Below are 144,179 nucleotides of genomic sequence, written 5' to 3'. Positions count from 1 at the left end.
AATGATCTCTGCATGTGTGGTTCCCACCTTGATGCATGGAGGTGGTGTGTGGGGGTGCTTTGCTGGTGACACAGTCAGTGATTTATTTAGAATTCAAGGCACACTTAACCAGCATGGCTACCACAACATTCTGCAGCAATACACCATCACATCAGGTTGGTTTTTAGTGAGACTATCATTTGTTTTTCAACAGGATAATGACCCAACACACCTCCAGGCTGTGTAAGGGCTATTTGACCAAGAAGGAGAGTGATGGACTGCTGCATCAGAGGACCTAGCCACCATAATCACCCAACCTCAACCCAATTGAGATGGTTTGGGATGAGTTGCAGAGTGATGGAAAAGCAGCCAATAAGTGCTCAGCATATGTGGAAACTCCTTCGAGACTGTTGGAAAAGCATTCCAGGTGAAGCTGGTTGAGAGAAAGTGTGCAAAGCTGTCATCAAGGCAAAGGGTGTCTACTTTGAAGAAGACTGGTACTGTATATGTTTGTTTGGATTCAATGTCAACGTCATCAGGAGTATGCCTATGTGCATGAATAGAGATCAGTTCTAAGGGCCACTACATGTCTAAGTATTTTTCCAAACCAAAATATTCCACTGGGGATACAGAATGTAAAGAATGGAAGAATAGAACACAAGGAAAACAGTTTTTCAGGGGAAGAGGGGGGGAGTGAGTGAGTTGGTGTAATTGATATAGGATGAGATGGGTATCAGTGGCAGGGTTGAGATGAATAAACAGAGGGAGGGCATTGTGGACAGCTGAGTGTGAAGGAGAGGGGCACACTCTGTGTGTGCGCACGCATGTGTGTATGTCAGTGGAGGCTGCTGAGGGGAGGACAGCTCATAATAATAGTTGGAACGGCGTGAATGGCATCAAACACATGTAAACCATGTGTTTGATGTTTTTGATACAATTGCACTTATTCTGCTCCAGCTTTACCATGAGCCCGTCCTCCCCAATTTAAGGTGCCACCAACCTCCTGTAGTGTATGTGCGTGCGCATATGTGTGTACGTGAAGGGGGAGTTCCTGGTGGAAGAGGTGGAGGGGTATTTGAGGCTGGTGGACTCCCAGGGGAACACTGGCCTGTGCTTGTATTGTATGAGAAAGACCTCTGTTTAGAGTTTCCTGTGGGACTAGCATGTACACAAAACACCATCACACATCATGTCTTTGTCTCACACACACGTCTAGTCTCTATGCTGTCTCGCAGACTCAGACTCTGTCATGCAGTTCCTCAGACACAAACTATCAGTGACACCTTTTTTTCCCCAGTATTGTGATATCCGCACAATTGGCCCATCGTTGTCTGGGTAAGTATTTGGCCGGGGAAGGCCATCATTGTAAATAAGAATTTGTTCTTTATTTAACTAGGCAAGTCATTTAAGGTTAAATAAAATATCCAATTGGTAGTAACGATCTGGTCTCATCTCTGGAACTACCCTATGGACTTGGGAGAGGCGAAGGTCGAGAGCCATGTGTCCTCTGAAATATGACCCTGGCAAACAGCACTGCTTCTTGACACACTGCTCGCTTAACCCGGAAATCAGCCACATCAATGTCAAATCAAATCCAATATTATTGGTCACATACACATTGTTAGCAGATGTTAATGCTAGTGTGGCGATATGCTTGTGCTTCTAGTTCCGACAGTACAGTAATATCTAACAATTTCCCAACAACTACCTAATACATAAAAATCTAAAGCGGTGAATGAGAATATGTACATATAAATATATGGATAAGCGATGGCCGAGTGGCATAGACAAAGTGCAATTGATGGTATAAAATACAGTATATACATATATGAGTAATGTAAGATATAACATTATTAAAGTGGCATTATTTAGAGTGCATTGTTTAAAGTGACTCGTGATCCATTTTTTTAAGTGGCCAGTGACTGGATTTCAATGTAGGCAGCAGCCTCTCTGAGTTAGTGATTGCTGTTTAGAAGTCTGATGGCCTTGAGATAGAAGCTGTTTTTCAGTCTCTCTGCCCCAGCTTTGATGCACCTGTACTGACCTCGCCTTCTGGATGGAATCGGTGTGAACAGGCAGTGGCTCGGGTGGTTGTTGTGCTTGATGATCTTTTTAGCCTTCCTGTGACATCAGCTGCTGTAGGTGTCATAGAGAGCAGGTAGTTTGCCCCCGGTGATGCGTTGTGCAGACCGCACCACCCTCTGGTGAGCCTTGCGGTTGAGTGTGATGCAGTTGCCATACCAGGCTGTGATACAGCCCGACAGGATGCTCTCGATTTGTGCATCTGTAAAAGTTTGTCAGGGTTTTAGGTGACAAGACAAATTTCTTCAGCCTCCTGAGGTTGAAGAGGCGCTGTTGCGCCGTCTTCACCACACTGTCTGTTGGGTGGACCTTCTCCACTGTTGTCCCTTTGATGTGGATAGGGGGACGCTCCCTCTGCTGTTTCCTGAAGTACAATGATTATCTCCTTTGTTTTGTTGACGTTGAGTGAGAGGTTGTTTTCCTGACACCACACTCCAAGTGCCCTCACCTCCTCCCTGTTCAGCTGTATACAAACTGAAGTGGGTCTAAGGTGGAGGTGATATGATCCTTGACTAGTCTCTCAAAGCACTTCATGATGACAGAAGTGAGTGCTACGGGGCGGTAGTCATTTAGTTCAGTTAACTTTGCCTTCTTGGGCACAGGAACAATGGTGGCCATCTTGAAGCATGTGGGGACAGCAGACTGGGACAGGGAGCGATTGAATATGTCTGTTAATACGCCAGCCAGCTTGCAGGGCATGCTCTGAGGACGCGGCTCGGGATGCCGTCTGGGCCAGCAGCCTTGCGAGGGTTAACATGTTTAAATGTTTTACTCATGTCGGTCACGGAGAAGTGGAAGGGGTGGGTAGAGTCCTTGTCAGCGGGCCGCGATGGTGGCACTGTATTATCTTTAAAGAGGGCAAAGAAGGTGTTTACTTTGTCTGGAAGCGTAATGTCAGTGTCCGTAAGGTGGCTGTTTTTTTTTGTAGTGATTTAGTCCGTGATTTCCTGATTAATTGTATCATTAAATTGTACCCGCAAAACACCCGTCTCAACGTCAACAGTGAAGCGGCGATACCAGGATGCTGGCCTTCTAGGCAGAGTTCCTCTGCCAGTGTCTGTGTTCTTTTGCCCATCTTAATCTTTTCTTCTTATTGGCCAGTCTGAGATATGGCTTTTTTTCCTTTGCAACTCTGCCTAGAAGTCGCCTCTTCACTGTTGACGTTGTGACTGGTGTTTTGCGGGTACTATTTAATGAAGCTGCCAGTTGAGGACTTGTGAAGCGTCTGTTTCTCAAAATTGACACTAATGTACTTGTCCTCTTGCTCAGTTGAGCACTGGGGCCTCCCTCTTCTACATTAGTGTGGATGCTACCATGATTACGAATAATCCTGAATGAATCATGAGTAATGATGAATGACAAAGTTACAAACGCTCAAATACCATACCCCCAAGACATGGTAACCTCTCACCATTACAATAACATGGGGAGGTTAGCATTTTTGGGGGGAGTATGATATTTGTGCGTCTGTAACTTTCTCAGTTATCATTATTCACGATTCATTCAGGATTATCCATAATTATGGCAGCATCCACATTCATGTAGAGGTGTTTAGAAACGTATTTAGCTTCTCAAACTAGACACTCTAGTGTACTTGTCCTCTTGCTCAGTTGTGCACCGGGGTCTCCCACTCCTCTTTCTATTCTGGTTAGAGACAGTTTGTCCTGTTCTGTGAAGGGAGTAGTACAGAGCGTTGTACGAGATCTTCAGCTTCTTGGCAATATCTCGTATGGAATAGCCTTCATTTCTCAGAACAAGAATAGACTGATGAGTTTCAGAAGAAAGTTATTTGTTTCTTGCCATTTTGAGCCTCTAATCAAACCCACAAATGCTGATGCTCCAGATACTCAACTCGTCAAAAGGACAGTTTTATTGGTTCTTAAATCAGAACAACAGTTTTCAGCTGTACTAACATAATTGCACAAGTGTTTTCTAATGATCAATTAGCCTTTTAAATTGATAAACTTGGATTAGCTAACACAAAGTGCCATTGTAACACAGGAGTGATGGTTGCTTATAATGGGCCTCTGTACACCTATGTAGATATTCCATTAAAAATCAACCGTTTCCAGCTACAACAGTCATTTACAACATTAAAAATGTCCACACCATATTTCTGATAATTTTGATGTTATTTTAATGGACAAAAAAATGTGCTTTTCTTTCATTAACAAGGACATTTCTAAGTGACCCCAAACTTTTGAACGGTTGTGTATATTCTACTTCGTGATAATGGAGAACATAAGTCTACCCCGTGATTTCGGGGCTGGTTGGGTGGGACCAACTGCCAGAGCATGACTGTGCAGATCTAGGACCCCTCCTCCCATATCGATGTGATTAGTGTCCAAAGCCCTGGAGGTGATTGTAACATGATTAACGGTCAAAGTCTCTAGTCTCCTTATATGACTGCTAAGTAGAGCGGGCAGTTCCACAATGAGGCAGATAGTTAAATATTTTAGGGAGGAAAGAAGTAAGAACATTCAGGATGTATGGGCAGTATAAAGTTTACAGTATGTTGTGAGGGGTTTCCTAAATGTGGTTAAGTGGTTTAATGTAGCATCATGCATAATATGTATCTCAAGAATATATTCTCTATCTTTCCTCCCAATACAGACACATGCACGTACATACGCCTATGCAGACACACACACACACACACACACACACACACACACACACACACACACACACACACACACACACACACACACACACACACACACACACACACACACACACACACACACACACACACACACACACACACACACACACACACACACACACACACACACACACACACACACACACACACGTCTGCCTAACTGCCTTGCACATGGGCATGTCCTGGCGAGCCTCCATTGGAAGCCTCCCTTGTGAAATGGGGAGTGAATGAGGCCCTTTGAGGCCTGGATGGTGAGAGACAGGTCCATTGTTAATAACAGCTGGGCTTCTTGTTTCTGCTCCCCTCTCTGGGGGCAGTGGGCAGAGATTGGGTTTCTACCACCCACCCAACCCCACATCTGCAGCAGCAGTATTGACTGTGACTTAAAGGCGCTTGCATGATACACTTCAGCTGGCGAACTTCGCTATGCGAACCTAACGCATTTGTGCTTGGGTACTCCCTCAAAAGACCGTAGCTTGAAAAATGAGAAAAAAGTGGCAATAGCACTGTTTGTCCATTTTGAGACGCTATCGCCAGTTTACACTTCCACAAAATAGTCCAAATTAATAAATAGATAACTCAAGAAATCTGTCAAGTTTTTTTATTTTATTGCTGACAAGCAAAACATTTTTGGGACTATGTCAACAATGGACTAATGAAACAAATAACAAAAGGGTGTAATTTTCCTTGAGTTATCTTAGATTAATTCTGACTATTTTAAGGAAGTGGCTACGACGTCTCAAAATGACGTCTCAAAAAGTACTATTGCCGTTTTTTTCTCGTTGTGCTTGATGTATTTGATAACATTCTACTGATTCCGCTCCAGCCATTACCATGAGCCCGTCCTCCCCAAACAAGTTGCCACCAACCTCCTGTGATATATGAGCACACTTGTTTGGTTCAAACTGCCGAACTGAAGCATGCTGAGTGAGGCCTTGAGACAACTTCTCTCTGAACCCTGCAGCTATACCATCTTGTTTTTCTCCTAATTGTTTGCTGTGTGGGAGTGTAACTACTTGTGACAAGGAATCAAGACAGAGATCCTTAAAATGCCCACTTAGAAATGTTTCATGTTTGACAATTCCTTAGAACACAATGTAATTGTACCACAAACAATTCATTTGATGTGTTGTAGCCTATGATGAAATTCATGTGAAATAACAATAATGTGGCTGATCTGGCTGATCTGATCTGACTTTCCGTAATGATTGGCTAATGTTGTCTACTGGGGACTGCATGTCTGTATTGGTATACTCGATGTTGCACCTTCATATGTAATTGATCTGACTAGAGCCAACCACTTATTTCTGTATCATTCCTCACAGGCCTATCACAACACAAAACTACAAGCCTCTTCCTGTCTCCACATCCTCTCCCTTCTTCTCCCCCATCCCCCTCTCTTTTCCCACACACACTGCCTGTGCTGTTATTGGTCAATCAGAAGCAGTTCTCCAGAGCATGCTCAGTTTGTCTCCTTGTGGCAGGAAAGTGGAATGAAACAAAGCTTCCCAAATTGGGGTATTTCGGGCTATTTTTAGCCGTGCACATCCGTTTCTCCGGGCTCAGGCTCCAAATATAGATCACTGCATCAATGACTCCAAACAAGTCCCCTTCTCCCCGGCTCAAATCCACTTATGCAATGGCCCCCTTGTAGCAGGAAGAGCTGCTCGCACCACTGAGGCAGATCCAATACATGTTCAACTTCTCATCGTTTGTCTTATTCTATGTGTGTCTTAGGAACTAGGCTATGTTCATAATTTAGAAATGTAATTTCTCTCTGTGTGTGTGTGTGTGTTCCTGTATATCTAGTCTAGTAGGCCAGGTGTATGTGGCGTGCTGGAAATTGTGAGTGGAGGAAGCAGTCCATTTCCATTTGGACGTCAAACACAAATCCAGGAAAACATGTTGAGTGGGACCTAAAGGTCGCAACTGGTATCCTGTCATTCAGCACACAATATAGTTAGGGAAGTGACAAATCACGTAGCCAGTTTATGTCAGTGCTCCCTAATAGGAGGAAGGTATCACCCTGCACACTGCCCTACCCCATCTGGACAAAAGGAATAGCTATGCTGTTCATTAACTATAGCTCAGCATTCAACACCATAGTACCCTCCAAGCTCATCATCAAGCTGGAAGCCCTGGGTCTCAACCTCACCCTGTGCAATTGGGCCCTGGACTTTCTGACGGGCCGCACCCAGGTGGTGAAGGTAGGAAACAACATCTCCACTTTCCAAATTGGCTTTCCAAATATATCCAAATATATCCAGAGCCTGGGGAGGCATTGACATGCTAATGTAGTGTCCGCGGCAGTGGGCTCACCACACACTCCTCTTCACCCAGAGCTTTAGATTACTACTGCCCCTGAAGGTACGCTACAACAAGGGGGGACAGGAAAAAGCAGGCCCACCGTTAGCGCAGACTGATGTGAGCCACAAAGTCAGGAATTATGGAAGTAACTCTCGGTTTCTGACATCAAACCCTTCAAGCAATACGATTATATTGAAGAAGCATAGCTACAACATAATTGATCATTAAATAATTTAGGCAATACCTCTAGCTTGAAATCCGTAGAAGTACCAGTAAGTTGTTATTTTGATAAGTTGCTCGATGTTAAGTGTGAGGGCATATAAGAACAGTAAATTCCTACTCTGATGAGATGAGAGCTATGTTGCTGGTGCTGTCTGGGCATCCAGGCAAAGAGATAACTGAATTCAGTTCAATTGTGGCCATAATATTTATACCTCATCACCTCTCTGGCCATTTCAGTTGCTGAATAAAAAAAAGGAGAAAACACCACAGCTCCATTGAACTGGTCTTGGGCACGGCTGTGTGGCAGATGTCATTAAAAGATCACCAGCAACCTCCCATAGCACAAACTATGCAGTCAATTCACCTACAATGTTTTTACGAGAGAGAGAGAGAGAGAGAGAGAGAGAGAGAGAGAGAGAGAGAGAGAGAGAGAGAGAGAGAGAGAGAGAGAGAGAATTGCTGACACCCCTAGCTGCCCACGCTGGCTGCTGCTGTGAAGGGAACTGGTAGCTGTTTGCGACAACACACACAGGGTACACTAAGCATGTAAACACAGGATTTACCCATGCCCTCTTCATTGTTCTCAGTATACCTGGAGGACCTGGCTGGCACCATGGCAATGACAGCCCACAGCCCACCGACAGTGGCCAGGGCAGCACAGGTTGCCCCACTTTTGCCTGTCTATTGTTTACAGGATATATTTGTTTTGAACATGGGGTTTATTCAGACTTACACTCCTTTTGAACATTGCCATCTCACCTGCTGTCTACAACAGCATTTATTTAAAAAGAATCACTGTGTTAATGCATGGGGCATCGTGATGATTTATGAGAAACAACAAATAAACACACACTTATTATATTTGGACACTTCCCAATCATTACATGAACACTGCTTCTTTCACAAACTTTTCATTAATTGGTGGATAATGCATATTCTTTTCTAAAGTCTGCAAAGACGCATAGTATTTTAATCGAATTCAAAAATCTTTACAACGATGCGATTCCACCTCCATGAATTTACCACCAGAGTACCATCACCTGGAATTGCAGAAAGAAAACAGGGAGAGAAGAGAGAGAAAACAGAAAGGCTCCACAGCAAATAATGACCTCATCTTCCATCTGTGGGCTGCTGCAGGGAGGAGACACCTTCAACCTGGCCACGGCAGTCTGTCGCTGTCAGAAGGTGAGTGTAGCTGGTGCATGAAGGCAAATGAGTGAGCAATGTACTTTACTCAAAAAATAAAGGCACAAGGTAAACAAAATACACTTGACCAAATACCAACGGTAAATGTTACGCACGGGTAAACACAGCACCCGTCACAAAACCAGCCATCATGAACCGAACTGAACATAGAAATAATCATGCACAACAAACATAGAGATTCCTGTTTTCAGTGTGGTGTCCAGTGAGTGGAGGGATAGAAGGCAGAAAGAGAAATTCAGGTTAGAAAACAGGACATCCACATGTACATGAGAGAAGAACCAAAAGGTTGAGGTTGTGGCAACCTTCAATGTTTACCTGGACGCTGCTGAAATGTTTGTTTTTTTGGTTCCTAGAAACAAGGCACTCCCCTCTCAAGGAATTGTATTGATGTAGAATAGATAAACACGGTCCTGTGTCTGGGTTCCTTTAATCCTCAGACTTAACACAGCCTCCTAAAATTCCACGGACAACCCCCAAGCATGCACACACACAAGCACACCCAAATAAATTCACGCACACACACACCCACCCATGCACCCTAACACACCTGCTACTGTATGTCTGTGAAATGTGGAATCAGCATAACTCTTCTGCATAAATTCTTCTGACTAACACCTCCCACCACATGCACACACATACTCTCTTGCCAACCCCCTGCAATTAATGTGAAATCACATCCATAAAATAATCCCCCAACGGACAAATTTGATAGCACCAGCCATTACATATATTACCAATAAATACACCATTAAAACACAACAAGGACACACACACTAAAAACAGCACATCATCAATATAAAAATCTAAGTGTTTGTGTTAAAAAGTCTCATAGCATATGATAAAAAGGATATGTGGAAACATCATACCCATTTCTCTTATGTCCCTATCGCCATTACAAATAGCTGAGGACTGCATTCTCTCGCTGTTGCTCGTTGTTGTTTTTACATGTCTTATGTGAAAATGCACTCTTATGTAAGAGACAATTAACTAACAACTTAACTGCTCTCCTCAGTGGAGAGTGATCACACAAGTGCATTCCAAGCTAGTCTGGCAGCAAAGGAGAGAGAGCAAGAGAGAGGAAACATGAGTTTGAGTCAACAGTCCAAGAGGCTGTGTCTGCTCAGATTATAGAAAGAATGCAAAGGATCCTTCATTGAGCACACTTTTTAGACCAGCGATGGGCAACTTTGATGGGGTGAGGGCAGTGGAGACCCGTCATTCAGGACAGGTTTATTAACTCAATGATTTTATTTATTACATTGCTTGCAAACTGATATGTAATATATATATATATATATTAACATGCAAAACAGTGAACAACAAAAATGAATAATGTTTTTTTATTCATCATTTTTGCATGTTATTTTGGCATTAACAACGCAGCCACTGCCAGCTAGCCTACTCCAGCAGTACTGTATCATTTCAATCATTTTAGTCAATAAGATTCTTGCTACGTAAGCTTAACTTTCTGAACATTCGAGACGTGTAGTCCACAATCTCCTTTGCATTAGCGTAGCCTCTTCTGTAGCCTGTCAACTATGTGTCTATCTATCCCTGTTCTCTCCTCTCTGCTCAGACCATACAAACGCTCCACACCGCGTGGCCGCGGCCACCCTAATCTGGTGGTCCCAGCGCGCACGACCCACGTGGAGTTCCAGGTCTCCGGTAGCCTCTGGAACTGCCGATCTGCGGCCAACAAGGCAGAGTTCATCTCAGCCTATGCCTCCCTCCAGTCCCTCGACTTCTTGGCACTGACGGAAACATGGATCACCACAGATAACACTGCTACTCCCACTGCTCTCTCTTCGTCCGCCCACGTGTTCTCGCACACCCCGAGAGCTTCTGGTCAGCGGGGTGGTGGCACCGGGATCCTCATCTCTCCCAAGTGGTCATTCTCTCTTTCTCCCCTTACCCATCTGTCTATCGCCTCCTTTGAATTCCATGCTGTCACAGTTACCAGCCCTTTCAAGCTTAACATCCTTATCATTTATCGCCCTCCAGGTTCCCTCGGAGAGTTCATCAATGAGCTTGATGCCTTGATAAGCTCCTTTCCTGAGGACGGCTCACCTCTCACAGTCCTGGGCGACTTTAACCTCCCCACGTCTACCTTTGACTCATTCCTCTCTGCCTCCTTCTTTCCACTCCTCTCCTCTTTTGACCTCACCCTCTCACCTTCCCCCTACTCACAAGGCAGGCAATACGCTCGACCTCATCTTTACTAGATGCTGTTCTTCCACTAACCTCATTGCAACTCCCCTCCAAGTCTCCGACCACTACCTTGTATCCTTTTCCCTCTCGCTCTCATCCAACACTTCCCACACTGCCCCTACTCGGATGGTATCGCGCCGTCCCAACCTTCGCTCTCTCTCCCCCGCTACTCTCTCCTCTTCCATCCTATCATCTCTTCCCTCTGCTCATACCTTCTCCAACCTATCTCCTGATTCTGCCTCCTCAACCCTCCTCTCTTCCCTTTCTGCATCCTTTGACTCTCTATGTCCCCTATCCCCCAGGCCGGCTCGGTCCTCCTCCCGCTCCGTGGCTCGACGACTCATTGCGAGCTCACAGAACAGTGCTCCGGGCAGCCGAGCGGAAATGGAGGAAAACTCGCCTCCCTGCGGACCTGGCATCCTTTCACTCCCTCCTCTCTACATTTTCCTCCTCTGTCTCTGCTGCTAAAGCCACTTTCTACCACTCTAAATTCCAAGCATCTGCCTCTAACCCTAGGAAGCTCTTTGCCACCTTCTCCTCCCTCCTGAATCCTCCTCCCCCTCCCCCCCTCCTCCCTCTCTGCAGATGACTTCGTCAACCATTTTGAAAAGAAGGTCGACGATATCCAATCCTCGTTTGCTAAGTCAAACGACACCGCTGGTTCTGCTCACACTGCCCTACCCTGTGCTCTGACCTCTTTCTCCCCTCTCTCTCCAGATGAAATCTCGCTTCTTGTGACGGCCGGCCGCCCAACAACCTGCCCGCTTGACCCTATCCCCTCCTCTCTTCTCCAGACCATTTCCGGAGACCTTCTCCCTTACCTCACCTCGCTCATCAACTCATCCCTGACCGCTGGCTACGTCCCTTCCGTCTTCAAGAGAGCGAGAGTTGCACCCCTTCTGAAAAAACCTACACTCGACCCCTCCGATGTCAACAACTACAGACCAGTATCCCTTCTTTCTTTTCTCTCCAAAACTCTTGAACGTGCCGTCCTTGGCCAGCTCTCCCGCTATCTCTCTCAGAATGACCTTCTTGATCCAAATCAGTCAGGTTTCAAGACTAGTCATTCAACTGAGACTGCTCTTCTCTGTATCACGGAGGCGCTCCGCACTGCTAAAGCTAACTCTCTCTCCTCTGCTCTCATCCTTCTAGACCTATCGGCTGCCTTCGATACTGTGAACCATCAGATCCTCCTCTCCACCCTCTCCGAGTTGGGCATCTCCGGCGCGGCCCACGCTTGGATTGCGTCCTACCTGACAGGTCGCTCCTACCAGGTGGCGTGGCGAGAATCTGTCTCCTCGCCACGCGCTCTCACCACTGGTGTCCCCCAGGGCTCTGTTCTAGGCCCTCTCCTATTCTCGCTATACACAAAGTCACTTGGCTCTGTCATAACCTCACATGGTCTCTCCTATCATTGCTATGCAGACGACACACAATTAATCTTCTCCTTTCCCCCTTCTGATGACCAGGTGGCGAATCGCATCTCTGCATGTCTGGCAGACATATCAGTGTGGATGACGGATCACCACCTCAAGCTGAACCTCGGCAAGACGGAGCTGCTCTTCCTCCCGGGGAAGGACTGCCCGTTCCATGATCTCGCCATCACGGTTGACAACTCCATTGTGTCCTCCTCCCAGAGCGCTAAGAACCTTGGCGTGATCCTGGACAACACCCTGTCGTTCTCAACTAACATCATGGCGGTGGCCCGTTCCTGTAGGTTCATGCTCTACAACATCCGCAGAGTACGACCCTGCCTCACACAGGAAGCGGCGCAGGTCCTAATCCAGGCACTTGTCATCTCCCGTCTGGATTACTGCAACTCGCTGTTGGCTGGGCTCCCTGCCTGTGCCATTAAACCCCTACAACTCATCCAGAACGCCGCAGCCCGTCTGGTGTTCAACCTTCCCAAGTTCTCTCACGTCACCCCGCTCCTCCGCTCTCTCCACTGGCTTCCAGTTGAAGCTCGCATCCGCTACAAGACCATGGTGCTTGCCTACGGAGCTGTGAGGGGAACGGCACCGCAGTACCTCCAGGCTCTGATCAGGCCCTACACCCAAACAAGGGCACTGCGTTCATCCACCTCTGGCCTGCTCGCCTCCCTACCACTGAGGAAGTACAGTTCCCGCTCAGCCCAGTCAAAACTGTTCGCTGATCTGGCCCCCCAATGGTGGAACAAACTCCCTCACGACGCCAGGACAGCGGAGTCAATCACCACCTTCCGGAGACACCTGAAACCCCACCTCTTCAAGGAATACCTAGGATAGGATAAAGTAATCCTTCTCACCCCCCCCCCCCTTAAATGATTTAGATGCACTATTGTAAAGTGGCTGTTCCACTGGATGTCAGAAGGTGAATTCACCAATTTGTAAGTCGCTCTGGATAAGAGCGTCTGCTAAATGACTTAAATGTAATGTTAAATGTAAATACGTGTCACATATCAGTTTGCAAACAATGTAAAAAATAAATACAAATAAATTATTGAGTTAATAAAGCTGCATACAAACATGGTCTCTTTTTTTCCTTTCTTGAGTAAGGCAGCTCCAAAATGTAGGTATTTCAGCCTAACTCAGCGCTTTCTGTGGTTTTGGTGGGGCAGCCATCGGAAAATACAGAGTGTAGGGGTTGGTCATGTTCTCTAGTTGTGCCGTGATTGGCTCAGTGTTCTGTCACTCATGGGGACACTACTTCACTGCAAAATCTACGTGGAGAGCTTGAAAATTCAAGTCCCTTGGGTGCTGCCATGCGTATTGGTGCTCATCGGCCATTGGACATAAACATTACACAAGTTGGAAAACGCAAATTCAGCAATGAGTGGTTTGGAAGGAACCATTGTCTAACCGCAAGCACTGCAAAGCAATCACTAGCCTGTTATTCAGTGGAGTAGGTGTGTGGTCCAAGTCTGGTTTTAAGGGTCTCTTTTCCAAACATTCAACATTGGCCATGCTGTCGTTCCAGCATGACTTCACCTGCGTTCAAAACAACTAAAAACTCGGAACTGGGAAATCTCAGTCTTCGGTGAGTTCAAGACAACTGGGAACTAACTCCAAATGGGAAAATATGTTTTGAACGGTCATCCAAGTCGGGAAAATGGGCCTCTTTTCAGAGCTCCGACCTGAAGATCACTGATGTCATGATTCAACTTAGTTTTTTCCCCGAGTTCCCAGTTGTCATGAAAGGACCATAAATCCTGAGAATGTCAGACTTTGATGAAATTTTCCCACAAAAGGACCACCACGTCACCTTCCTGTTCAAGTGAGGACAGCACAGTAAGGCAAGTCCAAAAATGTCTTGTATGTTGCTGCATATGTAACGGATGTGAAACGGCTAGCTTTAGTTAGCAGTGCGCGCTAAATAGCGTTTCAATCGGTGACGTCACTTGCTCTGAGACCTTGAAGTAGTAGTTCCCCTTGCTCTGCAAGGGCGCGGCTTTTGTGGAGCGATGGGTAACGATGCTTCGTGGGTGTCAGTTGTTGATGTGTGCAGAGGGTCCCTGGTTCGCGCCCGGGTATGGGCGAGGGGACGGTCTAAAGATATACTGTTACATTGATGCTGTTGACCTGGATCACTGGTTGCTGCGGAAAAGGAGCAAGGTCAAAAGGGGGGTGAGTGTAACAGATGTGAAATGGCTAGCTAGTTTGCGGTGGTCCACGGTCTAAAGTTATACTGTTACACATAAATGATGTATTATGCCAGGGATATACGTGTACTGTAGCTAAGAAGGTAAAACTACATTTATGTTGTGTAGTAAGCTGTTAGGAGCCCATGTGCTTCCCCCTAATAATTGGTCCCTTTTCCCCTCATAACAGCCTACTGTTCTGACTTGGTGGTGCACGTGTAGCCTATAGCCTGTTTTAGAGAAATGTCATCATCCAATATTGTAAGAGCTTTCATTGACTGAGTATAAGCCCCCTTAATTTATCCTATGGTTCTGACTTGGTGTACAGGGAGAATACTGTAAGAACGGCCCATGTTCTGAATTCTGTCACTGTACATTGCTGAACAAATAGTTATATGGACCACATCCGCTCATTAATCGAAATTACAGGAAGCCTCTTATCCACTTGTTGTCCCCTCATGCCATAGTTTGTACATCTCAATTGTCAGTTTTGGTGCGCATGAAATGGAACGCGCTTCACATTGTTTTTATACGGTATTGGAAACAGTTTATTCCGTCTTAAATTTGTTCGATTATTTACATTTTAGGATACCTGAGGTTGGATTAGAAATGTTGTTTGAAATGTTTGGACCAAGTTTACAGGAAATGTATTAGATACTTTGTAGTCATGTTGGGTCGAGTTGGAACCTGTGTATTTCTGATTCAAACGAGCCAAATAAATTGACATTTTGGGCATATAAAGAAGGAATTCATCGAACAAAACGACCATTCATTCTGTCAAGGAGACATTTGGGATTTCAAAACGAAGAAGATCATCAAAGGTAAGGCAGTTATTACATGGCTATTTCTGACTTTTTTGTCTCACCTGCCTGGTTGAATTTTTTTTCATGTGTTTGTATGCGGGACGCTGTCCTCAGATAATCGTTTGGTCTGCTTTCACCATAAAGCCTTTTTGAAATCTGATACAGCGGCAGGATTAACAAGACGTTAAGCTTTATTTTGATGTATTACACATATATTTTCGTGAATGTTGATATTTCTGTAGTTTGAATTTGGCACACTGCCATTTCACTGGATGTTGTCAAATCGATCCCGCTAAAGGGATTGGCTTGTGAAGGGATACGTAATTAACTATGTTTAATTATTACATGATTAAATTAATCATGTAACAATGAACTCATTAGCAATCTTGGGGCACCACGGAAAAAGTTATTTACTGAGTTACTATCTCCCGATTTAAACTCTAAAGATAAAAATATCTATTACATAAATAACAGTCAATTATTAATTATCATGACCTCATATCAGTCTCATTCTGAACGTCGTTGACTTCATAAATCTGCACGAACCCTAGTCTAAAGGATGATTTAGTGATACACAAATTGGCTTAATTATTTATTTACTAATTAACTAAATAATCACACAGAATTACATAAACATACACACAGTATAGATTATATTGATTACTAACAAAATGCAGTGTTAGTCCCTAGAGGACTAACAAATCATGACAGTTTGGTTATAACAAAATGCAGGATTCAGAAAGAGAGGGAAAGGGAGAGACAAAGCAATTCAACTATCGGGACATTTGTAAGCTACACGAAAAGAAAGACAAATACATCACACCCTAATAACAGCTCATTCAGAAAAAGAATGCAATACATTAACTATGGAAACAAAAATAAACAACCCTTTACAGGACCCTGTCTTTCAAAGATAATTAGTAAAAATATAGATATTCATTGTAAAAGGTTTAAACACTGTCTCCCATGCTTGTTCAATGAACCATAAAAAATGTATGAACATGCACCCATTGAACGGTCGTTAAGACACTAACAGCTTACAGACGGTAGGAAATTAAGGTCACAGTTATGAAAACTTAGGACACTAAAGAGACCTTTCTACTGACTTTGAAAATCACCAAAAGAACATGCCCAGGGTCCCTGCTCATCTGCGTGGACGTGCCTTAGGCATGTTGCAAGGAGGCATTAGGACTGCAGATGTGGCCAGGGAAATAAATTGCAGTGTCCGTACTATGAGACGCCTAAGACAGCGCGACAGGGAGACAGGGCAGACAGCTTATCATCCTCGCAGTGGCAGACCACGTGTAACAACACCTGCACAGGATCGGTACATCCGAACATCACACCTACGGGACAGGTACAGGATGGCAACAACAACTGCACAAGTTACACCAGGAACGCACAATCCCTCCATCAGTGCTCAGACTGTCCGCAATAGGCTGAGAGAGGCTGGACTGAGGGCTTGTAGGCCTGTTGTAAGGCAGGTACTCACCAGACATCACCGGCAACAAAGTCGCCTATGGGCACAAACCCACCGTCGCTGGACCAGACAGGACTGGCAAAAAGTGCTCTTCACTGACGAGTCGCGATTTTTCTCACCAGGGGTGGTGGTCGGATTCGCGCTTATCGTCGAAGGAATGAGCATGAGGGTTCGTCATGGTTTGGGGCCGTGTGTCACAGCATCATCGGACTGTGCTTGTTGTCATTGCAGGCAATCTCAACACTGTACGTTACAGGGAAGACATCCTCCTCCCTCATGTGGTACCCATCCTGCAGGCTCATCCTGACATGACCCTCCAGCATGACAATGCCACCAGGCATGCTGCTCGTTCTGTGCGTGATTTCCTGCAAGACAGGAATATCAGTGTTCTGCCAAGGCCAGCGAAGAGCCCAGATCTCAATCCCATTGAGCATGTCTGGAACCTGTTGGAACAGAGGGTGAGGGCTAGGGCCATTCCCACCAGAAATGTACATGAACTTGCAGGTGCCTTGGTGGAAGAGTAGGGTAACATCTCACAATAAGAACTGGCAAACCTGGTGCAGTCCATGAGGAGGAGATGCACTGCAGTACTTAATGCAGCTGGTGGCCACACCAGATACTGACTGTTACTTTTGATTTAGACCCCCCCCCCCTTTGTTCAGGGACACATAATTCAATTTCTGTTAGTCACATGTCTGTGAAACTTGCTCAGTTTATGTCTCAGTTGTTGAATCTTCTTATGTTCATACAAATATTTAGACATGTTAAGTTTGCTGAAAATAAATGCAGTTAACAGTGAGAGGACATTTATTTTTTGCTGAGTTTATTTACGCGTAGATATCTGTCTGTCTCTGTCGTATCTCTGTTGAAACCACTCAATCCGACTATGGCGAGTAGTTCGATGTAAGTCTCTGGTTTGTTCACCAGAGTTCACAATGTCCTTTGTAGTTGCAGTAGGTTATTTTGTCCTGGAGTGTCCGTTAGATCGAATCCTTCAGATGTCTTCCGCTCTCATCTTCGTTAGACTGGATCCTTTAAATGTTCCACATGCGGTGGTCTTTGGTCAAGTTTACTCGACTAAAGTACTCAATACAGCTGCAGACTGAATGCTCCGATGTAGTCTGTATCTTCTTCACTCGAGAGTTTCACCATTTTCTGGTCTGGTAGTTTTAAACCATTTGTCAGTCGTGTACCCACCACTCCACCACTATTTAAATTGCAATCATTTCAACGTATTCCGCTCGCGCTGCAGGTATACTGGTCTGTAGAGATGTAACTATTTCAACATGTAGATGATTCTCATGTTCTCTGGTCTCAATGTTTGATTATTCAGGGTACAGCTAGGACCACTTTACACACCGGCAGCAACCCGGCATGTTTAGGTCTAATATGTTAATTATTCAGCGAGTTCTTTGAAGCACCCGCCTTGGAGGGCGGTTCCATCACCTTGCCACAATGTCTGTGCAGACGTGGGCGTGGTTATTGACTTGGCAAAAGTTTATATGAAAAACATTTAGAAGGCTAAAATCACATTGATATCTTTTCACAAATAGTTCCATATTTAATCATATACATTTTACAACATTTAGATGTAAAACTTGGACGTGACTACTTTCAGAGTTACAGTTATCTTGTTATACCATCCGTAATGACATCACAAAATGCAAATTGATATGACATGATTATTGTTTCGATTCCCACCAACCATTTCCCACATTCTTTATGTTAGAAATATTGTTTCAATGTCCAATATTTTGATGTTAAAATACTGGCAAGTATCTATCTGTTGTAACACTCAGACATTCCATTCTCAATACTGCAAAGGCAAGAGAGAGAACGTTTACGATAGGTTGTTAAGTCATAAAACCAGCCCAACTTCCCCCCCTTCCTCTCTGATGTGAGAGAGAGGGAGGGGGAATTTCTTTGATCCTCACCCAGGAGCGAGAGTCATAACACTAGGCAAGTCAGGTAAGAACAAATACTTATTTACCATGATGGCATACCCCTGCCAAACTCTAACCTGGACGACGTTGGGCCAATTGTGCGCCACCCTATGGGACTCCCAATCACGGCCTCTTGTGAAACAGCCTAGAATCGAACCAGGGTCTGTAGTTTTATTTATTTAATTTAACCTGTATTTAACTAGGCAAGTCAGTTAAGAACAAAGTCTTATTTACAATAACGGCCTACCATGTCCAAACCTTAACCCAGACGATGCTGGGCCAATTGTGTAACTTCCTATGGGACTTCCAATCCCAGCCGGTTGTGATACAGCCTGGAATCGAACCAGAGTCTGTTGTGACGCCTCTAGAACTGAGATGCAGTGTCTTAGACTGCTGTGCCACTCAGGAGCTCTATCTATATAAGGTCCCACAGTTGACAGTGCATGTCAGAGCAAAACCCAAGCCAAGAGGTCGAAGGAATTGTCGGAGAGATCCGAGACAGGATTGTGTCGAGATACAGATCTCTAGAAGGGTACCAAAACATTTCTGCAGCATTGAAGGTCCCTAAGAATACAATGGCCTCCATCATTCTTAAATGGAAGAAGTTTAGAAACACCAACACCTAGAGCTGGCCGCCCCCGTCCAAACTGAGCAATCGGGGGAGATGGTCCCCCCAATGGTCACTCTGACAGAGCTAGAGTTCCTCTGAAAAGATGGGAGGACCTTCCAGAAGGACAACCATCTCCACCAATCAGGCCTTGATAGTAGAGTGGCCAGATGGAAGTCACATGACAGCCTGCTTGGAGTTTGCCAAAAGGCACCTAAAGGGCTCAGACCATGAGAAACAAGATACTCTTGTCTGATGAAACCAAGATTGAACTATTTTGCCTGAATGCCAAGCATCACATCTGGCGGAAACCTGGTACCATCCCTATGGTGAAGCATGGTGGTGGCAGCATCATTCTGTGGGGATGTTTTTCAGCGGCAGGGACTGGGAGACTAGTCAGGATCGAGGGAAAGAGGAACAGGGCAAAATACAGAGAGATCATTGATGAAAACTTTCTCCGGGGAGCTCAGGACCTCAGACTTGGGCGAAGGTTCACCTTCCAATAGGACAACGAGCCTAAGCATACAGCCAAGACGCAGGAGTGGCTTTGGTACAAGTCTCTGAATGTCCTTGAGTGGCTCAGCCAGAGCCCGGACTTGAATCCAATTGAACAAGCCTGGAGATACTTGCAAATAGCTGTGCAGCAATGCTCCCCATCCAACCCGATAGAACTTGAGAGGATCTGCAGAGAAGAATGGGAGAAACTCCCCAAATACAGGTGTGCCAAGCTTGTAGCGTCATACCCAAGAAGACCTTCGGCTGTAATCGCTGCCAAAGGTTCTTCAACAAAGTACTGATTAAAGGGTCTGAATAAGTATGCAAATGTAATCAGTTTTTATTTTTATACATTTGCAAACATTTCTAAAACCCTGCCTTGTCATTATGGGGTATAGTGTTTAGATTGATGATGAAAAAAACTATTTAATCCATTTTAGAATAAGGCTGTAATGTAACAAAATGTGGAAAAAGTCAAGTGGTCTGAATACTTTCTGAATACACTCTATTTAGCAGATGTTATTGCGAATGTAGCGAAATGCTTGTGTTCTTAGCTCCAACAGTGCAGTAGTATATAACAATTCACACAAATCTAAAAGTAAAAGAAATATATAAATGTTAGGATGAGCAATGTCGGAATGACATTGACTAAAATACATTAGTATAAATACTTAGTATATACATATGAAATGAGTAAAGCAGTATGTAAACATTATTAAAGTGACCAGTGATTCCATGTTTATATAGGGCAGCAGCCTCTAAGGTGCAGGCTAGTGATGGCTATTTAACAGACTGATGGTCTTGAGCTAGAAGCTGTTTTTCAGTCTCTCGGTCCCAGCTTTGATGCACCTGTACTGACCTCACCTTCTGGATGAACGCAAGTTGCAGAACGCAAGTTGCCCATTCCTCCTCTAGACTGCCATAAACAGCAGTGCTAAAGATGATCAAGAGGTAGGGGGTCTAATATAATATAAATTAGATAATTTGCAGCATGTATGTAAGGGAAAGGCAGGAGACACTTAGTTTCCGTTGATCATTAGCTTTTTGTCTGTTGTTCCATGTGACAAAAGACAATTGATGTATTTAATAATTTCCTGGAATGCTCTCACGGTTCCCGTGTCATCCCATGCATTTCTTTGACCTCTGTCTCTCTACTAGTCAGTGTTACGTTAACGCTGTTATATAGCCCTCCAGTGTCAGTCTCGGACACTAAGGCTCAAACCAACCACATCTTTGGCTCTGTAGGGTCATGTTCCTAACATTCCTAGGTCCATGTGACCTGTAGTAGAAACCGCCCAAGAAGTCAAGCCCTCCATTGTCCTACTCTTTCTCATGAACACTTCTCATGGAAGGAACGGGCTGAGACGAGGCTCAGATACTGGAGATAGATCCTCTATTGATAAGGCCTACCAAAATAGAAAACTCCCATTGTGTACTACTGTAGCTCCTTTGTGCGTGTAATGGAGTGGAAAAAAAGGCTCATGAGGTTCAAAGGAGCTGTGACGAAATAAACCATTTGACTGTTGACCCAGCTATCACATAACGTTCTGAGAACCATATGTTTCTTAGGTAGGAATTTCAGTACTTTAAGTCTAACATTTCCTACAGGTTTCCCCATGGTTCTATTTAAAGTAATGTTCTCAGAACATCCATAGAACATTAAGAAACAAATGTTCTTCTGTGTGAATTTCAGTACTTCAGCAAACTGTTATCTGCAGGTTGCTTTATGGTTCTATTTAAAGTAATGTTCTTGGAACATTAAGAAAACCTTCCATTAAAAAAAACAAGAAAACTTTAGTAACGTTTAAAAGCATATACATTTCCGTTCTCAGCGTCAACAAAACTCTCTCAATCTCTATCTTGTTTAGTGTGTTCAGGTCTGTTAGCAGCACACACTAATTGGCCACACCTGATCTTAACAAGTGCTTGTTTCCTTTGAAATGGGGTCTGTTTGAATAGACTAAAATAAACCGCTTTCTATGAGTAAAAATAAAACACGGCATGCTCACACAATCCTGGTAGCACAGTGGACTAATTCCATGGCTAGAGAACAGAAGATCATAGTTTAGAATCTCACTGACGCCATGCCACAAGAAAATGTATGTGTTTGCATGATTAATACCTAAGCAATTGAATTTCCATATGTTCTATCTGTGCTTGGAGTTCAATCAGTTAACCCAAACTAAGCTAGCAGTGTTAAGTCTTAGTGAAACATGTTCTCAGAACATGTTTTCCATTCTGGGAACAAACTTATGGTTTTGTTTCCAGAACCAACAGGAAAGCAAAAACTTACATTGCCACTACTTCCAAGGAACCAAATGTGCTAGCTTGGGGACCGAAGCCATACATTTCCTTGTATTTTTTTCGACCCAATTTTGATCTTGTCTCATCTCGGCAATTCCCTAACGGGCTCGGGAGACAAAGGTCGAGTCATGCGTCCTCCGAAACATGACCCGCCAAACCGCGCTTCTTAACACCCTCCGACTTATTAACTTGGGAGCCAGCCGCACCAATTTGTCGGAGGAAACACTGTTCACCTGACGACCGACGTCAGCCTGCAGGCGCCCTGCCCGCCACAAGCAGTCGCTAGAGTGCGATGAGTCATGTAAAGCTCCCCCAGCCAAAACCCTGAGATTCAGTGCCTTAGACCTACTGAATTTTTTAAGTTCTGAGAACGGAGGTGATAAGTATCTGTTCTGGGAACGTACAGTACATTTTTAGGTTGCAGGGAGGTTCTGAGAATGTTTTACTTTGGTTCCCTGAAGGTTTTCCTGGGAGGTTTTATTAACGTTCTAAGAACGGAAATTAAATGTTTTTAAATAATATTCGTAGAACACTCTTTGAATGTTACTAATGTTTTTAGTAACTGTTTTTTATGGAAAGCTTTCTTAATGTTCTGATTACATCCTTTTAAATAGAACCATGAGGAAACCTGCAGAAAACATTATGTACTGAAATTCCCACCTAAGAAACATGTGGTTCTCAGAATGTTATGTATCTGGGTATCTTGCACCATTCCCAGAGCATTGTGGCAAAATAACCAAAGGACAACCATGCTCTCACCAAGTTCTAAGAAACATATGGTCCTCAGAACGTTATGTGCTAGCTGGGGTTGCTCTTATTTGGAGAAACAGAGGGTTACTTTGGAACTCAATGGTCTTCACAACACAATCAAATCTTGTCAGATTGAAAGGGAAGCAATGCCGATTAACGGTGAATGACAGAACACTCAAATGCATTTAGACACTAATCAGTTAAATTGATTTTATTTGTTTATGAACCGTTAGAGCTCCATACGGCACTCAAAGTGCTGAATAAGTCACACCTTTGTTTTGGCAGAGACCACTGCTAGTATAGTTGTAAAGACTTGAAGTGGACACAATAAAATGATTGAATAACCAAAGTAGTGATACATGTTCAGTGAGATGCTTGTTCAATAGCCCACCATCTGAATACATAATTATGTGTTCTATGAGATGTAATAGGGTCACATGGCGTTGGGGTTCATATAATATTTTCAGTGTTGTAGAATAACGCATAATACTGTGAGTATTATATACAGGATTGAAAAGTTGTTGTCCAGATGTGTCAAAGCATACTGTACATACCCCATAATAACCCTAAATATTCATAATTCTACACAAAATACAGTCAAATGTTTTGTTTGAAAACATGGGTTGATAAATGAGGCCTCATGATCTTGTTCTCAAGTCTGCCATCGTGTCGTTCCTCGAAGGGGCGGACTGCAAATGGACAAGAGCATATGTTTTAAATTAATTTGTCCTTCTCATTTCCCTCCTCTAACCAGACAGCCCTTGTGGAGGGGGGTCTGCGGCAGGAAAAACAACAACAATGTCATCTGTTTTCAGGGAGGTGTCAGAATCCCAGTCTCTGGTTGTGTCTTGGCTCTGAGGAGCAATGCTGAGGAAGTCACATGCTATTAGCTGAGCTAGGAAAACAGCAGTGGAGTCTGAGATATGTTGGCCTCTGTGTCCAGTGTCCACATGCCAGCTCACAGATAACAGAGCAATGGCACACCCAGTGTTAATCTAGCATAGAAGGTATTTCCGCCCTCTCCCCCCCCCCTCCTTTGGTGACCTTCTCATTGCCCCCTGTGTAGCAACCATTACTTGCCTTCCAGTCCCATTCTTTCTTTTTCTCACGTTTTTTTCCCAGATAACGAAATGTAATTAATTCTAGACACAGGGAGGACTTGTATAAAGTGCAGACCCACAACAGACAACACCCTCCAACTGAAGATTGTTTTCCTAGTAAATTGTGGCTTGGGCTGGAAGGGCGCTGTGGTAGGACACTCAGACACACACAGTGTATTAACCAGGTTTAACATAATGACGACAAACTCCATGTTTGTAGCTCTTCCAAGAGGCAGCGCTGCATTTCTCAGAGGCATAATTTTTTTCTCAGACTCATTTACTGCAGTACCTCACCAAGTTGTCACATTATAGCCACTGTTAAGAATTACTGGTCATATCTCATGTTCACTACAACACTGAACCTTCACACTTGCGTCTATTTGTTATAATAGTAGTTTGGTCCTGAGGTTGCTGATAGTGAAGTACAACATTATGTCTAAATGATCATGTGTTCACTGAAATCAAATCTCACACATTCCAAAACCAGGAGAAAGTGTATCATTCATAAATAATGTGGATGGGGACCCAGGATAATGTTTCTTTGTTTGTCCATGGTCTGCTACAGCCACTTTAGTCACTCACTGAACCCTCACTAAGCTTTGAAACCCCCAGGCCCCCGGAGGTCTGCTGGGAGAGTGAAACATGCATGGCATCTGACCCCAGCCCTGCTGCTGGACCAAAGTGGAGGTACTTTTAAAACCAGCACGAAATTTAAGTCTGTGTGTTTAGAATCAATATTTCACAAAGTGGATGATAAGACACGCTTTTTTGTTATGGGGCACCATGTCATCTTAGCTCCTCTCAAAGGATGGAGTTCTGATGTATTGTGCATGGATAAATCAGGTCAACCTTGAAGTATAATAACTCCTCTCAGTTCAAGGGTTTTAGCCTGGAGTTATTTTGGGTCAATTTTGAATCTACAATTGACATATCTTCCCTGGCCTTGTTGACCTCACTTCATTCAGTTTCATAGAGTCAGGGTTAGAGAGGGTCACAACATCAGTAGTTAACATGTCTAGAATGACAACTAGTGGTATTTGACTGAGTCATCAATTTGAGAGTTTTTCTTAAAAATGACATTTATTTACTAGGTTTGGAACATATACCAGGACAATTGACACACCAACTTCTCTTTTATCTACAAGAGTCTGTCAGAGAAAAATGGGAAATAAGTTATACAATAGCTAAACTCTATCGTGGAATTCAAAACAAAAGGTGGAATTATCTTGGAGTTTCCCGATGTATTATTTTTAAATGTGCAAGTAGATAAGTCGAGGGAAGGAGAGACACTTCACACAGAAGGTTAATATCTGAATGGGCTAGGTTGTTATATGTAATTGGAGGGAGCAGCTTATGAAAATGACATGGCAGGGACGAAGGCTTTAATTAGATCAAGATCATGAGCAGAAATTAATTAAAATCCCCACTCATTTATGGAGAGCTAAACTGGAGCAGGGCGGGAGAGTATGTAGGTGAAACTGATTGTATGTCATTGTAGTGTTGTAATAGTAGTATTTGAGAAAGGATACCATTTATATCGCTTTACAATTCCCTTAGGACTGTAAAGTATTGTCACATGTAGGCCTGTGCAAGTCTGCATTCCTGTTCAATTGATTGTGACAATACTGTATTTTCAGGTCAGGCTGAAGTCTTTCCCTGCTTTTGTCATTTCTAGTTTTCTTTAACTATAAATTACTTACAGAAAGTCAATTTGTAAAGTGTAAATTATACACTGAGTGTACAAAACATTAGGAACAACTGCTGTTCCCATGACATAGACTGACCAGGTGAATGCTATGATCCCTTATTGATGTCACTTGTTAAATCCACTTCAAATCAGTGCAGATGAAGGGGATTAGACAGACAGGTTAAAGAAGGATTTTAAGGCTTGAGAAAATTGAGACATGGCTTGTGTGCCATTGAGGGTGAATGGGGAAGACACCATATTTATTGGGTATCGTAGTAGGTGCCAGGTGCACCGGTTTGTGTCAGGAATTGCAACGCTGCTGGGTTGTTTCACACTCAACACCTGACCTCTGTGTATCAAGAATAGTCCACCACCCAAAGGACATCCAGCCAACTTCACACAACTCTGGGAAGCATTGGAGCCAACATGGGCCAGCATCCCTGTGGAACGCTTTTGACACCTTTTCGGGGGTTATACTCAGTGTACATCATCAAGCAGGTTAACAAAAACAATGAGCTCACATGCTGTCTGATGGTCATAGAACTAACTGCCACAAGATGGGGCCACCTTCTGCCTCCCACAACAGTAGGCCTTCCAGCCTCTGTGTGTATCAAAATGTAAAATGATGAGTTTGAACAATAACAAAACACGAGAATCCCCTTCAACATTTTTAACAATCAAATTACATTTGGGCCCCTAAAGTGAATGTAATTTAGGCTGTTTTGAAAATATATTAGGTAATAGAATTGAATGACTAATGATAGAACTTAAAGGGGAACTGCACCCGCTGATTTGGACTCGTTTTTTGGCTTGCTCCTCAAGAAATGCTGGCGGCCATGACAGAAGCCAAATGTGATTTGGCTTGGGGGTGTGGTTTGATGTGGGTGTTTCTTGGGGGTGTCCTTGCCGCCACCAAGACACACCCATCTGTCAGAACCTTGCCCACAGCGGTTTCCCCCCACTCAATCACAACAAACAAACCTCCTGCAGGTTGAGTTCAATAACAAAAGGCAGATGTATGGTGAGAAACGCCAGAGAGGAATATTTGAATAGGTTAGTAGCCTACAGAGTAATATGAGAAGAATGCAATTGCTGAATTTACAGGTCTTATACTCAGCTGCCCCCCTGATTACCTCCGCGGGTTTAGAACTTGAGGTAGTTACCTCATATAAGTACTTGGGAGTATGGCTAGATGGTACACTGTCCTTCTCTCAGCACATATCAAAGCTGCAGGCTAAGGTTAATCTAGATTTGGTTTCTTCTATCGTAATTGTTCCTCTTTCACCCCAGCTGCCAAACTCACCCTGATTCAGATGACCATCTTACCCATGCTAGATTACGGGAATGTAATTTATAGATCGGCAGGTAAGGATGCTCTCGAGCGGCTAGATGTTCTTTACCATTCGGCCATCAGATTTGCCACCAATGCTCCTTATCCAATGCTCCATATAGGACACATCACTGCACTCTATACTCTTCTGTAAACTGGTCATCTCTGTATACCCGTCGCAAGACCCACTGGTTGATGCTTATTTATAAAACCCTTAGACCTCACTCCCCCGCCCCATCTGAGATGTCTAATGCAGCCCTCATCCTCCACATACAATACCCGTTCTACCAAGGTCCCCAAAGCACACACATCCGTGAGTTGCTCGTCTTTTCAGTTTGCTGCAGCTAGCGACTGGAACAAGCTGCAACAAACACTCAAACTGGACAGTTTTATCTCAATCTCTTCATTCAAAGACTCAATCATGGACACTCTTACTGGCAGTTGTGGCTGCTTTGCGTGATGTATTGTTGTCTCTACCTTCTTGCCCTTTGTGCTGTTGTCTGTGCCCAATAATGTTTGTACCTTGTTTTGTGCTGCTACCATGTTGTGCTGCTGAAATGCTGTGTTGATACCATGTTGTTGTCATGTTGTGTTGCTACCATGCTTTCTTGTCATGTGTTGCTGCCATGCTATGTGGTTGTCTTAGGTCTCGCTTTATGTAGTGTTGTCTCTCTTGTCGTGATGCGTGTTGAATTAAAAATAATAATAATAATAATAATTCCAGCCTCCTTCCCCGCAGGAGGCATTTTGGTAGGCCGTCATTGTAAATAAGACTGCCAAGTTAAATAAAGGTAAATAAAAATAATGTGTGTAGATATTCTAAACCAAGTGTTTTGATAACATTCAAATGTAGTAACAGGTCCATGTAGAATAAAAAACCCTTTACATAAAACCATAGAATCAGTGTTCTGCTGATATAACAATGTGCACCTTTCATCATTCATTGTCATTCCCTGCCGATACAGATACTGTGCCTATCAACATTTTGTCTGGTGATAATTGGGCTACCTTGGTAAACATGTCAGAGTGGTCATACCTTCCTATATGGTGTCCTGTATACACCAGGAGTTACCTGATCCTGGTGCAGAATACACTGGGTTTCTCCCTCCCCATATTGACTGATTCCATTCAGTTCAATAATAAAAAAAGACAGCAAGTAAAAGTTGTCTAGTAAAATGTTCATGCCAAGTACCAGGTCTCTCTCCATTTAGAGCCCGTATGTCAGTCTGGACTTCATCACATCATCTTGCAAGTCTCCTAGTGCTGGGTCAATAGATGCATCTGTGAACAAATACAGTCACTGTTCGATTACCAATGCCAGTTAGGATATGTGATATACTATGTTAAAGTTTGAACAGGTCAGACTAAACCTACCTACCTCTCCATTGACGACCGTTAGTAAGCAGGCAAGAAGTGAGGCTGGAGGTAAGTTCTTTGCCAGCGCCCCATTGATGGGCTTGGCAGCGTAGATGAGTTCCTGGCCCCTCAAAGATACTGGTCAGTCACACAAACAGAGCACTGATTACATTATTAATGGTGGTTATAATTAGCATGGTGAAATCAACCTGATCGTTGCATTCACCTTTCTATTTCACTTCAGATGTCATGATATGCAAAGTGAAATATTATGACAAACTCAGTGATCAGCCTGGTGAAACCAGGCTATGTTATGAAGGTGAATTGGGACCAAACTCACAACTGTTTGACCTTGACCAGGGCAAATGTCACCAACCTGATTCAAGTGTCCCCACTGTTCCATTTATAGGAATGCTCACAGGAAGGGCATGTCTGTGTGTTTCAGGGTCCCCTTGCTGGTCTTTTCTATGTTGCATGAAACTGGACATCTCTCGAACAACTGCAGCAGGCAATGTACTTCGTCATCTTACGAGGTGGTGTTGACTGGTAGGGTCTGGGACAGCGTGATACAATAGACAGCAAAGTAACACATTTCATTGTTATAAAGAAAGGACTAAGTTATTTGAAAATGTACTTCACAACCAAAATTACTCTGCTACTTGTATCTGCTTGGCTGGGTAATTCAAATACGAGTTTTTCAAACTGGATATATTTATTTTGTATACAACTTTTCACATAACACATATTACCGTTGTTGATGAAGCCGTCTGTGTCATCAGGGCAGTAACTCGGTCAAGATAATTCTAGGTCGTCGCTAGTTACAGCCAAAGTCATATAGGCCGACTATTTCTACAATTGGTCTTCTTAAAATGTGATTTTAAACCTAACCTTATGTAACAGGGTAATATTGGTGATTCCCCTTGCCACTTTATTGTTAAGCCAATGGGTTTTTGGTTTGAGTTTGTCTTGCCTTCACCTACTCATCATGGCATCTTATTGGCTGGTTTGCGTAGCTTGCTTACGAGGGGGGATGTTCCAGTTAGAATCGTCCCAGTGAACAAGCACCAAACCAGCGGTAAGTTGTTGGTTGCCAAGCACTGTACATCAAAAGTGATTCTTATACTCTCAAGTGATGATTTAAATGTACAATTTATATCAAATTGTTTGTAAATGTTATTCGAACATCACATATAAGATGCAGCGGTTTTTGGAGAATATTTGTTGTGCATTTTGTTGTAAAGAATTCCCGCCAGTACTAGCTAGCAACTTACTGTGTCTGGTGGGGGGGGGGTTCATATATTTTATACAGTGCGTGAGTGCAGAGTTGGATGGTGAGACGTGCATTGCATGACGTGCAATTTTGTGCCGTTCCTACAGGTACATTGTTAAAGATATTATATTGTATATTGTAATTGTATTATTTTGGTAACTAGCCCAGTGAACAAGCACCAAACCAGCGTGCGTGAGTGCAGAGTTGGATGGTGAGACGTGCATTGCATGACGTGCAATTTTGTGCCGTTCCTAACAGAATAAAGCTACATGACTGGTGCTACATATTGGGGTTCCGTGTCGATGACTGATTGTACACAACTCAAGAAGTGTACTGTTACAGTGGTGCCGTGACCGTTCTTCTGGATCGGATCATCCTTCGCTGGATTTCCATCTCAGAACTTCGCCATGGTTGCTGTTGAAGAATCAGATAAGACGTTGCTGGTGCAGTTCATGGCGATATCGCATTTCGCCACAAGATGGCGCCACTAGAACCTTTTTATTATCGCAATTGATGATTTCTCTGGCTGTGGCTCTTCACAGATAAAGGATAACTTTTGTGTTACTTGTTTATTTGCAATTCTGATGTATATCTGATATAAGTAGGGTGAGTTTTACCAGTGTACTAGATATAGGTTAGATTTTGACGTAAGGTTAAAATATATATGTTTTACATTTTTATTAGGGTGTTGATTTCCCAATGTTAAAATGGAAGGTGTTGGGCGAGGTAGGGGTTTCCTGTCATTTAATCTGTCACCATCTGTTGGTAGGGATTCAGCCAAAATTCCAGTTACTTCTACACCTATGCCCAAACTGGAGGGTTTTGATGATAGGTTACCCATGGACACCTCCAAGAATGTGTATGAAAGAGTTTTGCCAAATACATGGAGTGTGGAGGTCTCCATGGATTTCATAGCAGACATAGTACAGCAGATTGGTCATTCCATTGGGGAGAACATTTGCCTCCTGTTTGGAGTCAAAGGCAGTTGTTGGACATGTTGGGGACAATGTTATAGGGAGTGTATGCAGCTCGAGGGGTATGGATGTATCAGGCCTGAACCTGGTAATGAAGTCTGATATCAGGGAACCGGTGTACTTTTGTGGGGGATGGCTCTGAAAAGTGCACAGTGCATGAGTGGGAGGATATGGTAATAGTTTACATGCGTAAGAGGGGCGTGTCTGTGATGGACCAAGCAGTTGAGGTTATGGGCAGGCTTATGGGAAGGGCCCGCGATGTTGTTAAAGTTGGCATACGCAGCCAATCCCTCCATTGATTTATCCAAAGGCCCGAGTCCCATCTTTGACATTCTGAAACAACATTTTAGTGACACTGTTTTTTCAAGCATGCCCCTTGCTGACTTTTATGCCACATTACCTCTGACTGATGAACAACCATTTTAATATTGGCTCAGACTGAACAGGGCTATGGAGGTTGCTGAAGATTGTCTAAAGAGACAGGAAAAAAGTGTTGAAGACCCATCTCGTGAGCTCACAGTCATGTTTATCAGACATTGCCCTAATGCTGAACTGTCTTTAAGTGCAAGCCATTACAGCAGTGGACTGCTGCAGATGTTCATGAGAGGCTGGATGAATACAGGAGGGAGCGGAGGTACTTTCACTTATCTAAGTTGACCCCAGCCATCGCAACAATGAAGCAGGAAGTTGGTGCTGTCATGCCGATCACCATGCCTGCTGTGAGAACAAACATGGAAGTACCCAATCCATTGCCTTACCCAGCCCAGACTATTCAGGGCTCAGCTGAGCCGATGGAACGTATCCTTGCAATGCTGGAGCGTGTGCTGGAGCAGGGTCCACAACAGTCTGACCATAAGTTACAAAAAGGGAATAGGAGCAAAGTGAAGTCTAATGGGCCATGTAACGTGTGCGGGGATGCTGGACATGATACTTACTTTCACTGCAGGGCCAATCACCTCTGCTTTCTTTGTCATGTAGCTGGCCACGCACGCTCTCAGTGCCCCAAGGTCGCAGCTCTGAGCACAGCTGGTGGAGTCCCTACAGTAATCACTGCTCAGCTCCCGGAAAACTAGTAAGCCTGCATGTAGAAGGGGAGAGTGTTGGGCCTTTTGTAGAGTCCCCATCAGTGAGAGGTGTTGATTTGGAGTCTGTATATAAAAGTGTTTGTGACGAAATGGAGACTGAGAAGAGTATCATAATGCAGAACACACAGAGACTTTCCCTGTATGATGATTTATTCTATGCCAAGGTGTTAATAGGAGGAGAAGTAGAAGTGAGAGCTATACTTGACAGTGGATCCATGGCTTGTACCTTGCGCTCTAGGGTCTTACCTGAACTGTTGCATGCAGGAGTGTTGAAAAGTCCATCATTGAGTCCTACAGAGGTAGTCTTGGTTGGTTGTGGTGGGTTGAAGACGAGGCCTTTGGGAGTATGTGAGCTGGAGATGGAGGTGTACGGATGTAGAGTTGCTGTGCCTACCTACACTGGTAGGCCAGAGTGATGACCTCATCTTGGGCAGCAATCTCCTAAAGCACTTGATTCGCCACCTGAAGACGGATGGAGATCTCTGGAAGAGGGTTTATACTCCTGTGTGTGACGGGGGTGAGGAGAGCAAGCTAATCGATATGATGTCTAATGTGGAGAGACAGTGAAGTACCTGACAAAGTTGGAACTGTGAGACTAAAAGGGGCTGTGACGCTAGAGCCTATGCAGGAGCACTTAGTCTGGGGCAGACTACGAAACACTCAGAACCTATCAGCTGGCAGTGCTGTTGTCATTGAGCCCAGCAGTTCAAGGTCAACACCAAGGTCAATACTGGTAGGGAGGACAGTAGCTCTATTGCGGGTGGATGGATGACTCCCTGTTAGAGTGATAAACCCTTCTCAGAAGACAGTGACATTGAGACGAAACGCCACTCTAGCCAATGTCTTTCCTTGCATGGCTCTAGAGGACTTTGACTGTTCGTGTGTGAATGATGATTCATCAGCAGCTTTACAGCAGCAAGTGCAGAGAACGGCTGATATACTCACTGACTGCCAAGATGACTTGATACTGACTGACGGTTCCAGCCAACTTCCCGATACTGACGGACCTGACAGTTCAAGCGATCCTGAGGTCTTATGTGACTTAGGTTTGACTGATAATGATGTCTCCTCCTGTCAAGCGTCTCCTGCTGGTAAGAAGAAACTCATCCAGCTCATAGCTGAGTACCAGTCTATTTTTTTCAGGCACAAGTTGGATTGTGGAAAAGCTTCCGGATGTCTTCACCGCATTCAACTGAGTGATGAGAAACCCTTTCGGATGCCCTACCGACGCCTTTCACCAAATAATTATGAGAAGCTCAAACAAGCATTGAATGAGATGGAAGAACGTGATATCATAAGGAAGTCTAGTAGTGAGTTCGCCTCTCCCCTTGTCCTTGTATGGAAGAAGTCTGGAGACCTGAGACTCTGTACTGATTTTTGTTTGCTCAATGCTCGCACCATCAAAGACGCCCACCCACTCCCTCACCAGGCTGACGCGCTGGCTGCGTTAGGTGGAAATGCCTTTTTCTCGACAATGGACCTTACCTCTGGCTACTACACTGTGGAAGTGCATGAGGATGACCGGAGATTCACAGCTTTTACGTCGCCATTTGGATTGTATGAATACAATCTAATGCCACAGGGGTTGTGTAATAGTCCTGCAACATTTATGAGGATGATGCTAAACATCTTTGGGGATCAGAACTTTCTTAGCCTGCTGTGTTACCTTGACAATGTCTTGGTCTATGCACCCACTGAAGATCTGGCTATACAGCGCCTGGAAATGGTTTTTGAGCGTCTTAAGACTCACAACCTGAAGTTGGCGCAAAAAAAGTGTAACTTTCTGCAGAGGTCTGTGAAGTTTCTGGGGCATATCATTAGTGCGGATGGTGTAGCTACAGACTCTGAGAAGGTGAGGGCCATTACAGGAGTAACAGAAGCTGATCTGATGAAAGATGGTACTGACATTCCATCTCAGAAGAAATTGAGGTCATTCCTTGGGATGGTGGTGTATTATCAACAGTTCATTGAAGGTTGCTCGACCATTGCAAAGCCTCTCTTTGGATTGACTACTGGACACAAGGCTCTACGCTGGAAAAAGAAGCAAAGCTCACCTGTCAGGAAGTTGACGGCTGCCGACTGGACAACAGAATGCAGACAGGCCTTATTCCAGCTAAAGCAAGCCTTACTGGACCAGGTTTTGTTGGCCCACCCCAACTTCGAAAAACCCTTTCTACTCTCGGTGGATGCATCCAGCAATGGCTTAGGTGCTGTGCTATCTCAGGTGCAGGAACCGGGAGCTACAGCGAGACCTATAGCCTTCGCGAGCAAGTCCCTCAGTTATGCACAGTCGAGGTATCCTGCACAGGACTCGAGTTCTTTGCCATGAAATGGGCTATCTGTGACAAGTTCCACCACTGGCTACGGGGACAGCAGTTCACGGTATGGACGGATAATAATCCCTTGACATACATTCTGACCAAAGCAAAGCTTGATGCTTGTGAACAGAGATGGGTCGCCAAGCTGGCACCGTACGAGTTTGACATCAAGTACATCCCTGGAAAAATAAATGTTGTTGCAGATGCTTTGAGCAGAGAGCCCTTCGTACGACCTAGTGCACTCCATCGCCTGACAAGGGTCCCGTACGAGACCTTACTAGCTGAAGCCGACGCTGTGCGCACAGACAGAGTGCAAGATGTGTTTCGCTGGTCCAGCCACCCCTTTGACAAAGCCTCTGACTCCAACGAAGTGGTCATTAGCTGTCAGGCTACTGTTGAGCCCCCATCTGGTGCTTTATCAAGACATGAAGTTGCAGCTGTTCTTCATTCACACAGGTGCTGGGTGGGTGAAGTGGGCTCACATGCACTGCTGTTGCCACAGCTCCCACAGGCTGTTATGCCATCAGAGCAGACCGATGTCGATGTTCTGCCACACGACCTACTGATGAGTAAAGCAGCGTGATGACAATGTGATCAGCAAAGTCATCTTCTTTGTGGAGAGGGGGAGAAGACCATCCCGGAGAGAGCGTGCCCATGAGAGTGTTGAGGTTTTGTGTCTTCTCAGAAGTTGGGACAAGTTGACCATGAAGATGGGTGTACTGTATCGTGTTTCGAAGAATGTGGTTACAAAGAGGAAAATGTATCCGTATGTGGTTCCAGCCTCCATGAAAGCAATGGTGTTGAAGTGTGTCCGTGATGAAGCTGGCCACCAGGGCCAACAGAGAATAGTCTACCTGACAAGACAGAGGTTCTTCTGGCATGGCCTGGAGAGGGAGGTAAAAGCTTATGTGAAGTGCTGCAGGAGATGTGTGGTGAGCAAGACTCCTGATCCGGAAGCAAGAGCTCCTCTTGAGAGCATAATAACAACTGAGCCTCTTGAACTAGTGTGCATAGACTTCTGGTCTGCAGAAGATTCTTCAAACAAATCCTTGGATGTGCTCGTTGTTACTGACCACTTTACCAAATTGGCTCATGCCTTCTTGTGTCCGAACCAGTCTGCTAAGTCAGTAGCTCATCAGTTGTGGAACAACTATTTCTGTGTATACGGGATGCCTCGCCGTATACACTCAGACCAGGGAGCCAACTTTGAGAGCGCTTTAATAGCCGAACTGTTGAGTGTTGCAGGCGTTCAGAAGTCTCACACCACGCCGTACCATCCGATGGGGAACGGGTCCTGCGAAAGGATGAATAGGACTTTGGGTAACATGATCCGGGCCCTGCCAACGAGAGCAAAGCACAGATGGCCTCAGGCGCTGAAGTCCCTTACGTTTGCATACAATTGTACAATCCACGAGACCACAGGCTTTGCCCCTTTCCTGCTAATGTTTGGGAGGACGCCAAGACTGCCTGTTGACATAGTCTTTGCCTCTGTCATAGAGAACCCAGAAGTTGTCGACTATGACCAGTTTGTTCAGTCTTTGAGGCGAGATCTGAAAGAAGCCATGAATGCAGCACAGGCATCTGCAGCGAAGCAGTTGAAGAGGCATGCTGACCTTTATGACAGAAGAGTCAGAGGAGCACCAGTGGAGATTGGGGATCGAGTATTGCTGGCTAACAAGGGGGAGCGGGAAAAGCGGAAGCTCGCTGGCCGTTGGGAGGATACGGTCTACCTTGTCACTGGATTGAATGCTGACAGTCACACTTTTAAGATTCAGAACAGCTCCACTGGACGGAAGAAGACGGTACATCGCAACCTGATAATGCCAGTCAACTTTCTTCCTCTTCCCCATGCTGCTGTTGAGGAGGGAACAGACATGTCTGGATTAACAGAGTCTGAGGACATGAATGACAGCCTTGTGGTCTCAGCTGCCATGGACACTGCAGTGGATGATGGTGCCGAGTACAGAACCAGAGTGTGGGTGTCAGAGTTGTCTTCTGAAGGAACAGGTGACACAAGTCTGGAGGGTGATGTGCAATCCTTGGATGCTCAGGATATTCCACCTTTGGATACTGCACCTGGAAGGTCTGCCTCGATCAGAGAGTCTTCAAGTAACAGTGTAGTGAGTGAGCTAATTGACCAGTCTGCTTACGATATCCGTACTGACCTACCAAACGCGGACCATTCATTACCTGATCAGTTACGTACTGACTGTGTTGACGGACACACTATTGCAACAGTACACAACACTGTTACCCCTTATGCAGTTGAAGGTAGTCGGGGTCATATTAGGTCAAGGGCAGGAAGGCTATTTAAACCAGTGTCAAGACTGATTGAGATTATGAATCAGCAGAAAGTTAGCTCTTGAAGGTTAAATATGTGAATAGAGGGTCAATGGTATTGACATCTTTTATTTGTTTTGCTTTTACATCATTGTGACCATGATTAGAGGTTGCAGGATGGTAATGTGACGGATATGATAAAGTCTGTTATGGTGGTTTATTTTATTACTTGGATGTTTTAAAGTCACCGAGTGTACTTAACATGTGACAGGCATGTTTACCTATGAGGGCTAAGGGGATTGATCAACCGCTTTTCACTCTAATTCTCAAGGAGAATAGTCTAATGACTGGAATATTTAGTGACTGATTTAAAGCAGGGTCTGCATCCTTGATATACACAGCTTTACCTTTTAGTTCTCTCTATTAGGTAGTATATATATTTTTTTTTCTCTGGATTATTCTGTACATATGTTGAGTGTCTCTGTATCTGGTATGTTTGCACAGTGCCGTTTTGTATTTTGTTATTTTTCTTGGCAAGTGTAATTCAGTAGGGGGGAGTGTAACAGGGTTATATTGGTGATTCCCCTTGCCACTTTATTGTTAAGCCAATGGGTTTTTGGTTTGAGTTTGTCTTGCCTTCACCTACTCAACATGGCATCTTATTGGCTGGTTTGCGTAGCTTGCTTACGAGGAGGGATGTTCCAGTTAGAATCGTCCCAGTGAACAAGCACCAAACCAGCGGTAAGTTGTTGGTTGCCAAGCACTGTACATCAAAAGTGATTCTTATACTCTCAAGTGATGATTTAAATGTACAATTTATATCAAATTGTTTGTAAATGTTATTTGAACATCACATATAAGATGCAGCGGTTTTTGGAGAATATGTGTTGTGCATTTTGTTGTAAAGAATTCCCGCCAATACTAGCTAGCAACTTACTGTGTCTGGTGGGGGGGGTTCATATATTTTATAAGGTGCGTGAGTGCAGAGTTGGATGGTGAGACATGCATTGCATGACGTGCAATTTTGTGCCGTTCCTATCAGAATAAAGCTACATGACTGGTGCTACATATTGGAGTTCCGTGTCGATGACTGATTGTACAAAACGCAAGAAGAGTACTGTTACACTTAACCACACAGATAACCTTATGCCTAACCTCAGTGGTGTAGCCAGAAATTCATTAGTGAGTGTGTGGACAAAAATTAGCTCAGATTGGGAAATGTAATTTTGAACAGTATTCCAACTCGAAATTCCAAGTTGCAAACTCAGGCATTTTTCTAGTGCTCTGACTTTCCGATCTGAAGATCACTGACGTCATGATTTGACCTAGTTTTTTCCCCTCCCAGTTCCCTTGAAAGCACCAATAGTTCACTGTATTAGTCAGACTCAGACATGAGTTAGCTACATCCATTATTAAGTTTTGCCCTAAACAAAATGGAATACACCTGTATGAGCTACAAAATAACTTGCAAATACGACTTGTAGGCTAACATTAGCTAGCGAGTTAACTAAGGTTAGCTAGCCTGTAGCCAGCCTGCCTTGCTAGCATTATCAAATGATAACGTTACATAACCAGCAGTATCTAGATAATACACAATAAACTTGTATGAGCTACGACCTAACGTTCAAATGAGGTATCTAGCTAGCTAGTTACATTAGCTAACCTGGCTCGCTAGATAAAAAGATAGCTAGCTACCTACAGTGTCTTCAGAAAGTATTCACACCCCTTTACTTCTTCCACATTTTGTTGTGTACATCCCAAATTTGTAATTTATTGAATTTAGATTTTTTTTTGGTCACTGACCTACACAAAATACCCCACAATGTCAACGTTGAATTATGTTTTTTGGAAAATGCTTACAAATTAATAAAAAAATGAAAAGCTGAAATGTCTTGAGTCAATAAGTACTCAACACCTTTGTTATGGCAAGCCTAAATAAATTCAGGATTACAAATGTGCTTAACAAGTCACATAATAAGTTGCATAGACTCACTCTGTGTGCAATAATAGTGTTTAACATGATTTTCATCTCTGTTTCCCACACACACAATTATCTGTAAGGTCCCTCAGTCGAGCAGTGAATTTCAAACACAGATTTAACCAAAAAACACCAGGAAGGTTTTCCAATGCCTCACAAAGAAGGGCACCTATTGGTAGATGGTACAAAATGTAAAAGCAGACATTGAATATCCCTTTGAACATGGTGAAGATATTAATTACACTTTGGATGGTGTAACAATACTTATTTTTTTATTTAACCTTTATTGTAACTATGCAAGTCAGTTAAGAACATATTGTTATTTACAATGACGGCCTACCCCGGCTAGACCGCTGTGCCACTCGGGAGCCCCGTCACTACATCCAGTCACTACAAAGATACAGGCGTCTTTCCTAACTCAGTTGCCGGAGAGGAAGGAAACCGCTCAGGGATTTAACCATAAGGGCAATGGTGACTTTAAAACAGGTACACCTGTGATAAGAGAAAACTGAGGGTGGATCAAAAACCAGCGGTGGAAAAGTACCCAATTGTCATACTTGAGTAAAAGTAAAGATACCTTAATAGAAAATAGTAAGTGAAATTCACCCAGTAAAATACTACTTGAGTAAATGTCTAACAGTATTTGGTTTTAAATATACTTAAATATAAAAGTAAATGTAATTGCTAAAATATACTTAAGTATCAAAAGTAAAAGTATTAATCATTAAAAAAATCTTATATTAAGCAAACCAGACACCCCTTTTTTTCCAGATAGCCAGGGACACACTCCAACACTCAGCCATCATTTACAAACAAAGCATGTGTGTTTATTGAGTCCGTCAGACAAGAGGTAGTTGGGATGTCAAGGGATGTTCTCTTGATAAGTGCGTGAATTTTTCAATTTTCCTGTCCTGCTAAGCTTTCCAAATGTAACAAGTACTTTTGGGTGTCAGGGAAAATGTATGGAGCAAAAAAGTACTTTATTTTTTAAAAGAATGTAGTGAAGTAAAAGTAGTCAAAAATATAAATAGTCAGGTACAGATACCCCAAAAAAGCTACTTAAGTAGTACTGTTTTTAGTTAAGTACTTTACACCACTGTCAACAACATTGTAGTTACTCCACAATACTAACCTAATTGACACAGATGCAGTCTCAATCACCGGCGTCATCCGGGTTAGGGTTTGGCTGGGGTAGACCTTCATTGTAAAATAAAAATATGTTCTTAACTGACTTGCCTAGTTAAATAAAAGGTTAAGGAGAACCATGGAGACGCACCGCTCCAGCGCCATCCATTTTCAGGGCTAGTTGATTCGGCAGGTGAGTTGTTACACACTCCTTAGCGGATTCCGACTTCCATGGCCACCGTCCTGCTGTCCAAGATTAAACGAATGTTCGAGCTTATGTGACGGCCCTTCATAAGTCCTGTTTGAGTCTCATTTATAATGGTATCTATTCCTTTCTTTAATCTGTTGGCATAAACCAGAGCAATCAATTTGTAATCAATATTTAATAAAGTAATTACTTTTGATTGGTCTCCAATTGTCAATAAGAGAAGGGTCTTTATCGGGCTTCGGAATCAAATGAAATAAGGCCCTGTTTCATATTGGAGACCATTTCCCCATTTTTTACGCAATCTTGAAACATTGAAAATCGGGTCTTCTAGTAACCCCCAAAACTGTCTATAGAATTCAACTGACAGGGCCATCAGGGCCAGGTGATTTCCCTTTTTTCATTGAATTCAGTCTCTAATTTCTTCAATTGACACAGGTGAGTCGCAAACTGAGTGGAAATCATCCTCAATTACAGGGCCATAATTCTGAATGTGGCAAATGTAGCTTTCACAACCATCTTCCTGAAATTGAGAGCTGTAAAGATTTTCATAAAAGGAATTGACAAATTATGATATTTTAATGGGATCTTTGCATAAAACATAGTTAATTTTGAGTGCAGTTATAGATTTTCTTTTGTGGTTTCTCTTTTCAAGTGCAAAAAATTAACTAGCGTTTCTTTCCCCCTCTTCAATCCATTTTGCGCTTGACCTTACAAAGGCACCCTTTGCCAAATCTGTGTAAAGCTGTTCTAATTCTAGTTGTAAAGACTTGAATACAGACTCCTCTTCTTCAGAGATAATATTTCTTTAGAAAACTGTCAAGTTTGCTCATCAGCTCCTTTTCTCTAAGGCTCTTTAAATTGCATCAGCTCTTTGGCGAGTTTAATGGCTACCACTGACTTTATATTTGAAAAATTCCCAAGTCTTTTCTAGCAAAAAATATATTTAGCTAATGATTTGATGTTTTCAATGAGAGTAGTATCGTTAATAAGTGTGTTGTTTAATTTCCAATAACCTCGAGCACCTTTTGATTTTTTTAGTAGCTTGTAAATTCAGGGAAATCAAGTGATGATCAGAAAAGGGAGCCAACTGATGATCTACATCTATAACAAATTGTAACAAAAAGAGGGACATTAGGAATAAATCTATTTTAGATTTATGTGACATAGTTTTGTTGGTCCAGGTATAAACCTTTGCATCCGGATTGAAATAACGCCAGGCATCCTCAACACAGAGATCCTTGCATAATGTAACGATAATGTTACTATCTTGAGGGCTTTGACTCGTTCTAGGAGGAAAACGATCAGCAGATGCATCAGGTGTTTCATTAAAATCCCCTGGAATAATTAGAAAAGCCTCTGAGTATTTGTTGCTTAAATCCTGTACTTTCCTGGTAAATTGGGTAAAACGGGTCTTATTAGGAGCATGTGAGTTATGTCCGTATACATTACAGATGATGAAAATAACATTGTCAAGTTTAACAATTACTATGACCCACCTGCCGTCTTGTGAAGGTGTGGATTCTAGAATGTCACCTTTAAAAACGTGTGAATAAGTGTCAAAACACCAGCAGAATGATTTGATCCATGACTGAAATAGGCCATATCTCCCCATTGTGCTTTCCAAAATGTAAAATCACTTTCCTTCCTGAAGGACACAATCTGCGCAACTGCGTTTACAATATAAAAATAAAGCTTTCCTTTTTGTAGGATTTCTCAAACCCCTAGCATTCAGGCTAGCGATATTGAGTGAACTGAAAACGAACTCCTGCATTTAAAAAAGAACACAAATTAGATAACACAAGTAGTAATGTGACCAATAAAACAAACAGTGAACCTTGAGAGGCTTACTCCGACGGAAAACTACGCTCGGCTGAGGTAGCGGTGGTGGTTAACAGAATAGCAAATCTATTTACTTCCTTTTGTTGTTGTTGGCAAGTGTTCATCAATTGTAGTTCGAACGGTACATTTACTCGTGGCAGTACATGAACTGTACTCATGGTATTACTCAAAGTTCCAATTTGGTTAATGTCAACAGAGTTACCCAGTAATCATTCTTCCTTCAATAAACGCGTGTGGGCCCTTGAACCCAGCCTTCTTTCCCTCTTTGTCGTGCTTCTCCAAGCAAGTACCCATTTCTACCGCAAACACAACAGTGACGATGAAGAGGTAGTGACGTTGCTCAAGTCCTGCTCATGAGTGTTTACTGTGCAGTGCGCAGCAAATTGTACACCATTTGGCTGATCTGCATACAACGTCAACCCTTTTCACCTTGTAATATGTAAATCATTGCATTCAATTCTGTCTTGTTTATGCGTCTGCGAAGTCTTCTTTTGTGTCAGTTTACGCCACACGTGTACCAACACAGAAGAACGTGCGCAGGCAAGTAGCAATATCGTGCATGACACAGAATACATGAAGAATTGACTTTATATCATTGCATGTGTGATCCTCCTGGGGCTTGTGTGAACGATTTAATCTGTATTTGTATAATTCGGCGAGCTCAAATCGAGTAGAAGCTAGCTCCGAGCTTGCTGTGCTAACTACACCAGATAGTTAGCAAGACAGCTACGGATTAGTATTGTAGTTTGATCAAATGAGGTCTACTGTTGCAATGGTAATGGACTCTCCCAGTGGTGATAAAGTCATTTTACATCGCTAGCTAGCGAGATCATGTAAGAAGCAGCGAACCTGGCTGGCTATACTTGTCATAGCATGTGATTTATATTTTAGTGTATAAACAAAACGATCGAAACAGAAACGATGTGATTGCCATGAGGAATTCGCAATTCATATTCAACTGTAGTGCCATTTTTATTTCCCGCCATTGAATTTCCGCAATTGTGATAAGTTGAAACTGGGTGAACAACCCGTCTCGAGCTTCAGACAAGATAAACTACAGCCACATAGTACACTATAATAGATAGAAGTGAACATACAAACATGAACGGTGTTCGTGTAATAGAAGAGATCCTAACAATACGGTGAGTGTATTACAGCTACCATGACGTGATTGAATGTTATGGTGCTTTCAAGACAACTGGAAATTCGGGAAGATTCGAGTGGTAATGAGGTCAAATCATTACAGTGCTGTTCAGGTCGGAAGGTATGAGCTCGAGAAAGATCCCCGAGTTTCCGACTTAGAATTCCGAGTTGGATGACTGTTACACGATTTTTCACAGTCGAACAGATTTTTTTCCCTCCGAGTTTCCAGTTGTCTTGAACGGACAGAGGTCGGATATTTCCGAGTTCCCAGTTTAGTTTGAATGCGGCATTAGGCTAACGTTACATTATTTAAATTAAGACTAAGATGTCGGGGAAAACGAATTGCCTCGATCAATCAAACTTGTAGTGTATTATGACAACAAGTACTTCGCCATTTATATCATTCATTACTAGAGGTCGACCGATTATGATTTTTCAATGCCAATATTTTTGGAGGACCAACAAATCCATACAGATTAATCCCCCAATTTATATATATATATATATATATATATATATATATATATATATATATATATATATATATATATATATATATATATATACTACTGTCGAACTGCTTTGCTTTATCTTGGCCAGGTTGCAATTGTAAATGAGAACTTGTTCTCAACTTGCCTACCTGGTTAAATAAAGGTGAAATAAATAAATTATATATATATATATATATTTCATCTTTATTTAACCAGGTAGGCAAGTTGAGAACAAGTTCTCATTTACAATTGTGACCTGGCCAAGATAAAGCAAAGCAGTTCGACACAAACAACAACACAGAGTTACACATGGAGTAAAACAAACATACAGTCAATAATACAGTATAAACAAGTCTATCTACGATGTGAGCAAATGAGGTGAGATAAGGGAGGTAAAGGCAAAAAAAAGGCCATGGTGGCAAAGTAAATACAATAATAGCAAGTAAAACACTGGAATAGTAGATTTTCAGTGGAAGAATGTGCAAAGTAGAAATAAAGATAATGGGGTGCAAAGGAGCAAAATAAATACAGTAGGGAAAGAGGTAGTTGTTTGGGCTAAATTATATATATAATATATAATAATGACAATTACAACTATACTGAATGAACACTTAAAATAATACATAAATAAAATCTATTTAGTCTCAAATAAATAATGAAACATGTTCAATTTGGTTTAAATAATGCAAAAACACAGTGTTGGAGAAGAAAGTAAAAGTGCAATATGTGCCATGTAAAAAAGCTAACATTTAAGTTCCTTGCTCAGAACATGAGAACATATGAAAGCTGGTGGTTCAATATTCCCAGTTAAGATGTTTTAGGTTGTAGTTATTATAGGAATTATGACGCGTCGACTCTCTCTCTATACCATTTGTAGTTCATAGACCTTTGACTATTGAATGTTCTTATAGGCACTTTAGTATTGCCAGCCTAATCTTGGGAGTTGATAGGCTTGAAGTTTCCTCGTGGATTGCAATGTAATCGGCATCCAAAAAGGCCAATTACAGGCCAATTCATTGTTATGAAAACTTGAAATCGGCCCTAATTAATCGGTTGATTTCTATTCATAACTCATTTGATTAATGTTTCTCCGGCCTTAAATTGCTTTAGTCCAAAGGCCGGCAGAAGGCTTTCATTTCACTATGTAATGCAGCCGGCAATACACTTGCATCGGTTCATAACCAAAACAATCTAATTTCAGACTGCAAAGGCGTCGATTTCCTCCTTAACCATATTTAATGGCGTGAAGGTGGGGAACAAGTTAGGGATGGGCATGAGTACTCGAACAGATATCAAAACTCAATCTTTAAAGCTGCAATATGTAACTTTTTGTGCAACCTGACCAAATTCACATAGAAATGTGAGTTATAGGTCCTGTCATTCTAATTTAAAGTAAGTCTACACGTACGTCCACCATTGCGAGCATGGTGATTTTGGCCATCCACACCAGATGCGATGAGGATGCAAGTTGAAATATCAAAATGAACTCTGAACCAACTATATTAATTTGGGACAGGCCAAAATATTCATGGACATTTAGCGAGCTGGCTAGCTAATTTGTCATGTGATATTAACATTGAAATGCACATGTTCCATTTTTCCGAATCTTTGTATAATTTGACACATGAAATCATGTGTTCTCTAACTAATCCACAGATAAAAGGGGAAACCTACTTAGTTTCTAGTAATCACTCCCCCTTCAGTCTTCTGTGGACTTTATATGGCGGTTGGCAACTAACTAAGGTGCATTACTGCCACCAACTGGACTGGTGTGTGGAACTCTGTTCATCTTTCAATCACCCACGTGGGTATATGCCCTCGAAAAACCAATGAGTAGATGGGAGAGGCGGGACTTGCAGTGCATCATGCGTCAAAAATAGAATGAAGTTCAACTTTACATGCTGACCAGACCACACATGCACGTTGATTTAGTCCCCCCCACACGCATGTTGAAATATCAAAACAAACTCTGAACCAATTTTACTAATTTGGGCACAGGTCGAAAAGCATTAAACATTAATGGCAATTTAGAGGGCTAACTTGCTGTTGCTAGCTAATTGGTCCTGGGATATAAACATTGGGTTGTTATTTTGCCTCATATGCATAAGGTACTCTAATATGACAATTAATCCACAGATAAAACCGTAAACTGAATTTGTTTCTAGTCATCTCTCCTCCTTCAGGATTCTTCTTATTTTGACTTTGTATGGCAGTTGGCAACCAACTTTAAGGTGCATTACCACAACTGACTGGAGTGTGGAACTCTGTTCATCTTTCAATCAGCCACGTGGGTATATGCTCCTAAAAACCTATGAGGAGATGGGAGAAGCAGGACTTGAGCGTGACAAATAAACTCAGCAAAAAAAGAAACGACCCTTTTTCAGGACCCAGTCTTTCAAAAATAATTAGTAAAAATCCTAATTATTTAACATATCTTCATTGTAAAGTGTTTAAACACTGTTTCCCATGCTTGTTTGATGAACCATAAACAATTAATGAACATGTACCTGTGGAACTGTTGTGAAGACACTAACAGCTTACAGACGGTAGGCAATTAAGGTCACAGTTATGAAAACTTAAGACACTAAAGAGGCCTCTCTACTGACTCTGAAAAACACCAAAAGAAAGATATCCAGGGTCCCTGCTCATCTGCATGAATGCGCCTTAGGCATGCTGCAAGGAGGCATGAGGATTGCAGATGTGGCCAGGGCAATAAATTGCAATGTCCGTACTGTGAGACGCCTAAGACAGCGCTACAGGGAGACAGGACGAACAGCTGATCGTCCTCGCAGTGGCAGACCACGTGTAACAATACCTGCACAGGATCGGTACATCCGAACATCACACCTGCGGGACAGGTACAGGATGGCAACAACAACTGCCCGAGTTATACCAGGAACGCACAATCCCTCCATCAGTGCTCAAACTGTCCACAATAGGCTGAGAGGGGCTGGACTGAGGGCTTGTAGGCCTGTTGTTAGGCAGGTCCTCACCAGACATCACCGGCAACGACGTCGGCTGTGGGCACAAACCCACTGTCGCTGGACCAGACAGGACTGGCAAAAAGTGCTCTTCACTGACGAGTCGCGGTTTCGTCTCACCAGGGGTGGTGGTCGGATTCACGTTTATCGTTGAAGGAATGAGCGTTACACCGAAGCCTGTACTCTGAAGCGGGATCGAGGTGGAGGGTCCGTCATGGTCTGGGGCCGTGTGTCACAGCATCATCCGACTGAGCTTGTTGTCATTGCAGGCATTCTCAACGCTGTGTGTTACAGGGAAGCCATCCTCCTCCCTCATGTGGTACCCTTCCTGCAGGCTCATCCTGACATGACTCTCCAGCATGACAATGCCACCAGGCATGCTGCTCGTTCTGTGCGTAATTTCCTGCCAGACAGGCCAGCAAAGAGCCCGGATCTCAATCCCATTGAGCATGTCTGGGACCTGTTGGATTGGAGGGTGAGGGCTAGGGCCATTCCCCCCAGAAATGTCTTGGAACTTGCAAGTGCCTTGGTGGAAGAGTAGGGTAGCATCTCACAGCAAGAATTGGCAAATCTGGTGCAGTCCATGAGGAGGAGATGCACTGCAGTACTTAATGCAGCTGGTCGCCACACCAGATACTGACTGTTACTTTTGATATTGACCCCCCTTTGTTCAGGGACACAATTCCATTTCTGTTGGTCAAATGTCTGTGGAGCTTGTTCAGTTTATGTCTCAGTTGTTGAATCTTATGTTCATAGAAATATTTACACATGTTAAGTTTGCTGAAGATAAACACAGTTGACAGTGAGAGGACGTTTCTTTTTTTGGTGAGTTTAGAACCAAATTCTATTTTAGCGCCTGGCTACGCAGATGTTCGCGAGCAGAGTGGGTGCATAACATGTATGTGCTCATTTATTTGTGGTCAGCATGTAAGAAGCAGTAAATCTGTTCTATTTGCACTATTTTTATGCTTCCCGTTCTTAAGTTGTTTTTTTTTTTGTCTTTTACTTAGTTTTGTAAGCCAGTTTCAAACAGATGAAAATACAATATTTTTGGTTATGGAAAATATCTTTCACACTAAACATTGCTTGTTGCCACAAACTGAAATTAGGCAAACTATTATCATTTTAGCAACCAGGAAATGGCGGAGCGATTACTGCATAGTGCATCTTTAACCAGAGATAAAAAAATACTATAAAACTATTTGGTGGAATGTGCTTTGTGGCTTTGTCCCCCCCAAAATTTGTAATTTTGTCTGGAAGACGACGTTACTTTGCTTTGACTCTAGTGTTCCAGTTGTACATGGTTTGCGCACCACAACAAAAAAGAAACAAAGGCAAGCATCACACAGTTCTCTCTAAATTCCCTTTCCCCTCCGTGTCTCACCCACTCAATTGCATTTTGACCGTTTCCTCTCCACCGTTGGCCACCAACCGGTTGATCTCCAAGACATTCATAGTCGCTCTCCAAACATTTCTGCAAAAAAAACAACGCTGAAGTCTTGTGTTCCAATTTGTATTTATTCATCTAGCGCTGTTGGCGGTAGGTGCACGATTCAGCTGCCTTCCGCACCAGATAGGTGGTGTTCCCATTTTGACTCATTTAATGTGTCTGAAGGTTCAAACTCTGCCTTCCCAGTGGGACCGATGAGCAAATCAAGTGCACTATACACTACCATTCAAAAGTTTGGGGTCACTTATGAATGTCCTTGTTTTTGAAAGAAAAGCACGTTTTTTTTTGTCTATTTAAAATAACATCAAATTGATCAGAAATAAAGTGTAGACATTGTTAATATTGTAAATGACTATTGTATCTGGAAACGGCTGATTATTAATTGAATATCAACAGGCATACAGAGACCCATTATCAGCAACCATCTCTCCTGTGTTCCAATGGCACGTTGTGTTAGCTCATCATTTTAAAAGGCTAATTGATCATTAAAAAAAATGTTGCAACTATGTTAGCACAGCTGAAAACTGTTGTTCTGATTAAAGAAGCAATACAACTGGCCGTTAAACTCGTTGAGTATCTGGAGCATCACCATTTGTGGGTTCGAATACAGACTCAAAGTGGCCAGAAACAAATACCTTTCTTCTGAAACTCGTCAGTCTATTCTTGTTCTGAGAAATTAATCCATGCAAGAAATTTCCAAGAAACTGAAGATCTCGTACAATGCTGTGTACTACTCCCTTCACAGAACAGCACAAACTGTCTCTAACCAGAATAGAAAGAGGAGTGGGAGCACCCGGTGCACAACTGAGATAGAGGACAAATACATTAGAGTTTGAGAAACGGACTCCTCACAAGTCCTATTTTGCTTGGCATTGCACATTGTTATCTTAGGCTTGTGTGCTGCTACTCGGCCTTGGCATTTCATGACGCTACAAATGAACAGTTATTGTGCTGACGTTGCTTCCAGAGGCAGTTTGGAACTCGGTAGTGAGTGTTGCAACCGAGAACAAACGTTTTTTATGCGCTTCAGCCCTTGGCGGTCCCGTTCTGTGAGGTTGTGTGGCCTACCACTTTGTGGCCGAGTCGTTGTTGTTCTTAGATGTTTCCACTTCACAATTACACCACTTAAAGTTGACCGTGGAAGCTCTAGTAGGGCCGAAATGTATGAACTGGCTTGTTGGAAAGGTGCAATGTTGAAAGTCACTGAGCTTTTCAGTAAGGCCATTCTACTGACAATGTTTGTCTATAGAGATAGCATAGCTATGTGCTCGATTTTATACACCTGTCAGCAACGGGTGTGGCAGAAATAGCAGAATCCACTAATTTGAAGGGATGTCCCTTTGTGTATATATAGTGTATGTGTCACAACAATGAGTTTGGATTTGGTAATAATTGCATGCCGTCTATTTTCAATTTAGGACTTTGCAAACTGCTAGTGCCATTTAGAATTGATTAGCCTAGGCTATAACCCCCCTAAACATAGACAGGTTTCACACTGAAAATATGCAAAAGCATTATTTTGATAAAGCGTATTTTCATCAGAATCATTAAGCGTAGACCTACTCACCAAACAGATTTTGGCTAAAACTGCTTAGACTAGTATAGTAGGAGGGAGGATAGTCAAATCTTTATCTGTAGTAGTGCTGAGCGATAAATTATTTTTGAGGTCTGTTTGTTTTCTGTTCTATTATTAAAAAAGAATCCCGGTTTTTGGTTTCGTAAGATTGTTTTAAACATTAAATGCACTATCCATTTTGTGGGTTGAATGAATGACACAGAATAAAACAAATAATAAATGGCTCATGATGGTTAACTTCTCACTTATTAACCATAATTTATTCACATTACTTAAATACAATATTTAAATTGTGTTTATTACATTTCGGTTTATTTGATGACTTTATTATTTCATTCCAAGTCATAATCTCATTTCTATAGAGCTGCTGCTGCCTATGCTGTCTGACAAAAACACTATTTTAGTAGTTCTTCAATGTAAATAAGGCATAATTTTATGAATGCTGAGTACCAACTATCAATCACTTAGGTACCTCTCGAAGCAACCGCTCTCTATCCCTCTCGATCTGTCCACCACACAGACCGGAAAAGTAGATACGCAATGTATTTTGGTCATTGTAGTTAATGAGCACGTTTTCTGTGCTAAACTAATAACAAATATATATATATAACAAATATATAACCGCAACAAGTGTTGGTTTCATGAGCTGAAATAAAAGATCCCAGAAATGTCCTATACGCACAATTTGGTGCACAAAGTTGTTTACATCCCTGTTAGTGTGCATTTCTTTTTTGCCAAGATAGTCTATCCACCTGACAGGTGTGGCATATCAAGAAGCTGAATAAAACAGCATGATTATTACCCAGGTGCACCTTGTGCCGGGGACAATAAAAGGCTGCGCTAAAATGTGCAGTTTTGCCACACAACACAATGCCACAGATGTCTCAAGTTTTGAGGGAGTGTGCAATTGTCATTTTGACTGCAGGAATGTCTGCAAGAACTGCAGACCACATGTAACCATGCCAGCCCACGATCTCCACATCTGGCTTCTTCAGCAGCGGGATCGTCTGAGACCAGCCATCCGGACCGTCGATGAAACTCCGGGTTTGCACAACTGAAGAATTTCTGCACAAACCGTCTCAGTGAAGATCATCTGCGTGCTTGTCGTCCTCATCAGGGTCATAACTGACTTCAGTGGGCAAATGCTCACCTTTGATAGCCAATGGCACTCTGGAGAAGTGTGCTCTTCACAGATGAATACTGGTTTCAACTGTACCGGGCAGATGGCGAGTGGTTTTAATGTTGTGAACCGAGAACCCAACCCCCACTTTGGGGCAATGGTATGGGCAGGCATAAGCTACGGACAACAAACAAAAAACATTTTATCGATGGCAAATTGAATGCGCAGACGAGATACTGAGGCACATTGTCATGCCAATCATCCTCCGCCATCATATGTTTCAGCATGATAATGCACAGCCCCATGTCGCAAGGATCTATAGACAATTCATGGAAGCTGAAAATGTCCCAGTTCTTCCATGGCCTGCATACTCACCTGACATGTCACCCATTTGAGCATGTGTGGGATGCTCTGGATCGAAGTGTTACAATTCCCGCCAGTATCTAGCAACTTTGCACAGAGGAGTGGGACAACAATCCACAGGCCACAATCAACATCCTTATCAACTCTATGCAAAGGAGATGCTGTGTAAGGCAAAATGGTGGTCACACCAGATACTGACTGTTTTTCTGATCCCTGTCCCGACCTTGAGGTCACAGAAAAAAACAATTGAACCGACGTCTCAGTTGTTTTAAAAACTGTACAATAACAGACATTTCGGTTAATCGCTCAGCACTAACCTAACATTGATTGTCATCTTCTATTTTTGTTTCTAGGTTTCACATGCCACTATGAAGTACATCTTGGTCACTGGAGGTGTCATATCCGGAATTGGCAAGGGCATCATTGCCAGTAGTGTGGGCTTAATCCTGAAGTCCTGTGGTCTGCATGTGACTGCCATCAAAATCGACCCCTACATCAACATTGATGCTGGCACCTTCTCACCTTATGAACATGGTGAGTGCATTTGGGTGGTAAGTTCTCTCAGACTAAAGCATTTAATCTGTGAGGGCTAGGCCAATGCATGCCTATCTAATTGACTTGAGCTGCATCACCCATCTAGGTGAAGTGTTTGTGTTGGACGATGGAGGTGAGGTGGACCTGGATTTAGGAAACTACGAGCGCTTCCTGGACATCAGGTTAACCAGGGACAACAACCTGACCACGGGCAAAATCTACCAGTCTGTCATCAACAAGGAGAGGAGGGGAGACTACTTGGGCAAAACTGTACAGGGTGAGCGAGAGATCAAGGGTTTTCCGCAAGGCAAGGGGCATTGGGATTAGTGCAACACCTGGAAACCTATGACATCACTCCTAGTTGTTGTGTTGATTTGTAAGGGTCTCTCCGTAGTCATTTTTTCTATGCTGATCTCGAGTTTCTGTGGATGCTGATTCTATTTTGCTGATGTTTTCTCTCTTATCTCAGTGGTGCCACACATCACAGATGCCATTCAGGAGTGGGTGGTGAAGCAGGCCAAGATCTCAGTGGATGACGATGGGGTGGAGCCACAAGTCTGTGTTATAGAGGTACGAGCCACAGCGTAGTCAAGTTTGTCTTATTATGGGTCATTCATTATAGGACATTGTGATTGTCCCCTTGAAGTTGTTATTGGTGTCTGGTTTCAGCCAGGGATTGTTAAGCTGGGTCATATTAGGGCACACTGTAGCAACACATTTCAAAATGTTGTGTAATGGAAATCGAGCAGTTCAGATAGTACCTAACCTTTTCAGATGGTTTCTTGCGTTTTTGCCTAGTGAATGTTGAGGTCTCAGGCTGTGTCCTGTTTTGACAGTTGGGAGGCACTGTGGGAGACATTGAGAGCATGCCATTTATCGAGGCCTTCAGACAGTTCCAGTTCAAGGTGAAGAGGGATAACTTCTGCAACATTCATGTCAGCTTAGTCCCACAGGTAAGAGCTTTAACACAAACACAGAGTAAGGCTTGTTTGAAAGCCGATTTCAGCGTTGTGACAAAGCACATCTGTACCAAAAGTGTCCAAAACATTGTCAGCCCTTTACTGCATTAGTACATACACACACACACAATTGAATCAAAACACAGTCTCTTACATAAGCATTGTAAAACATCATGAACACTTTAACTTTGTCTCAAAAGTACATCAGTTGTGTTTCAAGTAAAAGGTTTTACAATGATGCTTAACTGAGAACTGAAATGTAATTTTGTCTGCCTTTAGCCCAGTGCCACAGGAGAACAGAAGACGAAACCCACTCAGAACAGTGTCCGAGAGCTCCGTGGACTAGGACTCTCCCCAGATCTGGTGAGTCAGATACTCCCTCATTCTTTTGCCTTGGGAGTCTTGGAGTTGGCTAACTATGTGTTTCTCCTAATGTATTTTCAGATCATGTGCCGCTGTGCGACACCTCTGGAGAACGCTGTCAAAGAGAAGATCTCCATGTTTTGTCATGTAGAGCCCACGCAGGTAAGGCCTTCTCTGTCCGTGACGAATTTCCGTTTTCCGTTGCGTTCCTAAATGAACACAACCCAGAAAAAAGTGAATGTAACGTCAACCAGCAACATTTCATATACTTTTGGAAAAACGTAATCCGATTCTTATGCTTTTCTCTCTCCCTGTCCCCAGGTGATCTGCGTGGCAGATGTGTCGTCCATCTACAGAGTACCCCTACTACTGGAGGAGCAGGGGGTGGTGGGCTATATCTGCCAGCGGCTGGACCTGCCTATTGAGATGAGGGCCAGGAAGATGCTCACCAAGTGGAAGGAGATGTCTGACAGGTGAAGGGGACCCCTGGCCCCCAGTCCAGTTGGACTGTTTTGGGCAGAAATAGGCTTCTGAATGTAGCACTACTCTGCTGTAGTACAATAGTGATGGGAAACAAAGCTTCCTGAAGTATTGAGGATTTCCAGCCCATTGTGTTGAAATACTGTAGGTTCATTATTCAAGGCTTTACTCAATACAGCGTACACTAGTGGCAAATATCACACGTAGTGTAGCCTTTTGTCTTCAACCAAAAGCAATAGCAAACCAGTCAGTTGGTTGTGCAACTAAACAAAGCTTAGGACATCATTGATCTCGTGCCTCTGATAAAGTGATACAGGCATCGGCACACTGCTTTCAAGTAGACTGCTCTGTGATTTTGACGCATGCCTCGGAGCTCCGGTATCAAATGTAACATCACTATAGTACAACATATGACAAGGTTACTGTGGAACTTAGATTTTTACTACATGCTGACATAGGGCAAGATTCAGACTCACTTCTCAGTAGTTGGTATTCAGACTGACCTTATGCAGGTGCGTAGTGGGCTTTGCAGGTGTGGTACCCTTGCGCACGCAGAATAAATGTAATTCAACTGCTGAAATCCCTCTCACTTGCTGGCCATCAGATTTTCTCGCGGGGTTTTCATTCAAGAGGGTTTTCAGTACAGTTATCTAAAGCCACCCCTTTAAATGTGGTGTACATACATTTTTTTTTTACGGTTAAGAATATTAGGGATCAATGAAAGAAAGCCATGTGGGCCTAAATAGACTTCTCATTTTCAGCACCAATTGGTAGATGTAAAAAATACTCTGATCTTGTATATTATTTAGTGTTATGACAGTATTTATGAATAATCATTTGTAAAAAATAAAAACTTTGGAGAGTCTTTACGCACAAAATATATTGGTGAATCAAAAATAGTGTTTTTTTTTGTTGGTATTTTGGCATTTTATTAGGATCCCCATTAGCTGTTGCAAAAGCAGCAGCTACTCTGCCTGGGGTCCACACAAAACATGAAACGTAATACAGAATGACATAATACAGAACATCAATAGACAAGAACAGCTCAATGACAAAACTATATACATTGATTCATCCTGAAAGTTGCCATATTCAATTGTTCAATCCATGAAATATTAGAAGGTGAAAAAAATGCACATTAGTCCTATAAATCTACCCTAATAATCCTTACTAATCATGGAACTGTGATGACAACGGTCCTGTCGGCCATTTCTGTATGGACCTCGCTTTGTGCACAGGGGCAGTTTGGAACTCGGTTGTGAGTGTTGCAGAAGATTTTTACACGCTAGGCACTTCAGCACTTGGCGGTCCTGTTCTGTGAGCTTGTGTGGCTTACCACTTCGCGGCTGAGCCGTTGTTACTCCTAAACGTTTCCACTTCACAATCACAGCACATACAGTTGGCCGGGGCAGCTCGAGCAGGGCAGAAATTTTACTAACTGAATTGTTGGAAAGATGGCATCCTATGACGTTGCCACGTTGAAAGTCACTGAGATCTTCAGTAAGGCCATTCTACTGCCAGTGTTTGTCTATGGAGATTGCATGGCTGTATGCTCGATTTTATACACCTGTCAGCAACGGGTGTGGCTGAAATAGCCTAATCCACTAATTTGAAAGGGTGTCTACATACTTCCTGCCATGTAGTGTACGTTAGCCTAATATGATCCACTATTGCTAGCGATTCTCATAAACAACGACATGAGTGTGACAGTGGAAAGAAAGGTAAACTAATGATGTAATGGAATGATGCAAAATGTAAGGAAACTAACACAAGTCAGTGACATTTATACATTTGTCGTTATAACTGACGGTGGCTACCTATAGTCATTAATTCGAGCTTCTACTTCTAAAAATTCACCTTTCCAGAAACAAGTCTATCACTGTTGCCGCTTGCTATAGACCTCCCTCTTTCCCAAGCTGTGCCCTCGATACCATATGTGAATTGATTGCCCCCCATCTATCTTCTGAGCTCGTGCTACTAGGTGACCTAAACTGGGACATGCTTAACACCCCGGCCATCCTACAATCCAAGCTTGATATCCTCAATCACACACAAATGATCAATGAACCTTCCAGGTACAACTCCAAATCTGTAAACACGGGCACCGTCATAGATGTCATCCTAACTAACTCGCCTTCCAAATACACCTCTGCTGTTTTCAATCAAGATCTCAGCGACCACTGCCTCATTGCCTGCATCTGTAATGGGTCTGCGACCAAACGACCACCCCTCATCACTGTCAAACGCTCCCTAAAACACTTCTGCGAGCAGGCCTTTGTAATTGACCTGGCCGGGGTATCCTGGAATGACATTGACCTCAACCCGTCAATAGATGATGACTGGCTATTCTTTAAAAGTGCCTTCCTCACCATCTTAAATAAGCATGCCCCATTAAAAATATTTAGAACTCAGAATAGATAGTCCATGGTTCACTCCAGACCTGCCTGCCCTTGACCAGCACAAAAACATCCTGTGGCATTCTGCATTAGCATTGAATAGCCCCCGTGATATGCAACTTTTCAGGGAAGTTAGGAACAAATATACACAGGCAGTTAGGAAAGCTAAGGCTAGCTTTTTCAAACAGAAATTTGCATCCTGTAGTACTAACTCAAAAATGTTCTGGGACACAGTAAAGTCAATGGAGAATAAGAACACCTCCTCCCAGCTGCCCACTGCTCTGAGGCGAGGAAACACGCACCACTGATAAATCCACTATAATTGAGCATTTCAATAAGCATTTCTCTACGGCTGGCCATGCTTTCCACCTGGCTACCCCTACCCCGGTCAACTGCCCGGCACCCTCCACAGCAACCCGCCAAAGCCCCCACCATATCTCCTTTACCCAAATCCAGATAGTTGATGTTCTGAAAGAGCTGCAAAATCTGGACCCCTACAAATCAGTCGGGCTAGACGATCTGGACCCTCTTTTTCTAAAATGATATGCCGAAATTGTTGCAACCCCTAATACTAGCCTGTTCAACCTCTCATTTCGTATCGTTTGAGATTCCCAAAGATTGGAAAGCTGCCGCGGTCTTCCCCCGCTTCAAAGGGAGTGACACTGTAGACCCAAACTGCTACAGACCAATATCTATCCTACCCTGTCTTTCTAAGGTCTTCGAAAGCCAAGTTAACAAACAGATTACCGACCATTTCGAATCCCACCGCACCTTCTCCGCTATGCAATCTGGTTTCAGAGCTGGTCATGGGTGCACCTCAGCCACGCTCAAGGTCCTAAACGACATCATAACCGCCATCGATAAGAGACATTACTGTGCAGCCGTATTCATCGACCTGGCCAAGGCTTTCGACTCAATCACCACATTCTTATTGGCAGACTCGACAGCCTTGGTTTCTCAAATGATTGCCTCGCCTGGTTTACCAACTACTTCTCTGATAGAGTTCAGTGTGTCAAATCGGAGGGCCTGTTGTCCGGACCTCTGGCAGTCTCTATGGGGGTGCCACAGGGTTAAATTCTCAGGCTGACTCTCTTCTCTGTATACATCAATGATGTTGCTCTTGCTGCTGGTGATTCTCTGGTACACCTCTACGCAGAGGACACCATTCTGTATACTTCTGGCCCCTCTTTGGACACTGTGTTAACTAACCTCCAGACGAGCTTCAATGCCATACACCTCTCCTTCCGTGGCCTACAACTGCTCTTAAACGCAAGTAAAACTAAATGCATGCTATTCAACTGATCACTGCCCGGCTCCGACTTAGAATATGTGGACAACTACAAATACCTCGGTGTCTGGTTAGACTGTAAACTCTCCTTCCAGACTCACGTTAAGCATTTCCAATCCAAAATTAAATCTAGAATTGGCTTCCTATATCGCAACAAAGCATCCTTCACTCATGCTGCCAAACATACCATCGTAAAACTGATCATCCTACCGATCCTCGACTTCGGGGATGTCATCTATAAAATAGCCTCCAACACTACTCAACAAACTGGATGCAGTCTATCACAGTGCCATCCGTTTTGTCACCAAAGCCCCATACACTACCCACCATTGCGACCTGTACTCTCTCGTTGGTTGCCCCTCGCTTCATACTTGTCGCCAAACCCACTGGCTACAGGTTATCTTCAAGTCTCTGCTAGGTAAAGCCCCGCCTTATCTCAGCTCACTGGTCACCATAGCAGCACCCACTCGTAGCACGCGCTCCAGCAGGTATATCTCACTGATCACCCCCAAAGCCAATTCCTCCTTTGGTCGTCTTTCCGTCCAGTTCTCTGCTGCCAATGACTGGAACGAACTGCAAAAATCTCTGAAGCTGGAGACTCACATCTCCCTCACGAGCTTTAAGCACCAGCTGTCAGAGCAGCTCACAGATCACTGCACCTGTACATAGCCCATCTGTAAACAGCCCATCTATCTACCTATCCCATCCCCATGACAGTATTTATTTATTTATCTTGCTCCTTTGCACCCCAATATTTCTACTTGCACATTCATCTTCTGGACATCTACCATTCCAGTGTTTCAATTGCTATATTGTAATTACTTCACCACCATGGCCTATTTATTGCCTTAACTCCCTTATCTTACCTCATTTGCACTCACTGTATATAGACTTTTTGTTCTTTTGTTCTACTGTCTTATTGACTATGTTTTGTTTATTCCATGTGTAACTCTGTGTTGTTGTATGTGTCGAATTGCTATGCTTTATCTTGGCCAGGTCGCAGTTGCAAATGAGAACTTGTTCTCAACTAACCTACCTGGTTAAATAAAGGTGAAATAAAAAAATATTTAACACTATACAAATTGTTTTTTTTTAAATACAGTAAAAAGACCAGGCAAATAATTAAAACATTCTAGAAATCATAAATCAACTCTAGGTTTGGCGCTATACTGTCATTGGTGCAGAAGCCTATAGCTTGGGTCTCCAAATTTCATCTGAAGTTATAAGGCCAGCATTTCATATACAGTGGGGCAAAAAAGTATTTAGTCAGCCACCAATTGTGCAAGTTCTCCCACTTAAAAAGATGAGAGAGGCCTGGACTTTTCATCATAGGTACACTACAACTATGACAGACAAAATGAGAGAGAAAAAAATCCAGAAAATCACATTTTAGGATTTTTAATGAATTTATTTGCAAATTATGGTGGAAAATAAGTAGTTTTAGTTTGCTGCCATTTTTGTATTTATTGTGGATCTCCATTAGCTGCTGCCAAGGCAGCAAATAAAATTGTATTGGTTGCATACAGATATTTAGCAGCAGCTACTCTTCCTAGGGTCCAGCAAAATTAAGGCGGTTATACAATTTTTAAAACATTACAATACATTTCACAACACATTAAGTGTGTGCCCTCAGGCGACTATTCTACTACAACAAATCTACAACACAAAATCCATGCGTGCATGTGTGTATATTGCATATGTTATCGTGTGTGTGTGTGTTTCAATATGACTGGGTTCAGATTTGTCAATACAATCTCCAGCGATCATAAGTTAAAATAGATCTAAAACAATATTGTAATTTATATTTACGATCCCCTCATCCAAACAACTTACATGTTTACCTAGCTCTTATCAATAGCTCTCAATTTTGTAAATTACAGTGCATGGAGAATGTTGATATTTCTATCTGATAAAATAAAGTAGATGTTCACCTTGGAACTGACAAGTTGCTCGACCTTATTCATCATTTCATCTTGCCTAAAGGTGGTGGAATTATGAGGGAATTAAGTCAAGGTCAGAATACTGTTAGACACACCTCCGCCACACCTTAATTCCTTTGATCTCCACCCAAAGTGAAACGCGGTTGAATAGCATGCTATTCTCATGCTTTAGTTCAAGGTCAGAGTGCGCGTATAGAGAGAAGTGCATAAAAAGGGAATTATGTTCCATTTATGCACGATTAACTTGGGTTGGAATTTCCCCATACTGTATTGGGAGTCTCACCCTGGTTTGATTGAGTATTTACCATGTTTTAGTCTAAAATATATATTGACTTGATACCCCAGGGTCCTCGGAAACATGTTGGAACTAAACTGTCTCCTCTCAGGTCTGACCGACTCCTGGAACATGTGTCCATCGCCCTGGTAGGGAAGTACACAAAGTTCTCTGACTCATATGCCTCTGTCATCAAGGCCCTGGAGCACTCAGCCCTTGCCATCAACCACAAACTAGAGATCAAGGTATGGAACACAGTCACATTCACCCATGCTCCCTCTTTGGAGCGACTGCAGGTCCCTACGCACAGCATCTGTGTGTAGGAAGAGACGACTCTGCTTACATCGGTGGCATTGATGTTATCTTTTGTGCTAACCAAACCTTGCGTGTCCTTAGACGAGGATTATGAGAAGCTCTGTTCTAATGGACTGTGTTAAATATGGCCTTATTTGTTATGTTATAATAAAAATGACAATCACTGTATGTCATGTTCTTATGCCACCCACCTCCCACTGACCCTCAGTCTTCCTCTTGCAGTTCATCGACTCTGCAGACCTAGAGCCAAATACACTGCAGGAGGAGCCTGTGAAGTACCACGAGGCCTGGCAGAAACTCTGCAGTGCTGAGTGAGTCTACAGCAAAATACCTACAATGAGTATACAAAACATTAAAAACACCTGCTCTTTCCATAACATAGGCTGACCAAGTGAAAGCTATGATGTGTTATTGATGTCACTTGTTAAATCCATTTCAAACAGTGTAGATGGGGAGGAGACAGGTTAAGGAAGGGTTATTTTTAAGCCTTGAGACAGTTGAGACATGGATTGTGCATGTGTGTATTGTTGAATTCTGGAGTAAACTTTGAACATTTGTTATACTCAGAGTATAGGAACATTAGTTACACAAGAGACATGAGGGGTGCCATAATGAAGCTTGGGAGGGGCTGAGTGCAGGGAAAACAATTGCATGTGACACTATTGATAAGGGGAGAAACTGTTGAAGGCTCATTTACATGTAGTAGCAGTATCAATATGGAGAGAGGTTGGTTTATGCCCTATGGGGAGAGGGAGACATGAGAGATGATGCGGGTTATCAATAATAGTGATATTTGAGGATGTACTGGAATAGGACATTAAGTCATCCGTATTCTCCAGTAATACATTTTCAGACGCTATGGTATCGGTTCTAATACAAGGTATTAAGTGCCGTGACCAATGAATTATTATCCGGGGAAGTGTGTAGCGTTAACTTGTCAACTAGTTAATAGAAGGTGTGTATTATAGACGGAAGTGAAGGAATCTAAAATACCCTGGACACCGTCAGGAGAGTTTATGGAATAATAACTATTGATATGTCGACAAACGGCTCCGATTCTCCTTGTAGAACGGAGCTAGGGATTTTAATGAAGCCATGGAGGCTCTGAAAGAGGCGCACAAGCATTCTACCAATTTGGCTGGAATATGGGACAAATTGAGAAAATTTGATAAAATTGGACAACATTTTCCTGCTGACGGAGAATTCAAAACAAATAAAGACTTCAGGGAGGCAATTGTGACTTGGCACAAAGACATAAAACCAGAATCAAAAGCTCAATATACCAGCGTTTTGATGTCAGCATTCTATCAACAAAAAGTGCATCACGATAAACCCGGAATGAGTACCAGGACTCTGCCACAGAAAGACGTAACGGGAGTGTATTGATAGAATTTGCAGTTCTGATTTGATGGCAGGTTTGAACCCTGTGATCAAAACGGTAATTGCAGGGGTAGTAGATTTAATTCAAGACAATGTTTTGAGAGTGGAAAATAGCTCTGCTAACCTCGCCAACGTGCGAGGGGTTAATAGGGCCATAGAGAAAAGCACTAACTATAGTTTCAATGGCCAAGATAAGACAATGAGACGTAGCGGAAATGCATCACAGCGTAGGGAGACCGAGTCCTGTTTTAGTTGTGGGGCTATTGGTCATTGGAAAAGGGAGTGTAAAGTGGGTATGGAACCTGCTGTATTCGTAGAAAATGCTGCCAGGCAAGCGTTTGCATCGTTTTGAAAACGGCAACAACAAATACTCTGGAAAGTAGCAGGAATGGCACTTTCACCTAGCAGTGTATAGTCTCTGTTCAATCGATTAGTGGTTCATAGAGATTACAGTTTCTATATGATGGAAGGCGTATGAGATCACATTTTACCCAGCTTTTTAGTAGAGGCCAGGGTTCAAATATTGCGGTTTCCTTACGACGGGAAATGGGCTAAATTTGCTACAGGAAAATGTATTTGGGGTTGAAGAATCTAGGTGAAATGCCAGGGGAATGAATTCTAAAGGTAACACATTTAAAATATATTGCCAAACACTCCTTGCAAACTCAGAAAGCCTTTTTTTTATATATATATCATGAGACATTTTGTGGTTTTATTTTAAAAATATATTTACGTTTTATGTCGTCTTTATTCTAGAAAATATTTCTAGAATGGTTGAAAGGGTGGAGGAGTCACGAGGTATTGGTATAGGGGTTATCAAACCTAAAATGAACTTTTCATTTTTTTTATGTGGTGAGGTGGTTATGGAGAATCATGGGGAAAAGAGACCAGTGAATCGTTAGACTCGGTGGCGAGATAATGTTGCCTTGTCTAAGGATAGTACCTGCTAAATAAAGGATGGGGTGGATTAAAACAAACATTTAATGATTGGAGAAAGGACAGTGGATTTACAAATAACAGGTTTGGTTTATAATTAATGCTAGTGGGCTGCTGATTAAAATGTAGCACAGTGAATGCTAACAAAATGTACACTCTTTTCCAGAAGAGGGGGTTTTGTTATTTTTCGTTGGAAGGTCCCCGGAGATTGTGAGGGGAGTGCAGTTAGTGATATTTGACAGTTTTAGGTATTAACGTATCTGGATTAAGCCATAACCGAGTTCCAGATAATAAGTGAGGCCTGTTCATGTGTGTTCTGGACCTACGGTTCACCAGGACGCACACACCATTTACTGGTTATGAATGTGCGTCAGTGGTGTGTTGATACTGTGGGATTTATTGGATGGGGTCTTTTCAATTCGGTTAAATTGGGTATGCAGAAGGATGGACATGTTTTGAAAGGTATTTAAATTGTTTCTGAAGGACAGGGAAAGAAAAGGGAGAGGAAACATTTTAAATGGTGTCGAATGCCCTGTATCCTAAAATGTCTTATGAAGTCTGATCAACCTCTGGAAATGATCGAAATGGGGATTTAATTATAAAATGAATGAGAAACACCAGTCTCTATCAAAACTGTACCATTACTTTAGGAGATTATTATTATTTCCATAGGGAGTTATAAAGAGTTGTAGTTCTAAGTTGATTAGTTATTCAAATTTGTTTATTTTTGATTTAACATATTGTTTTTGAATCACGTGTTCGACGGGGTAAATTACCAGTTCCCCGAGGAAAATATATGTTATAAGGGATGACAGTGACTTCAAATGGATTGTGATATATGTATTGCTCATTTAATTTTGTATTTTTGTTTCGATACAAATTTCACCCGATTGGGATACTGGAGTGTGGAATTCTGCGAGGGGTTAGGGTGCTAACTTCACGATCTGGTAACTCTTTCGAGAGGTCGCCAGCTGAATAAGGGTGTATGGACTGATTTTAGAAAATGGGTTTAGCAGTAACACGTATGTTATGCTTTTTGACATTTTTCGTAGATATAATGTTATTAAGAAATGCTTGTCTGGATTTCCTGAAACAGAAATTAAATTAACGAAACTGTTGTTATGATCTGTGCTTTTTTGAGGTTATCATGGAAGGTGAGGTCATACCGTGTCTTAATGCATGGTAGGAATAATTTGGCTACAAACAGTGTGTGCGAACCTCAAAACCCTCCCTAACCGTCTGAAGAAAGAGCGACAAAGGCATGCAACGCGACAGTGACTTTTAACACTCCTGAGTCCGAGCCATAAACCGGGGCCGTAGTGCTGAGAGCGCGTGTGGAGTGAGCGTGGAGAGAGAGAGCGGCTCAGGTGAGAGACTCATGTACGTGGGAGAAACGTGTGTATCTACTTGAATATTAAAATCGGGACGTTATCAAGGGCCATAAAATGTGACAGACAAAAGTTACATGTGCCGTTGGGGAGATGAACTGTAAACGATATCTGAAAAAGACACGCTAGAATGACAAGTGCCAGGTGAGGGGGGGGGGGGGGGGGGGTTTCCTACATGCTGCGTACAATTTGGACTAAGGATGCATTGAGATACTGATCTTAATAAGAAGAGTTATTTCTGGCAATAAATGGTTGTTTATAAATGTATGTTCTAACAGGGATGATGTGTGCTCAATTGAGGAACTGGAATTTGAGTCCTAGACTCAAAGTAAGCACTAATGACTGTCATTCTAAATTTGGGTTGGATAATTTATAGAATGTTTTAGTTCTGATTTGGACACAGCGGGAGAGAGTTGCTACACAACGATGAGGGGTGGGGGCGCTGCTAAAATGTATTTGGCCGAGAGAGTCTCCAGAAACCTTATCTCTAAGTGTCATCCTAAAGGGAGGTGGTTTGTTTAGCTTGGGACAACCATGAACATTTTTTGTTCTCTTTTGTTTTACCCTGTACTCAGAATTTTTATGTTAAATCACATCAATGGGTGGTGCTAAGTTATTAAACATGTATTTTTTTAATTCCTCTTTCCTTTTCAAGTCAATCTGTTTTTAGGTTTTGTGAAACATAAGAGTGATTGTTGTTCCAGAGGAGGGAATGATGTATATTGACAAATTGATTTGAGAATGTGTTTGTTTATAACTGTAAAAAATGCATTAGGAGTAGTGACTAGTGTGTTATGGGTTAGATGTTATGATAGAGGAGTATCATTCCCAGAGACTGTATATTGTTACAGGAGATCGCTCATAGGAGAGGGAGGACAGCTAATCGGTACACAATATGGGGATTTAGTTAAACATTACACATACCTAGATCATGGTGAGAGTAGAAGAGTGGTAGCATTACAGACACTATGGTAAACATTCAGGAAATCTGTGACTGAGTTTTGCCAACTCGTGAGGGACAGTAACTTTTGGGAGAGAGGTCCGAGTTAAGTCTCAAGTCCTAAACAAGTCATAATGTGCTCTTCACCAAATGTAATAACATTTCATATTTTTAACAAGAGTAATAGTTGGTATATTACATTTACGCAAATCATGAATGCTTTTAAAAATATCTATATTGATTACTTTCCAAATAAATGTTATATTTCCTTGGAAATACATGGTTAGCCATGAGAATGACCCTCTCTCTCTGTGACAGCAGGAGAGGTGGGGTAGGCTGGCGGGTTGTGTGGGGTGGTTGCTCTCCTGTAGATGAATTAAGCAGCAGAGTATCTGCAGGCCATCCAAAATGGCATTTCACATAGAAATACATCACCTACAACAACCTTTGCCGTGTAGAATCGAGTGCAGATCTATATATTGCATTTCTATCTGGAAAACTGTATCTAAATGCGGTGCCTTAGATGAAATAAGCCGCCGTTCTTCATTCATTATTACATTTACATTTAAGTCATTTGGCAGACGCTCTTATCCAGAGCGACTTACAAATTGGTGAATTCACCTTATGACATCCAGTGGAACAGCCACTTTACAATAGTGCATCTAAATCATTTAAGGGGGGGGGGGGTGAGAAGGATTACTTTATCCTATCCTAGGTAATGGAGAAAGCTCAATACTGCGGAGGACAGCAGAGAGAGGGATGGTGGGATTTGTGTGAAGCATAAACACAATCAGAGGTTTAAGCACTCGCCGTAATCAGCAGGTTAGGAAGAGTACACAACCATTCTAGGAGGCACTCTGCCACAAATGTGCTTTGATCTTTTTTGATATTTTCCAGCTCCAAACAGCGTGGTGGCGAGTCAATCTGCAAGTCTAATCTAGGCGAGCAGTGAGGAGCGCACATAACAATACAGGCTCCATACATCACAAGCCAGCTAAAAGGAACCCATGAAACAAACAAGTTACACACACTCATAACTTCTTATGGCTTGGGGGCAGTATTTCGACGTCTGGATGAGAAACGTGCCCAAAGTAAACTGCCTGTTACTCAGGCCCAGAAGCTAGGATATGCATATAATGGTAGATTTGGATAGAAAACACTCTTAAAGTTTTCAAAACTGTTAAAATAATGTCTGTGAGTATAACAGAACTGATATGGCAGGCGAAGACCTGAGGAAAATCCATCCAGGAAGTGTGATTTTTTTTTTTTGATGTGGGTAGTTTTCAATTGAATGCCTATTGAGTATCTAATGGGTTAGGACCCAGATTGCAGTTCTTATGGCTTCCACTAGATGTCAACAGTCTTTAAGGCTTGTTTTCTGAAAAATGAAGAAGAATGAGACCTTTCTGTCAGTGGACTGTAGAATCATGCAGTGCTGGTTTGCGTGTGTGATCGAGTGCGCTCCCTTCGTTGTTTTTCCTTTCTATTGAATACGTTATTGTCCGGTTGAAATATTATAGATTATTTAGACAATTGACAACCTGAGGATTAATTCTAAACATTGTTTGACATGTTTCGACAAACTTTACCGGTACTGTTAGGATGTATTCGTCTGCATGTTTTGATTGCCATTGAGCCAGTGGATTACTGAACAAAACGCGCCAAACAAAACAGAGTTTTTGGGATATAAAGAGGGACGTTTTCGAACAAAACAAACATTTATTGTGTAGCTGGGACTCTTGTGACTGCAACCAGATGAAGATCTTCAAAGGTAAGTGATTCATTTTATCGCTATTTCTAACTTTCGTGACTCCTCTACTCCTCTACTTTTCCTCTACTTGGAAAATGTTTGTATGCTTTTGTAAGCGGGGAGCTGTCCTCAGATAATCGCACGGTATGCTTTCGTCGTAAAGCCTTTTTAAAATCTGACAAAAGCGGCTGGATTAACAAGAAGTTCATCTTTTAAGCTGATGTATAACACTTGTATTTTTATGTTTATTATGACTTTTTCTGTCATTTTGAATTTGGCGCTCTGCAATTTCACCGGATATTGTTGAGGTAGGTTGCTAGCGGAACGCCTGCGCCAGAGAGAATAAACACAACCTTGTGTGATGGATAGCTGTCGGCTATATTAGCCACGACTTACCGTTCTTCGCGCAGCTTCAAATGTCGAACAAAGTTGGAAATTGTTGCGCCTCCGTCTTTAATTTTCTTCCCGCATGTTTTGCAAGTTGAAATCCGTTTTTTGTTGATATAGCAGGTCTTTATATCTGAAAATAATAATTTGGGGGTATCATCTTTCCAAGAGCTCCATCTGAATTCACCCGCCGATGTTCCTCTGCACTGCCACTCACAATTTGATTGGCTGCTGTCCGATTCAAACTGTAATCTGTTAAATGAAGAGTTGATGCGCTGCACACTTTTTTTAATGGCATCATTTTTTATATTTCGGCCTGGGGAGGATATCAAGTCAGGTTGAGTCATAAGGCTCAAGTCCAAGTCATGAGTCATTGGTGTTAAAGTCAGTCGAGTTGCAAGTCATCATATTTGTGATTCGAGTCTGATCAGAATTTCTGATGGAACTGTAAAGAGTGACATACAGAATAAGCGTTCCATCTGACATGGAACAAGACAGCAGACTCAGCTGGAATGGCATTTTGTTGTGTGATGAGAGATGGACATAAAATTGTGTATGGTGTGGTCATAGAACAGAGGCCATAAGTCTCTGAGTTTGTAAACCTCACGGTGGAGTTTGTTCTATCATTGTTCGTTCGTATCTAATCATGTATTATCTTTTATTTTGATTCATGTTTTTTTTAGCATTGTTTGTTCATTTATAAGTAATTTCCAAGTTTATGTCAATTGAACAGTAGGACGCCATTGTTCAAAAAGAGGGACTGTTGGATTCTGGAGTAAACTTTGAACATTGTTATACTCAGAGTATAGGAACATTAGTTACACAAGAGACATGAGGGGTGCCATAATGGAGCTTGGGAGGGGCTGACTGCAGGGAAAACAATTTCATGTGACGGTATTGATAAGGGGAGAAACCACTGAAGGCTCATATCACTTAGTTCCCTGCTTAGCAAGAATGATGCAATGTTTAGAGATGAGGAGGAGACTCCACCCAAAGTGGGGTATTAATACCATCTCGGGGGAAGCCATTTCTTGGTCTGAATACAGCTGTGTCGACCCTTTGGGAAGAATTAAACTTGGTCAAGCTTCTTTAGTGTCCGTGAGTGATTTACTCAAAAAAGATGAGAACTTAACAGTATGAATGGGCAAGACAAAATATGTAAGTGCCTTTTGAACAGGGTTTGGTAGTAGGTGCCTGACACACTGGTTTGTGTCAAGAACTGCAACTCTGCCAGGTTTTTCATGCTCCAAAGTTTCCTGTGTATATCAAGAATGGTCCACTCAAAGGACACCCAGCCAACTTTTTTCTTAACTGTGTTGTTGGTTAAGGGTTCGTAAGTAAGCATTTCACTGTAAGGTCTACATGTGTTGTGTTCCCTTTAGAAAGCTTTCGACACCTTGTAGAGTCCATGCCCTGGCGAATTGAGACTATTCTGAGGGCAAAGGGGGGGGGGGGGGGGTGCAACTCAATATAATAGGCTGCTTGACACCATAAATCCCACAGCATTTACATGAGCATTGTGAATACATTTTTTTTCAGTGGAATTTTAACCCTTATAAGCCAAGGGAGCTGTGTTCTCCTGTCAGTGAAGGATCAATGTTGTCTCATACACACAGTGGTGTCTTGGTACCTGGAGGCTTTGGTGTACGAGGGACAGAGGGGAAAATCCAGGCTATCAGCTGGGCAAGGAAAAAGAAAAAGCCATTTTTAGGTAAGATGTATTTAAGCATTAATGACATACAAACAAATCAATAGTATTGTCATTGTCATGCGTCAGTTTAGCACGTTTTGTTAAATGGAAATGATATTCTGTATGTCACTCTTTATAGTTCCATCAGAACTTCTGATCAGACTAGTTCAGCCTGACTTTTTTTTATTGCACACATTTAATCCCAATTGTCTTTTTGCAGGGGTATGTTTGGGCATGCAGTTGGCAGTGTGTGAATTTGCCCGCAATGTTCTTGGCTGGCAAGGTAATATTTTAATCAGTAATCGTTATATCCTTGAGGTGTATGTTGCGTAATTCCAGAATGTTCATAAGTTAAATGTTCAACTCTCAAACCTTAGAATGGAACTGAAATACGTCTTTCTTTCTTTTTATAACAGATGCCAACTCTACTGAATTCCACCCAGAATCTAAACACCCTGTGGTAGGTGTGCCATAGTAATCATGTCCTTCTCTGTCACTTGTCACTGAGTTTTGGCTCAGGAACATTGTGATATTCTGGTCCTTTTTTGACAGGTGATTGACATGCCAGAACACAACCCTGGGCAGATGGGTGGGACTATGAGGTTGGGGAAGAGGCGGACCATCTTCAAATCCAACACCAGCATTTTGAGTGAGTGCTTATCTTGGCAAAACCACATAGGGTTTGGTGTGTTATAATGGTTGATAATATTCAGTATTCTTTTTTCAGGAAAGCTGTATGGTGATGCTGAATATGTTGACGAGAGGCATCGTCACCGTTTTGAGGTAGTAGAGCTGAATCGAGTCTTGATGTGTATATTTGCGTTACATTTTTAAAGTACATTTTACATGACATGTTACTTGGAAGACAATCCATTTGAAGTGTTACATGTATTACATTCTAAGTGTGGATAGGATTAATTGATGGGAGTTCTCTGTCCTCTTAGGTGAACCCTGAGCTGAAGCACCACTTTGAGGAGAGGGGCTTCCATTTTGTCGGCCAAGACGTAGAGGGAGAGAGGATGGAGGTCATTGAGCTGGATGGTGAGTTAACCATGGAGACATTTCAGTGTTTTCCACTGTCTGGCTCTTGGAAATGTTATTGTTGAATAGTGCGTTATCACTTCATAAAGTACTTTCTTGACTGAATTGAACAAAAAAATGTAACACAATTTGTAGGGGTATCAAATGTAATGGCAGTTGTAGCTATGCCAACCGAAATGTATATGTCCGTAGTATCCATCCCAACTGATCTTCTTCCCACCTGTGTTGTTTCAGATCATGCCTATTTTGTTGGAGTGCAGTACCACCCAGAGTTCACTTCTCGTCCCATCAAGCCCTCGCCCCCCTACTTTGGCCTCCTGCTGGCTGCTGCAGGGAAACTCCAGAGCTACCTACAAAAAGGTTGTCGCCTCTCACCACGGTAAGACCACGCAGATCATTGTATTTCTCATAATTTCCTTTTACTCCATCAGATGGAGGCAAGCAAGATGAGTGGCATTTGGTCTGGCGTAAAGGGGAATGGAAAGAAGTTACCCAGCCCGTATTGGATTTTTGTAATGCTATACCTAGTTTATATCTCTGACTTATCATATCATCCTGAAAAAGTATTATGGATGTATATAACTCTGTCCCTTGTGTTACAGAGACACATACAGTGACCGCAGCGACAGCAGCTCTCCAGATTCTGAGATCGCTGAACTGAAATTCTAGGAGTTACCAGTTACTCCAGCACCTGTTACTCTGTTGATGCTGGTACTACTGTTATAGTTCACCTCACCTGTTTGAACTCAATACACAGCCTCCGCTCATCTACCTGACAATAAATACTTTTTTCTGTCACCCAACGGAAGGTCTCGTTACTGAGAAAAGTAGCTCTCTGAAATGATGCAGGAAACTAAAATGGCTAGATTTTTGACTATTTTTAAACAATTGAATGCAACATATCGGCATTACAATGCCCCACTTTTTAAAATGGTATTCTTCAATGTGAAACTTTGTCCAAGAACACTAAGAAACAGTGTGAATATAGTTTGATAATATGTAAAACACCCAGCGAGGTATTATTGAATAAAACAGTGATGCACTAATGAATGGAAGATGGATAAAATTCACACAGATTTTTTATTTACATCTTCCATTCTGCACTATTTCATTATCATCTTTCACAGTTTTTTTTATAACAGAAAGAAAACCTTGAATTTATTTCACTTTTATAATTGTTTGAGATCAGCTTTGATATAAGACTAGTGATATTCTGTGACTCTGAATAGACCACCCTTTTCAGTGTTAACCAGTCCCTCTTGTTTCCAATGACAATCCTTACAGCTGAACGTGCAAGTTCCTGTCTTGACTTGAGAGAGATTGATTTGACAACCTATGAAATAAAGCTCAGTTTACATATCCTGAGCTATTAAAATCCCAAGTAGCCCCTCCGTGTGAGTCCTCGGAGAGTTTAGGTTATATTGTTGTCTACTTCCCTTTTTCAGAGGCTCAACTGTACCCATATAGTGGGTTATGGGGGAGGCTACAATTAAATGTTGATATAAAATGAGTGCTTGCAACCCATGTCATTCTTATTTAGTGAAACATAGTGTCAAATAGTGACAACAGGAAATGCATGATTCAGGGGAGAATATGCACCCGTTCCCTTCAGAGAGACGCAACTCCCCTTTTCTCTCTTTCCATCTGCACACCCCTCCCTTTCCATTGGAGAGCCCTCCCTCTCACACTCTTGCACCTCTCCCTTTGTCTATCAAGTATCAAGTTTGCACAGGCAAACTTTGGAAGTCCCCACCCCTACCAAACACTCATACACACATGCACATGCTTGTGCAATATCAGTCAAGATCTACATGAAGGAGGACGGCAGCATAACAACTTAAGAACTCAATGGGATGGACATTCTTCCACAGGTGCTTTCACTGAGGATTTGAGGAGCAAGCACACACACTGAACCAAACACACTTTCGACAGCAGGGGATCAACAATGTGAGGGTGTTTCCTGGCTGCTGACACTACGGACAGAGACTGTTTTATGTGGGAGCCGTGAGAAGTGCCTCGCACTATTTCTCCTCAACGGGAGCGTCGAGGAACTAGCTCCAGCTTGTCAAAACCCTATCTGCCTCTGGCTTCCTGAGGGGAATCCCTCTCCATATCTCCCTCCATCTGCCCTATCCCCCTCTACAGTCCTCAGCAGCTGCTATGGACCTGACTCTGTGGCAGTACCAGTTCAGGATCATCATGTTAGGGGACTCGACAGTGGGCAAGTCGTCCCTGCTGAAGCGTTACACAGAGGAGATGTTTCTGGACTGCATCAACCAGACTGTAGGGGTGGACTTTTACGTGCACTTCCTGGAGGTGGAGCCTGGCGTTAGGGTCAAACTGCAGTTCTGGGACACAGCAGGCCAGGAGAGGTTCAGGTAAAGTAATGTGATGTATTACCACAACAACACATTCATTCAGCCTACAACATCACTCCATTCTGTAATGTTAGCTATTCATTTACTAATCCACCACCCAGTTACTTTTCTGACTTGAGGGACCTGCTTTCTACTCCATGGCATAAATCATGTAAATACATGATTACCATACACCCAAGCCATTGCCTGTTCACTCCGCTATCATCCAGAAGATGAGGTCAGTACAGGTGCATTAAAGCTGGGACTGAGAGACAGAAGCTGTTTTTCAATCTCAAGGCCATCAGACTGTTAAACAGCCATCACTAGCCCACTTTAAGGAAGGAAACACTAGTCACTTAAATAATGTTTACATATCTGGCATTACTCATCTCATATGTATTTACTGTATTCTATACTATTCTACTGTATCTTAGTCCGTTCTGCTCTGACATCGCTCGTCCATATATGTATATAGTCTAAATTAATTCCTACTTTGATTTGTGTGTATTGGGTATATGTGTAATTTGTTAGATATTACTGCACTGTGGGAGCTAGAAGCACAAGCATTACTCTACACCTGCTAATCACGTGTATGTGACCAATACAATTTGATTGGATTTTAATGCCATGATCTGCACAAACTGGGTATTTTACAGAGGCTCAGGGGGATAGGATTGTTCCCATAAAAGGACAATTCTTACTAGTAAGAACTAACCATATTGGCAACAGGAAATACAGGGCTTGCCTTGATATGGAGCAGAATGCACCCTTTCCCTTCAGAGAGCTGCAACTTCCCCTCTCTATTTCCCTTAACTTCACACCGCTACAATGTTCATGCAAATGCAATACCCTGATAAACTACCTGCTCTTTGATTTGGGTATTTTCAACAATAGGAGTATTCATCAGTCTTTACCTAAAGAAAAATCAAACAAATACAATATAACCTATATGGGAGTAAGGTGCATCAGACCTGCCCTCCTTACAGAATGTAATGAACACTGTGACTCACCACAGCCAAACAAAATATTCGGTTAGGAGTTTCTTTTAACTGTCACATACTTGCACATTTGACCATAATGCAAGCGTTCCTTATAGTCTGGTTTATCATCCGTCTCCCTCTCTACCTCATGAGTTGATATTCAGTGTTGGGGAGTAGTAAACTACTTATAGTTCAACTAGTAATTTAACTACATTTTGCTGTAGCTTGGTGGTAGTTGAACTACATTAAAATCTTGGTATTGTTTTCAATAGTTAACTTTTTTGTTGTTGCCATTTTAGAGGTGTAGCTAACCACACAATACTTTTTGGCAAAAATAAATATGGATGAAGTAGGTAAGAATTGTCTTTCTTTTTTGTCATCAGACCTGCCTAATTGTCACTTGAAACAGTTGTGTTTAATAGGCCAAGTTACACAATGCAGACTTTTTTATATCAATATCAAATACTTTGCGCGTAACAAATAAGTATCTTACTGGAATATGGGCAAAAATAGCTTTATAGCAAAAAAACTGAAAAATAGCTGTTATTGGCTATTAACCAATTTACTGCATGGGGATGTCACCATTGAAAGCCAAAACCCCCGCTCATGCAAACCTAATGATTAGAAGGTCCTGTGTAGATTCTGTTTTTAACCAGCAACTATCAGGAAATAACACTGATCTACTTTTACAGTATGAGTTTCATCAGCTGGAAAAACTGAATTTTGGGACTGGGACTCAAGGGATGTGATAATTTATGAAAAAGTAGTTTGGATGTAGTGAAGTACTTTTTCAAAGTAACTATAGTTAAATCAATTATATTTAGTGAAGCTTTAGTGAAGCTTAATTTCTTTCAATGTGGAGTAATTGGTAGCTTGCTAAACTATATTTTCAGAGAAGCTTCCCCAACACTGTTGATATTATTCAGTGACAAAAGGGGAGCTGAAGAGTTAATTTATTTACATTTGCAAGAGTGAGAGTGAGAGAAACAATCTGCTTAATCCTCTCTGTGAGGGTGGGGTGGGGGGTGTACAACGGTAGACCCCTTAAGGCATGACATTTGAATAATTAAAAACCTGTCCCTCTGTAAAAAAAAAAACCTGGACCATGTTACATATCATTTGGTGGTAGATTTTGCTTCGTTGTTTTGGCTTGCTCCTCAAGAAATGTTGGCGGCCATGACAGAAGCCATATGTGAGTTGGCTTGGGGGTGTGGTTGATGTGGGTGTTAATTGGGTGTGTCCTTGCAACCACCAAGACACACCCATCTATCAGAACCTTGAGCTCAGGGGCATCCTGTTTCCATTGATCATTTGACCACAGTAAATCGGGGGAGAAGGGCCTTGGTCAGGATGGTCACTCTGACAGAGCTCCTGAGTTCCTCTGTGGAGATGGGAGAACCTTCCAGAAGGACAACCATCTCTGCAGCACTCCATCAATCAGGCCTTCATGGTAGAGTGGCCAGACGGAAGCCACTCAGCGGCAGGGACTGGGAGACTAGTCAGGATGGAGGGAAAGATGAACGGAGCAAAATACTACAGGGAGATGAGAACCTGCTCCAGAGTGATCAGGACCTCAGACTGGGTTGAAGGTTCACCTTCCAACAGGACAACGACACAGCCAAGACAACGCAAGAGTGGCTTCGGGAGAAGTCTCTGAATGTCCTTGGGTAGCCAAGCCAGACTTGAACCCGATCTAACATCTCTGGAGACCTGAAAATAGCTGGGCAGCGATGCTCCCCATCCAACCTGACCTAACTTGAGAGGATCTGCAGAGAAGAATGGGAGAAACTCCCCAAATACAGGTGTGCCAAGCTTGTACTCAACAGGACTTGAGGCTGTAATCGATGAAAAAGGTGCTTCAACAAAGTACTTAGTAAAGGGTCTGAGTACTTATGTAAATGTGATATTTTGACATTTGCAAACATTTCTAAAAACCTGTTTTTGCCTTGTCATTATGGGGTATTGTGTGTAGATTGATGAGGAAAAACAATTTAATCAGTTTTAGAATAAGGCTGTAACGTAAGAAAATTGGGGAGAAGTTAATGGGTCTGAATACTTTCTGAATACTTTCCAATCCAATGTATAACCACGTTTCCATCCAAACTTTTTATGCGAGTAAAATACAAAAAATGCTACGATAGTGCTACCCAGGAGCACGAGTACAGGACATCACAAAGCTTCTATCGGCTGTTTTACGACAGATGCCGGGAGCTGACACTGTCGTAGTCCATGTGGGGTCAAACTACATCAGGAGGGCTAGCTCAGAACATCTGAACATGGATTTTAAGGAACTTATTTTAGCCTTAAAAGGCTCCAAAAAACGGCCAATCATTTCAGGTCCATTCCAGGTCCAGTACCATCGTTGGGTGTGGGAGATTCAGCAGGCTCCTGGCATTATACATCTGGCTAAAAGATTATTGTAGCTCTGCTGGAGTCACTTTTATAGATAACTTTGACACCTTCTGGAAACAGAAAATATTCTACAGGAATAATGGAGTCCATCTAAATAATCTTGGCTCCTGGACTCTGTCCGTGCATTTCAAGGCTAGTTGAAACAATGACTTATCAATGACCCAAGACCAGCTCAGTTAATCCCTATCATTGTGACAATGAGTCGTCATAATGCTGCATCAGATGTACATTATCCGAGGGGCGTTGGCAGATACAATGTAAGTATCTTAATGTATGTCCCCCTAATTGCCCTGAATACCTCTGTGGATCCTACAGCTATTGTATGCAGTAATCATGAGCCTATGAACCAGAGTTACACTGTTAACACAGAGGCGGTGTGCCCTAGTAGGAAGACCACTTTGTGCAGCTCACCCTGCACTATCAGCTCCAATATAAGTAACATGAGCAAGTCTACTTCTGATAAGCTTTCCAGTAAAGCATTAAAAACCATCACGCAACCCAGAAAAGTGCTAAAATAGCCCATATTAACTTGCAGCCTGAGAAACAAGGTCCATGAAGTCAATAACTTGCTTGTAAACAGATGACGTTCATATTGCATCTCTGAAACTCACTTCGATAATGCCTTTGATGATACAGTGGTAGCAATACATGGTTATAACATTTACCGAACAGACAGAAATGCCAACGGGGGAGGTGTTGCGGTCTATATAAAGCACCACATTCCTGTAAAGCTGAGAGAGGATCTCATGTTAAATACTGTTGAAGTAATATGGCTCACAGGTTCATCTGCCTCACCTAAAGCCCATTCGTGTGGGAAGCTGCAATAGATCACCAAGTGCTAACACTAATATGTGTGAAATGCTTGATAATGTATGTGATATCAACAGAAAAGTATATTTTCTGGGTTTAAATATTTAAGATTGAAATATTGACTGGCTCTCAACAGCTGCCCACTGAAGAAAAAACGTCAAACTGTAATTTGCCTGCAACCTGGTTCAGGTTGTCAGTCAACCTACATTTACAAACAGCACAGGGATGAAATCATCAACATATATTTATCACATCTTTACTAATGCTGCAGAAATTAAATCAGTATCCAAATCCATAGGATGTAGTGATCATAATATAATAGTCATATCTAGGAAAACCAAAAGTTCCAAAGTCTGGGCCTAATATAGTGTATAAGAGGTCATACAAGAAGTTTTTGTAATGATTCATATGTTGATGATGTAAAGAATATTTGCTGGTCTGTGGTTTGTATTGAGGAGCAACCAGAGGCCACACTTGACACATTTGTGAAATTGCTTATTCCGGTTACTAATAAGCATGCACCCATTAAGGAAATGACTGTACAAACAGTTAAATCCCTGTGGATTGATGAGGAATTAAGAAATTGTATGGTTGAGAGGGATGAGGCAAAAGGTATGGCAAATATATCTGGCAGCCCAACTGATTGGCAAACATACTGCAAATTAATAAATCATATGACTAAGCTAAATAAAAACCAAATGAAACTATACTATGAAACAAAGATAAATTAAATAAAGAATGATAGTAAAAAAGCTTTGGAGCATCTTAAATGACATTTTGGGGAAAAAAATACAAAAAAAGCCAACTTAAACATTATTCATTGAATCAGATGGCTTTATTACAAAACCCACTGATATTGCCAACTACTTTAATGACTTTTTCATTGGCAAGATAAGCAAACTTAGGGATGACATGTCAGCAACAAACGCTGACACTACACATCCAAGTATATCTGACCAAATTATGAAAGAGAAGAATTGTACTTTTGAATTCCGTAAAGTCAGTGTGGAAGAGGTGAAAAAAAGTATTGTTGTCTATCAACAATAACAAGCCACTGGGGTCTGACAATCTGGATGGAAAATGACTGAGGATAATAGTGGACGATGTTGCCACTCCTATTTGCCACATCTTAAATTTAAGCCTACTAGAAAGTGTGTGTCCTCAGGCCTGGAGGGAAGCTAAAGTCATTCCGCTACCCGAGAATAGTAAAGTCCCCTTTACTGGCTCAAATAGCCGAGCAATCAGCCTGTTACCAACCCTTGTGTTCGACCAGATATAATGCTATTCCACAGTAAACAAATTGACAACAGACTTTCAGCACGCATATAGGGAAGGACACTCAACAAGCACAGCACTTACACAAATGACTGATGATTGGCTGAGATAAATTGATGATCAAATTATTGTGGGGGCTGTCTTGTTAGACTTCAGCGCAACTTTTGACATTATCGATCATAGTCTACTGCTGGAAAAATGTATGTGTTATGGCTTTACACCCCATGCTATAATGTGGATAAAGAATTACTTGTCTAACAGAACACAGAGGGTGTTCTTTAATGGAAGCCTTTCAAACATAATTCAGGTAGAATCAGGAATTCCCCTGTGCAGCTGTTTAGGCCCCTTACTTTTTTCAATCTTTACTAACGACATGTCACTGGCTTTGACTAAGGCCAGTGTGTCTATGTATGGGGATGACTCAACACTATACACGTCAGCTACTACAGCGACTGAAATGACTGCAACACTTAACAAAGAGAGGCAGTTAGTTTCGGAATGGGTATCAAGGAATAAGTTATCCTAAATATTTCCTAAACTAAAAGTATTGTATTTGGGACAAATCATTCACTAAACCCTAAACCTCAACTACACCTCCTAATGAATAATGTGGAAATTGAGTAAATTGATGTGACTAAACTGCTTTGAGTAACCCTGGATTGTAATCTGTCATTGTCAAAACATATTGATACAACAGTAGCTAAGATGGGGAGAAGTCTGTCCATAATAAAGCACTGCTCTGCCTTCTTAACAACACTATCAACAAGGCAGGTCCTACAGGCCCTGGTTTTGTTGCACCTAGACTACTGTTCAGTAGTGTGGTCAGGTGCCACAAAGAGGGACTTGGGAAAATTGCAGTTGGCTCAGAACAGGGCAGCACGGCTGGCCCTTAAAAGTACACGGAGAGCTAACATTAATGACATGCATGTCTGTTTAAAATACTAGCACACAGCTCAGACACCCATGCATACCCCACAAGACATGCCACCAGAGGTCTCTTCACAGTGCCCAAGCCCAGAGCAGACTATGGGAGGCGCACAGCACTACATAGAACCATGACTACATGGAACTCTATTCCACTTCAGGTAACGGACTGTATCACAACCTGGATTTGATTGGGAGTCCCATAGGGCGACGCACAATTGGCCCAGCATCACGCGGGTTTGGCCGGTGCAGGGCGTCATTCTAAATAAGAATTTGTTCTTAACTGACTTGCCTAGTAAAATAAAAGGTTAAGTTTAAAAAATGTAAAACTGATGCAAGGAGTAGAATCAGAATTTTTTTAAACAGGTAAAACTACACCTTATGGAACAGCAGGGACTGTGAAGCAACACAAACATAAGCACAGACACATGCATACAATACACACATGATAACATATGCACTATACACACAAGTACACATGGATTTTGCCTTGGTAGCACCTAATGGGGTTCCATAATAAATACAAATATAAAACCTGATGTCACGCCCTGGTCAAAATATATTATGTTTATCTTCATTTATTGGGTCAGGCCAGGGTGTGACATGGGTTTATTGTGGTGTGTTTCGTCTTGGGGTTTTGTGGGGTGTATAGCGTAGTCTATGGCTGCCTGCGCGGTTCTCAATCAGAGTCAGGTGATTATCGTTGTCTCTGATTGGGAACCATATTTAGGCAGCCATATTCTTTGAGTGTTTCGTGGGTGATTGTTCCTGTCTCTGTGTTTAATTTCACCAGATAGGCTGTATAGTTTTTTCACGTTTCCGTCTGTTGTTTTTGTACTTTTCAGTTATTTCATGTCTAGTCATTTTTTTCATCAGTAAACATGAGTAACCACCACGCTGCATTTTGGTCCGCTCCTCCTTCAACAGAAGAACGCTGTAACACCTGATTACTACATTCACCTTTTTATTTCATTTCAGATATTTGGCTAGCGATTATAGTGATAATGCTAGCGGTGATAGTGATAATGATTATCAAAATATACATAACCAGCAGTCTATAGTCTAGCTTCCAGTATACTCACCACCTATTCAGCATGATAGGGTCCTTCAGCAGGGCATGCTGGCACTTCGGCAGGGCATGCATAGTCCATATAGGGCTTTTCGGTCTCAAACGGCTGTAATCCTTTGAAGACATTGGGGGTGATGAAACAACAGAGCCCTATTCAATGAGGGGGTTCATTTATCTGGCCCGGATTACCCTGATAGGAGGAGTTTGAACAGGGTGAAACGTGATTGTTGTTTTGGAACTGTGCTGCCTCCCGTGTGTGAGCCAGGTGCCCCGCTCTGGTAAATGGTGAAGTCGGCTCAAAACAAAAGTGAAGTACTCAAGCACGTTGAGTGATTAAATAGGATTCTCTGTTTTCACAAGCAAAAGCGATTGCTTTTTATAAAGATGCTGGTAACACTTGACACTCAGCATCATAACATGTTATGACACAGTCGTAACCATGACATAATATGTCATAACAGCTCACATAACTTGTTATTACCGGTCATAATATGGTCATAACACTGTCATGACCCATGTATTTAGATCTGTTGTGACATACAGTATATTGCGTTATTTTATGGCTGGTTTTGAGTGAGAGTGTCAAAACCCACAAAACCTACCACAAACAGCAAAAACTTCTATTACACCATAAACAAGTAGGCTATGTTATATAACATCTTCTGAAATTGACCATATTAAATTATCATTGTAATTGTGCACACATTGATGTCAGACATGTACCTACCTTGTTTTCTGATGACTGGGATGAATGCAGGAGCAGATTTCAAGAGCAGGACAAGACACCCTCCTTTTGACTGATGACTAACATAAGGGCATGTACGTGATAGGGCTGTCTGGCTTATATGATTATGATGGTCATAATGCTTCTTGACAGTGTCATAAAGTGTATTTTCTTAGTCCAAGTAAAGTGACACAGTATAGTCATAATGCTTCTTGACAGTGCCATAAAGTGTATTTTCTTAGTCCAATTGATGTGACACAGGATGGTCATAATGCTTTATGATGTGTGAAAGTGTATTTTCTACAAGTTATTTAAAATATGATGGGACAAAAACATGACTGTAAAGAATGTATTACAATAACAACAAAGGATTTAAGAAACAAACTTTCAAACGCAAGGAAAAAACATTTGAATAAATGTGGGTTTTGACACTCTTATGTAGGTTTTATAACCAGCCATAAAATAACTTAATATACGACCATGTTATGACAAGTAATGTCAGCTGTTTTGACATATGATATGGTTATGACCGTGTTATGGAGCCGGGTTTCAAGTAAAGTGTTAGCAAAATGCTTTATCTGTCTTTCCAATGAAAACTAGTTTGAAAATTCAAATCTTTATTTTATGGAAAAGAGATGTTGTATGTTTCTGGACGATACACCTAACTGCCTTGTTGACAACATGACCGAGCAGTGCAGAATACTGTTTTGAGAAGGGCGTTCCTCCCTCCTCGCTTTTGCCCAATGACATGACGGGCCATTGCCCTATTCAACCAGAAAACATTAATGGAAGCCTCTTTAATGCAAATTTGGTTGAGTGTGGTATACTGCAGGGCAGCCGGCTTGGACCATTATTGTTTTCTGTGTTTACTAATAACCTTCCACTGACCTTGAATAATATCCTCCTAGAGTCTGTTGATGCACCGGTGTGTCAATCTAAGTAACATAATAAAAAAAATCCCATCAAAATCCTTCACTTTAACCTAGAGATATCTGTTTTTTGCATGGGCTGCGTCTCGATGCACCGCATCCGCCTATGTGTCACGTTCGTCATAACGAGGAGACCAAGGTGCAGCGTGATAAGAATACATACTTCTTTTAATGAAGAATAAACACTGAACAAACTATACAAAACAACAGAACGAACGTGACGCTATGAGACACGCGTACTGATAGGCAACACATTGACAATAACCCACAAACTATCCAAGGAATATGGCTACCTAAATATGGTCCCCAATCAGAGACAACGATTAACAGCTGCCTCTGATTTAGAACCAATCTAGGCAACCATAGACATATAAACCCCTAGACTAGAAAAAAACATAAACATACAAAAACCCTAGACAGGCAAAAACACATATACCCACCCTCGTCACACCCTGACCTGACCAAATTAATACAGAAAACATAGATAACTAAGGTCAGGGCGTGACACTATGACGGCCTTCCGCATCAGCCGATCTACAGCAGTGTTTGTCAGATCATGAGACATCCCAAAAATCAGTCTTCTCACGAAAGAGTCTGTGGCATCCAAAACGTATATGACCATGCTATGGAAAGATGAGACTCCCACAAGCACAATGGTGGTCTCTGTTTTGTACTACGACCCCCTCGAGTGTAACAGGACTCATTTGAAGGTAACTGGTACTGGTTTAAAAAAAATTATTGTGAGTATGGAGGTAGTTTAGACTCAACACTATACACGTCGGCAGCAACAGTAAATTAAATAACTGACACCCTTAACATAGAGCTGCAGTCCATTTTAGAATGGGTAACTAGCAATAGGCTGGTGTTAAATATCTCAAAAACTAAAAGCATAATTTTTGGGAGAAAACATTCGCTCAACCCTAAACCTCATCTTGATCTATTGTTGACTAAAGCGGCTATTGAGCAAGTTGAAGAGACTAAACCGCTGGCTGTCACCCTAGATAGCAAGTTATCGTGGTCAAAACATATAAACTCAATGGTTACTAAAATGTGATGAGGTCTGTCCATAAGGCATTGCTCTTCTTTCTTGATATCTCAGTCAACCAGACTCAGGCTCTAGTTTTGTTGCACCTGGTCTTACTGTCCAATTGTGTGGTCAGGTACAGCAAAGAAAGACATAGGCAAGTTGCAGTTGGTCCAAATCAGAGCAGCACGTATTTCTCATGCATGTCATTGTCGTCCTGTATGGCTCAGTTGGTGGAGTGTGGCTATTGCACCGCCAGCGTTGTGGGTTCGGTTTCCGGGGCAACCCATATGGAAAATGCACGCACGCGTGACTGTAATTTGAGTCTGCTAAATGGCATATGTATTATTATATATTATTTACACTTGATTTACCAAAAGTATGTGGACACCTGCTCGTGGAACATCTCATTCCAAAATCTTGGGCATTAATATGGAGTTGGTCCCCCCTTTGCTGCTATAATAGCCTCCTCTTTTCTGGGAAGGCTTTCCACTAGATGTTGGAATATTGCTGTGGGGACTTGTTTCCATTCAACCACTAGTGCATTAGTGAGGTCGGGCACTAATGTTGGGTGATTAGGCATGGCGCGCAGTCGGCGTTCCAATTCATCCCAAAGGTGTTCGATGGAGTTGAGGTCAGGGCTCTGTCAAGTTCTTCCACACCAATCTCGAAAAAAACATTTCTGTATGGACTTTGCTTTGTGCATGGGGGCATTGTCGTGCTGAAACAGGAAAGGGCCTTCCCCAAACTGTTGCCACAAAGTTGGAAGCAGAAAATTATCTAGAATGTCATTGTATGCTGTAGTGTTAAGATTTCCCTTCCCTGGAACTAAGGAGCCTAGCCCGAACCATGAAAAACAGCCCAGACCATTATTCCTTCTCCACCAAACTTTACAGGTGGCACTATGCATTGGGGCAGGTAGCTTTCTCCTGGCATCTGCCAAACCCAGAAATGTCAGTCGGACAGCCAGATGGTGAAGCATGATTAATCTCTCCAGAGAACGCATTTCCACTGTTCCAGAGTCCAATGGCGGCAAGCTTTACACCACTCCAGCTGACGCTTGGCATTGTTCATGGTGATCTTAGGCTTGTGTGCGGCTGCTAGGCCATGGAAACCCATGTTAGCTCCCGACGAAAGTTATTGTGCTGATGTTGCTTCCAGAGGTAGTTTGGAACTCAGTAGTGAGTGTTGCATCCGAGGACAGCAGTTTTTTTATGCACTACGTACTTCAGCACTTGGGGGTCCCATTCTGTGAGCTTGTGTGGCCTACCACTTCGCGGCAGAGCCGTTGTTGCTCCTAGACGTTTCCACGTCATAATGACAGCACTTACAGTTGACCGGGGCAGAGGTTTTACTAACTGACTTGTTGGAAAGGTGGCATCCTATGATGGTGTCACGTTGAACGTCATTGAGCTCTTCAGTAAGGCCTTTCCACAGCCAATGTTTGTCAATGGAGATTGCATGGCTGTGTGCTTGATTTTATAAACCTAGCCGAATCCACAGATTTGAAGGGGTCTCCACATACTTTTGTATAAATAGGGTACATTTGAGTTCCTGAGTTGCGCAACGGTCTCAGGCACTACATCTCAGTGCTCGAGTTGTCACTACAGACACCCTGGTTTGAATCCAGGCTGTTTCACAACCGGCCGTGATTGGGAGTTCCATAGGGCAGCGTCTTCCAGGGTTGGCCGGTGTAGGTCGTTAATGTAAATAAGAATTTGTTTTTAACTGACTTGCCTAATTAAATAAAAGTTCAAAAGAAAATATATATTATGTCAATCTCTCCTGGCTCAAAGTTGAGGATATATTAACTGCATCACTATTTGTCACAGTTCGGACATTCATTGGTATTACACAAAACATGCAATCAGAGGTCTCTACTAGAGGTCGACCGATTATGATTTTTCAAAAGCGATACCGATTTATTGGAGGACCAAAAAAGCCGATACCGATTAATTGGCCGATTTGTAGATATATATACAGTTGATGTCGGAAGTTTACATACACTTAGGTTGGAGTCATTAAAACTTTTTTTTCTTCCACTCCACATATTTCTTGTTAACAAACTATAGTTTTGGCAAGTCGGTTAGGACATCTACTTTGTGCATGACATAAGTAATTTTTCCAACAATTGTTTACAGACAGATTATTTCATTTATAATTCACTGTATCACCATTCCAGTGGGTCAGAAGTTTACATACACTAAGTTGACTGTGCCTTTAAACAGCTTAGGAAAATTCCAGAAAATTATGTCATGGCTTTAGAAGCTTCTAATTGACATAATTTGAGTCAATTGGAGGTGTACCTGTGGATGTATTTCAAGGCCTACCTTCAAACATAGTGCCTCTTTGCTTGACATCATGGGAAAATCAAAAGAAATCAGCCGAAACCTCAGAATTAATTTTTTTGACTTCAACAAGTCTGGTTCATTATTGGGAGCAATTTCCAGACGCCTGAAGGTACCACGTTCATCTGTACAGACAATTGTACGCAAGTATACACACCATGGGACCACGCAGCCGTCATACCGCTCAGGAAGGAGACGCGTTCTGTCTCCTAGAGATGAACGTACTTTGGTACGAAAAGTGCAAATCAATCACAGAACAACAGCAAAGGACCTTGTGAAGATGCTGGAGGAAACAGGTACAAAAGTATCTATATCCAGAGTAAAACGAGTCCTATATTGACATAACCTGTAAGGCCGCTCAGTAAGGAAGAAGCCACTGCTCCAAAACCTCCATAAAAAAGCCAGACTACGGTTTGCAACTGCACATGGGGACAAAGATCGTACTTTTTGGAGAAATGTCCTTTGGTCTGATGAAACAAAAATAGGACTGTTTGGCCATAATGACTTGCAAGCCAAAGAACACCATCCCAACCGTGAAGCACGGGGGTGGCAGCATCATATTGTGGGGGTGCTTTGCTGCAGGAGGGACTGGTGCACTTCACAAAATAGATGGCATTATGAGGTTTGAAAATTATGTGGATATATTGAAGCAACATCTCAAGGCATCAATCAGGAAGTTAAAGCTTGGTTGCAAATGGGCCTTCCAAATGGACAATGACCCCAAGCATACTTCCAAAGTTGTGGCAAAATGGATTAAGTACAACAAAGTCAATGTATTGGAGTGGCCATCACAAAGTCCTGACCTCAATCCCATAGACAATTTGTGGGCAGAACTGAAAAAGCTTGTGCGAGCAAGGAGGCCCACAAACCTGACTCAGTTACACCAGTTACACCACCAGAATGGGCAAAAATTCACCCAACTTATTGTGGGAAGCTTGTGGAAGGCTACCCGAAACATTTGACCCAAGTTAAACAATTTAAAGGCAATGCTACCAAATACTAATTGAGTGCATGTAAACTTCTGACCCACTGGGAATGTGATGAAAGAAATAAAAGCTTAAATAAATAATTCTCTCTACTATTCTTACACATTCTTAAAATAAAGTGGTGATCCTAGCTGCCCTACGACAGGGAATTTTTACTAGGATTAAATGTTAGGAATTGTGAGAAAGTTTAAATGTAGTTGGCTAAGGTGTATGTAAACTTCCGACTTCAACTGTATATATATTTGTAATAAATGACAATTACAATAATACTGAATAAAATATTTACATTTTCATTTTAACTTAATATTATACATTAATCAAATATATTTCGTCTCAAATAAATAATGAAAAACACAGTGTTGGAGAAGAAAGTAAAAGTGCATAATGTGCCATGTAAAAAAGCTAACGTTGAAGTTCCTTGCTCAGAACATGAGAACATATGAAAGCTGGTGGTTACTTTTAACATGAGTCTTCAATATTCCCAGTAAAGAAGTTTTAGGTTGTAGTTATTATAGGAATCATAGGACTATTTCTCTCTATACCATTTGTATTTCATATACCTTTGACTATTGGTTGTTCTTATAGGCACTTTAGTATTGTCTTCAATTGTAAGATATCCAGACACAATGCGTCTGACATCTACTGAAACACAACTAGGGGTCGTTCAAAGAGGATACCTATTCTGGTGAAACCTCCCTTCAATGAATACCACATCCTCTTTTCCAGATGCAATAGATAGAGTACCTCCATACAGTCAACATTAGCCTAATTTAGGTTAACATTTACCAATGTGTATGAGTTCATAGTAATTATCACAACTATTTATATGCTGATCATTGATTCACATCCATAAATTGATTCCATTTTTTTCCTTTTTATAAAAACAATTTACACAATTCCTTTAACTTTTTGATGTGTTTTTCTTTTCTCTCAGGTCAGTGACTCGGTCCTACTTCCGTAACTCAGTGGGGGGCCTGCTGGTGTTTGACCTGACTAACCGTGCCTCCTTTGAGCATGTGCAAGAGTGGCACGCAGAGGTGTGTGAACATGTGCAGCCCCACACAGTGCTGTTTGTACTTGTGGGCCACAAGAATGACCGGGTGGCCCAGGGAGAGCGGGTGGTGGGCCATAACGAGGCTGAGAAACTGGCAGGACAGCTGGGGATGCCCTACATCGAGGCGTCGGCTAAGACTGGTCAGTGTGTGACGGAGGCTTTCGAGCTGCTGACCCGCCGGGTGTACCAGGGCTTGCTGAGTGGGGAGGTGCAGCTACAAGAGGGCTGGGACGGGGTGAAGTGCTTGGCTCCACGTGCAACCTTAGCACAGCTACAAAATCCCAAGATCAATATATCCAACAACAGAAGGTGCTGTTCCTGAGTTGCTGTATTGTCATGTATGCCATGTCACAATGCCTCTCTTGAAAAACTGACTGCCATATTGGATAAAAGATCATAAAATAATCTTGACTTGAGGCTCTTCACCGGATGAGAATAAGTTTTACAAGATGGGCATTACCTATTGTGACAATATTTCAGAACATGGAAATAGACATAACACATGTAAAAGACTTGCAAGTGTGTGTACAGGGACTTTTCTGAAGGAGGTCGTTAGTTTGTCATCCAGAATCGAGAAACATTATCACAGTGGTATTACAGTTAAGGAAATCTAGTCAAATCTCTTTACCCTGAATAGTGATATACTGATGTAATCCATTTATGTAGAAAGTGAACTCCGAAATACTCAAGGTTCCAACAAATGAGAAAGAACATGACTTAACACTGAAATAAACACACAAATCAAATGCCAAGTGAAATATGAATCTTGTTTTATTTATGGAATAAAAAGGAACAGGTTTAACTAAAACACGGCCATATGAAGTAAAACAAAATGTTACTGCTTCCCTACACATCTCCAAATAAGGACCATTACCCAACCCCATCTCACGGCAGTCTGGCGATACAAGCAATACTTCACATACTTATTATTTTTGAATAATAATCAGTTAATTGTTGACATCTTATGAAAAACAATGTCCTGGGTAATTTTCTAACGAACTATGAAGATGACATCAGATCCCTACAGCACACAAAAACATAGTGCCATGAAAGTACCCTGAAAACTAACTAACTGCAAAAGGTGTACATTTCTGATGTTAGATGAAGGGGGTTTATGTGACAAAGACTAAATGCACAACAGCAAACGCATGCCAGACAAAATAAAATAAAAAAAGTGGGAAAGAGTATGGTAACCACCACCATATTGAAGGTGTGTGTGTTTGATGGTTACCCCCTGAACAAAAATGTAAAGTTGAACAGATAATTCTAAAAACAAAACACTGTCCAAAAACAACACTCCATACCTGAGTGTACATTTACACTGAATGAGAGAGTGTGTGATTTTGCCCAGTTTGTGGTGAAAGGCATTAAAAAGGACAAGATATCAAAATACTTGTGTGATAGTGGAGCTGACAAATCACACACAAAACCTGGGGGAGATGAAGACGTGGGTGAAACAATGTCCCCCATTATTAGAAATACACAGAGAAAAGACAAAAAGCACAGAGTGTTTGTGCGAGGCTGGTTCCAGGTCTTGCTACTTTTTGGTTGTTTTGCGGATCAATGCCATTCTCTGGATGAGACAAATGAAAAACATGCTCAATCACTATTGCACTTAGGTCATTTTTTCTTAGACATTTTTATCCAGAGCGCCTTACAGTCAGTGCATTCAACTAAGGCAGCAAGACAACCACATATTAAATTATTGAAATTATTTGCAATACTTTCTAAACAAACAATACACCAAAAATAATATTTATTTAATACATATTCAGTGCTGTGAAAAAGTATTTGTCCCCTTTCTAATTTTCTCTCCTTTTGCATATTTTTGATAATGAATGTTATATCTTCAACCCAAACCTAATATTAGACAAAGGGAACCTGAGTGAACCAATAACAACAATTACATACTTACTTCCAGTGGTGTAAAGTACTTAAGTAAAAGTATGACTTAAGTAGTTTTTTTAGTTATCTGTAATTTACTATTTAAAATGTGACAACTTTTACTTCACTACATTCCTAAAGAAAATAATTTACTTTTTACTCAATACATTTTCCCTGACACCCTAAAGTACTCATTACATTTTGAATACTTGTCGAACATTGTCAAATTCACGCACTTATCAAGAGAACATTCCTGGTCTGATCTGGCAGACTCATTAAACACAAATGCTTCATTTGTAAAGATGTCTGGCCCACTCTTCCATGCAGAACTGCTTTAACTCAGCAACACGTGGGTTTTCAAGCATGAACTGCTCATTTCAAGTCCTGCCACAACATCTCAATTGGGATTAGGTCTGGACCTTGACTAGGCCATTCCAAAACTTCAAATGTGCTGTTTTTTAGACATTTTCATGTAGACTTGATTGTGTGTTTTGGATCATTATCTTGCTGCATGACCCAGCTGCGCTTCAGCTTCAGCTCACAGACGGATGGCCTGACATTCTCCTGTAGAATTATCTGATACAGAGCAGAATTCATGGTTCCTTCTATTAAGGCAAGTTGTCCAGGTCCTGAGGCAGCAAAGCATCCTAAAACTATCACACTATCATCCACCACCATGCTTGACCATTGGTATACGGATCTAACTGTGGAATGCAGTGTTTGGTTTTCACCAGGCATAATGAGACCCGTGTCGTCCAAAAAGTTATACTTTTGACTCATCTGTCCATAGAATATTCTTCTAAGAGTCTTGATGATCATTCAGGTGCTTTTTTGGCAAACTTGAGTAAACTTTTTTGATGAGATTTGGTTGTAGTCATTCCCCTTATCTAATAAAGGTTCCCTTTATCTAATATTAGGTGTTGGTTGAAGATACATTCAGTATCAAAAATAGAGAAATTCAGAAAGGGGGAAAATACCTTTACAGCACTGTACATTTAAATTATTGAACGTTTAGCACAATTCATTAGTATAAATTTCAACCCTGGGTGTGATCAAGATGAAAGTGTGACAAACAAACCTGTTTGTGGGCCTCTGTGGTACAAGCCTTCTTATACGGCCGAATCTCATCTGAACCATAGCCAGGAATCCACATGTTCCATTGGCGCTCTGTTGAGTGGCAGACAACACAGGGAGTGAAAATCAAAATCAAAATACACTCAACAGGAAATGGTCCATTAACTTCATCCACCTTTTATATGCATATCTTTAAAACTCAAAACTGCTACACCCATGGCTCATTTTTGCCATAGTAAATTATTCATTCCAGTAATGGAGACAAACACTGCTTATGCCACAATAGTTGCCAGGGCTCTACAGTGAGACCATTTTACTCGCATATACACCAAAATATTTTTCTGTGCGACCTGCAATTGTTATTTAGAAGCACCAGTACGCCTAAAAAAATGAAGGATTCTAGCATTATTACCTCTAATACTGTGATCCTAAATGTATTTGTGTGCGCCAACATTTCTCAACTGAGGCACACACGTGCTCCTTGTAAAAAAGTTCAGCGTAGAGCCCTGACTGCAGTGGCTGCTGCTCCAAACATCAGCCAGTACTTTTACTCACCCAGGTGTAGCTGGACGTCCTTCACTTCTAAGGTGTTGGACTTGCGATGGCGGGCCAGCTGACAGGCAGCCGTCACCACACTGTCAATAAAGTCATCTGCAATCTGCAGCAGCATCTGAGAGGAAGACAGATGGGGGACCTCGGGTCACAAGTGGTGAGGCTTCAAAACATTGCATGCACTAGTCTTGCTTCTGAGCTACTGTAGTAAACATACCTCCTCCACATCCTCATCGAGCTGCTCATTGGGGTCAATCTCTCTTACTAGGTCCTGCAGCTTCTTTTTACTCAACACCTGAGTGGAGGGCAAACAGGTTGTTAGTCATAGTCAATGGTGCACTTGAAGTGGTCAAGCAGAGTGGCTACATATGCTCATTGTACACCCTGAAACTTCTGGCTAGGGAGATGAACATTAGAAGGCATGTTTTTACAGAACCAATCAGCATGTGAAACTGAAGGATTTGGCGTCAATATGTGCAAAGCCAAGTAGTAACTGTACCTTACAGTTTTAGTGAATTCTTTGAACAATTCTATTGAAAAACATCACCCAGCTGGAGTATACCATGGTCGTGTTTATTAGCTACCAAATGGAAGAATCCGAACTGAAACAGGGAGGGACTTCCTGTCCAATAAAAAAGATACATTTTCATTTTCTGTCACAACATTTTTCCAACATGCCCCAGGTTGGTGATGAGGAGATGGATATGAGGACTCACCTGACTTCCTTCTGGGCTGATTCTGCCGGCAGGGCCAGGTGTGCCCATCACCCTCCCTGGAGTGGCGGCGCTGCTATTGGCCATGCTGGTGGCGAGAGGTGGTGTTGAGGAGGCCTCGGCTTTCACGGTGAAAAAGTTGGAACGGTTGGACTGTGGTTGGTACTGGGTCATAATCTTCCAGACCTAGGATGTCAGATGGTGGTGCCTCTCTCTGGGTCTGCACTGTCGTCGTAAGGACCAGGTCCGTGAAACTGGAATAAGAAGGGAAAAGTGTGAGACAAAAAAGCCCCTTGCGCCCTCAATCAACAACACACAGAATGCCAGGGTGAGGGTAGGGCCTTTTAAAATCTGCGTTGCAGAGAACCAGGACGGAATCCAGACATTAAAACAGAATTCAACAATAAAAACAATTTTACTGAACTTATAGGAATGTACTAAATGTATGAAACATTAAAAAAATGCAATAATTTGCCCAAGTTCATCATAAGACATGAACAAAATGCATCAGTTCATATTTGCCTTCAACTTTTGGAAACGGCACAGGAATGCCCCGTCTGTGTGTGTGCGATGCTCGCGTATGTCTACACTTTGTGTAATATCTTCTGGTAGAAATAGAAAGACTCTCAAAAACCTTCTAAATTAAAATGTTAACTACAAAATAGCCTATGCCTTCCTCACATAATGATATCATGATTACTTGCATCAATGCAATCACATGAACGCCACAGAAACATAGCCAACCAAACAAGGAACTATTGCTGGTGCATACTTGCATTAAAGGGTAACTACACCCCAAAACCCACATTTCTTCTATTTTCCTCAGATCTCAAAAGTGGTCTCCTGGCGTTGTTGTGGACTACAATATTAAGTGTGATTTGAGCATGAAAACCTGAAAAGGCTTGGAAAAATAGAAACCTGGAAAAACAAAAACGAGAAAATAATAATTTGGGGAAATATTCTACAAATCTTAAGAGGGCCCCAGCCATATCATGACATTTGGGTAGTTAGCTATTTAAAAATGTCAGACTAGCTAACTAAAAACCAAGCATGATATTTCTATGGATATTTAAGGGGTAGTAAAAAAACAAATATCACACATTGCGGCTGGCAAACCAATAACATTACACCGTCTGTCAGTCTTACATTATTGCGTATAGACATATCAACACTCAGGTGACAGCTACGTTTGTTGACTAGCTAACTGGCTATGTTTGTTGACTAGCTAGCCTGCCAACTCATGTTAACTGGATAAATATTGATTGAGCACATGTTGATTGTTTGATATCGTGAGACAAGCGTTGAATTTAACTCGAGGAAGCCGTAATCATGTTGAAAACCTAGAAATAAATGCATCACAACCACAGCTAATTTCAGTTAGCAGGCTAACATGATTTAGCTAGGTAACGTTAACGTTACAGATTTAGCAAAGATTCAGCTTGAAGACACAGCGGCCACATTTTCCATGGAATGGTCCAAGCAAACGTATCTACATATATAAAATAAATACCTTTATATTTCCCTCGAACGTTACATTTTAATGTCAAGCCATAAATGCAGCTAGCTTAACCTTAGCCGTCTTGCTAGCTAGTTATTAGCCAGCTAGATACCTGCTAACACAATATGGGGAGGATCTCAATTTCACCCGTTCCTTTCTTTGCCTCTTTTTCAAAAACCCATTGGGGGAGAGGGTCAGAAGGGCGGGACCTCTGGCTTTCTCATCCAATGGGTTTTTGAGAAGGGGAGAGGACGCGAAGAGTAAATGATTGAGCTCTTCCCATAATCATAACGCTGTGCAAACTAGCTGGAAAAAAATACATGTAATCTCCCCAAGATATATATATATGTCTTAAATACTTACCTGACAAAACAAACACTATCTCTCCATGTTTTGAACTAGCAAATTTAAGCTCACACAACACAAACCCGTCTATGGCTAGAAAGTCAGTTTTTTTTCAGATCTTCCTATTTGAATAACTGTATTTCCGGTACACCCAAATTGACATACTCCTGCCCCCAGTGTCTGATGAAGGAAATGTTGCTCAATCTACAATGTGAATGTGAACGCTATCCCCAAAAACTCATACCACGTCTCGCCTAGTCCATAACCCACAACTGGTCAATGTGATTGTGTATGGGTAAATTTGGGCATAAAATAATTTAAGACTAAATAAAAATGATTGGTCTTAATGTTTTCTTCACACATCATTTTCTTTACCACAAGATGTCAACAAAGCACGTTTGTGTAATTTTTATTCAACCACAACACACTTTTATCTCTGTACACAAACATTTGAGGCCCAGGAAATAGTGTTAAATATAATAGAAATAACTATATTCGTCACTGTATTTATTTGTCCAGTACAAAAATATTCACTTTTCAGTGTCATTCAGTTCACTCTGTGAACATGAAGTTCTCCTGAAAATTCTTTTAGAAATATCACAGTAAAAAAAACAAAAATAGTAAGCATTATCTAAACAGATGAGAGAAATGGTGTCACAACTTGATACAAGATAATACACTGTAATCAGACAGTCATATTGCTGTTTCCAAGACATGCTCTTTTCTGTACAGCTCCTGTAAGAATGATTTAAACTGACACTTCAATGAGCATTTCAGCTTTCAAGTATGTTAAACTTTGATTTGTAATTTATATTTTACTTTTTGTGCCGTTTTATTCACGGAATATATTCGTTAATTGGAATCAATATATGCCATTAGACACATTTTCTTGTAAATAACAGGTCATCAACTTTGGACGGTACTGGTCATGAATGGTCCCTGCTTTGCCCATTACGGTGGCCCAAGGGGTGGGAGTCCCAAGCAGAGAGCAGCCAATGGTGCCACCAAGTGCAAACTGGTACACACAGACAATGAAAAGAATAAGGCTGTGTGTACCAGTTTGGGCTCTATTCAATCCTTATTGCTGAAATTCAGGGTTACAGTGTGAATTAAATTGAAAGACAATGTTCCTGTGTTAGCGGAGACTGCATTCACAGTAAATGCTGCATGTATCGGCACAATCGTAAATTACCTTTACATTTATAGCGGCAATATGTAACACTTCAGCAATAGTGGTTGAGCTTGCTGTATTCAGAAAGGCTCCTCATATGGGTGCTGTAGCAGTGAGTCAGACAACAGGGGCTCAGGCTCAGTGTAGACCACACTGGCTGGGCGTGGGACATTAGCATGGAGAGACGTAGTGCAATAGCCATTGGGCAACTTTCTGTGAGAGGGGCAGTCATACTGGGCTTGGGTTATTGTGGTCCTTGTCCCTGTAGAAACCATAGGCAGTACATGTTTGTTGTTGTGTAGTGTCCTCTGTGGAGTTGCCAGATTGGGATCTGGGGGCTGGTCACTGAATGGGGTGGCATACTCGGGCTCCAGGGGCAGGGGCTCAGTGTGCTCTAGGAGCTTTCCAGGGGTATCATAGTGGTTGAAAGTGAAGGGGACGGTGTAGCCCTCCTCCACTGTGGGCCGGAAGGTGGAGCCAAGCTTCTGCCCCCAAGCCATCACATCTGGCTCTGCATAGTCTGGGCAAGCAGAAACACAACAAACATGAATGTGTCATAGAGCTCACATATTACTTCTAGTTCTATGAAGCACCAGAAACCCATACAGTGGCAAGAACAATGATATGAACCCTTTGGAATTACCTGGATTTCTGCTTAAATTGGTCATACAATTTGATCTTATATTAATCTAAGTCACAACAATAGACAAACACAGTCTGCTTAAACTAATAACTCAAACAATTCTAAGTTATGTCTTTTTTGAACACTGTGTAAACATTCACAGTGCAGGGTGGAAAAAGTATGTGAACTCTTGGATTTAATAACTGGTTGACCCTCCTTTGGCAGCAATAACCTCAACCAAACGTTTTCTGTAGTTGCGGATCAGACCTGCCCAATGGTCAGGAGGAATTTTGGACCAATCCTCTTAACAAAACTGTTTCAATTCAGCAATAGTCTTGGGATATCTGGTGTGAACCGCTCTTTTGAGGTCATGCCACAGCATCTCAAATCAGGTTGAGGTCAGGACTGACTGGGCCACTCCAGAAGGCATATTTTCTTCTGTTCAAGCCATTCTGTTGTTGATTTACTTCTGTCTTTTGGGTTGTTTGGGTTGTTGTCCTGTTGCTTCACCCAACTTCTGTTGATAGCCTTACAATTTCCTGCAAAAAGTCTTGATAAACTTGGGAATTCATTTTTCCGTTGACGATAGCAAGCTGTCCAGGCCCTGAGGCAGCAAAGCAGACCCAAACCACTATGCTCCCGCCCCCATAATTTACAGTTGGGATAAGGTTTTGATGTTGGTGTGCTGTGCCTTTTTTTCTTCACACATAGTGTTGTTTGTTCCTTCCAAACAACTCAACATTAGTTTAATCTCTCCACAGAATATTTTGCCAGTAGCGCTGTGGAACATCCAGGTGCTATTTTCCGAACTTCAGACGTGCAGCAATGTTTTTTTTGACAGCAGTGGCTTCTTCTGTGGTGTCCTCCCATGAACACCATTCTTGTTTAGTGTTTTACGTATCGTAGACTCGTCAACAGAGATGTTAGCAGTTTCCAGAGAATTCTTTAAGTCTTAGACACTCAAGGATTCTTCCTAACCTCATTGAGCATTCTGCTCTGTGTTTTTGCAGTCATCTTTGCAGGATGGCCACTCCTAGGGAGAGTAGCAACAGTGCTGAATTTTCTCCATTTATAGACCATTTGGCTTACTGTGGACTGATGAACGTCAAGGCTTTTAGAGATACTTTTGTAACCCTTTCCAGCTTTATGCAATTCAACAATTCTTAATCTTAGGTCTTCTGATATGTCTTTTGTTCGAGGCATGGTTCACATCAGGCAATGCTTTTGTGAATAGCAAACTCACATTCTGTGAGTGTTTTATATAGGGCAGGGCAACTCTAACCAACATTTCCAATCTCGTCTCATTGACTGGACTCCAGGTTAGTTGACTCCTGACTCTAATTAGTGTTTGGAGAAGTCATTAGCCTAGGGGTTCACATACTTCTTCCAACCTACACTGTGAATTTTTAAATTATGTATTCAATATAGACACAAAAAATACATTCATGTGTGTTATTAGTTGAAGCACACTGTTTGTCTATTGTTGTGACTTAGATGGAGGTCAGATCGAATTTTATGACCAATTTATGCAGAAATCCAGGTAATTCCAAAGGGTTCACATAATTTCTCTTGCCACTGTAGCTGAAGTACAGTTTAAATGTAACATCCTTAATTTCAGAAAGGGTAACAGGGGTTAAGGACTTGTCATGACAACATACCCCAGTACTGTACAAGCAGGGGCTTGGGCTCCCAAGTGTTGCTGTGGTCTAAGGCACTGCATCTCAGTGCTAGAGGCGTCTCTACAGACACCCTGGTTCGAATCCAGGCTGTATCACAACCGCCGTGATTGGGAGTCCCATAGGGTGGCGCACAATTGGCCCAGTGAAGTCCGGGTTTGACCGGTGAAGGCCGTCATTGTAAATAAGAATTTGTTCTTAACTGACTTGCCAAGATTATTATTTTTTTTTTTACAGTACTGGGGGTATGTTGTCATGATAGTAGGGCTCATAAAAATACATTCAAATTAAAGTGTTGCTCTGTACTCCCTCCAGCCATGTCTTGAAAGTGCCTCCCTCATACTCAGTAGGGCTCATATCATGGGCATTGTTGAGCCCCTACAAGAGCTCTGTGGCCACAAACAATGGCCGATCTCTAGGGACAGGGATGAGGGCTGACAGGGGAGGCCTCAGACCCTATCCCTCACCCAACCTCTGAGGGGGAGCTATTTTAATTAGAGACGCCTATAATTGTCTTAGCGACTGACCCTCTGTTCTGTTTATCACTGGCCTTCTCAGTGTAGTGCCCCTTCATCTGTGGGAGGGAGGGGGAGGCTGTGCTTCCCTGGCATGAATGCCTTTTATCCAGCTCCAATTAAAGGGTCTCTTTCAGAGCGGGCTCCGCCGACCAAAGAAAGGAATGTTTATACTGCAATTGGGAGACGGACTAAGCGAAGGGGAAGAATGGGCAGCCCATGGAGAAAGCTGTTTGCTTGTCAAGCCTGGTCTGAGCTCTGCAAACTGGCCAGCCAAGTCAGAGGATGTGTGTGTGTGAGAGCGAGAGAGAGTACTTTGGATGAGTCTGGACTGAAAGATGGTGATGGACTCAGAGTCACAGATGGCTGGAGGGAGGGAGTTCCAGAGCCTAGAAGCAGCCCTAGGGAAGGCCCTGTCACCAAAGCTCTGGAGCTTGGACCTGGGGATGTCAAGGTGGCCTGCTGTGGTGGAACGGAGTGAGCATGTAGATTGGTGCGGCAGGCAGCCTAGCGGCAGCCAGCAACCGGAGCGTTGCCAATTCGAATCCTAGAGGGCATTGCCTGCCGTTGTGCCCTTGAGCAAGGCACTTACCCCCCCACAACGACAGCTCACCCAGTGTGGCAGCCCCCTGTACTTCTCTAAAACCTGTTTATGTGAGTGTGTCTTTCGGAGGGGTTGGGTTAAAAGCGTAAGTACAATTTTGGTTGGACCTTGCGTGCAATTGATCAATAAAGTGATCTAAATCTTAATCTGACAGGGGAGAAGGTCTGAGAGGTAAGGGGGGGCAAGGTGGTGGTGGAGGGCTTTGTAGGTCAGAAGGAGGGTCTGTTGGGAGACAGGGAGTCAGTGAAGCTGATGGAGGACAGGGGTGATGTGCTGCCAGAACTTAGTGTTTTGAACAATTTGGAGCTTAAGGAGGGAGCTTAAGTTAAAGTCGGAGAGTAGTGAGTTGCAATAGTCAAGACGGGAGGAGATTAATGCATGTATGAGGGTTTCAGTGGCAGGAAGGGAGAGGGAGGACTTGACTTTGGCAATGTTGCAGGGGGAAGAGGGTGGAGTCCAGGATGAAGTCAAGGATACATGCGTGAGGGGAGGGAGAGACAGTAGTGAAGTTGCCAGCTTTGGTGAGGGTGGATTTGGTGCCTATCAAGAGGAGTTCCGTTTTAGCACTGTTGAAGTGCATCCATGTTTTTATTGCAGAGGCAGGATTCAATGTGGGTCAGAGGCTGGTTGTGGAAGGATTTGGTGCCGAGGTAGATCTGGGTGGCGTCGGCATAGCAGTGGAAGTCAAGGTTGAAGTGACGGAGGATCTGACCATGGTGGAGAATGTAAAGAATGAAGAGTAAGGGGCCCAGCACAGAGCCCTGGAGTTCACCCTGTGTAACTTCAGCTGAATTGTGGCCATTGAGGGCCATTGAGGGTCTGGTTTGTGAGGTATGATTGTAGCCATGACTGCGGTGACCTCAACACCCAGACCCTGAAGCCTGGTGAGGAGGATCTGATGGCTCACTGTCAAAAGCGGCACTTAGATTGAGAAGAATCAGGATGTTGAGGGCACCAGCATCAGCAGAGGTGAGGAGGTCATTGATAACTTTGAGTGCAGTTTCAGTACTGCGACGGTGAGGGAAACCAGACTGGAAGGGCTCGATTAGCAGGTGGGTTTGGAATTGGGAGGCAGAAGTCCATTCCAGAGTCTTGGCAAGGAAGGGAAGCAGGGTATAAGATTCACTTTTTGGTCCACCAGCCACTGTGGCAGGTAGATAAAAAATATACCAGCCAATCAGATTTTTTACCAGCCAAAATGTTTTTGTTGTTGCTGAAATTACACCAACAAAACAAAAAAAATACTAGTAAAAAGTAATGTGGTATATTGTTAAATTTCATTTCTTGTGACCCGAGTCTTTTAACCAAATATCACAAATTAGACAAAAATGTTCACCTGCCCCTTTAAGGGGCGGAGGTTATATGGTAGGGCACCTCCAGTCATATTTGTGCCTGTGAGATTGAGTCTGACTAGTTGAAGCGTTGTCTTCTCTTCCCTAACAGTTGAAACTCAAACATAGAAAAACAAAGAGTTGGAGGGGGTTAACAGCTTTGATGTTGCGGAAGGAGAGGAGGCTTTTGTCAATGTTGTGGGGTGTGTATGAGAGAAGAGAGAAATTAAGAATATTGTGGTCAAACGTTGGGAATTGAGAAGGGTTAATATGAGTTAGGTTGAGGCTAACATAGCAGACAATATCAAGTATCCCTTGATGTGAGTGGGAAAATTGTTGAGTAATATTGAAACAGTCCAGAACTGCAATGAGATGAATCCATGTGAATATTCATTGGCCTAGCAATAGTAAGCGGGGGGGAAGATGGGCATGTGTAGTCCTGTTGCCCTGGCAGCCTAGCCTGGTCCTGGATCTGTTTGTGTTGTATAGCTTAGGAGTTGGCAAAACAGTACAAACAGACATGGAACCAGGCTAGGCTTGACATGCCTCTCTCATTTCAGGATTATGACTGCTATGTCTCTGGCTCTTGGTTTACTGTGAATACATCTGGCAAATAGCAAAATATATCTGACAACTGCATGTCTTCTTTCTATTTTTTATTTGATTTAACCTTTATTTAAGCAGGGAGTCATGCTGAGACCACTGTCACTTTCGCAGATGAGCCTTGAACGAACACATCAATAAACAACCATTACACTATACATATCTATATATACATCAATTACACAATACATTAAACGCAAACACAAAACACGAAAACCAAAACACAATCACATGCATCAAAAACATTCTTCAGTAAAAAGGCCCTCTAAAATTTAAGGACTTTTGAAGATCATTCTACACGCAAAAAACTAAAAGCAGATATATCTAACCCGGTGGAGAATGAAGGAATCTCCAGGGTTGGCCATCTGGGTCTGGTGACTTATAGATCTGAAGGTCTATAACGGGTTAAGGTAAGGTATGGCGGAAATTTATGCAAGAGGGACATATAGAGAAAAAGATTGTGATACAAGATTTTGTGTACTGAACCTATTGCCCGGAATAAATCACAATGTGCGATGATACACTGCATCCAAAGGCTTCAATACAATGGCAACTGCCATAGTCAATAACCGGAATGAATGTTGACTGAATTATTTGTTTTCTGCTACAGTTGAAGTTGGAAGTTTACATACACTTAGGTTGGAGTCATTAAAACTCATTTTTCAACCACTCCACAAATTTCTTGTTAACAAACTATAGTTTTGGCAAGTCGATTAGGACATCTACTTTGTGCATAACACAAGTAATTTTTCCAACAATTGTTTACAGACAGATTATTTCACTTATAGCTCACTGTATCACAATTCCAGTGGGTCAGAAGTTTACATACACTAAGTTGAGTGGGCCTTTAAACAGCTTGGACAATTCCCGAAAATTATGTCATGGCTTTAGAAGCTTCTGATAGGCTAATTGACATAATTTGAATCAATTGGAGGTGTACCTGTGGATGTACTTCAAGGAGTACCTTCAAACTCAGTGCCTCTTTGCTTGACATCATGGGAAAATCAAAAGAAATCAGCCAAGACCTCAGAAAAAAAAATTGTGGACCTCCACAAGTCTGGTTCATCCTTGGGAACAATTTTCAAATGGGGCGGCAGGGTAGCCTAGTGGTTAGAGCATTGGACTAGTAACCGAAAGGTTGCAAGTTCAAATCCCCAAGCTGACAAGGTACAAAATCTGTCGTTCTACCTGAACAGGCAGTTAACCCACTGTTCCTAGGCCGTCATTGAAAATAAGAATTTGTTCTTAACTGACTTGAAGGTACCACGTTTATCTGTACAAACAATAGTACGCAAGTCTAAACACCATGGGACCATGCAGTCGTCATAACGCTCTCTCCTAGAGATGAAGGTACTTTGGTGCGAAAGTGCAAATCAATCCCAGAACAACAGCAAAGGACCTTGTGAAGATGCTGGAGGAAACAGTTACAAAAGTATCTATATCCAGAGTAAAACGAGTCCTACATCAACATAACCTCAAAGGCCGCTCAGCAAGGAAGAAGCCACTGCCTCAAAACCACCATAAAAAAAGACCGACTTCGGTTTGCACATGGGGACAAAGATTGTACTTTTTGGAGAAATGTCCTCTGGTCTGATGAAACAAAAAAAGGACTGTTTGACCATAATGACAATCGAGGAAAATGGGGGAGACTTGCAAGCCGAAGAACACCATCCCAACCGTGAAGCACGGGGGTGGCAGCATCATGTTGTGGGGGTGCTTTGCTGCAGGAGGGACAGGTGCACTTCAAAAAATAGATGACATCATGAGCGAGGAAAATTATGTAAATATATTGAAGCAACATCTCAAGACATCAGTCAGGAAGTTAAAGCTTGGTCGCAAATGGGTCTTCCAAATGGACAATGACACCAAGCATACTTCCAAAGTTGTGGCAAAATGGCCCTAAGGACAACAAAGTCAAAGTATTGGTGTGGCATCACAAAGTCCTGACCTCAATCCTATAGAATATTTGTGGGCAGAACTGAAAAAGCTTGTGCGAGCAAGGAGGCTGACTCAGGTACACCAGCTCTGTCAGGAGGAATGGGCCAAAATTCACCCAACTTTATGTGGGAAGCTTGTGGAAGGCTACCCGAAACATTTGACCCAAGTTAAACAATTTAAAGGCAATGCTACCAAATACTAATTGATTATATGTAAACTTCTGACCCCCTGGGAATGTGATGAAAGGAATTAAAACTGAAATGAATCATTCTCTACTATTATTCTGACATTTCACATTCTTAAGTGGTGATCCTAACTCTCCTAAAATAGGATATTTTTTACTAGGATTAAATGGCAGGAATTGTGAATAACTGAATTTAAATGTAGTTGGCTAAGGTGTATGGAAACTTCTGACTTCAACTGTATTTAACGAAAGGACCTGCTCCTATAGAAGAAACCTATTTGAATTCTTAATTTCTTAACTAATTCATCAACATCCTTTTTGAAGGACAGCTTTTCGTCAATCTAGATATTTATAAATGAGGATACCAGCAACGAGGGCACCATCCAAAGTACTTATGCATCAGATACATTTTTATTTGATTTCTAAAATAACATATACTTGGTTTTACCGGCATTAAGTTCCAATTTCAGTTCAACAAAGGCTTTCTGCAGGACAGTAAAGGCCGATTGAAGATTCACTAGAAGAACTAGAGGCTGGGAGAAGGTTAGGCAGTCAACTGGCTGACCAGGATCAATTAAACCACCATTTTGTTCAAATAAAAAGCCTGCCGAGATAAAATGCCAATTGAAAGCATCACTTCTCATTTTTCTCAGTAATGATGCCAGAGTCTGACACAGAGAGGAATTTCCACGCTTCAGTCCATTAACTGTTTTCCAAAATGTTTACAAATCACCAACAAGGTCTGAGATAAAACTTAGAAATTACCTAGATTTTGCTTTCTTGATTGAGGAATTGCCTTGAAACTATACCTATCAGCTACAGTCAGTTTTTCTAGCCTTGGCCCCCGGATTTATCACCATAGCAAGATCAGAAAGTTCTATAGAGAACCAAGGATTTGTTCTATTTTTTACTCTAAGGCATTTAAAGGAAGAGTGTTTGTCTGCCAGAGAGATAAAATAGATAGATAGAACAATTCTAGAACTAATTTAGGGTCAGGCATGCAGCTGATAGAGGAAAGGTCAGAGTAATACATATCATGAAGAAAAGCTTAAGGGTATATACCCAGCCTCACTGGCATGCTCATTTGAAAAGGCTGGGTTGTTTGTACATTCTTACCATTGAGAGGAGGGTTGGGTAAAGCATCATGGACACTCCGCTCTAGAGGGTAGGAGATAAGCTCAGAGTCAGAGCAGGGGAGGCTCTTCTCCTGGAAACTCTGAGAGGCTGCTGGACAGACAAAAACACTTTCAGAGAGGTCCTGGAAGAGTAGTAAGGGTAAAACAGTGAGCAATGCGCAAGAATACCTTTGGGTAAGGAAAACTTTTTCATGTGTGCAGCTTTTTTCCTAAAAAAGACAACAAGACAACAAATCAAATTAAATCGAACTACACCATAATGATTTATCATAACATCAGAATAACACTGGAAAGTATGTTAGGACTAGATGTTAGGACTAGATTCTAAGATCCGGGCTAGCCGACATCCACATAGCGGTGTCGGAGATGGCAGCGGTGTCTGAGGTGAATTTAACACGAGTCGGATGGGTGTGGCTTTGTAACAATGACCACACTAGCAGCCGCTCACCGCTTTGTCAGCTCTAACGCAGTTACACTTCCGACAGCTATTGAGCTATTGCCGGTTAACACTTGATGCGATTGAAACTGATTCAAATATCAAGTATTGGGAGGATAGCCAGTGAGTGGGTGTTGGACTGCTAACTACATATGGTATAGTGTTACAATACCTTCTATTCCACCAGACTCCAGCCAACAGACAACTGACACACAGGATCAGTCCGAGAACCACGCCCACCACAACTATCACTGGCTGATTGGAGCCTGCAGGGCACAGGAGGAGTCATTAGCATGCTAGGCTGAAGGGTCAGCACAACAAACAACCACTGCTGAAGAAAGGCCAGCTTCAAACTATCATTTAGCTATGTGCTTTATAACAATGTGAAGGAAGTCCAGTGTCAAGCAAATAAGCAATCTAACATCAAAATCGATACTGTCGTACAACCATTTTTACAGCTGTTATAAAAGGCATGGTGGCCCCAAGGCTTATTCCGATCAATCAAGTACAAATTAAATTCCTCAAAAGCTGCTGCAGTTCAAATTGAAAAACATAAAGTACTTTAAAAAACCCTAGAGTCAATGCCTGCATCTGTGTGTAAATCTAATTGCCACAATACAAAAATCCCTATCAAAATCCATCTGTTGAGGCTAGATGTCGGCCTTCCGCATCTGCGATGGAAGTTGGCAGAACTACAGCATTGTTTGTCAGACCAGGAGACATCCCAAAAATCGGTCTTGTCATGATAATGTCTGTTTGGGCTACAAACTAATATGTGGAAAGATGACTTTTTTTCCATTTTGCTCTACGACCCCCACAAGCTTCACGAGACTCGTCGGTACTACTGATCTGCCAATTGCCTTGAATTGCCTCTGTTTTGCCATGGATGAATACGTTATTCAATGCATTTTTATGGGCTAATAGCACTAGGGCCAAATTAAATGTTTGATCAAATAATAATCACATTTATATTTTTTATACCTAATCTCCTAAAATTCAAACTCAAATAGCAAAATGGTCCCCGAAAGGATTAGACTTTTAGGGGTTTGAACACATTAGGTACATACTCAGGCTTGAGTCCTTTATGATAACAGGGCCCTCTGTGGGGACTGGATTGAGATGAGGTGTTGTGCTCACATCAACTTTTAAGGATGGAGATCCTATAGAGAGAGTTGGAGGATATGATATGAATGGCATCCAACATACAAGCTACATTCGCTCTTGCTGATGCCACAATTGCAATTTACCATACAATATAATGGAGAGTTTATTCTAGTGGCACAGCTGCTAAGAGCATGTAGTATTCACATCTTCTAGACTGTTTTTATCTGGAATGAATGGTTGAGCCTTACCCCCAGCGGAGCGAGGCCTGGGGTGGATCTTGGGGAGAGGGCAGCCCAGGACCTGGACGTGTGCCGAGGCCCTACCTTGCCAGCTCTGGGGCTGCAGCCGGAGGTACCGGACTACCACCGGAGGAAACAGGCTATTGAGAACCCTCAGATGACCATCAGAGTGGGCTTCAAACACCTACAGGCCAAGAAGAGTGACATTAACAAAGCTAGTTCTCTTAGATGGCTAACAGCACTTCCCTGTTCTATGGCCTCCCACAGTCTCTGTTAGCTCAGCGCAGCTTGGAAAACTTAACACAGATAGGAAATTGATCAGTAAATGTTGAAGAAAACATTGCAGGCAGCGTACCTTTTTCTCTCTGCTGAGAGCAGCTTTGTAGACTTTCCAGTTGTGGCGGTCTTTGCTAAAATGGAGAACGTAAGATTCGATGTAGAAGTCAGCCGATCCCCTTGTTATTATTCCTGGGAAAACACAGCGTGTCTTTTTCAACACTCCAGACCACATTCATAATAGGCTACACATGGATTGTTTGGCAAATTTAACTAGAAGTTAGCCTATCAACATCACAGCTGGAACTGGATTTTTTTTTCATCCAATGAATAGAGTTTTGAAATCAGCAAAATAGTATTTTGAGGTCAATGAAAAAACAGTGGTTTCTATCTTCATATTAATAACAACTCAACGCTAATTATAGTGGATATAGTAAATTAGACTCCTATTTTGGCCATGAGGGGAGAAGAACTTTCACTGACCTGTGACACTGCTCTTGTCTGTAAGCTCTAGCTCCAGCCAGGGCTCCCGGTCACTACCATCCGATGCCCAGGGTAGTAACTGTCCCTCTGCATCCATGTTCTTAGGGGACCATAATACAAGCTGCCCCAGTCTGTTCACTTCTCTCCAGATGGAAGATGCATTGAAACCAGACACAGTCAGTTCCTCATTACACTCTGTTGGAGAGGAGAGGCAAGAAGAGAGTTGAAGTGACAGAGGAACAGGGCCAGCTCTAGCTTTTTCGGGGCCCTAAGCATCTTGCGGAAAAACATTTTACTAGCATCCCTTTTGACAGTGGAGAGAAAAATGTATGTTTTAAAGTTCATTTCCTGCAATTCTACACATTTTACTAAGGGAGGGCGAATTTTTTTTGCAGTTTTAAAGCACATTTCCTGCAATTCTTTTTATGACTTATTCCATGTTAATATGATATCTGAGTGAGAATGACTAACAAAATCAATGGTGCGTGTCCGGTCGGATTTCGGACATGATTACTACAAGTTTAGTTAGCTGGCTAGACTTACTGCCAAATGAAAAAAATGTTAGTTGACATTGCTAATTGAGTGACTGACTGATAAAAAACAAAATAAAAACTGCAGATGCACAACCACATTTCAAAATTGCACCTGGTGGCCCTAAGCGACCGCTTATGTCGCTTATAACTGGAACCGGCCCTGCAGAGGAAGATAACTTGCAATAATGACTTGAACATCTAATTTAGTCTGGCATTATATCTCCTGGTTCCGCTTACCTTTGGTGAAGACCAGCTTCTTTTCAGACAGTGATCCCCTGTCAAAACAACAATGTTCATGAATGGCATCCCTGCATACCACAAGCAAGAGCGGATCCATATACAGTAAGTGGCCCACATTTCAGCTACCCAATAACACCTACAGAGGTCCAGGAGTGCTAATTAGATTACATTACATGAAACAGATTATATGAAATGTTACCTTTCTGAATACAGCAAATATTAACACAGTGTGTCATCATGAATAATGAATACGCATCCCTTTCTCCCAAACCAATATGATGTGGATAGAAACATACATCTTGGACAGAATGCCGTTGGCAAAGCTGGACTCATAAAGCGTGAGGCTCCTCCCACGGGTCACAGTGATCCGTCCTCCTAGGTTGTCTGACACCACCCCGGCATGGATCGCAGCTTTGCACAAGACTGACGTCTGAGTGGGGTGGGGGAATGTGTGTGTGTGTGTTTGTGAGAGAGATTGAGAGAGAGAATAAGAGAAAGAGAACAAATAGTTTCAATAAACTATTGCAGCTCTCCACTGTTTAGCCTTCCTCGTGTGGCCCAGTACAACCGATGTCATTATCACAAGGCTGATGAGGAAGTGAAACTGGAGCTGAGGCAGTATACTCACATCTCTGTAACCCTGCTCAGAGTGACCACATATGTCCCCTGTCACATCCTTACACCCAGCAGGACAGTACACACTGGAGAAGAGGAGTCACGTGTCACAGAGGTCCACCATTTCACACAGTTTCTCTATAGCCATATGTAAAACATTCCTCAACGAGCCTTTAAAGACAAAATGTAGTTCACAGCAAAAACAACACTGAGAAGTGACTACTGAAATAGCCAGAGTTGTTCACTTACCTAAACTGCTGAGAGATAAAATGTGTTCCTCTCTGTCGACACGAAATGAGACCTGGTATTGAAATCAAATAGAATATGGGTTTGTAAACAAACAAAACAAAAAAACATCTGTCCACTCTCAGGATAATTCTAAGGAACTTCGCAATAAACAGGTGAGTAACACAAACAGACAGGCACACACATACATGCACATGTACAGACGCACATACACTATACACACACATGCACGTACAGGGGACTTGTGATTGTTAATGCAGATGTGACTAAGTATTTTGTCATCTGTGACTTAACTCACAGAGCAGAGAGAATGCCTCTGTGTTAACGTGACAGAGTGCAATTTGTGGCACTGGCTCCAGACATAGCTGCATTTCATAAACAACTGAGTAAATAACAGGAAACAGGGATATACAAACCACTTTAGCACGAATTGGAGAAACAAAAATCTTTAAACGCACACTATTTGTGGCTGTAAATTGGGTAAAAGGTCATTTTATGACCCCAAAAAAGATCAATGCACACATCGCTAATTGTCACACTGGTATAAATGAGTCGGGAGACAGGCGCAGGAATGCGTAATAATTTTGTTAATTAAGCCCCAAATTACGCCGTGCAGTGTAAAGGCACGGTGACGAAGACCAAACAAACACGTCACAAAAACACAGGGCTGAAACCCCCCAAAAAGAGCGAGGGGTACCTTGAATAAATAACTAGCGCACAATGATTATCATACGGGATGAGACCCGCAATTATCTGCGCAATCCACAAGGGCACGAAAGCCCAAAACACACAGCACATGTACTCACACACACTAACAGACATAGTAACAATAATCGACAGCACCATGGTAAACAAAGGGCACATATATACAAATACAATCAGTGAGAATAGGGGCCAGGTGTGCGCAAGAGGGATCCGTCACACTAATTCTACTATCAATGAGGCAACAATGTCAAGTCAAAACATCTCCATGATTTTCACAAGTATGTGCTACATTTTTACAATTTGAAGCACAAAATTCAAAACAGATAATCAAAAAGGCTCATGTTTCAAAACTCTAAGCACATGTTCAATTGACTGAGTAAATCAGACACATTCACAAAGTTACTTGTTTACTGCACCAAATCACTCATTTAGTTTGGACACATATTCAATCTAAGTATTGTATCTGCTTTTCAAAATGCAATATTCAGTTCACATTTGATATGATTTTCTTGTAATTCATATTCAACAATACAATACAGCAGTGACTCTTCCTGGGGTTCTGCAAAATTAAGGTAGTTCTACAATTTTAAAAACATTACAATACATTCACAACAGATTTAACAACACATTAAGTCTGTGCCCTCAGGCCACTACTCTACTACCATATATCTACAACACAAAATCCATGTGTACATGTGTGTATAGTTGTATGGTATCATGTCTCTGTATGCATGTGTCTGTGTCTGTGTTTGTGTCACTTCACAGTCCTCGCTATTCCATAAGTTGGATTTTTATTTGTAAAAAAAAATCTAATTTTACTGCTTGCATGAGTTATTTTATGTGGAATAGAATTCCATGTAGTCATGGCTCTATGTAGTACTGTACGCCTCCCATAGTCTGTTCTGGACTGTGAAGAGACCTCTGGTGGCATGCCTTGTGGGGTATGCATGGGTGTCCGAGCTGTGTGCCAGTAATTCAAACAGACAGCTTGGTGCATTCAAAAAATACTCACAAATACTAGTAGTGATGAAGTGAATCTCTCCTCCACTTTGAGCCAGGAGAGATTAACATGCAAATTATTACTGTTAGCTCTCGTACATTCAAAGGCCAGACGTGCTGCCTTGTTCTGAGCTAATTGCAATTTGTCCATGTGCGACAAAACTAGGGCCTGTAGGACCTGCCATGTTGATAGTGCTATTAAGAAGGAACAGCAGCACTTTATTATAGACAGACTTCTCCCCATTTTAGCTGCCGTTATATCAATATGTTTTGACCATGACAGTCGACTTGCTCAATTTCCACATTATTCATTAGAAGAGTTGAGGTTTAGGGTTTAGTGAATGATTTGTCCCAAATCCAATGTTTCTTCACAGATTTTCTGAGGTGATTAAAGATGAGCTTGCAGCCAGGGAGCTGCCCATGGATCTCGACTCCCTCATAGCCTAGACCATCCGGAATGTAGAAGGGAGAGTGGGTCTGTTCCCTGTCGCCCTTGCTCGTCCTCAAATTCCAACTCGACTCCAAGGAATCGCGGAAATCCCCGAAGTCTACATTTCCAAGAGAATCCAGTGTCACCCGAGTTCCCTCTGAGATCACCGAGGGCTGTCGACTAGCCTCCTCCGGAGCCCATGCAACTGGGTAGGGCTAGATTGTCTCCTGCTGAGTGCTTACATAGACTGAACACCAAGGGCTGTCTGTATTGTGGAGCTACGGGACACTTCTTATTTAGCTGCCCATTAAAAGACCAGGCTCATCAGTAGGTACGAGTACACTCGTAACCCCCTATGCTACCCTGTTGTGGTGAGACCAGTCCAAATTAATCCGGGTGCTCATTGACTCTGGGGCTGACGAGACCTTTATGGACACTACCCTTGTGTCAGAGCTGGGTATCTCCACTCAACCCCTTTCCATCCCGATGGACGTTAGAGTGCAGGATGGGCGCTCTATTGACATAGTCACCCACAATATGGTTCCTATCAACCTGTGAGTGTCAGGCAACCACAGTGAGGCAATGCAGTTTCTGCTCCTGGAGTCTCCCCATGTACCCATGGTTTTGAGGTTTTAATGGCTCCAGAGGAACAATCCCCTAATCGACTGGGCTACGTCTTCCATCATGGGTTGGAGCCCATTTTGCCATGCACATTGTCTGAAGTCGGCACAGCCTGCCCCAGGACATCTTCCTGCGGGCTTGGGTAAAGCCTTGGATCTCTCCGCCATTCCCGCAGAGTACCAGGACTTACGGGAGGTTTTCAACTCTGGCCGCTCCACATCTCTTCCTCCACATTGGCCCTACGACTGCGCAATCGACCTTCTCCCCGGCACTGCACCGCCTCGGGGGAGACTTTATTTCCTGTCGTGTCCGGAGACCAACGCGATGGAGGGGTACAATGAGGACTCTTTCGCAGGAGGGATTATGTGTCCCTCTGTCTCCCCCCCAGCGCAGAGTTCTTCTTTGTGGAGAAGAAGGACAAGACCGTGTATCGACTACCGGGGCCTTAATGACATTATGGTTAAAAACTGTTACCCGCTACCACTCATCTCCTCAGCTTTCGAGACTTTCCAGGGAGCGGTCATCTTCTCCAAGTTGGACCTTCCAAACCCCTACCATTAGGTTTGGTTACAGGAAGGAGACGAGTGGAAGACACCCTTTAACAAGACTGGTGGGCACTACTAGTACCTGGTGATAACATTCGGACTGACCAACGCTCCCACAGTGTTCCAGGCCCCTGTCAATGATGTTCTCCGTGACATGTTGAACCGATTTGTGTTTGTCTACCTCGAGGATATCCTAAATTATTCCCGGTCAGCTCAAGAGCATGTCCTCAATGTCCGACAGGTCATCCAGCGTCATCTGGAGAACCAGCTTTTCGTGAAGGCGGGGAGAAATGTGAGTTCCATTGCTCCACCATATCCTTCCGAGGTTACATCATCACTGCAGAGAATATTCAGATGGACCCTGACAAGGTGAGAGGGGTGGTGGATTGGCCTCAACCCACATCCAGAGTGCAGCTGCAACATTTCCTGGTGTTTGCTAACTTCTACCGTCGTTTCATCTGGGGTTACAGCACCCTTGCTTCCCCGCTCTCTGCACTCACCTCTCCCAAGTTTCCATTCTCATGGTCTCCAGCAGCTGACTGGGCGTTCTCAGACCTTCACTACAGCTCCCATCTTAATCCATCTGGACCCGTTCCCTCAGTTTGTAGTGGAGATCGACGCCTAGGATGTTCGGAGTGTGGGCTGTTCTGTCCCAGCGTTCTGCCCAGGACCAGAAGCTGCATCCCTTCGCCTTCCTTTCCCATTGTCTTAACCCCGCTATCGGAAATCGAGAATTATTCACAGTTAAGATGGCATTGGAAGAGTGGAGGCACAGGTTAGAAGGAGCGGAACAAAAGCCGGAACCAAAGCCGCCCATTTTATCCTCCTTCCTAGGTTGCCCTCAGCTAAGGAGACGGCCCAGCTCATGGTGCAGCACGTCTTCCGTAATCCATGGACTTCCCGTCGCCATGGTCAAGACCACCGGACCCCTGCTCCCCGCTACCGTCTTGGGCAGAGGGTATGGCTTTCTACTCGGGATCTGCCCCTCCGGGTGGAGTCCCGCAAACTTTCCCCTCGTTTTATCGGTCCTTTCCCCGTCTCTAAGGTCCTTATCCCCTCTGCTGTTGGCCTGCTGTTGCCCCGCATCCTCTGTATACATCCAACTTTCCATGTATCTAGAATTTAACCCCTGTCTCATAGCCCTTTGTCTCCTGTTTCCTTCACTCCAACACACATACGAACATTGGCGTACAAATTCCATTGGTGTAAACATGTGTGCATACATTAAACTGACTTCATGCCTGTGACTCCATCAACTCTAATGCTGGACTTGAATGCAACTGGGTATGAAATTACAGCATGTTTCCAGTCTCTTTGACACCTCGGTAATGGCTGTTTGTGCCTTTCAACTTGCTTAGCAGCACTTTGGGGGTTACCAGTGATGTAGGTGACGAGCAGAAAAACAACAATTATGATCACAGTGGGTGCTCTTCAGCACTGTTGTTTACATCAATGAGGTAGGGCCACTGTAAAAAAAAAATACAACTTAACCAATTTTAACCAGAGTTGAGTGGCCTTCAAATGGACAATAATTTGAGCTAAGGTGTTCACATTTGTTCACTCAACAAACTCTGCTCAAAGTGAGTGAATATGAAAAAGCTTGTTGAGTAAAATTACAAATTCATGTTAACCCTTGGAAGGCAACACTGTATGTTGGTTCAGCTATATACCCAAATGTTGAGTATTCTGAGCAAACTCACAATCCTATTGCAGCCTGACAATTGTATGTTGAATCAACTTTATTTTTTTCAATTTTTTATTTTTTTACAGTGTGGGTCATTGCTTTCACTGAGAATGTTCCACCGCAGAGCTACTGTGCACATGTGGGGAAATAATATATTATCATCAACATTCTGTGTGTAATGTGATTGTATGATGAATTAATTAAATTAGATGAAGCATTTCCATATGTAGCACAGTTGTATATACAAAGGTAGCTATAGAAATGTGTGTGAGCAGTGTGTGATGAATTGGGCCATACCTGAGTGTTGGTCTGTGGTGTAGGAGAACAGGAACCCTCGGCCTGAGTGATGGGGGCCAGAGTAGAATACTATTGTCACCTCATTGCTGTTTACAGTCACATTTTTCTCTGAGTCTTCAAGCTGTCCACACAGGGGGCCTGTGGACGACAGACAGACAGGACCATACACCACACACACACACACACACACACACACACACACACACACACACACACACACACACACACACACACACACACACACACACACACACACACACACACACACACACACACACACACACACACACACACACAAACATCAGCACAAACATGACCAAGCTGGAGGCCTAGAGGCAGGGCAGTCTGACTTTACACACTATGCTAGTGTGTGGTCTCCTAGTCATGTTTGTGTAGTACTGCAGACCATCCATGCTTGTGTGAACAGATGACATGAAGTGAGCTCCAGAACAGCATGAGGTTGCCCCTGTGGAATCCGCTAATAAAAACAATATAATAAGCAGGGTAACTGAATAGTTACAGCCTCTGGAATTGTCATCTAATATCTAGGAATGACATCATACCCTTGTGCCCACAAGGTATGGCTGGATGCACCGTAGCGGTGTAGAATCGGCAGAGATGCATTGGCAGTGACATTGTGTTATATGCTCTCTGCAGGCTACACTGCATGGCTTTTACTAGTAGCAAAGATAGGTTTTGAATTAACTACTTAACAGAAGAGACAGATCAAATGGTCCATCAGAAGTGGGTGGATTTGTCTTAATGACAAGCATTAATTCAGTCAGTCAGAACTTGAGTGAGAATTCAAAATGTCACTATAAAATAGTTTGTCAATAGCATGTACAGTAAATCCCTTGTAAAAGTAGAGACAAGCACATAGCCAGCCAGGTCTGTGGCCCTGTGTGCACTGGAGAGTCTTACCCAGGCTGGGAGCTCCGTTGTTGGGTGTGATGGTGAGGGAGCCATTCCTGCAGCCCGGACTCCTTTCCACGTCGAAGTCCCCAAAGAGGAGGTGCAGTGTACGTCCCTTCGGAACTCGCAGTCTCCACTTACACCAGGAATCAACAGGGTAGGTCCACGGGTAGTTCTGAGAGGCCAGGGTGCCACTCTCTGTGGCCATCACAGTGTGCCCGCAGCCATTGCCTGAAATATGAAGACAACCAAACTTACAGTTATAACAGTTATTGTACTTGTACATAATACATCTGCCATATATGTAATGGTTTGGTGGCTAATTCCAGGCAAATTATATATCCTAACACTGTGTATGGTAATGTTGCTTTGGCATCCAGGGTAAATCCACAGTAATGTCAAATTTCCACACAAGTACGATAATGGCTATTTCCAGGAAATCCTTGGCCACATGGTGTGTAGGTGTGAGAAGTGAATGAATGCATGACTAGCAGTGTAGGCAGTACGGCGGGGCAGCTGTGGCTTGTTAGCAGAGGGGACGGCCAAGTTCCCCACTGTTTAGTCACAGTACATAACAGGGACTTTCATTAATGATGTTAATATGGTAAGGACACTATTTAGAGCTCTGTTAATTATAGGGCTCCTTTCCCAGACAAAGTGAGTAATAGGAGTCTCCAGGGAGGGAGCACTGAGTGTGCGCAGTAGAGCAGGAGATGTTTACACTCCTGAGATCATAACCGCAAAATGTCCTAAAACAACCAGCTGCTGAAGCAGTCCTCCTCAACAGTTGGACACTGCTTACAGTAAAACAAGATTGAAGGCCCTATGCAAACAAAACTAAGTGGAAAATACTATTATTCAGAGGCAATGAGAAAGTGTGTTTGATTGTGTCATTTGTATCCAAAACTGCAATCATAACTCTTTAACGGGTTAACATGTTTGATTGAACAATACCCTCTGTTTAGCACTCCTTACAGGGGCTAATCCTTAATACTACAGTGTTGAGAAAACTCATCATCCTTCCACTCTGTTTCTATTTCATTTTAACCAATGTTTTCCTGCTAGTTCTCTGTCGTACCTCTTTTTATTGCCCTATTCTTACATTTTTCCTATTTATTTTTAATTTGTATTTTATTTAACCTTTATTTAACTAGGCAAGTCGGTTCAGAATAAAATCTTATTCACAATGAGGGCCTACCACAAAGCAAAAGGCCTACTGCGGGGATGGGGCTTGGATTAAAAATACAAATAAAATACAAATATAGGACAAAACACACATCACGACAAGAGACAAAACAACACTACATAAAGAGAGACCTAAGACAACAACACAGCATGGTCTACCTCTGTGGCTATGACTAACTATTTTTTGTAACGGAAAGAACTCAAATATTTAGCTAGACACATTCTTAATGTGACTGTTTGGATGAGTCAGTGCATTAGGTCATAGAGGTAAGTGCTGAGGGGTTGGCTGGCTGGCTTAAAGTTGTACTGTGGTCAAACCAAGGTCACCCACGCTCCCAGGGTAGACAGAAAGAAGCGCAGTTCTCCCTTGGGTTTAAAATTAAGTTTGCGTGAAGAGTTGGTGGTCTCGGTTACTTTCCACTCACGTCACATACATGTCACATACACGTCACACTGGTTAGCCTTTCCTGTCCGGCTAAGAGACTCTTCCAATCATAGTACATAACAGTCTATCTTTCTTTCTTTCTCCTCTCTCTTGCTTTCTATCTCTCTCTCACGTCTCTCCCCCTTTCTCTAACTATCTCCCATAACTTCTCACCGCTACCGCCCCATTTCCTGTCCCTTAGGATTCACTGGAAATGCCAGCGCGACAAACTGTAGCTGTGGGCAACAGAGCGTGGATCTGTGTCACCATCAAGTCTGCTCGGGAGCAGTATTCCTTGTATTCTGGGGACGTTTTTGGGTTGGCAGGCCGAGCTTCCCCCCTACACTCCTCCCCTCTCACCCGGTCTTTGACCTGGCCTGTCTCATGAAGGTCTTGTCTAGTGGGGCTAAAAAGAGGGTTCTCTCTCTTTTTCCTCAGTGCTTGGGATCAACCTAAGCTTTAACTCATGCGTTATAGCGGTTGGTGTCACGGTTTTCTATAGGCGAAAGAGAGTCAGACCAAAATGCGGCGTGGCTATTACGATCCATGTTTAATGAAACAAAAGTAAACACGAATCAAATACAAAACAACAACCGTAACAAGAAAACCGAAACAGCCTAATACTGGTGCAAACTAATACACGACAGACAAAAGGACAATCACCCACAAAACCCAACACCAAACAGGCTACCTAAATATGGTTCCCAATCAGAGACAATGACTAACACCTGCCTCTGATTGAGAACCATATCAGGCCAAACACAGAAACAGACAAACTAGACACACAACATAGAATGCCCACTCAGATCACACCCTGACCACACAAAACATATAAACATACAAAGCAAACTATGGTCAGGGAGTGACAGTTGGTTGTTCCATGGAGTGAATAGTCTACACCCTGGCATTCCTGCTACTGGCCCATATGAGCGTCCTGCTTTTAGGTCTCTCTTGACAAACTGGGCTTTTCCGTCTCAGACATATAATCAAGCGTTTAGATTATGATGGATATCCTTCTGAAAACCCTCACCTTCAGGGGCAGAAAACCCAAAAGTAATAACACAAGGGTTTTCCTTTATTTTGATTATTTCCTACATTGTAGAATAATAGTGAAGACATCAAAACTATGACATAACACATATGGAATCATGTAGTAACCAAAAAAGTGTTTTATATTTGAGATTCTTCAAATAGCCACCCTTTGCCTTGATGAGCTTGACCAGCTTCACCTGGAATGCTTTTCCAACAGTCTTGAAGGAGTTCCCACATATGCTGAGCACTTGTTGGCTGCTTTTCCTTCACTCTGTGGTCTGACTCATTCCAAACCATCTCAATTTGGTTGAGGTCGGGTGATTGTGGAGGCCAGGTCATCTGATGCATTACTCCATCACTCTCCTTATTGGTAGAATAGCCCTTACACAGCCTGGAGGTGTGTTGGTTCATTATCCTGTTGAAAAACAAATGATAGTCCCACTAAGCCCAAACAAGATGGCATATCGCAGCAGAATGCTGTGGTAGCCATGCTGGTTAAGTGTGCCTTGAATTCTAAATAAATCACTGACATTGTCACCAGCAAAGCACCCCCACACCATAACGCCTCCTTCTGCTTTACGGTGGGAAATAAACATGCAGAGATCATCCGTTCACCATCTCATCCGTCTCACAGATACGGCGGTTGGAACCAAAAATCTACAATTTGAACTCCAGACCAAAGGACAAATTACCACCGATCAAATGTCCATTGCTCGTTTCTTGGCCCAAGCAAGTCTCTTCTTCTTTTTGGTGTACTTTAGTAGTGGTTTCTTTGCAGTAATTCGACCATGAAAGGCCTGATTCACACAGTCTCCTCTGAACAGTTGATGTTGAGATGTGTCTGTTACTTGAACTCCGTGAAGCCCTTATTTGGGCTGCAATCTCTGAGGCTGGTAACTCTAATGTACTTATCCTCTACAGCAAGAGGTAACTATGGGTCTTCCATTCCTGTGGCGGACCTCATGAGAACCAGTTTCATCAAACCGCTTGATGGTTTTTGCAACTGCACTTGAAGAAAGGCCCATTCCTCCTGACAGCTGGTGTAACTGAGTCAGGTTTTTAAGGCCTATTTGCACGCTTTTCAGTGCTGCTACAAATTTTCTATAGGATTGATGTCAGGGCTTTGTGGTCAGGGCATTGTGATGGCCACTCCAATACCTTGACTTTGTTGTCCTTAAGCCATTTTGCCACAACTTTAGAAATATGCTTTGGGTCATTGTCCATTTGGAAGACTCATTTGCGACCAAGCTTTAACTTTCTGACTGATAACTTGAGATGTTGCTTCAATATAGGCACATAATTTTCCATCCTCATGAAGCCATCCATTTTGTGAAGTGCACCAGTCCCTCCTGCAGCAAAGCACTCCCACAACATGATGCGGCCAGCCCCATGCTTCACGTTTGGGATGGTGTTCTTTAGCTTGCAAGCATCCCCCTTTTTCCTCCAAACATAACAATGGTCATTATGGCCAGACAGTTCTATTTTTGTTTCTTCCGACCAAGGGACATTTCTCCAAAAAGTACGACCTTTGTCCCCATGTGCAGTTGCAAACCGTAGTCTGGCTTTTTTATGGAGGTTTTGGAGCAGTGGCTTCTTCCTTACTGAGCGGCCTTTCAGGTTGTGTCAATATAGGACTTGTTTTACTCTGGATATAGATACTTTTGCAACTGTTTCCTCCAGTATCTTCACAAGGTCCTTTGCTGTTGTTCTGGGATTGATTTGCACTTTTCGCACCAAAGTACGTTCATCTCTAGAGGACAGAACGTTTCTCCTTCCTGAGCGGTATGACAGCTAGCTGCGTAGTCCCTGCCTTGAAAGACATCCACAAATAAACCTCCAATTGACTCAAATTATGTCAATTAGCCTATCAGAAGCTTCTAATGCCATGACATAATTTTCTGGAATTTTCCAAGCTGTTTAAAGGCACAGTCAAATTAGTGTATGTAAACTTCTGACCCACTGGAATGGTGATACAGTGAATTGTAAGTGAAATAATCTGTCTGTAAACAATTGTTGTAAAAATGACTTGCACAAAGTAGATGTCCTAACCAACTTGCCAAAACTATAGTTTGTTAAGAAGAAATTTGTGGAGTGGTTGAAAAGCGAGTTTTAATGACTCCAACCTAAGTGTACGTAAACTTCCGACTTCAATTGTATGTGTTATTCCATAGTTGTGATGTCTTCTCTATTATTCTACAATGTAGAAAATTGTAAAAAATAAAAAAAACCTTGAATGAGTAGGTGTTCTAAAACTTTTGACCGGTAGTGTAGTAATAACTGGACAGATGATAGTTGTAGTCAATCATTAGCTCTGTTTTGGACCAAAATGGTATTGACATCTTTGGGGGATTTGCAGGCAGGCCCTCACAGGTCTGTACTATGAGACTTGCTGTTTAGCAGTGTAATCTGTCACTACACAATACTGCCTTGTCAATCAGAGCATGACAACACACACTGAGTTATTCATTGACCAGGAGAGGATTGATATGTTTTTTTCTTGTACATTTGTCTCTTGCTTCTCTCTGGTGCCAAAGTGATTCAGAGGAAGAAATGTACCATGAATTGGTCATCTTCCTCTGTGACGATACTAAATCCCCAGCAGCAAAACAAAATGTGTCAAGAGAGCTCTGGATGGACATTCAGAGTAAGTTTCCATATATGTGTTATTCATGTTGACCCCTGCCTGATTGTGAAATACCATGTCAACACAAGGGGTACACTCTCTTATTGTTGCATGTCTTCCTGCAAGTCTTCTTGTGGGGAATAGTGGGGGAAAAAATATGTATATATGTTTTGTCACATACACCAGGTGCAATTAAATGTGTTGTTTTATAGGGTCAGCCGCAGTAGTACAGTGCCCCTGGAACAAATTATAGTTATGTTTCTTGCTCAAGGGCACATCGACAGATTTTTCACCTTGTCGGCTTGGGTATTCAAACCAGCGTGCTTTCGGTTACTGGCCCTGGCACTCATAGGTAAACACAGATGAGAGTTCACTATCTGCAATGGAATGCCACCATGACATCACAGATTACCTTTGAACTATCGGGATTGTTTGCTCCAGACAGTCCCAAAGATATTTGTGGCTTTGGTTTGATCCACCCCATGTGTTGGAAGAGAGTTATTCACAGGAGCACTGAGCCTTATATTCATTTAAACCCTATCAAAGCTAGTGTTGTCGACTACTTGCATGCACCCCTTTTGCTGAAGTCAACTGTGTGTGTGACAGGGTTTTTGCATAAAATATTTACTCTTGGAAATGATTTGAAAGGATGCTCAGCAATGGAAAGGATGCTCAGTTTGTCGTAAATACTTGGAATGACTAACACAAGCAGAACAGCTCCAAACGAGGATGTGTACACACACCTCACCCTTGCCAATAAGAGTGAGTTACCAAAGAAGGGCAGTGTACCTTTATCAATACAACAGCTACCTTGTTTATGAGGACTTTTATAAGAATTAAACTCATGCATCAGGGTAGCCTAGTGGTTAGAGTGTTGGACTAGTATCCGGAAGGTTGCAAGTTCAAACCCCCGAGCTGACAAGGTCGTTCTGCCCCTGAACAGTCAGTTAACACACTGTTCCTAGGCCATCATTGAAAAAAAGAATTTGTTCTTAACTGATTTGCCTAGATAAATAAAGGTTAAAGAAATAATAATCCGGTTGATCAATAATCTAAGATATATATACCTTCTGAACTGGACTGGAAATTGCAGCAGGAGCACATTGTCTATTTATGTCACCAATAGCCACTTTAGAAAATGTCAAACGGTTTCAAATGTGGACAACGTGTGTAGCCCTCAGCCAACAAAAAAAAATGAATTAGAAAGTGATGACAATATCTTCAATATTAAACTCAGTTTACAGTACCAACTAAATTCCACAACTTTTATTATATAAACATAATAGCCTACAATTTATAGAGTTATTTCATAATTATCCAGTCAAGGCTCAGAGTAATTATCTCAATGAAAATATCGTAAGCGATTTATAAAAAGGATAGCTAGTCTAATATCTTTGGTTGTTTATTGCTCTACATATATTATACTATACTGTACATTGACGAGGACATGCACAAGGGAATAAAAAGCTTACCCTCCTGTCCGTTGACAATTATAAACACGACACTAAAGACGATCCAAAAACTGCCCAAATAATTCACAGCATCTCTAATCTGTCCAGGTTTCAAGAACATGATTTCCGCGGATAAATGCAAGGAGTAAACCCTCAAACCCCGGGATAACACTACTCAGTTCACTTCTGCAGAAATTACTAAATTACGAGGCATCGAATATTTACGATTGGGCACAGGGAGACGAACTGAGATCTCATTGGCTTCCAGATGTGTCAATTAAATCACTTCAAGAATCGCTTTCCCAAATAAGGGGGTCTTGCTAGATGTGGACACATAAATGCTGATCTAAGGTCAGTATAACTTGTTATTTCATGTCGACGAGGGGGATACGCTGGTCCTAGACCCGTGCTTAGTGACAACCACCCCCTAAAACTTTAAATGACTTGAGTTGTGCAAAATGCATAAGAGCAGGTGAGCATACATTCCCTATATTTTCTGAGTTTAATTGAGTGCTAATAATTTATTAGGCTATGGGTTGAGCCCATAGCCTAATAAAACTATGTGCGCTCTATGATTAGCCTACTGTACACAACTGTAAAAGTCCGCTACCCTTTGCTACAACGTGTGCATTGATTTCTAAATATTTATTATGCTAAATAATTTTACACGCTCAACAAACATCACTTATTGCATGCAAATAATATAGGTGTATTATAACAACACTCCTTTAGTGGCCTAATGACATACGCGCGGTCAAATAAAACAGTATGTATATTTGTTGTGAGCTATTCTAGTCATTTAGCTTTAACCTTCTCTAAACCATTCCGTGGTGCTCAAGCAAGCGGTGCACTCCTAGTAGAGCAGTTTGACCGATATACACATCGCGTGCGAACAACCGCTTCTCGTGACAGTAGGACAGATGCTTCTCACAGGCAAATACTGCCTTCGTTGCAGGAAGTGTAGCGAAGCAGCAGTACAGCGCATGTTCTGAGAACTCTCTGCAAGCAAATGATGAATTCTCTGCAGTGAAACGGTAAGGAAAAACACAGAGTATTCAGTTAAAATAATATTTGATAATTTCTGATTGGTTTACGTTGTGTTTTCGTTTGCCTAGTCTGGAATGGTGTGTACTATGTACACATTGGTTGGTTGTGTGCGTGCCGCCGCACCAACATAACGTCAGTTTGAGTGGGTGAAGGAGGGAGAGAGGCACGCAAGTGCCGAAGTGGTTTATGCGCTGGGAATACTGGCTAAGATCTCTGAAACCTTTGTTGGTGTTTTATAGTGGATCAACTTCGGATTTTCCTAATTTTTGAATAACTTGGGTGTCTTTTTTTTGATAGGGTTTAATTCCTTTTATTAACCACTTTTCCATCCACAGTTGTTGTCCGATATCATAGACTCAATCATAGAACTGTTTCTAATACTTTTCAGAAAATTTTATGGATTAATGTACCATTACACTATCTATGGATTGGATTGGAAGCATCTATCTTTACTGTACCATTTTTTATAATGCACCCCTCCAAACCTACAGTGCATTCGGAAAGTATTCAGATCCCTTGACCTTTTCCACATTTTGTTACGTTACAGCCTTATTCTAAAACGGATTAAACTATTTTATACACACAAAACCCCATAATGACAAATCAAAAACAGTTTTTTTTTAATTTAGCAAATGTATAACAAATAAAAAACAGAAATACCTTATTTACGTAAGTATTCAGACCCTTTGCTATGAGACTCAAAATTGAGCTCAGGTGCATCCTGTTTCCATTGATCATCCTTGAGATGTTTCTACATCTTGATTGGAGTCCACCTGTGGTAAATTCAATTAATTGTACATGGTTTGGAAAGGCACACACATGTCTATATAAGGTCCCACAGTTGATAATGCATATCAGAGCAAAAACCAAGGCATGAGTTCGAAGGAATTATCCGTAGAGCTCCGAGGCAGGAGTGTTGAGGCACAGATCTGGGGAAGGGTACCAAAAAGTGAAGGTCCCCACAGCATTGAAGGTCCCCACGAACACAGTGGCCTCCATCATTCTTACATGGAAGAAGTTTGGAACCACCAAGACTCTTCTTAGAGCTGGCCACCTGGCCAAACGGAGCAATCGGGGGAGAAGGCCCTTGGTCAGGGAGGTGACCAAGAACCCGATGCCAGAACTACAATTCCTCTGTGGAGATGGAAGAAACTTCTCGAAGGACAACCATCTCTGCAGCACTCCACCAATAAGGCCTTTATGATAGAATGGCCAGACGGAAGCCACTCCTCAGTAAAAGGCACATGACAGCCCGCTTGGAGTTTGCCAAAAGACACCTGAAGAATCTCAAGACAATGAGAAACAAGATTCTCTTGTCTGATGAAACCAAGATTGAACTATTTGGCCTGAATGCCAAGCAACACATCTGGAGGAAACGCATCATGATGTGGAGCTGTTTTTCAGGGGCAGGGACTGGCAGACTAATCGGGATCGAGGGAAAGATGAACGAAGCAAAGTACAGAAAGATCCTTAAATAAAACCTGCTCCATGCTCAGGACCTCATACTTGGTGAATGTTCACCTTCCAACAGGACAACGACCCTAAGCACACAGCCAAGACAATGCTAACCCTAACTCTAATTTGTTCTTGCTTGGGGACAAATCTCTGAATGTCCTTGAGTGGCCCAGCCAGAGCCCGGACTTGAACCCGATCGAACATCTCTGAGAGACCTGAATATAGCCGTGCACCGACGCTCCTCATCCAACCTGACAGAGCTTGAGAGGATCTGCAGAGAAGAATGGGAGAATCTCCCCAAATACAGTTGTGCCAAGCTTGTAGCGTCATACCCAAGAAGACTCGAAGCTGTTATCGCTGCCAAAGGTGCTTCAAAAAAGTACTGAGTAAAGGGTCTGAATACTTATGTAAATGTTATTTGTTATTTGTTTATTTTATTTTTTTATAAATTTGAAACATTTCTAAAAACCAGTTTTTGCTTTGTCATTGTGGGGTATTGTGTGTAGATTGAAGGGCAAAAACAATTTGATACATTTTAGAATAAGACTGTAATATAACAAAATGTTGAATGTCTGAATACTTGCATATGTGATAATGGCATTTATCCTATAATGGAGACTAAATTAAAGGACTGATTCAAATTCTTTGTCAGCAAACTCAATGGATTAATGTTTTCAACTACTCTTCTATCAAGTTATGTATTAGAAGCATATTTACTGTACCATTTACAAAATCCACTCCTCCAAACCTAATTACATCACACACAACAATGGCATTTTTCCCATGTTAAAGAATAAATTAAAGGGCCGTTTCATATACTTTGTGATCAAACTCAATGGATTAATGTAGTACAACTACTCCACTATCTATGTTATGATCTAGAGTAATTTTTACTGTACCATTTTGAAAATGCACTCCTCCAAACTACTTATACGACAAAATGGCATTTGCAGTTCCTTCAGAAAGCTTTCAAACCCCTTGACTTATTCAACATTTTGCTGTTATTTTACCTTTATTTAACCAGGCAAGTCAGTTAAGAACACATTCTTATTTTCAATGACAGCCTAGGAACAGTGGGTTAACTGCCTGTTCAGGGTCAGAATGACAGATTTGTACCTTGTCAGCTCAGGTGTTTTGAACTTGCAACCTTCTGATTACTAGTCCAACTCTCTAACCACTAGGCTAACCTGACGCCCGATTTAAAAATGTATTAAATAAATACCACATAGTAAAAAAGTGAACATTTGTTTTTTAGAAATGTTTGCACATTTATTGAAAATGAAATACAGAAATATCTAATTTACTTAAGTATTCACACCCCTGAGTCAGTACTTTATGTAAGCACCTTTGGCAGCGATTACAGCTGTGAGTCTTTCTGGATGAGTCTCTAAGAGCTTTCCACACCTGGATTGTGCTACATTTGCCCATTATTCTTTAAAAAATTATTCAAATTTGTTGTTGGTCATTGCTAGACAAACATTTTCTAGTCTTGCCATATATTTTTAGGTAGATTTATGTCAAAACTGTAACTCGGCCTCTCAGTAACATTTATTGTCTTCTTGGTGAGCAACTCCAGGGTAGATCTGGCCTTGTGTTTTAAGTTATTGTCCTGCTGCAAGGTGCATTCATCTCCCATCTCCCAGTGTCAATTTTATGTATAGAGCACACTTCGGACAAAACTGAATTACATTTTTTCCTCCTGGTTGGCAATGTTGCAAACTATACTGAACAAAAATCTAAACGCAACATGTAAAGTGTTTGTCCCATGTTTCATGAGCTGAAATAAAAGATCTCAGACATTTTCCATATGCACAAAAGCTTATTTCTCAAAGAAAATATATAGTTTACATTACTGCTAGTAAGAATTGTCCTTTGCCAAGATAATCCATCCACCTGACAGGTGTGGCATATCAAGAAGTTGATTAAACAGCATGATCATTACACCGGTGCACCTTGTGCTGGGGACACTGAAAGAACACTCCAAAATGTGCAGATTGTCACACAACACAATTGGCATGCTGACTGCAGGGATGTCCACCAGAGCTGTTGCCAGATAATTGAATGCTCATTTCTCTACCATAAGCCGCCTCCAACATAATTTTTGAGAATTTGGCCGGCCTCACAACTGCAGACCACGTGTAACCACGCCAGCCCAGGACCTCCAAATCCAGCTTCATCACCTGCGGGATCGTCTGAGACCAACCACAGCTGACGAAAGTGTGGGTTTGAACAACCAAAGAATATCTGCACAAACTGTCAGAAACTGTCTGTGTGTCCGTTGTCCTCACTCGTTGTCCTCACCAGGGTATTGACCTGACTGCAGTTAGGCGTCATAACCGACTACAGTGAGCAACTGCTCATCTTTCTATGGCCACTGGCATGCTGGAGAAGTGTGCTCTTCACGGATGAATCCCAGTACAGGGCAGATGGCAGACCGCGTGTATGGCATCGTGTGGTTTGCTGATGTCAACGTTGTGAACAGAGTGCACCATGATGGGGTTATGGTATAGGCAGGCATAAGCTACAGACAATGAACACAATTGCATTTTATCAATGGCAATTTTAATACACAGAGGTCCTGAGGTCCTGACGAGATCCTGAGGCCCATTGTCGTGCCATTCATCCGCCGCCATAACCTCATGTTTCAGTATAATAATGCACGGCCCCATGTCGCAAGGATCTGTACACAATTCCTAGAAGCTGAAAATGTCCCAGTTGTTCCATGGCCTGCATACTCACCAGACGTGTCACCCATTGAGCATGTTTGGGATGCTCTAGATTGACGTGTACGACATTGTGTTCCAATTCCTGCCAATATCCAGCAATTTTGCAGAGCCATCGAAGAGGAGTGGGACAACATTCCACAGACCACAATCAACAGCCTGATCATCTCAATGTGAAGAATAGAGTTGCATGAAGCAAATGGTGGTCAAACCAGATACTGACTGGTTTTCTGATCCACGCCAGTCATGTGAAATCCATAGGTGAGGGCCTAATGAATTTATTTCAATTGACTGATTTCCTTATATGAACTGTAATTCATTAAAATCTTTGAAATTGTTTCATGTTGCATTTATATTTTTGTTCAATATACATTCAGATGATAACTTAATTACAGATAATGTAAACATAAAAAGAAAACTTTCAAGCTGCAGTTGAAGAGCAATATCTTTCTACAATTGATTTGTAGTAATGGAGGCTGCATAACAAAGAATGTTTGCACTGCATTGATTGGCCTACATTCAATATTTTCACTTGTACTAAAGATAAGCTTTTACTTTTGATATTACCTGTTGTCATGGTTGTGTAACGGATGTGAAACGGCTAGCTTAGTTAGCGGTGTGCGCTAAATAGCGTTTCAATCGGTGACGTCACTTGCTCTGAGACCTTGAAGTAGTAGTTACCCTTGCTCTGCTAGGGCCGCGGTTTTTGTGGAGCGATGGGTAACGATGCTTCGAGGGTGACCATTGTTGATGTGTGCAGAAGGTCCCGGGTATGGGCGAGGGGACGGTTTAAAATTATACTGTTGCAATCTTCCAATTGAAAGCTTTTGAGATAAGAGGAATTGCTCTTATCAGCAACTATCACCTTCTACCACAAGACAATGCCTCTCAGGCGATAGTGTGGTTCGACCCTCTTTAGGGATTGAGATTCCACGTAACTATGATTGTATTTGGATGTCATGAAATAGGTCAGAAATAAAGTCTTGCAGCAAAGAAACATCTAAGCACTTCATAAAGGCTATATAATTGGATTAAAATCGTATTCTGAATAATAAAGCCATGATTAGATTTTATAATGATTCTAACCTATTGTCTAATATTATAATAACAAAACATGAACATCTATGTTACCCATATCTATGTTATGGACTGGAAGCTATTTTACTGTACCATACTTACATCGCATAGGCAATAATGGCATTCAACTTTTTGGGCGACCAGACCAAATTCACATAGAAATGTGGCTTATACTGTAGATCTGTCATTGTCGTTGAATGCAAGTCTAAGAAGCTGTAGTTATATGTGTTGTATTTCTATGCTTCCCTTTTCATTTTTGTGTCTTGAGTCGGTTTTGTACACCAGCTTCATATTTTTGATTATGGAAAACATATTCCACTGTGGTTTAGATGGTACAATGATTCTCTACACTATATTTGCTTGCTTTGTCATATAAACTGAAATTAGGCAAACTATTAGAATTTTAGCAACCAGGAAATGGCGGAGCGATTTCTCCATAGTGCATTTCTATGCTTCAGGCGTAAAATATTATGCTCTGTTCGAGGCATAATAAATAAATCAAATTTAACATCCCCATCAATATCTGTCTGCTTAAGCTAGATATCTGTTGTTTTGCATGGGCTGGGTTTCCAAATGCCGATTTCGACTTTCTGCATTTGCCGTGGAAGGTGGCAGAGCTACAGCGGTGTTTGTCAGGCCAGGAGACATCTCGAAAATCCGTCTTCTAACAAAACCGTCTGTAGTGTCCAAACGGTTTGTCCTACAAATTAACATGACCCCTCAATGGAAAGATTACTCTCACGATGGTGTTTTGCTCTACGAGTGTCACGATACGCGTATGAAGGTAACCTGTTACCTGAAAAATGTATGGAAGTGAATAGGGCATGTCCACGTCAAAGGTATACAGGTAATACCACGGTCAAATGTATTTGATTTTTCCCCCTAAGCTTTCTTAGATTTTAGATATAGGACAGACACTTAAGAACATACTTTCTTTTGATTACATTTTTGACTATCTGTTTTTCCATGTATGAATCTGTTATTCAATGCATTTCTATGGGCTAGTAGTGGCAAGGCCAAATTCTATGTTTCATCAAATATACATTTACATTTAAGTCATTTGGCAGACGCTCTTATCCAGAGCGACTTACAAATTGGTGAATTCACCTTATGACATCCAGTGGAACAGCCACTTTACAATAGTGCATCTAAATCATTTAAGGGGGGTGAGAAGGATTACTTTATCCTATCCTAGGTATTCCTTAAAGAGGTGGGGTTTCAGGTGTCTCCGGAAGGTGGTGATTGACTCCGCTGTCCTGGCGTCGTGAGGGAGTTTGTTCCACCATTGGGGGGCCAGAGCAGCGAACAGTTTTGACTGGGCTGAGCGGGAACTGTACTTCCTCAGTGGTAGGGAGGCGAGCAGGCCAGAGGTGGATGAACGCAGTGCCCTTGTTTGGGTGTAGGGCCTGATCAGAGCCTGGAGGTACTGCGGTGCCGTTCCCCTCACAGCTCCGTAGGCAAGCACCATGGTCTTGTAGCGGATGCGAGCTTCAACTGGAAGCCAGTGGAGAGAGCGGAGGAGCGGGGTGACGTGAGAGAACTTGGGAAGGTTGAACACCAGACGGGCTGCGGCGTTCTGGATGAGTTGTAGGGGTTTAATGGCACAGGCAGGGAGCCCAGCCAACAGCGAGTTGCAGTAATCCAGACGGGAGATGACAAGTGCCTGGATTAGGACCTGCGCCGCTTCCTGTGTGAGGCAGGGTCGTACTCTGCGGATGTTGTAGAGCATGAACCTACAGGAACGGGCCACCGCCTTGATGTTAGTTGAGAACGACAGGGTGTTGTCCAGGATCACGCCAAGGTTCTTAGCGCTCTGGGAGGAGGACACAATGGAGTTGTCAACCGTGATGGCGAGATCATGGAACGGGCAGTCCTTCCCCGGGAGGAAGAGCAGCTCCGTCTTGCCGAGGTTCAGCTTGAGGTGGTGATCCATCATCCACACTGATATGTCTGCCAGACATGCAGAGATGCGATTCGCCACCTGGTCATCAGAAGGGGGAAAGGAGAAGATTAATTGTGTGTCGTCTGCATAGCAATGATAGGAGAGACCATGTGAGGTTATGACAGAGCCAAGTGACTTGGTGTATAGCGAGAATAGGAGAGGGCCTAGAACAGAGCCCTGGGGGACACCAGTGGTGAGAGCGCGTGGTGAGGAGACAGATTCTCGCCACGCCACCTGGTAGGAGCGACCTGTCAGGTAGGACGCAATCCAAGCGTGGGCCGCGCCGGAGATGCCCAACTCGGAGAGGGTGGAGAGGAGGATCTGATGGTTCACAGTATCGAAGGCAGCCGATAGGTCTAGAAGGATGAGAGCAGAGGAGAGAGAGTTAGCTTTAGCAGTATATATATACAATACCAGTCAAAAGTTTGGACACATTGTAGAATAATAGTGAAGACATCAAAACTATGAAATAACACATGTGGAATCATGTAGTAAACAACATTTTTTTAAACAAATAAAATTGTATATTCTTCAATGTAGCCACCTGTTAATTGAAATGCATTCTGTCATCAAAGCACAGGGTGGCTACTTTGAAGAATCTCAAATTTCAAATATATTCTGATTTGTTTACCACTTTTTCGGTTACTAAATGATGTGTTATTTCATAGTTTTGATGTCTTCACTATTATTATTCAATGTGTAAAATAGTAAAAATAAAGAAAAACCCTTGAATGAGTAGGTGTGTCCAAACTTTTGACTGGTACTGTATATATTTGATGAAACATTGAATTTGGCCTTACACGGTGCATCTGTGTAATGATCATGCTGTTTAATCAGCCTCTTGATATGCCACACCAGTCAGATGGATGGATTATCTTGGCAAACAAGAAATACTCACTAACAGGAATGTAAACAAATTTGTGCACAACATTTGAGAGAAATACACTTTTTGTTCATATGGAACATTTCTGGGATCTTTTATTTCAGCTCATGAAACATGGGACCAACACTTTAGATGTTGCGTTTATATTTTTGTTCACTGTAATATGGGCTACTTTTATGTACAGTGTGTGTACTTACATTGTTAGTACCATTGCTACGTTTACCAGCTAGAAATATTGTAATCAGATTACATATATTTTTGAAAAACTAGATGATTATTTCGAGGATTACTTTTACATTCAGAAAGGATGTTTGCGAAAAAAATATATTTCACTCTTCTCTGTTTTCTCAATGACAATCAAATCAGTATTGAACAAAGGCACAAATTTAAGTTTGTTCCAACTGATTGAGTCTGACCACAGATCAGAGACCACTATGATGACACACCAAATGTGTTTGATGGATGGCGGGAAAAGAGCAGGAACAGGCTTTGGTAGGCTACAGTCCAAGCTATGTCTTGCATTGGTGCTACAGCTGTCGGCATCCAAAGATTATCCAACTTGAATAAACGCTTGGAAGTAAGGATGACAGAAGTTCTGTCGTCTACGGTGATACGGATATCACTTATTATTGATATCTACATGGCGCGTTGATGTGAATCACACTGCTGCTCTCTCATTTAGCTATTTGCGCCTCATGGATTGTGGTTGTTGTGGATAGCTGTTCACAAATCTAAATGGGTATCTGAACCCAAAAATGGTTGAAGTTTAAGCTACCTGTCAATCATTGTTTTTGAAACTAGTGGACAGCCAGTGGAAAATGCGCTCTTGCAACAGCTGCATAGTGCGGATCCCAGCCTAAAGAATAAAAGTTTTTTTAAAGTGTTCAATCTAATTCATGCTGATTAAAACTAAATATCCATAGGCCAAATGGACACATGCTCAAACTCGCACACTTTTGAAAAGACGTAAAGGGGCAGTTTGTGGTTAATACATCAATTTTAGGATTTATAAATTATATTAGTGTAAAGATAGAATTTAATTGTATTATTATATGTAGTAAAAAGTGAGGGGTTAGAAGAATCCTACATAAACAACCCATAAAGTAAAATTTTACATCCGTGTATGGCCAGCTATGTAAACTTTAACATTGATTTATCCTGCAATAGATGTAGTTCAATTGGTAACATACATTTTTGTCTTCTTCTAATTCTTCTTAAGGGGAAAGTAAATTAAAAGTAATGGAACGCAATCAGATTACGTTACTGAGTTTGGGTAATCCAAAAGTTACGTTACTGATTACAGGTAACTTACAGGTAAATTACTTTACTGGACAGGTAACTAGTAACTGTTAACGGATTTGATTTAGAAAGTAACCTACCCGACCCTGGTTAATACAGTAGGTAATCTCAGCACCCAGAATAACCAATGAGAGACTACACTGTCTGCTACTTATGTAGGAACCTAGAATGCATGATTTTAGCACCACATGCAATTAAGTGGAAATGTTGTTTTCTCTACTTCTTACAAACCATTCCGAAGTTAGGGAAAGAACAATTCAACTTGTTGAAGCCTGTCAGTCTGTTTTTGTTAACCCCTATTTATATATATATATATTTTACTAGGAATGGCTCATAACCTTCATGCAAAATACTTTTTGTCAGATGATAAATTATTTGATTACATGAGAAGAAATCCCACTCAGAACCATTTGTGCCATAAATTCAATATGGATCTATTCTCAATAGCTACTATTGCATGTCAGGACCTACAGTACTATTTAGGACTAGCGTAACATGGACCTCTATACAGTATGCTGAAAAGCATCAGTGTGTGTGTGCGTGTCTGTGCGTGTGTGTGTGTGAATGCGTGCATGGGGTGGCAGGTAGCCTAGTCGTTAGAGCATTGGGCCAGTAACCGAAAGGTTGCTAGAGCGAATCCCCGAAATGACAAGGTAAAAATATGTAGTTCTGCTCCTGAACAAGGCAGTTAACCCATTGTTCCCCGTTAGGCAGTAATTGTAAATAATAATTTGTTCTTAACTGACTTGCCTGGTTAAATAAAGGTTCAATTAAAATATATATACTGTATATATGCCCATAAAAATGCCTGTCCTGTCACGCCCTGGTCGAAGTATATTGTGTTGGTCTGCATTTATTTGGTCAGGCCAGGGTGTGACATGGGTTTTTTGTGGTGTGTTTTGTCTTGGGGGTGTATAGCATAGTCTATGGCTGCCTGAGGCGGTTCTCAATCAGAGTCAGGTGATTATCGTTGTCTCTGATTGGGAACCATATTTAGGCAGCCATATTCTTTAAGTATTTCATGGGTGATTGTTCCTGTCTCTGTGTTATTTTGCACCAGTATAGGCTCAGTCACTTCGGTTTTTCTTTTTTTCCTTGTTTTGGAAGAGAAGAGAATGAGCGCCATTCTCCTTGCGGAGATGGTGCAAAATACGTCAACACGGTCGGTCCCTGGGATTGGGCTGGCCAACACGATTCGGTTTGCTTGGAAGGAAAAGGAGTTGGAGCCTTTAGGACGGGAAACTTTTGGAAGGATAATATTGATGGGGATTCTAAAGCTGACGGTGAAGGACGTGTTTTGTTTCCAAGGCAACTCGTTGGAGGGAGCATACGACGTGGCACTATATACAGAGGAGAAACACGATGATATCCTGAGAAGGGCAAGAGCAGTGGGAGGTGAGAGGGCGATGAGCCACTATGAAATAACAAGCCTGGCTAAGAACAACTTTAGGGTTGTAACTGTCAACATTTACAACCCATACGTTAAGGACGAAGAGGTGAGGGCCTTTCTGGGGAGATACATTGATAACGTCTCCTCAGCAAGGCACCTCAAAGACTCCCTTGGGTTTCGGAATGGGAGGAGAGGCTTCCAGGCCCTCCTCAGGGAGGACCCAAAGGGACATGGTGGCTACCTCCATCCTCCTGCTATGTTCTCCCTAGGGGCTGACAGGGGGACGTTGTTTTATGCACGCCAGCCCCCATTTTGCAGGCGCTGTATGGCCTACGGCCACATATTTGCTTCGTGCAGCACAAGAAAATGCAGATTTTATGGATCTGAGGAACACGAGGCGATGGATTGTGACAAGCCTAAGGCGTGCCACGGGTGTGGCTCGTCAGCACACCTGTGGCGGGGGTGCCCGGCTCGTCAGAGGTCATATGCGTCTGCGGCTGGGGGGGGAGCAGGAGCGGGGGATGGGGGAAGAAGAGGAGGGAAAGGAAGCACGCCTCATGACCAGAGTACAGGTCCAGAGGGGAAGGCCGCAAGGAAGGAGGAGGAGCAAGAAGCGGCGGATGGAAGAGAGAAGGAAACGGAAGGCACGGGAGTAGGAGAAACAGGAAAAGTGGCGGAAGAAGGCAACCGAGTGGAGGAGCATGAGAGAGAAGAAAGCGAGGGAGGAGTGTTGGAGAAGGAGACGGTGGAAGAGCAAGTGGACTGGGGGGAAAGTGCACTGGTGGAAGAGATGAGGGGTATGGTGGAGGAGCTGGCGGAGGGGAGGGTGGTATCTCTCCACTGCCGCCATTACTAAAGAAGAGAATGAAGAGGAGGGTGCGATTGGCCGACAGTGAGAGGGAGGGGATGGCCAAGAGGGTGATGGGGGTGGGAGAAACCTCTGGGTTGCTGTTGGTTTCCCCAGGCCCTCAACTTCTGTTGGGTGGGGACACACCTAACAAGGCTCAGGACTGGGTACAGAAGGAGGTGGGGAGTTTTTTGTTTGGGGACTCAGCCTCCCCGATTTTTTTTTTCCCAATCCAGCTGCAGTACTGGGGAGGGGGAGGATTGTGGGGGTAGACCCAGGGTGCAGGGCACCCCGGAGCCAAACACTATTCCTGCATCCTGGGTTGGTGAGATGGAGGAAGAGGGGGGGATGTCGGGAGGACGGATGGTGTTCTCACCGGTAGATATGGAGCAGGGGAGCATCGGGTGAGTCTCCTGGTTTTTTTTTCTGTCTGGGTTTAGAATTTGAGTGTATTACATGTTTTTATTTTATTCTTTCATGGGGTCTAATTTTACTTTTGTTAGTTTAAATGTAAGGGGTTTAAGGGATTTTGTTAAGAGGAGGGCGGTTTTTAGTTATTTGGAGGGTGTGGGGTTTGATTTTTGTTTTTTTTACAGGAGGTTCACCTGAGGGATGGAGGGGATGTTAGTAGGTTTAAGAGGGAGTGGGACAAGGGGGAGTCGGTTTGGGGTATTGGGGGGTGCACTCATCGGGGGTAGGGATTCTGTGTGGGCACAGGGAGGTAAAAGTGGAGGATTCCTTTGTGGTAGTGCAGGGGAGGGTTATAGGGGTGGATGTCACGATAAGGGATTGTAAATTTAGATAAGTGGTGGTGTATGGGCCACAGGTGGTGGCAGACAGGAGGGAGATGGTGGAATGTCTGACGCCCCTGTGTGTCACAAATAGGAAATTAGTGATAGGGGGGATTTTAATACAGATTTAGGAATAGGGGGATAGCAGTGCAGGCGCCATTGCCGGGCTAATGGTTTGCCATGGTCTGGTAGATGGTGGTCTGCACACTACTCCGAAAATGGCCGGTCCTACATGGCGCAACTCCAGGGGGGTTGAGCGGAGGCTCGACTATATTTTTGTACCCAGGTCTTTGGGTAAGTTGTCTGGGCGGCTGTTGCCTGTTTTATTTTCGGATCACGACCGGGTGCTCCTGCAGGTGGGGTCGCCAGTCTGCCTCTTTGGTAGGGGGTACTGGAAGTTAGATCGGGATGTGCTGGAGGAGCAGGATTTTGTTGACGGGTTTTATGGTTTCTTTTGGAGGCTTGAAGGCCTCCGGCCCATGTGCGAGGGGGTGTTAGAGTGGTGGGAATTAGTTAAGGTGAGGATTAGGGCTTTTTTAATAGGGTATTGCAAGAGGAAAAAAAGGGAGGAGAGGAGGGAGGTGGATCATATCCAAAGGTTAATTGAACTCGAATACGAGGCAGGCAACCTCGGCGGGTCGTTTGACTGGGAGAGATCCGCAACCCTAAAGGCGCAGCTCAGGGAGTTGCAGGAGCGGAAGGCTCGAGCTTTACTGGAGCGTGCGCATAGTGGCTTTCTAGAACATAATGAGACTTGTTCTGCTATGTTCTTTAAGTCGGTTAGGGCCAGACAGAGTAGGAAGGTAATGCATGGCGTTAGGGAAGAAAATGGAAGTATAGTTAGAGAACCAGAGGATATGTTCAGGGTGACAACTGATCATTTCCAAGGTTTATTTAAGGACAAGGAAATAGATGTAGGGCAGGGAAATGTGTTTTTAGAACACTTGTCCAGGCGGTTGCCGATGGACATTAGAGAAGTGATGGAGGCCCAGATCTCACTAGAAAAGGTTGAGAGCTCTTAGGAGGATGGGAAAAGGGAAGGTGCCTGGGATGGATGTGCTGCCGGCTTGAGTTTTATCTCAAGTTTTGGGGTATACTTGGACCAGTGGTTCTCGAAGTCTTGAAGGACATCCTTGAGACGGGGGTCCCGGGGGGATCAATGGCTGTTGGTGTGCTGTCACTTTTATATAAGAAGGGGGAAGTAACAGACCTTGGCAACTGGCGGCCATTGACCATGCTGTGTGTAGATTACAAGCTACTTGCAAAGGTTTTAGCAGACCGGTTGCGCACAGCCCTTCCCTACGTCGTCCATAAGGATCAGACGTGCGGGGTAGAGGGCCGCTCTATTAGATGGAACCTACAGTTAATCAGGGACTGCATCGCTTGGGTTGAAGATAGAGGATTGCCTTTATTAATGGTAGCAGCGCTAGATCAGGCGAAAGCCTTTGATCGCGTGAATAGATCCTTTTTATTCAGGGTGTTAGGTCGATTAGGATTTGGGGAGAAGTTCATAGGATGGATTCGTACATTATATGTCGGAGCGGGGTGCCGAGTTAGTGTAAATAGTCACTTGGGTGACGTTTTTGATCTCTCGTCTGGGGTCAGGCATTGGTGCCCACTCTCGGCTCTCCTCTTCGTTCTGTACATGGAGCCTCTGGGGGCTGCCATTAGGGCAGACACAGGGGTGGAAGGCTTGCTGATCCCTGGAAGTGGTGGGCTGCGTGTTAAGATGACGCAATACGCCGACGACACTTCCTTGCTGCTATGCAAGGACTCGTGCCTGACAAGGTCCCTTGCCATCTTTGGGGATTTCACCCGAGCGTCGGGAGCGGTTCTGAACCATGCAAAGTCTTCCGTCAAGTTTTTCAGAAGATGGCGCGGTAGAACGGATGTGCCCGGGGGGTTATCTCTCTGTGAGGGGGCCCTGAGGATTCTCGGGGTCCATTTTGAGACCTCCGGCTCAGCGATGCTAAACTAGAACATGCGTATCGCAGTGGTACAGAGGAAGCTAGCAATGTGGAAGGCTAGGTATTTGTCATTTATGGGTGGATGTGTTGCCGTCTCTTTTGTTTTTGGCGTACATCTACCCATTGCCGGCTTGTCTGAGGAGGCCTCTAGTGAAGCTTGTGTTTCAGTTCATGTGGAGTGGCAGGTGCGAGTGGGTCGCCAGGGCACGCATGCTCTGTCCCATCGGGGAGGGAGGTAGGGGGGTACCACATTTCCCCCTCAAGCTGGACGCAATTTTTGTTTCTTTCTTGTTAACGGAGCTTGCTCATCCAGTGATACACCCGTCCGGTTACCTCCTGCGGATGTTCTTCTCGTATCAGGCGAGAAGCGTAATGGTGTGGTCTAACACGGGTCCTCGGGCGGAACAGCTGCCGTGGCACTTTGGTCATGCGGCCAAGTGGCTGCGTGCACACCCTGAGGTTGAAGTTGCCCGAGTAGGTTTAGATCACAGGCACCTGTACGAGGAGGTCAGAAAGGCAGGGAGTCCGGCGCCTGTAGTGGGCATCTCGGAAGTGGTCTGGGAGGGGGTGCAGGTGCGGGGTCTGGACAACAGGCTCAAGGACCTGAATTGGTTGAGCCTCCATAAGTGCTTGCCGGTACGTTCCATCATGTACCGGTATAGTTTGGTGCAATCCCCCACCTGTCCAAGATCCTCTTGTGGCAGGGAGGAGACTGTGCGCCATGTCTTTTGGGACTGTGCCTTTGCAGGAGTAGTATGGGCTAGGGCACGGGTGTTGTTAGGTTTGGTAAGGGGGGATTTTGTATTGACGTGGGCCAGGTTAGAGAGAGGTGTAGGGAGAGCGAGAGGGACGGATAGGGACAGGTTTCTGCTCTGGCTTCTCATGAGTCTCTTTAAACGGGGGCTGTGGGAAGCCAGGCAGAACATGGTGAAGACAGGGAGAGATTGGGGGGTGGAAGGGATAGTGAGGAGGGTGGAAGGAGATTTGAGGGGGAGGATGAAGAGGGAGGAGAGGAAGTGGGGGCAGCATGCTGCTCGGGAGAGGTGGAAGGGGGGTTTAGGGCTGGGAGTTATTTAGATTTGTAAGGGGATAGATTAGGGACGGGGAGATAGGGAAAGGTATTTTGTAGGGTGACGGGGAGGGAAGATGCTCCCCTGAGGTTTTGTTTGGGGTTGTTGTTTAGTTAAATTAAAATACCATTATTGGAGTATGTATGAAAATTATGAGTTGTAAAGAATGAATGGTATTGAAGGTAATAAATTATTTGTTATTAAAAAAAAGATAGGCTGTATAGGTTTTCACGTTCTGTTTGTTGTTTTTGTATAGTTCGTTTTTTCATTCCTCATTAAACGTGTATCAAAAATACCACGCTGCATTTTGGTCCGCTTCTCCTTCACCAGACGAAAGCCGATACAGAATCACCCACCACAATGGGACCAAGCGGCGTGGTAACAGGCAACAGCAGGAGAAACATAATAAGGATTTCTGGACTTGGGAGAAAATCCTAAACGGAGAAGGACCCTGGGCTCAGCCTGGAGAATATCGCCGCCCCAAAGAAGAACTGGAGGCGGTGAAAGCGGAGAGGCGCCAGTATGAGGAGGCAGCACGGCGACTCGGAAGGGAGCCCGAGAGTCAGCCCCAAAAATTTATTGGGGGGGTGGCTCAGGGAGAGTGTGGCAGAGTCAGGAGTCAGACCTGAGCCAACTCTCCCTGTTTATCGTGAGGAGCCAAGGAGGAGACCAGAACCAGAGCCGGTGTTGGAGGTGAGCGAAGCAGAGACTGTGAAGGAGTTAATGGGGAAATTGGAGGAGACAGTAATGAGGGAGTTGCTGTGTTGGTGCTTTAAGCATGATATTCGCCCGACGGAGCGTGTTGGGGATTTGATGGCACCTGGGTCAGCGCTCCATACTCGTCCTGAGGTGCGTGTTAGTCGGCTGGTGAAGATGGTGCCAGCCTCACGAACCAGGCCTCCTGTGCACCTCCCTAGCCTTGCACGTCCTGTGCCAGCACTGCTCTCAAGATCTCCAGTACGCCTTCACGGTCTAGCCCATCCTGTGCCACCCCCACACACCAGTCCTCCGGTGGCAGCTCCCCGCACCAGGCTTCCTGTGCGTGTCCTCAGCCAGTACCACCAGTGCCAGCACCACGCATCAGGCCTACAGTGCGCCTCGCCTCTCCAGCGCTGCCGGAGCCTTTCTCCTCTCCTGCGCTGCCGGAGTCTCCCGCCTGTTCATCGCAGCCAGAGTCTTCCTCCTCTACAGCGCTGCTGGAGTCTCCCGCCTGTTCAGCGCTGCCAGAGCCTTCCTCCTCTACAGCGCTGCTGGAGTCTCCTGCCTGTTCAGCGCAGCCAGAGCTGCCAGCCTGCATGGAGCAGCCAGAGCTGCCAGCCTGCATGGAGCAGCCAGAGCTGCCAGTCTGCATGGAGCAGCCAGAGCTGTCAGTCTGCAAGGAGCTGTCAGTCTGCATGGAGCAGCCAGAGCTGACAGTCTGCATGGACAGCCAGAGCTGCCAGTCTGCATGGAGCAGCCAGAGATGTCAGTCTGCATGGAGCAGCCAGAGATGCCAGTCTGCATGGAGCAGCCAGAGCTGCCAGTCTGCATGGAGCAGCCAGAGCTGTCAGTCTGCAAGGAGCTGTCAGTCTGCATGGAGCAGCCAGAGCTGCCAGTCTGCATGGACAGCCAGAGCTGCCAGTCTGCATGGAGCAGCCAGAGCTGCCAGTCTGCATATGGAGCAGCCAGAGCTGCCAGTCTGCATGGAGCAGCCAGTCTGCAAGGAGTTGCCAGAGCTGTCAGTGTGCAAGAAGCCGCCAGAGCTGTCAGTCTGCATGGAGCTGCCAGAGCTGTCAGTCTGCATGGAGCCGCCAGAGCCGCCAGTCAGCATGGAGCAGCCAGAGCCACCAGTCAGCATGGAGCAGCCAGATCTGTCAGTCTGCCAGGATCCGCCAGTCAGCCAGACTCTTCCAGATCCGCCAGTCAGCCAGACTCTTCCAGATCCGCCAGTCAGCCAGGATCTGCCAGAACCGCCAGCCAGCCAGGATCTGCCGGATCCAACTACCTGCCTGAGCTTCCTCTCAGTGCTGGGCTTCCTCTCAGTGCTGGGCTTCCTCTCAGTCCCGAGCTTCCCCTCAGTCCCGAGCTGCCCCTCAGTCCCGAGCTGCCCCTCGTTCCAGTGGGTTTCTGGGTGAGGACTACTAGGCCATGGTCGGCGGCGAGGGTGGACTATCTTAGGACGCGAGGAGGAGGGACTAAGACATTGATAGAGTGGGGTCCACGTCCCGCGCCGCCACCATGGACAGACGCCCACCTGGACCCTTCCCTATTGATTTGATGTGCGTCCGGGAGTCCGCACCTTAGGGGGGGGTTCTGTCACGCCCTGGTCGAAGTATATTGTGTTTGTCTGCATTTATTTGGTCAGGCCAGGGTGTGACATGGGTTTTTTGTGGTGTGTCTTGGGGGTGTATAGCATAGTCTATGGCTGCCTGAGGCGGTTCTCAATCAGAGTCAGGTGATTATCGTTGTCTCTGATTGGGAACCATTTTTAGGCAGCCATATTCTTTGAGTATTTCGTGGGTGATTGTTCCTGTCTCTGTGTTTGTTGTCATCAGATAGGCTGTATAGGTTTTCACGTTCCCTTGTTTTTGTATAGTTTGTTTTTTCATTCCTCAAACATGTATCAAAAATACCACGCTGCATTTTGGTCCGCTTCTCCTTCACCAGACGAAAGCCGTTACATGTCCCTACAGTAGTCCAGGGAGTGGTCATGGCAAGTGCTGAGATCACAGTGTCCTCAAGGAACATAGTGATGGTGAAGGAAGAGGAGGAGGAAGGGGAGCACTGTGAGAGCCGCAAGACTCAGGTCATCCTCCATCTGCAGCCCATCATACAGGGGTAAGACTTTAAACCACAGCTGCATTGCAAAGAGGGGGCACTGGACACAACAGGGTGGAGGGTTTGAGTTACCATTTGGACAAAATGCAAAAGTCTCAATTCTATTTGCAATTAGTAACTATTTTAATTTATTGTTACTACGTAATGTAATTGCACTAAGAAATGACAAATGTAACAAACAAGTTTTTTTTAAGTGTACAAAGTGCTTTTCTAGACATCCAAGTTGTCAGTAAGAGAACTTTCTTTGAAGTGTAGCATTCTGATAGCAGGTTTGTTATATACTGTACATTGTAACAGCTGCCTCAGTGGGAGTGGTGAATATTGCATGAAATAGTGGACTTTGTCGCCTCCTACAGGGCAAATGAGGACAACGCTGACACTGGCTCTACTGTCCTAGCCATAGAGACGCATCATGGTAAGATTCCTAAAGACGCTTTGTTTCTATTGCTTATTTGTATGACCCGTATTTTAATTCATCACTACATTCAACTTGGAGATTAGATTTGTATTGTATACATCATCTAGTAATTTTTTAAAACTGGATATATAATTTGTATTTTGTTTTGTTGTGTTTTTGATGTATGGATGCTTGCTTGTGACATTGTGTATGTTATCTACTGTGTGTTTATATTGTATTTTACCATTATGGATGCTAGAAGACAATCTTGCGGAGGGTGAGGAGGTTGAGTATGGATATCCCATCACCTGTGGCGAAAGCAAAGCAGTCCTCCTGTTTAAGAAGTTTGTCTGTCCTGGCATCAACATCAGATGTGTCAAGGTACCTGTCATCAAGTAACTTGTTCATAAGTACTGTATGCCACTAAGAAACACGCTGGTACCTGTGTGTGTGCTGTTTTTGTGTGTGTGTGTGTGTGTGTGTGGGGGGGGGGGGTGTTCATAGATAATTTTGCTTTCCATTGTCGATATGAAAGCATGTGAGATTTTATTATTTAACTCTTTCTGTGCCTGTGATTCTCTGTGTTGCTTTTTCTCCTCCCTGCAGTTCAATGACCAGCTGATCAGCCCCAAGCAGTTTGTTCACATGGCAGGGAAAGCCACTCTGAAGGACTGGAAGAGGGCCATCCGACTGGGAGGGGTGATGCTCAGGTAGGCTGCGACATACTGGGTGGAGGGCAGGGTTTACATTTACATTTTGGTCGTTTAGCAGACGCTCTTATCCAGAGATACTTACAGTCAGTGCATATAACTAAAGAAGCTAAGACAACCACATATCACAAGTAAAAACTTTATTAAATAAAGCATCTATAAGTAGAATCAGTGCTAGGAAAATGACAGGTTGGGGTCAGTATGTGTCTGGGATCTTCTTGTTTTGCCTGCATCGGGTTACCTGGAGTTTTTTTGCCCCATATATTCCACTAGCAGTTAGTAAGCAGCGTTCTTGTGGTGGTAGGATCACATATCACGCTGTCAAATTGATGAGTAATGCATTTCTCACCCCATCTTTGTGTTTGCACATGTTCTCTGTCCATCTGTGGTTTAGTCTGCTGCCTTCATATCCCTACATATCAGATCAGAAGCTTTTGTTACAAGCAAAGCTTTGATGAAACATTGAATTCATTAACCACTTGTAAACATTTCACTGTGTAATACACATATTGCCGCAACTAGAAGTAGCTGTTTTCTGACTGGATTAGATATAGTGATAACAATGTTTATTATTATATAACTAATCATAAAATAAATATACTAAACCATTATCCTTCTCCCAAATTTTCTCTTATGTCCTCTATGCAGGAAAATGATGGACTCAGGTCAGATTGACTTCTACCAGCATGACACAGTGTGTACCAATACCTGCCGCAGCACCAAGTTTGACGTGTTGATCAACAGCACCCGCTTCCTTCCGGGCAGCGCCATGCAGCCCCCCCCTTCCCCTCTGCCAAGTGAGCCTATCAGCCAATTAGCCAAGGGCTGACTACACATTGCCCAGTGTGCCTATCAGCCAAGGGCTTACCTAACTACAGTACACGTTTACTATGGACACATTTACTCTCTCATATCCCGTGGCTGCTGCGATTTATTAAACTGCTGTTTTTATCCCTGCACAAACTACACTTTACCTTCATAAACTGTACCACTCATTTTTTGAAATGGACTACATCAATGAATAATTGCCCTCAGCAGTCTTTGGTGTGGCACCTATATTATCACTGGACAGGGCAGTGATTGGAATCTAGAAGTAGGAAAACAATTAGATTTAGGGGCCTCAATGGTCTCCTCAGATGCGCATAGAACTTGGATTGAAAACCCTGTGCTGTGAAGGCACTTTCAGAGCCACACAGTTGTTACCACTGCTTACAACCAAATGTCTACAACAGAACTGAACCAGAATTTGAGCTAGTGATATGAGTGATGACATGAGATGTTGGAGGAGTGATTTGATGTGTGTTGTTGTGTATAGTAGATGGAGGCCATGCTGCAGTGTCAGATGACAGGCTAGAGGAGAAGGCCTACACTACAGTGGAGTGGAGCCCTGGGCCAGCTCCTCCCATCACCAGCACAGCCAATGGACATGTCAAGAGGAAAAGGGGTGACATCATCCCTGGTCAGTATAACAACAACAGGGATACATTGATAGTTATCTTAATGTAAACACATGCAAACAGGCACGTGCTTACGCACACACGTTCACACACACATACTGTATAAACACACACACTAACGGACGCATGGTGACGCACACACACACACACACACACACACACACACACACACACACACACACACACACACACACACGTGTTAGGGACTTACTTACAGTACTAAGGGAAGTCACTTTGATGACTAAAAAGGCATCCTGGTCACATCTGACGTCTTGACATACACACATATTCCCCCAACACCATTCCACTTTCCTAATCATGCCACGTCTCTTGCCTTTCTCTAGATGGCAGTCTAAGCTTTTGGAGAGGCATAGCAGACGTTGGCCTGATGGGGGATGTGTTATCCAGTTTCCGCACAGAACTGGTGGCCATGTTGAGAGGAGTGGAGGTCCGCAGTGAGAAGGCCATTTTGCAAGAAGCCGGTGAGCTTACACACTGTGACAGGTTCCCACACATACTTACATAATACTTACATGTATGAAATATCAGAGAGTTAAAAAAATGTAATGTTCTATGGGTAACATGTACAAATCATTAAGAACACCTTACTAATATTGAGTTGCACCCTCCCTTTTGCCATCAGAACAGCCTCAATTTGTCGGGGCGTGTACTCTAAAAGGTGTCGAAAGCGTTCCACAGGGATGCTGGCCCATGTTGACGCCAATGCTTCTCACAGTTGTGTCAAGTTGGCTGGATGTCCTTTGGGTTGTGGACCATTCTTGGTACACACGGGAAACTGTTGAGCACCTGTACTCAGTGTATTTAGCAGGTTTATATAGAGGCAGGTGGATTGGCAAGAGTTTCGTACAACAAAATTATAATTGGGGATTGGTTAATTTGTTGGACTGATTTATTTGAATTGCCTGTCTATTTGTTGTTACTGTAATGTGTTGTGTTGTGTCAGATGCTGTTGTGCTGAACTCCCTTTCGGAGATGTTTGGGCTGCTGGACTCAGTGAGGAGGGTTCTGGACCTGAGACGCAGTGAGACTGATGACAACCAGCAGCAGGTCCACAATGCTCTTAATGGTGAGAGAATGTAAGCTTGGATGTGAGCTTAGAATGGGCAAACATACACTCTTGGAAAAAGGGTTCAAAAAGGGTTCTTCGGCTGTCCCCATTGGAGAACCCTTTTTGGTTCCAGGTAGAACCCTTTTTGGTTCCAGGTATAACTATGTTGGGTTCCATGTAGAACCCTCTGTAATGGGTTCTACCTGGAACCAAAAGGAGTTCTTCAAAGGGCTCTCCTATGGGATTCTAGATTGCACAACACATTTGTACTGTACTTACAATATATAGGTTTGGATCCCTGCACTAAAAGTAACACCGTTGTTTTAAGTTATTTTTGCTTACCAGATATGTATACAGACTATTACTATGTTAGGTTTTCTTATTTCACTTGTGGTAAACCGTGGGGTGTTGGGTTGAATGTGCCGAGATTAACACAGAGACAGTGAGGTTTTAGTCAGCAAACACAACTATACTAGGCCATAAAATAAACATAGCAAAGAAAATCACATAGGTTTGGCTCAGTTCTTCTTCTCAGCTTTGGCTCTGTCTCTCTCCCGGTCTCTCCCGGTTCTCGCTGGCGGTGTGCCACAGTGCCAAATGTCGCATCACGTACCTCCCCTCTATTATCACCCTGTGGGGTAGACCTCCTGGGATATCACACTGTTCATTGCTCAATGTTATACCACTACAACCATGTGTCCTTCCTCAGTGCTGGAGGACCAGTTGGAGGACCAGAGGAAGCCGAGGCAGGATGAGCCTCCACCCAGCCCTGGTCACCTCTACATGGGCAGCTTCTCCAAGGCCACCCCCTCAAAGTGCCCGCGGCTGCATCCCTCTAGCTCTTCCACCACCCAGCCTCAGAACCAGACCACACAATCGTCCATCATCTTATCTCCCATTACCACATCCCCAGTGGGTCAGCCTCTCAATGTGGCCGGCTTGCCTGTGGCCACACTGGCCCAACTCCCCACTGGCTCCCAGCTCTTCACCCACTACACCACTGGCAACACCTCTGCAGGAAAGAGAGGCAGCGCCAGTTCTGTGGCTCTCCATACAGCCTCCAGGGTGACTGTGCTCAACACAACCACAGAGTCATGGGTGGAGACCCCTCTACAGGTGCTTCATCTAACCCAGAAGAAGGAGCAGGACTCTGGGGACAAGGAGAGCCAGAGACTGGGGGAGGAGAGGATAGTACTTGTGCAGCAGGGGGTACTACTGGACACTCCAGGGATTCAGACACACTTTGCTGGGAACAGTGGGGGCTCAATCAGAGATGGAGGAAGAGGGGGAGGAGCAGGGGAGGGACAGGAGAGTGAAGGTACAGAAGGAAGGGTTGCATAATGTAGAGTATAATGTAGTCTTTGGCAGGAAGAGGGCATTAAAAGAACGTAAAACCAAGTGAGAAAAGGGAGAACCGTAAGGAATACAGTTGAAAGAGAATTGAGTGAGTGAGTGAGTGAGTGAGTGAGTGAGTGAGTGAGTGAGTGAGTGAGTGAGTGAGTGAGTGAGTGAGTGAGTGAGTGAGTGAGTGTGTCTGTGTGGAAGAGAGCAAGAAGGTGAACTTCGCCATGTCATGTCATGTGTAGCTCCACACAGATTTTAGGCTATATGTGTTTTAGGCTATATGTGTAACATAATTTTAACGTACAGTACCTTTTCATATGGTGTTTATTACTGCAGGGCCCATAGTACTTTAATTACCCATGGTCTTCATCATCAAAGATATTGATATACTTAATGATAGGGGAGAGTGGGCTAAGTTGAGCCATTTCTCCATCAAGGAAAATATTGTATTCTTTCTAACAAAGATGTCTACATTTATTTCAGGATGTTGTGTATCCCTGAAAATAATCAGAATTATATATATATATTACAGTTTTGCAGGACAAGGTAAGTTAAGCCGCCTATTTCTGTACTGAATTAAATATTACCACTACTGTTTTAAAACACTGTCTACCTTTATTTCCTAAACACAAATCAACACAATCACAATAAATTTTTTGTGTTTTAATAATTTAAAGCATATTTAAACACTGGTTTAAAACTCTTTGTACTTTTTAAAAACACATTTAACTTAGGCCAGGCCCTGTTGTCACCTCATATCCCAGCGATAATGAGAAGAAAACACTTACATTTGCTCAACTTGCCATTGGCTCAACTTACCTCGTGGTCATTGGCTCAACTTTCACACCATGGTAAACATTTTGACTATATTAGCCCACACAGCTACAAGGATGCACTTTCATGCTAGGTTTAGGACCTCATATTGAAACTTATAGAGACCCCCAACTGATGTACAGAACGATCTTAAAATGATCTACATTGGTTTAGATACATTACAAGCATCATGAAAACACTTTAACACAATAAATTCATTTTTTTGGATCTAACTTGCTTACCACTTTTTCCATGTGATTTCTTTCTTCACAGAGCTCTTCCTAAATATTTGGTCATGTAATACATGTTTTGTGTATGGTTTCCTAAAAACAAGAGTGGCCTAACTTACCCTTTGGCTCAGCTTACCCCACTCTCCCCTACAGGGTTTTATCACAACCTTCTTCAGTAGTTCTCATCAACTCCTGCAAATCACAGCTTGTATTCATAAACCGTATCAGAGTAGGATTGCTGCTCTTGGATCTGTTTTGCATTTTAAATCATAATGAATAAAAAGGGGGGACCTGATCCTTAAACAGCACTCCTACTCTAAGACGCAGAACTCACTGTTCCTCTCGAGTACACCAGGAGATAGGAACCATCTGTGCTATTATCATTTGGCTGTTTGTTCCATTCTGGGTTCTGAATTATCATAGCAGAACCCAGAATGGAACAAACGGCCAAATGATAATAGCGCAGATGGTTCCTGTCTCCTTTAGTTCAGATTTGATTACATATTGGCATCAAAATGACAGCACAGGCTGGGGCAGGACTCTAGCAAGTCCAAAGTTGTCGAAAGGGTTTTGTGTGCAAACATTAGAATATTCCTTTAAATCTTTTTTCTTCCTGAAGTTTTCACATGTT

The 144,179-nt window shown here is 42.9% G+C and overlaps 5 protein-coding genes and 1 long non-coding RNA gene across 16 annotated transcripts; 3 read left to right on the top strand and 3 right to left on the bottom strand.

The window, feature by feature from the left end:
- Window positions 1-22,660: 22,660 nt before the first annotated feature.
- Window positions 22,661-41,530, bottom strand: LOC135519970 (uncharacterized). 5 transcript variants are annotated; one of them, XR_010452327.1, is made up of 4 exons: window positions 28,517-31,980; window positions 28,163-28,278; window positions 27,977-28,065; window positions 22,661-23,356 (listed from the first exon to the last, which is right to left on the bottom strand). It is a non-coding gene; the product is annotated as an uncharacterized LOC135519970 (long non-coding RNA). The 5 variants fall into 5 exon arrangements; XR_010452326.1 differs by lacking the exon at window positions 22,661-23,356 and adding an exon at window positions 40,875-41,530 and having other exon boundaries at window positions 23,727-28,065; window positions 28,517-28,693; XR_010452325.1 differs by lacking the exon at window positions 22,661-23,356 and having other exon boundaries at window positions 23,727-28,065; window positions 28,517-28,693; window positions 31,320-31,980.
- Window positions 41,531-41,543: 13 nt separating this feature from the next.
- On the top strand, window positions 41,544-69,200 carry ctps1b (CTP synthase 1b). Of its 2 annotated transcripts, none has more exons than XM_064945234.1 (18): window positions 41,544-41,757; window positions 50,695-50,875; window positions 50,982-51,152; window positions 51,345-51,445; window positions 51,712-51,828; window positions 52,114-52,197; window positions 52,279-52,359; window positions 52,519-52,670; window positions 58,688-58,820; window positions 59,113-59,201; window positions 67,288-67,382; window positions 67,582-67,644; window positions 67,778-67,821; window positions 67,914-68,010; window positions 68,089-68,144; window positions 68,306-68,402; window positions 68,637-68,781; window positions 69,005-69,200. In XM_064945234.1, the coding sequence occupies exons 2-18, from the start codon at window positions 50,710-50,712 to the stop codon at window positions 69,069-69,071; spliced, it is 1,758 nt and encodes a 585-aa protein (XP_064801306.1). In that variant the 5' UTR covers window positions 41,544-41,757; window positions 50,695-50,709; the 3' UTR covers window positions 69,072-69,200. The 2 variants fall into 2 exon arrangements, with proteins under 2 accessions (XP_064801306.1, XP_064801307.1); XM_064945235.1 differs by lacking the exon at window positions 41,544-41,757 and adding an exon at window positions 42,284-42,359.
- Window positions 69,201-69,307: 107 nt separating this feature from the next.
- Window positions 69,308-86,572, top strand: rab42b (RAB42, member RAS oncogene family). Its single transcript, XM_064945236.1, has 2 exons — window positions 69,308-70,780; window positions 85,175-86,572. Exons 1-2 carry the CDS (start codon window positions 70,563-70,565, stop codon window positions 85,614-85,616), a joined length of 660 nt encoding a protein of 219 aa, XP_064801308.1. The 5' UTR covers window positions 69,308-70,562; the 3' UTR covers window positions 85,617-86,572.
- On the bottom strand, window positions 86,048-91,512 carry taf12 (TAF12 RNA polymerase II, TATA box binding protein (TBP)-associated factor). 3 transcript variants are annotated; one of them, XM_064945237.1, is made up of 6 exons: window positions 91,379-91,512; window positions 89,521-89,771; window positions 89,022-89,099; window positions 88,808-88,946; window positions 88,257-88,345; window positions 86,048-86,867 (listed from the first exon to the last, which is right to left on the bottom strand). In XM_064945237.1, the coding sequence occupies exons 2-6, from the start codon at window positions 89,689-89,691 to the stop codon at window positions 86,832-86,834; spliced, it is 513 nt and encodes a 170-aa protein (XP_064801309.1). In that variant the 5' UTR covers window positions 89,692-89,771; window positions 91,379-91,512; the 3' UTR covers window positions 86,048-86,831. The 3 variants fall into 3 exon arrangements, with proteins under 3 accessions (XP_064801309.1, XP_064801311.1, XP_064801310.1); XM_064945239.1 differs by having other exon boundaries at window positions 88,808-88,922; window positions 91,379-91,511; XM_064945238.1 differs by lacking the exon at window positions 91,379-91,512 and adding an exon at window positions 91,028-91,176.
- A 241-nt stretch (window positions 91,513-91,753) lies between these two features.
- On the bottom strand, window positions 91,754-118,404 carry si:dkey-34d22.1 (discoidin, CUB and LCCL domain-containing protein 1). 2 transcript variants are annotated; one of them, XM_064945229.1, is made up of 15 exons: window positions 118,242-118,404; window positions 111,515-111,736; window positions 110,594-110,731; window positions 105,316-105,367; window positions 105,080-105,152; window positions 104,748-104,881; window positions 104,449-104,486; window positions 103,679-103,873; window positions 103,275-103,387; window positions 102,929-103,103; window positions 102,644-102,736; window positions 101,749-101,842; window positions 101,309-101,349; window positions 101,121-101,231; window positions 91,754-93,051 (listed from the first exon to the last, which is right to left on the bottom strand). In XM_064945229.1, exons 1-15 carry the CDS (start codon window positions 118,339-118,341, stop codon window positions 92,612-92,614), a joined length of 2,019 nt encoding a protein of 672 aa, XP_064801301.1. In that variant the 5' UTR covers window positions 118,342-118,404; the 3' UTR covers window positions 91,754-92,611. The 2 variants fall into 2 exon arrangements, with proteins under 2 accessions (XP_064801301.1, XP_064801302.1); XM_064945230.1 differs by having other exon boundaries at window positions 101,121-101,228.
- On the top strand, window positions 116,703-143,951 carry LOC135519965 (glucocorticoid modulatory element-binding protein 1-like). Of its 3 annotated transcripts, none has more exons than XM_064945232.1 (10): window positions 116,703-116,790; window positions 137,358-137,528; window positions 137,885-137,943; window positions 138,185-138,306; window positions 138,532-138,635; window positions 139,284-139,432; window positions 139,951-140,094; window positions 140,437-140,574; window positions 141,057-141,179; window positions 141,871-143,951. In XM_064945232.1, the coding sequence occupies exons 2-10, from the start codon at window positions 137,401-137,403 to the stop codon at window positions 142,500-142,502; spliced, it is 1,599 nt and encodes a 532-aa protein (XP_064801304.1). In that variant the 5' UTR covers window positions 116,703-116,790; window positions 137,358-137,400; the 3' UTR covers window positions 142,503-143,951. The 3 variants fall into 3 exon arrangements, with proteins under 3 accessions (XP_064801304.1, XP_064801305.1, XP_064801303.1); XM_064945233.1 differs by lacking the exon at window positions 116,703-116,790 and adding an exon at window positions 119,126-119,254 and having other exon boundaries at window positions 138,188-138,306; XM_064945231.1 differs by lacking the exon at window positions 116,703-116,790 and adding an exon at window positions 119,126-119,254.
- The last annotated feature ends 228 nt before the right edge of the window (window positions 143,952-144,179 follow it).

The sequence above is a fragment of the Oncorhynchus masou genome, chromosome 29 (genome assembly GCF_036934945.1).
Source record: "Oncorhynchus masou masou isolate Uvic2021 chromosome 29, UVic_Omas_1.1, whole genome shotgun sequence".
In the NCBI taxonomy this organism is placed as follows: domain Eukaryota; kingdom Metazoa; phylum Chordata; class Actinopteri; order Salmoniformes; family Salmonidae; genus Oncorhynchus; species Oncorhynchus masou.
The sequence above is the reverse complement of the archived record's forward strand: the minus strand, read 5'-3'. Positions and strand labels throughout refer to the sequence as shown.

What these genes read in the sequence shown, in the direction of transcription:
- si:dkey-34d22.1 (XM_064945229.1), bottom strand. Translation starts at nt 118,341, where the DNA reads ATGTTCTTGAAACCTGGACAGATTAGAGATGCTGTGAATTATTTGGGC. An exon ending in CAACGGAGCTCCCAGCCTGG is followed by an intron (nt 110,732 to 111,514) that starts GTAAGACTCTCC and finishes TGTCGTCCACAG; the next exon opens with GCCCCCTGTGTGGACAGCTT. An exon ending in CTGAGCAGGGTTACAGAGAT is followed by an intron (nt 104,882 to 105,079) that starts GTGAGTATACTG and finishes CACCCCACTCAG; the next exon opens with ACGTCAGTCTTGTGCAAAGC.
- LOC135519965 (XM_064945232.1), top strand. Translation starts at nt 137,401, where the DNA reads ATGGCAAGTGCTGAGATCACAGTGTCCTCAAGGAACATAGTGATGGTG. An exon ending in AGCCATAGAGACGCATCATG is followed by an intron (nt 137,944 to 138,184) that starts GTAAGATTCCTA and finishes TATGGATGCTAG; the next exon opens with AAGACAATCTTGCGGAGGGT. An exon ending in AAGGGGTGACATCATCCCTG is followed by an intron (nt 140,095 to 140,436) that starts GTCAGTATAACA and finishes GCCTTTCTCTAG; the next exon opens with ATGGCAGTCTAAGCTTTTGG.
- taf12 (XM_064945237.1), bottom strand. Translation starts at nt 89,691, where the DNA reads ATGACCCAGTACCAACCACAGTCCAACCGTTCCAACTTTTTCACCGTG. An exon ending in TCAGCCCAGAAGGAAGTCAG is followed by an intron (nt 89,100 to 89,520) that starts GTGAGTCCTCAT and finishes CCCTCCACTCAG; the next exon opens with GTGTTGAGTAAAAAGAAGCT. An exon ending in CCACAGAGGCCCACAAACAG is followed by an intron (nt 86,868 to 88,256) that starts GTTTGTTTGTCA and finishes TGTCTCATCCAG; the next exon opens with AGAATGGCATTGATCCGCAA.
- rab42b (XM_064945236.1), top strand. Translation starts at nt 70,563, where the DNA reads ATGGACCTGACTCTGTGGCAGTACCAGTTCAGGATCATCATGTTAGGG. An exon ending in GCAGGCCAGGAGAGGTTCAG is followed by an intron (nt 70,781 to 85,174) that starts GTAAAGTAATGT and finishes CTTTTCTCTCAG; the next exon opens with GTCAGTGACTCGGTCCTACT.
- ctps1b (XM_064945234.1), top strand. Translation starts at nt 50,710, where the DNA reads ATGAAGTACATCTTGGTCACTGGAGGTGTCATATCCGGAATTGGCAAG. An exon ending in TAGGACTCTCCCCAGATCTG is followed by an intron (nt 52,198 to 52,278) that starts GTGAGTCAGATA and finishes ATGTATTTTCAG; the next exon opens with ATCATGTGCCGCTGTGCGAC. An exon ending in GTCATGTAGAGCCCACGCAG is followed by an intron (nt 52,360 to 52,518) that starts GTAAGGCCTTCT and finishes CCCTGTCCCCAG; the next exon opens with GTGATCTGCGTGGCAGATGT.